The following is a 144,179-nucleotide window of genomic DNA, read 5'->3' as shown; positions in this document are numbered from 1 at the left end:
CCAATCGTTGGATGTGTGACGTCACCGGGTAAGCAGACGCGAGTATTTTCTTGCAGCAAAATTCCCGTCCAAAGCCACAAAATTTCCCGATGTGATGCAAAATTTCCCGCTAACCTAACAGATATAGTTTATATCTAGTAGTAAACAATTTTAAAAAATACCGCTTTGGACAGACTATGATGTACAATGGAATTCATTCTCGTAGTATAAAAAGGTATTATTTATAGTTATGCATGATAAGGTAAAAAACATTTTAAAAAAAATACTGTGTACACTTTTTTGTAACGAACACTATGTTATGTGTATCACTTTTCAGTGTGTACGAGGCCTGTCTAAAAAGTATCCGACCTTAATGTTTTCCACGCAAAGTAGTGATTCTCAGGCGGCGCCACCGTGCACGGTGGAAGGAGGAACCTTAATGCGCATGCTTGAATTTTTTCACCGCGTTCGCGTGTGCCAGTCGTGAGCTGGTGGTCGCGAAGTGAGGTGTTGTTGGTAGTGTTCGTCGGATTTAGTGTTTCTCGCAAGATGACTGAACGAATTGAGCAAAGATACTGCATCAAATTCTGTCAAAGGCTGGGTGATTCTCAAAGCCAAACAATTCGTAAGATTCAACAGGTGTTTGGAGAAGATGAGATGGGTGTAACACAAATTAAACAGTGGTTCAACCGATTCAAAGATGGCCGCACATCAGTCGAGAGTGAGCAGCGTAGCGGCAGGCCCCAAACTGCTCGAAAAGCAGCTGTTGTTGAGCTGGTGCGAAATTTGGTGATGGCAGATCGCCGTTTGACAGTGCGGGAGATTGCAGAAGATGTTGGAGTAAGTAAAGATTCTGCACATGCAATTTTGCGTGACGATTGGAACATGAAACGATTGGCTGCTAAATTTGTACCCAAGTTGTTGTCTCAGGAACAAAAAGACACCCGTTTTGACGTTGCACAGGACCTTCTGGACACACCAACACTGATCCTGGGTATCTGAATTCCGTGATAATTGGAGATGAGTCATGGGTGTACGGGTACGACCCAGAAACAAAACAACAATCGTCTCAATGGAAGCATCCCGATTCTCCAAGGCCGAAGAAAGCGCGGCAGGTGCGAAGCAAAATCAAGGTGTTGCTGACTGTTTTCTTCGATGCCCGTGGAATTGTGCATCACGAGTACGCACCGGAAGGACAAACAGTGACAAAGGAGTACTATCAAGATGTTCTCAGGCGACTCCGTGACGCAGTCCGGCGCAAAAGACCAGACATGTGGACAGCGAAGAACTGGCACGTCCATCATGACAACGCCCCAGCACATTCATCCCAATTGATCCACACGTTCTTAGCCAAACATGGAATTACAACCGTTCGCCAACCTCCCTACTCTCCAGACCTGGCTCCTTGTGACTTCTGGTTGTTTCCAAAATTGAAGACGCCTCTGAAGGGATCCCGTTTTGAGAGTAGAGAAGACATAATGCGGAACACGACGACTTAGCTGAACAACATTCCAAAAGAAGACTTCCAGCAGTGTTTCCAGCAGTGGAAGGATCGGTGGGCTAAGTGTGTGGAAGCACAAGGGGCCTACTTTGAAGGGGATTAGGGTCCCAAATCTGTCAGGTATTCGCAACTATTTTTCTGGCCAAAGGTCGGATACTTTTTAGACAGCCCTCGTATATCACTTGTCTTCTTCCTTCTTTTAGGAATTGCAGTTTAATTTAAGGTGCAGATATCTGTCTCTGTCGTCTGTCACCAATTATCTAAACGATATCAATCAATGAAAATGATCATAATTTAAACATAAATAAATGATTTAAAACAATAAACATTTCTGCTTTTCGAATATTTTTATTAGTTTTGAAGATATTATAGAAAAATTAAAATTAGCGGTAGTTTAATTTCGCTGAAGTGAAGACCCTTAAAGAACGTCCTCGTAAAGTGAATCTGCACTCATGAATGCAACTCCTACCCTGAGAAACAATTTTTAAGGCATTACGAATTAATTTTGTGAAGAAATAACTACATATAACACAGTGGTGCCCACCCCCCCCTCATGTCCATGACGCACCCCCCCTCAATTGCCTATCTGTAGTTGTTTTTCCATGAAAAAAATCTTTTCGATTAATTTTTACACCCTCTCAAACATATTTATATAGATTTTTAACCCCCCCCCAAATATTTCAATGACGCAGTTTGCGTCATAGCCCCCCCTTGTGGGCACCCCTGTATAACAAGATAGCACATGATCGTTCCATACACATCATATACAGGCATATTGTCAATCTGTACGCAATAATCTGAGCATGCGCCAAAGTAATAACATGCCAGAACGTCTTAATCTTTTAAATCAAGAAAAGTGAAAAAAATGTTTGCTTTTTTTTTTAAAAAAAAAAAAGTCACGGAATATTTTCAATCTACGCCAATTTTGGGAAGTCGCCTGTAGTACTTAGCACTAATATTCTTTAATTTTATAATTATACAAAACAGATTACTGCTAGTATGCATCAAAATAATGTCAATCGCTTTCCGTGTTCACATACTCAATTTTAGTGCCACGTATAGCGATTTTCGTTTGTTTTATTTGATATAATGTTGGATAGAAATAGAACAAGTTCTAATTTAGAGCTGTTGTGTCAAATGTTGTAACCAACCAAAAGTTGCATACAACTTGGTATCATAAATGTTCAAATTCCACTTTGATGAAATATTTGATACAATATATGATGGAATATTTGTTCGTCTATAGCGTATTTAAAAAAGTTGAGAATGTCTCCATTTCCCGTTTCCAGCCTATTTTAAAGAAAAATTCCCGCATTCCCGCCAGTGCTCAGAATTTCGCATTTTATGGGAAATTTCCCACAAACTGGCATAACTGGCTTGGCTGTGCTTACCACATGACGTCACACGTGTTCGGCATAGTTCGTAATCTCAGTTTGTGGCGCCCCCCTAACCGGCAAAGCTACTAACACCTAAGGGAGATCTTAAGTTGACAAAACCAGAGCACCACACAATATGACGTCACTAAATGTGACAGTAAGTTGAGCAGTGTTTGCAACTGATTTGGTGACAACTTATTAATTTTATACTAGAGTAACAGACCGGTAAAGAAAATATGTTTAAAAATGATTATCTGTTAATGAAGTACTTAAAGAGATATTTGTTTATTTGTATGAAAACATAGCATCTTCACACGCGAAATTTGATGATGTGCTCCGCGAAAGATTTGTTGTCACAAAAAATTTGGACATCCACAATATATAATTGACCAAAAAATTAATGATAGGTCTACATCATATTAGTATGTGACAGACCCGTATCCATGGGGTCCAGGGGGGCGGGCCCCCTCTAAATTTTTACTGCTCCCCTAAAATTTCCACAGTACGCTTGCAAATGAGCTATAACAGGGTGCAAAATTTCAAAGTCAGACGCACTCGCCAATCCAAAAATAATGGTCGCCAGTATCTCTCACGTACAAATTGAGATGTCCCCCCCCCCCAAACGGCCTTTGGTTTGACAAAGAAAGACTTCACATTCCGTGTTTTCTCTCACTCAGTGACAATTATTTTCTTACGAAACAGAAAGTGCGCTGCCCTGTCAGTTCAGGCAGAAACCATTCCTACTGAACACTGGTCGCCAGCTCTAAATTTCTAGTCGGCACTGAGCTATAATATGATGATTAACTATAATACGTTTGGATCGGGACCCCCTACCAAACTTCTACCGGGCTTCCCCTAGATTTTTGGGCTGGCTACCAGCCTAGCATGTGATAAGTGACAGGGTCGTAACTTGAGGAGGGAGGGGGCAAATGCTTCCCGAAACAAGATCCCCGCTGTTCGAGGGGACCCATTTTAAGACAAAATTTTCTTACTCCGTATACGATACGAACATGAAATTATAAATGAAGCATCGAATATGTCCACTATATTACATAAACAAAACAACACATAAAAGGTAAATAAAACAAAAATGAGTCGTGGGCCCATTTCAATAAAAAAAAATTACTATTAGGGGCCCTTGTTTCCTTAATTCATTTGTCATGTATGGAACGGGCCCAAAGGTGTAACGAACGACCCGGGCTCATAAAGAGTAAGAGAAAGATGGAAAGAGGGAGCCCAAGAATTAGAGAAACAACTTTTTTCTAGGAGCACCAAATACGCGTATTAATGCTTACCCCCTCCCAAGAAAAAAATTTAATTTACGGCGCTGGATAAATTGATGCAGGTGTAGAATACATTAACATAAAAACAGTAATTTATGATTAAAATGAATGACTGCGCGTGAAAGAGGACTGTACTACTAATTTTTAAAAATTATATAACGTTTACTGTATGTAGAAAACGATGGTGCTGTTCCTTTTATGAGTTTGAATTTGCAAAATTTACGAAAGATGTATGTAATATATTTCTCGGGTTCTGTAGGATTACGGGGGACTAAAACTACGTAAAAACACAATGTTTATAGGTGGAATGAGTTCATGTTGCGGAAAGATAATTGATATTGATATGTGAGTAATTTGTGAACTGAGTAGACTGGAAATGCCGTGTGCGGAATGGAAAATTTTGCAATTACTATTTGCTATTAATTAGAATGGACGAATACAACGTGCATTGCGGCGTTCTAATCCGACTTCGCTTGCTAGCGCTCGCTCGTCAATATTTATTTATTGATAGAAGTCATGGCCACTACCGGCATCTATGGCAAGTCACGTTTAAGGGATCACATCCTCGGCGAGCACATAATCACGGTACGGGGGAGGGATATAAGGAACGGATAAGGAAAGAAGCGGCCTGAGGCCTGTAAATTAGATACCATCCCGGCATTTACCTGGTGTGAATGAGGAAATCCCAGGAAAAACCTCGTTTAGGATAGCTAGCCTGAAAAAGCTGTTACACCTTTTCGACCGACTGACCCTGCCGGAAATCGAGCCCAGGACCAAAGGCGAGAGCATTAGCGACTACTCATGCTCAGCATTACTGTCTGAAACTCTTTAGTTAGTGGTATATTTGGCTTTAGGTAGTTTAACCTCAAAAACATTTAAGAAAACAGCACTGATTTTCAACAAAAAATGCTTTCTCCCCGTAATCCGACATATGGCTAGTTTTCAAAGCACATACTGAGAAAAAAAAAGTAGGTAGCGTAATTAAAACGGTAGGTTACATGCGTAATTCCTGTAGTTTTTGGACTTAACGTACAGCAAACGTATAACTGAAATCGCATGTTTTATAATACTTTTCGTATATGTTCCATCTATACGTACTTTCCGTATGAAACAATATAGGCGGTCAGGATCTCACATACAAATCGACGCAGAATGTCCATAGTAGAATAGAATATAGCTGCAGAATAACATAGGTGATATACGGAAAACTGTTAGATGTCAGACATCCTGCAATGGCATGATGTAACATCTAAGGGCAGTGCGTATGTAGCATATGCTCCATACTGATTTCTGTAGTAAGCAAGAGGATTTCGTATATTTGTACAATATACCGCTGTCCGGAGAACGGATTTTTCTTAGTGTGCAGTTCATAAGCAAGGGCGCCCATGTTGGGGTTTCCAAGGGGGGACAAGTATAAGCGACGTTTCAAATATAGTTTCAAATTTTGCTGTAAGTAATGTAAAAATTCTATTGGGTTTTCAATACTCCCAAGTACAATTTCCTTTTGGGGGGCGAACGCCCCCCTTGGCCCCCTGATGGGAGCCCTTGTTCATAAGTAATGCAGTTATATGGGTGCTGAACCTGTGGGTTCAGTATTTCTTGATAAATCCATTAAATGTTGTGCGTGTAATCCACAACGCACACAGATATAGGCGGGAATTCATGTCTCTTAATGACCTTCCCATTTTAAGGCAGTAATAAATGCGAAAATTGTCGATAAGTGATTTGCCTACTTTGATTTTGCGAATAGTTCGTACTATGTGCGACTTAGTCCATGCGGTGTCTAGGGTATGGTCGACGTCGATAAGCTAATAAAATGAAATACTTCAAAGTTGAGCCAGTGGGTGCGTAAACGTAAACCTTGTGTAGCTTAGGTATAGGCTGCATAATTACTTTATTACATCAGTGTTAATATGCATCCTTAAATTGGGATAGAGCAGTTCCCGCAGCTCAGATCAACAATACGTGGACAAATTCATATTACTTTGAAACTCACATTTCTTGATGAAAATAGTGTCATCACGCCTTATAGACTGTACATATGTTGGCGCATGCCAGTGATCCACCAGGAACAGGTAAAATTCAGGGGCGCTACAAGAGATAATTGTTCAAAAATTACATTAAAAAAAAAATATGGGTGCACACTTAGTAGTAGTAAGGCAGTAGTAGTAGGGTAGTAGTTTAGTAGTAGCCAGGCCCGCAACCAGAGGGGGGCAGGTTCCCCTAAACTTTTTGTGACCCCTCCAGACTTCAATACAGAATTTTATTATTAATACAAAAAACACAATTTAAATATTTATAAGATAATTTTAATGACTTGGCCCCCCGTAACATATTCACGACCCTCCCAAACCTTTGTAGCTGGTTTCGGCCCTGGTAGTAGCAATGATAGTATAATAATAGGCTAGTAGCAGTAGTAGTATAGTAAGGCAGTAATGGTAGTCGTTGAGTAGTAGTAGTAATAATAGTATACTAGTAGTAGTAGAGTAGCAGTAGTTCGGGTTAGGTTAGGGTAGGTTCAGGCAGCGAAATAGTCATATTACAAGTCCCTTGTACATTAGTTTGCAGCCCTGGAATAACGCCCTTACGGAGAGTTTCATAGAAATGAAAGCAACATCTTATTGCTGTATCTATGTTCACAGATGACTTACATATTCTGCGCCTTCATAAATAAATTCCCTAAACATTTGTCTTTTGTTCTGAATTAACATCTTTTACCTGTAAATTGTAATTTTAAAAATGTCCATGTATTCTTAATCCCATTGCTGCCACTCCAAAACACTTACTAAACCTACAAGAGTTCATTTGGTGCTAAAAGAAATTGATATATCATGAATGTCAGTACACTTATAAAATAGAACATAACTGGGGAAACCTGAAATTTCAATCTTGATACACGTATCAGTGCGCAGCACGAAATGAGATTTTTAAAAAAATCCCGGCGTTCTTCCCGCCTTTGATGGGACGAGCCGCAATTATTTACACATTATTCAGTGCATTGTTTGTGTATAATCTTGTTTGTTTGTTGAATGTAAAACGCAACTCACACAACCGCTGTAACAACATAATGTGTTTTTTATTGTCCACCAGTACACGAAAAATTTCCAGGTATGACTTAAATTATAATCCACCTTGGCATATTATCTCAGCCGTAATGCTGTCAACAGAGCTGCCTTGCTTATGGATACACTGCGCATGAAGTGCTCCAGGGTAGTGACGACATTAACTGACGTCATGTCCTGTTGCTCTGGTTGTGTCAACTTAAGAACTCCCAACACCTAATCTGAGTTTGTCACCATACGGAAACACTGCTGCCAACTCCTATTGGCAAAATGTCACTAAATTTAGCTCCGAAAGTGTGTTTTTACAAAATTTTATTAGTCTTGCGGCACCTCAAGACTTAGTCCAAAAAGATAAAATATATATGTGTGTGTCTTTTTGACATAAAGTTGCTTATTTGACAGTATTTGAAATATAAAAAAATATATGACAACTTCTTTTTTAAAAAATTAAAATGTAGCAAAAATTGCAATTTTATGAAAATTTATCGTCCTTGCGGCACCTCAAGACGTGCTCCAATATTTTTCATATTTCATTTTTATCTTATTTACACCAAAAGGCAACTTTTCCGTGCTATTACAAATTAAAAATCAAAACTTGTTTTTTTCGTTCCACCCTAATACCCAATCTCATTATTAAAACCGGAAGTGGTAGAAATTTACTACTATTTCCGGTTTCAATATTCAGTTTCATAGAGTAAAAACTGTCAGAGAGGTCGAGAAGTGTTCGGGAATTCAAACAACGTCTCAAGAATAAGCTTTCTTTCTTCCGTTAATCCTGCATTGAAATCAGAAAAGGTAGGAATAAACCGTTTTCGCTTTTAACATTGATCGCCATAAAAATAAATTGGTAGTAGATAGCGACAGTTTTCGAAAATCGATTGAGCATCTCAAGAAAAATACCATCTTCACCTATTTCTCTCTACTGAAACCGGAAATGGTAAAACAATTTTACTCTTCCAGTTTCAATATTGATCCCTATAGCTCCATAGAGCTCCCTCAGGCCTATGTGGATAGCATACGCGTCTTTGGTGCGGGAAACCCGGGTTCGATTTCCGGTGGGTTCGTATTCCCTCGCTGTAGGTCCATGTCTCATATAGCCTCCCTGCTGAACGGTACTCGAAGCTGAAATCAAACTAAAATCAAATCCATAGATCCATAGAGCAAAATCAATAATGGATATCAAGAAACAATTTTTTATTATTATTAAAGTTCACCCACAATTTTCTTCTGTCCCACCAGGCGAATATCACCAGGATGATGTAAATGAAATCTTTGAGTTTTACATCCCACGGTTATGCCGATTAGGCTAAAGGAGACGGTGATGATGAGTAATGAATGAAATTGTGGAATGAAGAAAGTGGGAGGAAACGGGAGAACCCCGAGAAAACCCACGCACACGGTGTTTGTCCACCACAAAGTTCACTTGGCGGGGGCTGCCATCGAACCCGGGACCCCAAGCACCAGAGGTGAACGCTCTACCACTGAGCCACTGCGGCCCCCAGGATGATGTACTCCCCACATATACTCTGCCTGATTTTTACATTTCTTTGCCTTTGTTATTAATGTTTCGGTATAAAATGGCCTTTCGGCTCCATTTGACATTTCGTTTTCTAAAATAAATATTAATTAATTAATGCATTTAAATTTACTCGCCAGTTGTGTGTGTGTCTAACACAGCAACGGTCTATTTCTCAAAACTACTCGTCTTGTAATGTTTTTTGAGAATCCATCAAATATCATGACGCAGAAATACTAGAATAATAGTAAAATTCATTTCTAAGTACTATTGCTGACAATTTTAATTTGCCGCTTTTTTACAGTATATACAAGTTTAAAATATTTGATTTTGAGAAGTTTCACTAACATTACAAGACTAGTAGTTTTGCAACGTAGGCCCCTGTAGTCTCAAGTTTTATTTTTAAAAAAGGTTCTCGATGTCATTCAAAACGCAGATATGTAAATAAAATATATATAGTAAAAGAATCGTACGGACCGTTCTTTATTTTTACTCATTTCTAGATTTATTAGAAAATTTTGATATAAATATACCTAACAGACAGTAAGTACAAACATTTAGTATGTCGTCCGTTTTTCCTAAGACTTCTCTTTGATCTGTGCGTAAACTTTTGTCAGTTGATGCAACAAATAAGCGAGTTTGCTCTACGCTCTACAGTTCGAAACTCATTTTATAAGATGAATAGACTTCCCTCACTTGAAAACAACATAAACAGATTTTCTGAAACTGCCGTACCTTGTTAGCTGCAATATTCATGTACAGGTAATTATTGCGGAGATGTTTACGTAGAATCAAGGAAATTTTTACGATCTATGAAGAGAGACAAAACACACTTTGCTCTTATCTACTGTCAATGTGCATTCCATCGGTTTCTTTTTCTCCGCGGACAACCTTAAGTTCACGCACGTGACCTAGCGAGGGCAGAGAAAGAAAGAAATCTACCTGGTTAGCTTCCTATCTGCTGTTCTGCACTGTTGCAAAATGCGGCCAATATCTTAACGCACAAACGCTCCTTGTGCCACCAGTGACCCACTTTATTTTTCACTACGTTACATGGGCTATATCATTCAGTTAGCCAAACCCCCGTTGTTCCACTTCAGGCACACTACCCGTTCTCTTGTTGTACGAATTTCGTTCAGTTTTCTTCTCAGGTTTTCGATGTAACACGGTATTGTTCAAGGCAGTTGCTAACGAATAAAACTGGTCTTGGGCGTTTGTGGGTTAAACAACTTTTAAATGGAAGAAAGTTAATTTTTTAATTAGCGCGCTCTAATATTACCTTAGCAAGAAAAAGTAAAAGTTATCATGCAATATTAATACTAATAAACATTTGGCCGAATTTTGAACTCTATAAAATAAGTAGATTTTATAAAATTTTGGAAAGAAATATGCTATGTTATTATATATATATATATAACGTTCCCATCGCGTTCCCCCTAAGTTTTACCTTCCGATATATGAGAATTAACATTTCCCTTTATACTTATTATGGAAATAACAAAATGGATACTCAGAACAGTTTTGGTTTTCAAACACTTAATGCCAAGAAGCAAGCATATCTCCATGAAACAAGCATATCGTTTTGTTTATTTCTTTCTTCACTCTTCTAGCTAGGTATCTAGTCGATCGCCTGAAGGCAAAACATCGTACAGCAAGCAAGCTGATTCGACACGTGCCAACGACAGAACGAAAGTCTTGAATGCCCGCAGGCTTCGGTGCCTTGTAACATTGTGCTATAAAAAAAAAATGGTCAGTTGTGAGTTCCTTAGGTGTGAAACACCTAATAAGACTTTTATACAAATCGTTGCTGTTTGAAGCCTCTGTATTCCTCATAAAAACAATACATCCAGATTCGCGAAAGCCCACAGGGATTGTATTAGAAAGTTAAAAAAATATATTTATCATTCAGATCCTTTATTATTATTATTATTATTATTAGTAGTAGTAGTAGTAGTAGTAGTAGTAGTAGTACCACATAATAGTTTTCGTTAGTCCTTACAGCAATTAATACTTAGCAGCAGAGGTAAAAGTGCTGGGGAATGCAGGGGACGCCGTCCCGCACCTCCAAAAAATGTGTACGGCGTCCCCTCAGTTCCTAAGAAATTACAATGGGCAAAGATAGGCATGGGGACGGCGTGACGTCATGCCGCTACCTACCGTTCCCCTACCTTTTCAGATTCACTTTATCTTTGCTTAGCAGGAAATCGATACAAGAGTTAGTAGGACAGCTACTCTTTATTGATAAAAATCGTAATTTGGAGGTTATTAAAAACAATATTTCTGTGTCTAGAGGTAGAAGAGAGGGGACCATGAAAGTTACTATTGCCACATACAAAAATGAAACCTGTATTCAACAGTGACTACGTATAATTCAAGGATTTTTTTAAAAAAAGCAAAATGCTTACACCTTTTCAAAAGTAAAATTAAAATAATTACTAAGAAATACATTCATTGAAAAACTCAGAGGTGGCAAGTCAACCGTCTTAAATCCGCTTGAGGGGCCGCGGTGGCTCCGTGGTAGAGCGTTCACCTCTGGTGCTTGGGGTCCCGGGTTCGATCCCAGCCCCGCCCATTGAACTTTGTGGTGGACAAACACCGTGTGCGTGGGTTTTTCGGGGTTCTCCCGTTTCCTCCCACTTTCTTCATTCCACCATTTCATTCGTAACTCATCATCACCGTCTCCTTTAGCCTAACCGACATATCCGCGGGACGTAAAACTCAAAGATTTCATTTCATTTTTTCATTTTTTCTCAAATCCGCTTGAGAGCGCTCGATTCCAAATTCAAGTAAAGTTAACACATGGAAGACCCAGGTTCGATTCCCGGTGGGAGTTCATGTGATTCGGATTCGACGTTAATTAGTAGGTCCACGTTTCATATAGCTTCGCTGCTGAAAGGGATGTTAAGATCAAAATCAACTCAAGAAAAGTTATAACAGTGAGAATGTTTTCTACTGTTTTGGCGTATGCAATTATATGTTAAATAAAACTACATACACTATTTGATATTGGAAGCATTGTCAGAAATACAGTATTCAATAAATCAAACTTTTCGAGGAGGGTTTATCTGAAGTTACATACAAATATTGAAAATAGTTTAAAAAGGTGCATAATGCAGAAATACTATTTTATCGCGTATGAACTTGAGGCTTCTAGAACAGCAAGTTCTGAACAGATATTAACATCGCAGAACCAGGATATGATCAAGGGATGTACTAAACCATAGTTTCCAATTTTACCCAGTGTAAATAAAGTAGGATTGAAACCCACTCTATCCAGTGTGTACCTAAGCGTCATGGGGGGGGTCTGTAGACCCTATAAAATTCCTCTTGGATCCGCACCTGTTGAAACCAATTCATATTTCATAACTTCATACACGGCACGATCAAGCACTGAATCTATTGAAATCTTACTATGTAAAATAATTATCTAGTGTCTACACTTTTTCTATTAAAGCTCATAGTATATTCTATCATAATATAAATTGTCACTCATGTAGTGTGTGCTAATGTAACTAGGGATGCGCACGAGACAAGATTTGTGGCTGTCTCGTCTCGAAAATGTGCTGTAAAAGTGATGTCTCGACTCGAAAAATGTATATTTCTCCATTGGAAGTGCCGTGTCTCGACTCGAATTTTGTCAGGAAAATCCTGTCACGATTCGTCTCGTGCGCATCCCTAAATGTAACTCATGACAAAAATGTTTCGTTTTAAAACAAAATGAAACGGTTGAGGTGGACTCTGCCGAGTAGAAGACATCCAATTTATTAAATCGCCTCGCAACCCACTTGGCCGCACACTTAGGTTACAGTCTTCACCTTTTTCCCATGCTATCTAAAGTATTGGCTAATCTTAAATTTGCATTGCGACTCGGGTTTACTAACAAGAATTATTATGTTCCAACTTAATTTGGATGTGAAATCCTGACTTAATTAGCATTTAAAAACTTCGCAGTGTTTTATCATGACAGAAATATAGTTAAATCTCTGTTTTAAATTTCATGTCTACCTTGCATCCAAATACTTGTGCTGTCATTTCTTACAATGTTGGTAGGAGCCGAAAGTTCCAATTGATCCCAATTTTTCGTTTTAATTCCCTCTATTTGTTCATACAATTTTAAAGAAATATTATTATTAACAAGCAACACTTCTGAAGTGTAACACTCCGATTTTGATAAAATTTGGAAGGTAGATACTACACATGAAATAAACGAATACGTGTTTCTTATTTTCTGCGGAAAAACGGTTTAAAGGGGCAAAAGACCCCACCCACAATTTTGAAAGTTGACGCCCCAAAGGCAAAAACCAAGGAAACCGAAGTAAACGAAATTTTACACACATATTGCAGACCTAAAATGAGGGAACACGTGTTTCGTATTTTCCTGGAAAAAACGGTTAGGTGGGGATCGGATCCCTCCAAAACTTTCATCACGAAATATTGAAAGTGATAATAACAATATGACAAATGTGTGTAAAGGACACAAAGAATTGCAACGAAACTTTGTGTATGAACAACATACCAAAAAATAAAGGAACACGATTTTTTTATTTTGTGCTGAAAAACGGTTTCAGGGGGAAAAAGCTATCACCCAAAATTTTGAAAGTTAAGGCCCGAAGGCCAGAGGAAGTGAACAGAAGTGAATGAAATTGTGCACAGATATTGTAGACATAAAATGAGGGAATACGTTTTTCTTATTTTCCAGAAAAAAAGAAAACCGTTAGGTGGGACACACACACCTCCAGATCTTTGATCGTGAAATATCAAAACTGCTAATAACAGAAGTGTTTGAAGGACATGATGAATTGGAACGACACATTGTGTAGAGACAATACGCAAAAAAATAAACGAATACGGTTTTTCTTTTATTTTCTGCGGAAAAAAACAGTTTTAGGGGGCAAAAACCCCCACCCCAAATTTTGAAATTTGAGGCCCAAAATGCAAGAAGAAGTGCACCGAATTAAATGAAATTGTGCGCGGATATTGTAGACGAAAAATGAGATAATTCAGTTTCGTATTTTCGGGAAAAGCGGTTGAGTGAGGCACGGACCTTCTAACCGTTGATTACGGAATATCAAAAGTGCAAATAAGCATACGCAAAAATTCCTAAAGAATAACGAGAATTGCAACGAAACTTCGTAAAGGGACTATTTGCAAAACAGTATATGAAACATGTTTTAATTTTTGCGGAAAAACAGTGTTGGGGCCTAGGTCCCATCCGAAAAAAAGAAAATATTACCGTAATAGCTCAGAAAGGAGTGGACCTAAGCAAATCAATTTGTGTGTAGATATTATATGTAAAATAAGGACTCTCGTGTTTCTCAAGTGTTCCTATCCGTCTTGCTTCAAATTTGGCATATCAATAGCAAACTGGAAATAAATGGATATGTGTTTTTCTTTATGCTGAAAAAACATTGCAAGGATTAAAGGTGCCTCCTGAAATACTATAAAATACGCTATACTGTTTGTGTTTGCTGTTACTTGATCTGCCAAATTTGAAGAAATCGGATGGAGGCACGACACTTGTGAAACACGGAAGGCCATATTTTACATATCCAATATCTACATACAATTGCTTTCGCTTCGGTCCACTTCTCCCGCAACTCAACGCCTCGGTTCACTCACAAGTTTTTTTTTTCTTTCAGGAAAATACGAAACACGTATTCCCTCACCTTACCTCTACAATATTAGTGCACATTTCATTCACTTCGGTCCACTTCTTCTTGTCTTTTGGGGTCAAATTCCAAAATTGTAGACGGGAGCTTTTGCCAACCAAAACCGTTTTTAACCAAAATTTAAAAATGTATTCGTTTATTTTTTGCGTATTGTCCACACACGCAGTTTGATTCAATTCATCATGTCCGTTACACACATCTAATATACTGTTACTAGATATTTTGATATTTCGTGATGAAGGGTTTGGAGGGGTCCGTGCCCCACCTAACCGTTTTTCCAGGAAAATACGAAAACCATATTCCCTAATTTTGGTCTACAATATCTGTCCAAATTTCATTCACTTCAGTTCACTTCTTAGCTTTCGCGGGTCAACTTTCAAAATTTTGGTTTTGGGCTTTTTTGCCCCTAAAACCGTCTTTCCGCAAAAAAGAAAAAACATATTCCTTTATTTTTTGTCCATACAAAGTTTTGTTGCAATTCTTCATGTCTTTTACACACATCTGACATATTGTTACTAGCATTTTTAATTTTTTGTGATCAAAGGTTTGGAGGGGTAGGTGCCCCACCCAACCGATTTCTCCAGGAAAATACGAAACCCGTATTCACTCACTTTATGTCTACAATATCTATGCACAATTTCACTCCCTTCGGTTCGCTTCTTTTTGCCTTTCGGGAGACAACATTCACAATTTTGTTTGGGAGGTTTTGCCCCCCAAAAACCGTTTTCTCGCAGAACATAAAAAAACATATTCCTTTATTTTTTGTCCATACAAAAAGTTATGTTGCAATTCTTCATTTCCTTTACACACATCTGACATACTGTTACTATTACTTTTGATTTTTTGATAAAAGGTTTGGAGGGGTCTGTGCACCACCCTACTGTTTTTTCCAGGAAAGTACAAATCTCGTATTCAAATTTCACGTCTGCAATATCTGTGCACAATTTCATTCACTTCGGCTCACTTCTTCTTGCCTTTCGGACGTCAACTTTCAAAATTTCGGGTGGTGGCTTTTGCCTCTGAAACCGTTTTTCCGCAGAACAAAAAATATTTTTTTTTTTTTTTTGCGTATTGTTAATACACAAAGTTATGTTGGAATTCTTCATGTTGTTTGCACACATCTGACATACTGTTGGAAGCACTTTTAATATTTCGTGATCACAGGTTTTGAGGTGTCCATGCAGCACCCAACCCTTTTTTTCCAGTAAAGTAGGAAACCGTATTTCCTCATTTTACGTCTACAATATCTGTGTAGAAATTCATTCACTTCGGTTCATTTCTTTTTGCCTTTCGGGCGTCAATTTTCAAAATTTTGTGTAGGAGCATTTGCCCCCTAATACCATTTTTCAGCAGAACATAAAAGAACCCGTATTGCTTTATTTCTGGCGTATTATCAATACAAAAATTTCATTGCAATTCTTCATGTCCTTTATACACTTTCTACATACTGTTATTAGCATTTTAATTTTTTGTTATCAAAGGTTTGGAGGGGTCCGTGCCCCACACGACCATTTTCTGCAGGAAAATATGAAACCCGTATCCTCATTTTATGCCTACAATATATGTGCACATTTGCACTCACTTCGGTTCACTTCTTTTTGCCTTTCGAGCTCAACTTTCAAACTTTAGGGTGTGGGCTTTTGCCCCTAAAACCGTTTTTTCCGCCGAACTTAGAAAAACCTGTATTCGTTTACTTTTTGCCATACATAAAGTTATGTTGCAATTCTTCATGTCCTTGACACGCATCTGACATACTAGCACTTTTGATTTTTTTGTGATCAAACGTTAGGGAGAGGCCGTGCCCCACCCACCCCTTTTCTCCAGGAAAATAGCAAACTCATATTCCCTCATTTTATGTCTACAATGTCCCTGCACAATTTGATTCACTTCGGTTCACTCCTTTTTGCCTTTCGGGCGCCATCCTTCATAATTTTGTGTGAGAGCTTTTGCCCCTAAAACCGTTTTGCCGCAGAAAAAACCCTTCTACATTTTTTGCGTATTGCCCGTACATAAAGTTTCATTGGAATTCTTCATGTCCTTTACACAAATCTGATATACTGTTACTAGCACTTTTGATATTTCCTGAGCAAATGTTTGGAGGGGTCCTTGCCCCACCTAACAGTATTTTTTCAGGAAATACGGAACTAGTATTCCCACACTTTATTTTCACAATACGTGTGCAAAATTTCATTCACTTCGGTTCGTTTCTTCTTGCTTTTCCGGCGTCAAATTTCAAACTTTTCGGGTGGGTTCTTTTGCCCCCTAAAACCGTTTTCCTGCAGAACATTAAAAAACGTATTATTTTATTTTTTGTGTATTGTTCATACACAAAGTTTCGTTGCAATTCTTCATGTCCTTTACACACATTTGACATATTGCTACTAGAACTTTTTATTTTTCGTGGTCAAATGTTTGGAGGGGTCCGTGCCCCACGCGGCCGTTTTTTCCAAGGAAATACGAAACTCGTATCCTCATTTTACGTATGCAATATATGTGAAAATTTTTATTCACTTCGGTTTACTTCTGCCTTTCAGTGGCCGTGGTGGCTCAGTGGTAGAGTTCACCTCTGGTGCTTGGTGTCCCGGGTTCGATCCCAGTCCCCGCCAAGTGAACCTTGTGGTGAACAAACACCGTGTGCGTGTGTTTTCTCGGGGTTCTCCGTTTCCTCCCACTTTCTTCATTCCACCATTTCTTTCATTACTCATCATCACCGTCTCCTTTAGTCTAACCGGCATAACCGTGGGACGTAAAACTCAAATATTTCATTTTTTTTCTTCTGCCTTTCGGGCGTCAAAAATTTTGGATGGGAGCTTTTTCCCTCTAAAACCGTTTTTCCGCGGGAAATAAAAAAACAATATTCATTTATTTTTTTGTCCATACATAAAGTTCCGTTGCAATTCTTCATGTCCTTTACGGTTACTAGCACTTTTGATATTTCGTGATCAAAGGTTTGGAGGAATTAGTGCCCAACCAAATCGTTTCTTCCAGAAAAATACTAAACCCGTATTCCCACATTTTATATCTACAATACCTGTGAAAAATTTCTTACACTTCGGTTCATTTCTTCTTAGCTTTCGGGCGTCAAATTTCAAAATTTTGAGGTTGCCCCCTAAAACCGTTTTTGCAAAGAACATAGAAAATCCTGTGTTCCTTTATTTTTTGTGTATTATCCATACAAGAAGTTTCGTTTCAATATTTCATGTTCTTTACACACATCTGACTGACATACTGTTACTAGGACCTTTCATTTTTCGTGATCAAATATTTGGAGGGATCGGTGCCCCACTCAACCGTTCTTTCCAGGAAAATACGAAACGCGGATTCCCCTTTTGTCCACAATATCTGTGCAAAATTTCATTCACTTCGGTTCACTTCCTTCTGCATTTCGGGCATCAACTTTCAAAATTTTGGGTTTGAGCTTTTTCCCCTTAAAACCGCTTTTTCACAGAAAATTTAAATAAATGTTTTCTTTTATTTTTTGCGTATTGTCCATTCACGCAGTTTGATTAAATTCTTCATGTCCTTTACGCACATCTGACATGCTGTTACCAGCACATTTGATTTTCCGTGATCAAAGGTTTGGAGGGGTCCGCGCCCCACCCAACCGTTTTTTCGAGGAAAATACAAAACTCGTATCCTCATGTTACGTTTGCAACATCTGCGCTTAATTTCGTTCATTTCGGTTCACTTCTTGTTGCCTTTCGGGCGTTAAGTTTCAAAATTTTGGGTGGGACCTTTTGCCCCTAAATCCGTTTTTCCGCAGAAAATTTAAATATTCCGTATTCCTTTAGTTTTTGCGTATTTTCAATACAAAAAGTTCCGTTACAATTCTTCATGTCTTTTACACACTTCTGACATACTGTTACTAGCATTATGATATTTCGTGATCAAAGGTTTGGAGGGGTCCGTGCCCCACCCAGCCGTTTTTTCCAGGAAAATACGAAACTCATATTCCATCCTTTTACGTCTACAATATCTGTGCACAATTTCATTGACTTTGGTTTATTTGTTCTTGCGTTTCTGGTGTCAACTTTCACAATATAGAGTGGGGCTTTTATATTAAAACTTACGTAACTTTATGTAACTTTTTCTTTTTTATGAGATTCTTTTTGTGGGAGATGAGGAGAGAAATGCTTTCCTCTGATATATGTTTCTTGCCATTCATCTTGCTTGAACTGCTTAAGTAAGATCATTTTGTAACTTTTGATGTCATCCATTTCCGTCACGATAATATAATTGTCATTTTTAACAATTTGTTTTATTCCCTTATTTGCAGTTTGCCACACTGATATATTTATTACAAAATTGAGGTTTGGTCCAGCGCCTTTCGAATTCGGAACCAACCCAACCGCCGAGCTTTTTGGGTTGCCTGCTATTGCAGGAAAAGGAGAATTGCTAGTGGTAATGCACTTTTGGAGTCGTGTATACATGAAGAGAGCTAATGAACTTTTATTTTCTTTTGGATAACTCAAAGTCTACGCCAGAGGATAAAGGTTTTCATCTCGTTACAACTAAAATACTTTTTTTTTTTAAGTAGGCATGCATTTAAAATTGTTTCTCTGAAAATTATCATTATGCTTATATTTTCATATTAAGGTGTCCCCCCTACAGATTTTAGTGGGAGGGAAATGCAAGCATCAAATTTTTGGTGGTTGGAAATTCCCCCGTCCTTCCCAGGATTTCGCACCCTGAATTACACTCCATCTCTCAATGTGATACTTGTTTGTTTCACTGTATACAGACAGCTGATCCGTGGAAGAATAGTTGATAACATTAAACAAAATAAACTCGACAAATATTCTTGTAAAGAATAGGTAAAAGTTTGCGTCACACTGTTCATTTTGCTGGGCACGCCAGTGTGCCGTGTTATTCGGTTGTGAGTCACTGGAATATAGGGTATGGCTTTCTAATTTTTCCCAACTATTTTAACTGCTTCAATTGAAATGAATCTATAATAATAAGAGAGTGAATTTAGTCTTTTTAACCTTCGATTTAGAAATAAGGTCCGCTAGAATTGTATATATAAAAATAATAATACCCAGAATGTATAGAATAGTTTGTTTTATTCGAAAAGACATACTTCCTGCAATTGTTTGGGTTGGAATTATTTGAAATCAAATCTTTAAGTTTTACGACCCGCGGTTATACCGGCTAGGCTAAAGGAGACGGTGATGATGAGAAATGAATGAAATGATGAAATGAAGAATGTGGGAGAAAACGGGAGACGCCCGAGAAAACCCATGTACATGATGTTTGTCCACCACAAAATTCACTTGGTGCGAGCTGGGGTCGAACCAAGGATCTCATGCACCAAATGTGAACGCTTTACCACTGAGCCACCGCAGCCTCTCTGAATTTATTTATAGGAGAGAGTGACTACTTTAAGAAAACTTGCTATCGAACACATTTGTTTAATATGCGTTTTGTGAAATATTGCTTAATATTCAGGGAAACCTAAGTCAATAATAATAATAATAATAATAATAATAATAATAATAATAATAATAATAATAATAATAATAATAATAATAATAATAATAATAATCTTAAATTAAAAACTCTCTGGCCCTAGTGCATTGGCACAATTCCACGAATTAAAAATATTTTTTTACTTCTCATGTAAGTGTAGAAGGACTTAATCTCTATTGCTTTTAATATACGAAGGAAGTGTCCAACTGTCAAATTATATGCTACATAAAATACCCTATGCAACATAGTGTAGTATAGAGTCATCATTTCTAGGGTGCCTAAAGAACACTTTTGTTTTAGCAAGAAAGGAAGAAAATAGAGAATGCTCAGTTTTAACCTAGTAGAAAGTTTGCAGATTTAAGGGAAAATGCACAGAGTTGTTGGATATTAAATGTAGTTCGGATTAATGGAGTAAGACACCGTAAATAGTTTATTGTTCGAAATATACTGGGAGTGACCAAGCCATTGCCTATGGAAATATCGAAAGAGATACGTTAATGGTGTTAGTTGCAAACTGTTGTAGAAATGAAAAATTTAAGGAAATCTCTAAAACTCTGAAATCACAGATCCAAATTGACTGACTGTTAAGTAAAAGTGCTAAATCTGACTAAAGCAAAAAAAAGTATTAATGACCTGTGCAACAGTTTCAGACATATCATATCATTCTGATATCAAAACTACGATAGAAGTAAATTATGAATAAAGGTGAATTTACAGTTCTGGAATATCAACAAATGATTTTGCTAGATGTAAATTTTGGGACAACTTTTTTATAAGGCTTTAGATTTATTTATTAGTTTGTTTGTTTATTAGCTTCCCCATGCCGTAAAAGTCGCCAACACCTAGTGGCCCACTTGAGGTAAATGGCGATCGTCGATATAGCGACGGGTCGAAGGATTGCCGCTCGTGTGCCACTAGTGGCAGGGATTCGTCGAGTCGAAGCAGATATCTAGAATCGGGGGTATTGAAGATACCACCGCGTAACAGCGAGGATTTCATTTTGATCCGCACTCCTTTGATTTGTAACGGAGAATCGGAAAGGGACCAACACGAACTATCGCCAGTCATGTGCATGCGGTTATTATTTTATATTATTTTTCCCTGACGAATTGTTATGATAAGGGCAATACTTGAGCTCCGGGGGTCAAGAGTAACTCCTGCCTTTACATCACGAAGTGAAAAATCTTGAGATGGGTGCGTATAATTGTATGAATTTAGATGGCAACTGTCGCCGATCACTAGCAAGTGAATATGGGGGAACTATGAAAAAAATGTAAATAGACCATTTCAATTTTCTTATAAAATTATATGGCGAGTGCATTTGATCTGATTCCAAACAGTTATCCTTAAATATACACGGTTAAAGGAGCACTCTGATTAGAAACATTAAAAAGACTTCAACGATTTATCACTCTACAAGCTGTGTTTTAATAATCGCCTCCGTGGCGAATTCGGAAGAACACGCGACTAGTAACCCTAAGGTTGGTGGTTCGCGCCCAGCTCAGGGCACTTTTTTTTACTTTTTTAAAAATGTTTTTAGACACCTTAATGCAAACAAATTACGCATATAAGCGATTTAACGTATTTTAGGGGTATAATTTTGTGGTTCGTTGGCGTTCCGTCGCTTCTCTGCCGCTGGTGATATAATTTTCAAAACGGAAGTGGAACCACCGCCGATCGTCGCTGCGTGACCCCCAATTTTTGGGGACATGTTGCTAGTTGCCTATCGGTGGTCAACCGACGCTTACGGCATGGGGTTGTCCCCTCACAAGTGAGGCAGATTGTAATCGAGCAAGAACGTTTTGGAACAATGGGGAACATCTTCCGACTTCGACTTCTGAATAATCCGTTTAGGGTCAAGTCGAATCAAGGCTGCCCTACGGGAAGGTAGAACAAGTGAGGCAATCGTTCCAGGCACTACGCTTGAGAGCCTCCGTCTCATTCAAGACTTAGACTCTTCAGGAAAAATAACAAGTTTATTACTTGTAATTTATTCTGTGAGTCAAAGTATTTTGCAATAAACCATCGTTTTGTAAGATATTTTTACGATTGTATACTATTAATTTCGAAAATTGTATTCATAATATAATTTCCCATAATAGATTTGAAAAAACAAAGTTCGAACAAAGAAAGATCTCCGATCCACATGTCTCTTCATGTTTGAACTGGAAGTCTTATCTTCATTATTGACCCTTAATTTATTTTAGTCCTAGGCAACGCGAATCGACGGGATGGCTCTAAATGAAATATTCATTTAGATGGTTAAGTAAGCAGGAAATTCCTGCTGTTATTTCACGAAACACAACAGATCTTTAAGAAGAAGAAGAAGAAAAAAACAATTTTGCTTACCAGGGGGAGGGAGTAAATCATCTGCTTACATTTGCTTAACAAGGAAGAAGACAAGGGCGCCGATCCTGGGGGGCCGGGGGGCCGCGCCCCCCAAAACTCATGTGGCCCCCTTTGTATTTATGAATATACAATATTTAGCATAATTTGATTGCAACTTGCCTTAAAATCCTCATATATATATCTTTCGCATTTGAATGCCCCCCCCCAAAAAAATTACAGAGAAATCGGCGTCCTTGGAAGAAGGTCTAGTGAAATGAATATGATTACGTATTACTTGAACAACTCTATCTAATGGAGGAAAGTAAATTAGTATTCAACACTACTTTCAATTTTAAGCATTTCAAAGACTCGTAATTTAGTAGCGTCCCGGATTTGTATTTTTGAAATATGGGAACTCTATGTATACCTTAACGTGGGAATCGGTTTCCGACCATGCACTTAAGCCGCTTTGCCATAAGAGGTACATAGTTGTTTTTCTTTCGTTTTTCTTAGGAATATTGCGACTTTTAAAACTATATTTAAAAAAGTATACACATCGACACAATAAGATGATAATCTGATACCTAGCAAATATATTGAATTATTTTTAATTTGTTCCCACGCTACCAAAACAGTACTTATGCTTTTTTTTATTCCAGCCTTTTAATATAAGCATTTCACACTATTGTCTGTTCTAGGACGATACAATTCTAGTTCAAGTATATGCTAGCTTTGGAAATACAGTAGAGTTTCGTTTATCCGACATAAACAGGCAGGCAGAACGCCGGATAATATGGATGTGTTAAGAAAAGAGCTATTAAAAGTAAAACTTATGATATAATTTTACATATTACGCATCTAATAATCATGTTTTATAACAAATAAATGCACTGCACTGAATCAGGGACGTATCCAGCGTGAGGGCCTGAGGGTTGCCCCTTCCGAAACTCAAGCACTTTTTAATAAACTTGCTTTTACCCTTTTGAGGTTCTTTTATATCAGTTTACTTGGAGTCAGTGTCCAAACTTTGGGCAACGTGCTGTTGTCTTGTTATAATTCTAAGAACATACCATAATGCCATTATACCAGGTGGAATTAAAGAACAGTTTTAAATAGGATTAACATTTCGTTTATGTTCTGTTTTTAACTATAATGCATTAGAACGATACACTCAATGTCTTCTTGCTATTTTTGTTATGTTATATACGTAACAGACAGTTTCCCTTAGTTACATTTCTCTAGAAAATATGTTTCATTTAGTTTGTGCAATAATGCAGTTTCCAAAGTAAACCGGTTTATGAATGAAAAGTAGGAAAAAGCTTAAGAGAAATACAGAACTGTTGCATTATTATTATTATTATTATTATTATTATTATTATTATTATTATTATTATTATTATTATTATTATTATTATTATTATTATTATTATTATTGATATTTTTAAAACATTAGAATTAAGTGCTTACGAGGATTCGTGTTGGGCCCCGTCCGAGTAGAAAACCTGGATACGTATCTGCACTGAATGATAGACATATGAGTCAAGGTGTAGACGGGCGCGCTAGGCGATAGACTCCAGAGCATGAAAAATAGATTAAGACCACAACTTGCAGTTCTTCTTGCCGATTGGTGCTATCTGCATTGATATGTCGGATCATACAGTATGTGGAAAAAAGCAAGGTCGGATAAGTGAGACCATGGTGTATTGTTGTTTCACGCACCTAAACCTGTAACATATTTGTATAAACAATTATCTTTCACTCCCTAGCTAAATTTGTGGGTATGATCACACACCTTGCCTTATAAAGTATAGTCTTATGAAGAAAAAAAAATATTTTTAGCTAAAAGCTAAAGAGAAACCAACTTCAATAATTTACTTTATTTTTTATTTATTTTTTTTAATAATGGCAAACTAGTCCATTTCATCACGATAAATCACTTTGGTATTAAGATGTCTTTTTCTGTCCGTATATATCCTTCACACTTTGTTGGAGACAAAATTGTTCTTTTCTCAAGAAAACAGGATGAGAGAAGCTATACAACAGCATGAACTGAAAACAATAGCTATTACCAATAGTACTCTAATCCTGGATAAATACGTCATTACTGCAAAATATGAATAAGTCATGTCCTTATTATATTGCTTCCGTTCTTATTAACATGAAAATTATAATGTTTTGTAAAAAAAATGGATGGGATGAGATGGGATGGGATTCGATCTAGTGTCAAAATAGTGTAAGAACTATTAATCCACCACGCTACCCACCTAACCACGGAAACTACTTTTTGCTTGTTCTCTTTTTCTTAACAAATAAATGCTAATATCCATATCGCATGTCACTTCCAACCTCAAGACAGGAGATTTCCTCTTTGTTTCTATATTTCCGTACGACATCTTGGTTACAGAAGCTAATTTATATTTGACAAACCATCTAGACCAGAGTTTCCCGAACCTTTTTCAACTTGCGGCACACTACGGGTGTTATTTTGATTCTCGCGGCACACTTATAGATATTATTATTTGTAAATATTAAACACTGTGGTATTTTTTCTGTGATTATTGATCTCACAGAGAAGAAAGCTCTATCAATATTTTTCCCCGTGGTAAATCATTATGCTTATTTTTCATTGTGATATAAAAATAGAAAACAATTGCAATGAAAAATTGGACTGAGGTTTTTAAAAATACGCTTTTTTAAAAAAAAACTGTACCCAAACTTTTACTAAGGAGGAGGATCACTAAATAACAAACGAACAAACAAATCACTCTTAATTTTAAAACACAAACGCAGGTAATTTGTCGAAACGATTGAATGATATTTTAAATTTTCAAGTTACGAAATAGTCTGCAACAATAAAGAAGCAATAATGGTCATAACAGTGATAACCATTTCTTTTCAACATTAGAAACGTACAGAACAGTAACCTGGTATGAAGCTTAAAATTGTAGATTCACAGTAGAGGTTCATAGCAATATAAAAATACAAATATACATTTTCCCCTAGGTTTTGCAATTTGATTACTATAAAATTAATAATTTTGTTTCAATTCCTCGCGGCACACCAGCGGCCCATTCACGGCATACTATTGTGCCGCGGCACACCGGTTGGGAAACGCTGATTTAGACACTAGGTTTAAACCAATAAATTTAATATTTTACTCCATTTTCCAGTTCCTTCCGCCAGCTCGTTCACTGCCTATTGTCAATTTCCCTCCGCAATTGTGCTTTGTTACTGAAAAAATCTCTAGAAATCATGATTGCCAGTATACACAAAACCGAGCATAATTTGTTTTTTGCTTATATTTTTGTTTTATTATATTTTTTGGAAATATCTCCTTCGATTGATTGCTTTCTATTATCTCCACATACTAACAACTGAATTTTACCCATAAACGTAAGGAAAATGGAATAAATGAGAAAAATCGTGAGTTACAGTATACGCGCAATTTTTATTGCGCATGGAAGCATTTAAAGTCATATAGAATCTATTGTACTTTGTTTTGTATTACCTTCCTTGCAATTTGGTACGGAAGTACAAATATAAATGTCAGTTGCTTGTTTCCTATACATAGGCAATATATTACAAAATTCTTCCACACATCTCGTTGCGCTATTCGTATACCAATAAAACACACCACTTTTCTTGGGTCTTACAAATATCCTATTCTTATGCCATACTGAAATATTTGGACTTCCTTATTCTTCTTCTATTTCTTTGTTATAAACGCAATTAGAAAGTATAATTTTAGAAAGTAGACGTTTTCATACTTATAAATAAAGGGAGGCAAAGTACGAGGAAAAATACGAAAATATGGAAGTCAAAAGTCCAACTATGATGGAATATGAAATTTTAATAATATACTTTCCTAAAGATGAAATGTATAATATCACTGTGTTTATGCCATGTATTTTAAATCATATCAGGCGTGGGCTTACACCATTTATATACCAGGTGGTCTATTTGCGCCATACAGTTAGTGACGTTGGACAAACAAGCATGCAACGAAGTAAGCAGTGTTCCTGCATTCAAGGTGTAACATGCTTACAAAGTACTTTGTCATCTATAAAGAAATGTATATCATACACTTATATAGGGGGTATAAGAATTATATTGGAGGTATCATGCAAATTGCTTTCACTGATATTCGTACAACATAAGAGACGTGGAAGTCGTTTAGAAATAATTTAGTTCCCAGAAAGTATAGATTTAAGAACAATCTACATTTACGGTAAACAAACTAAAAAAAAGAGGAAGAAACCCTAAGGCAGGTTAAGTTTTACAGCAAGTACTTTATTATGAGATCAAGCTCTATGCTAAAAGGTCTGTTTAGTATCAATCATGAGCGAGTGTTTCTAATGAAGTCTAGCTGAAATTCCTGAATAATATATTAGCAATTAGTAATCAAAGCACTGATTTAATTTGGTCACCCATTAAATTAAAAAAAAAAACATTTTATTTTAGACAATTTAAACTACATCTGTAGTTCCCAATTAACAGAAACCAGTAGGTTCCAAAACCATCACTAATAAGACATGTTCTATCTAAAATAAGTAACCGCTTGTTACATGTCTAAATCTTCGATGTTTTCTAATTCACAAAATTTCCTCTTTCATTTAACTGACTTAATCCAGATATGCTAGATAATAACTTCAAACTTCATCAATATGAACAATAGGAATGCAATGAAGTTACATAGAAATAATCTTGTTTATCTAAAGGCAACATAAGATTACACAATCTTCATTTGCGAACGTTCCTAAAAAAGCATGCACATCGAAGTGAACGATAGAGAAGAATAGCAAACGAGCATTTCGTACATTCAATACCATTTCTTACTGCGGATTCCGTGCGTCGTTTACACCAATAACAACTTAATTTGAATCAGTGTTATCATAGACAGGTGCCAACATGCCATACCCAAGTATCTTTCAAATTTTACATAGTTCCATACAATTTACTTCACACTGCTTGAATTTAAAATAATTATACTAAACTATGTTGAACAATATGTTCATCCCATTTACAAATACATGTAGTAATATTATACTCGTATATGCACAGAATAAAGGAACTTTGACTATTTGTATTAACATACGTAGGAAAACAACAAGTTAAGCTAAATATGCACGAGAAAACCCGAAAGCTAGGAAAACAAATACGTCATCATGGAGATGACAGGAGTGAAATCGCGAAAATATAGGGGTAGGACACATTATAAGAACTGGTGGCAAATGGACAAAAGTAATCCTAGACTGGATACAAAGAGTCAAGAAATGACCTAGGAAACATCCGAATGCAAGGTGATGTGACGAAGTTAAGAAGCACTGTGATTTAATTTGAAAACGGTCTGCCCAAGACAGGTAATTGCGGAGAAATATTTGAAAAACATACATACAGCAGTGGATTACAACGATTGATGTTGATGATGAATAACAGTAATAATAATCATCATCGAAAATAACAAATAGACTTATTAGAAATTTATGAAATTACTGGCAATTATAAAGACAATTCATTGTGTGTGGAATTATTTCCAAATAGGGATGGGCACGAGTCGAGCTAAAACTTGACTCGATTCGAAACTTGAAGCGAATTCGAGTCGAGTTTCGAGTCGAGTCAAAGGTAATTTTCTCGAGTCGAGTTCCGAGCCGAGTCCTGTTTTGAGGTCGAGTTTTGAGTCGAGTCAAGTTTGAAAAATGGCTAGCTCGTTTAGCTCGTTTTAACTCGTTTGGAAATCATTGCCTGATTAGACTGGAAAGCGAAAGCTATGAGAAGTGCAAGCAGTAATTTGGAATATTTTTAGTGTTGCTCACGAGGTGAGACACTGCTCGCATTTCGCCTCGTCTCGATTAACAAGACGACAATGGATTTTTATAACGAGACAACCTCAAATGTCGTGACCACTAACATAAGTATATACTGTAGTTCTCACCACCAAGGTTGAGACCTGCACGGTGAAAGTTTTGAGCCAAAGCAGAAGCCCAACCCGGGTAGGGATGTTAACCGGTTTAGCTCGGTTCAACTGAGGGAACAGCTCAAGTCGGGTTGGTTCGGGTGAGCCAACAGTTCGGTTTGTTTCGGCTCGTATCGGTTTGGTGGGTGAGCTGTTGGCTCGGCTCGATAGAGAATGAGCTGTGAGCGAGTCGCTCAAGCCGTTGAGAACCCCAAACCAGGACCAAGCAGTTTTAAACATGTGTGGCCGGCACCCTCTAACTTTTAACGATATTTGGTTCGAGCCTGGATACTTGCTCCTCCAGAACTTAAACCCAGAACCTCGTGAACGATGTCCTTGCCTCCTAGACTTCACGACTACCGAGGTCAGCAATCAACTAGTTTTTAGTATTCAGATACAAATCACCTATCGTTCATACACGGTGTTGTTATAATAATAATAATAATAATAATAATAATAATAATAATAATAATAATAATAATAATAATAATAATAATAATAATAATAATAATAATAATGCTATAGTAGTAGTAGTAACATTGGTAATAATTATATTATCTATGTAGGATACTTGAAGAAAGTGCTTAAAACTACACACAGCATTTGGCTCGACTCAAGTCAAATTCGAGTCGAGTTTTGAGTCAAGTTGGCTGGGATTTTTCGAGCTGAATTCTCGAGTCGGGCTCAAAGATGTCTCTTTCAAGTCGAGTCGAATTTCAATGAAAACTCGTTCGAACTCGCTCGTGCCCATCCCTATTTTCAAATAAGCTGAGAAACACTGAACGGTGAACTGATGGCGTTCGAAGCGCAGTCTCAAGCATGTTGGATAGTTGCTTTACCACTAAACGAGACTCTCTCTCTTCAATTCTTGCTTTTCATAAGGGCTTCGGAATTGCAGATGTCGATTAACCTGGAAAATAATATTTTTAAACTTACTTTCAAATAAAATGTTAGATTCACACATCCACATCTTCCCTGCCAAGTGGAATGATAAGAAAATGCGTATGCACTTCGAAAATTAATATATATATATATATATATATATATATATATATATATATATGTGTGTGTGTGTGTGTGTGTGTGTGTGTGTGTGTGTTTGTGTGTGTGAAAACATGTCTACCTGGTGTCTTTTGTATACAAACCTTTAGTCTCTTCTTACTGGGAGGAACACTATGAGGAAAGCTTTGGGAGTTGTTGGAGACTACGGCGTTGCCGAACTTTAGCAAGATATGAAAAACGAATATGGAACTCGCTCACTCATCTTAGGCCGTGTCCAAAAGATACAAGTGCACATTTGAAGTACGCTTATTTCCGGAAGTGACGTCACCTAGTATTCGTCAAAAGGTCCAAGTTCACAAGTGTGCGAGTGCATAGTGCGTAGTGTGCGAGGATGTACACTACGTTAGTATACTTGTGTGCTTAATATGGCGATTTCTCGTAGAATGACCTAATAAAATTTTAATAGGCATATTCTTAATATTTTTGTTTAAGTAAATATATTTATGGACTGATTTTATAATAATTTACTTGATAAACATACAAGTTAGTGGTTTTATAAGTCGAATATAAAAATATTACGCAAATAACAAATGTATTTACGTTATGTTCTTTGAGTATGCAATAGAATTTAAAATAGTATAGGGAAAACAAACAAATAGTTTCTTTAATAATGCTATAAAGACATTTGTGCTTAAATATTACATGGTTTATGTAGCTTAATTGAAATAGTTGCACTATCGGTAATGCGGCTATTTGCACGTAAATTACAAATTTTAATGGTGTATGAATATATTAAGTTCTAGCATAGTATACATAGATTATTCATTTCTCTATAGCTACAGCTACAGCCGCAGCCGCAAATGTTAATTCATAGACACATAAGCCTAATTTTATAGTTTTGATTCTAAACGAATTCCTTTCAACGATACCATATTTCCTTGCACTTGAGAGAGACTGTAATATACCAATTACCGTACATTGTGTATTTTTGACAGGTACCGAAAAGTGAAATACAGATCAAAAATTCCTTTCTCCACATTTATCAAAGATTTCACAAATTACTCCTGGTAAGTCTTTACTATGGCCATTTCATTTTTCTTATTCTTCGATTTAGCGATTTGATCTCTCGGTTCCGGTTTTAAGAACTTGCCTCTTTACCCATATACTGTATATAAGGTAGTAGCTAGGTTGGTTCCTTTTTGTACCAAAGTATAATATTTAATTCACATAATATTGACGAGCGAGTGTTAGCGAGTGAAGGCTGGTTGGAACCCCGCAGAGCACTTTCTTTTCCGTCTTCGTTACGAATCGGTTCATTGAACGATTCATTGAAAGAAATGTCCAAAGTAAAGACTTGCCTTCCTCTTAATTCATATAATCCCATTACTGTACCCAGTATTAAAAGATTATGAACAAATAATTTCTTCCGTATAGTTGAACAATGAGAGCCATTACATTACATACTGTATTTTTTCATAAAACCGTCTCTTAAATTTCATAAAATTCTTATTATATTTTTAGTAGTTTATTTTACGTTTATATTTGGAGCAGGGGATTTGTTTCGTTACTGAATAACCATTTTCGCAGTGGGAAGCATGTAGGAGAGTATATTTCAAGAGAGATGTAGGGCGCCGAAAGCGTAGTAAAATGCACGTAAATGTTGAAGTGTATACAATATACAGAACTCCATTCAAGCAGGCTTATAAGATAGTAATCTCACTTTTTTTTTTGTTATTTTTACCATACTACTTTAATTAGGGTTATCCGCCCTGAGTATGCATTATCCTTATAAATTGGTATTTCATAGCGACATAATAGCTTTTTCCTGTAATTTTGGTCCTCATGTTGTTCAACTTTACCATTTCTTTCCTTGTCATCCTTCTATGTGTTAACTTTTGCTGTAGATTAAGAATACGGAGACACTATTTCGATTATTTCCAGGTAAAATCAATAAATTCACAGTGAAAGAATAACATCTAAGGAACTTCAATATTAGCGCAATATGGTAGAAAGAGTTCAATCAGTATGCCTGAGCTGAAAGAATACAGTAGAACTAAAACAATTATACTGTCATTGTTGTGTAATCTACCGTACAGGAAGCAATTATACTCAGTATCAACCCTCTCCCAAAGTAGTTTTGTGCCACATTATTGTAAATACCGCTCCCCTCGGTGTCCTAACGCTCTTGTACGTTGCCTATTTTCAGTTGCAATAAAATTCCTAAACTAATTCGCAAAAGTGTCTTCAGCGCCCTAATCACCAGTGCTACTCTTCTTTCGGGAGATTATTAAATATTCCCTCCGCAAGCATGCCTAATAAAGTAGAATATCGCCAATAGTTTAGTGTTTTTTATGCTGTTACGAGTTTATTGTGCACATAAGACAACGCACACATATATTATATATGTATTGCATTTATGCTCCGCTCTTGTTAATCTGCGTGTGAAAATGACAAATATTTGCAGGCACGGCAAAGCTGAAGCTGTTGGCATACATGAAAAAAACTCTTAAATCATTTTATGGTTACCCCATATAGTCAATCTGTACGGTTTATTTATCTGTAATATAACTGGAAAGTCATTCATTTAAAGAAAAAAAAAAGCATGCTAATTTTTTCTAGTACGCGAAATTCTCCCTTCTTTTGTGATCAATGTTCCATATTCCACCACAACGTGGCGCTGTAACCAAGTGCTGATCAAAAGCTAATTTTACGAAGTGTACACTATTTAGTGTGCACTCCATTTGTAGACTTCGAGTGTGCATCCTCGAAGTGTGTACTATGCACTTTTGGACACGGCCTTAATTGCATTTCCGCTCGAGCTTACTATCTTCTGTGGAGCTAGGGCTATCTCGGGAATAAGCTCGCTAACCTTAAATGGGTTCGTGGTTTGGTTCTCTTAAGGTTACAAGTTATAACTTACAACTCTCAATGGGGCTTGCACTCACTTGAGCTCTCACTCGATAATTTTGTTCGGCTTGTGGCCATCAACTTCAATCTAACTTAGACTCATATTTTTAGTGGGGCTCGGGCTCATTCGCGAACACGTTCATTAGTTTCATCTGTTTCCGTGTTCACTCAGGCTCGGGCTCCCTAACTTCATAACAACTCGAGGTTTGTCTCACTTCCCTCAACTGAGGTCAGGCTCGCTACTCTCAACCAGACTCACGCTCGCTATCCTCAGTTGGACTTGCATTCACTTCGCCTCGCGCAAAGCAATTTTGTTCTGGCTCGGTGTTATTACCTACAATGGAGGTCGGACTCATTACTTTCAGTAGGATTCGCACTCAAGCATTGGGCTTGCTATCTTCAACATGTTAGGCGATTGGGCTCACTTCATATTGTTTCTTGAATTTCACGAGATGGCATGTAGGGTTACAATCGACATTAGGTTCTTGTCTTCCCGAGAAATAAAAACCTTATAAAATTATTTTTTTTTTTAATCCAGTTTGGTGAAAGTGACGTCGAGTTGCACCACTAATACCTAATGTTTTTGCAAGTTTGGGACCGATTGGCAATGAAAGTGGAATATATTTGTTTGTGTGTTTGTAGAACAAAACCCTACCTTTATAAACTATTATGAGAATCGTCTTTTCGCGTTCTCTCACACGGCTTCGAAGTTATCACACAATTTTCCTTTGCCTTGTAGGGATCAGAACCCTTCTGATTGGCAGTACGTCCTTAAACGACCAATCTCAATCCTTTTTTCTAATGGGCAGACTTACGCCGTAGTTATTGTTCACGCTGTTCAACGGAGAACATAGAGAAGTGCACCTCATTTAAAATACGTTCCAGTCGGACACTATAATTTAAAAGTGACTTTTTGATATTACTATCTGAATTGATCAAGAGATTGTAAAAGAAATATAGTTTTAAGTATTTTTTTTAAATGATGGTTTAAATCATACATAGTGTTGTATAGATTATTCTGATCAGGTTATAGTTAGTTACAAACCTAGTACTAGAAACTAACTTGCGGTACGTTTTCCTAATGGGAATAATGGACTGTCACTCGTATTAATAGAGAAAAACGTCAATGAGTTGTTTTATTAATTATTGACAACCAAATGTGACCAAACACGTTGCTACCAATCATTATTCAATCTCTCAAGTTTGAATAATGTTTCAGAATGCGTGTTATGTTACCGTGGTGTGAGAGATGATGGGAGTATCATATAAAGTTTCTGTTTCTGTGTTGTGCAGTAAAGGTTAGTTCAATATCATTTTCTCTCTCAAACTAATGATATTAGAATATTTAAATTTTTAACTTCAACTTATAAGACATTGGTTATAAGTTGAGCCAACACAATAGCGGAGCAGTTGTGGCGAGGTTATGATGTATGGCTTGATGATTTTGCGGTGTGTGTACGTTCTTTATATTATAACATCCTTGAATATAATACTATTATCAGGAAGAAATGGGATGTTGAAGTGTTGTGTAATTGTACCCATATATTTAATCTGCACTAGAAATTAATTCAAGTTATATTTGTATCCTTTTTCCATTTAAATTTACAAATTTAAAGCGTAAATTATTAAATGTAGTGTGAAGAGGAAGAAATATTTTTTTAATTTCATTCTATGATCTTCATTCCATCCCTTTTTGTGTCAACGCAACGCAAAATATGGGTTTTAGTTCGTCGGCTTTCCAATTACAATTCCTTATTGCATTATGTACGTTACGTTGCTATCCGCTAAGTTTGTGAAAGCCTGCATTTTATGAATGACTCAAATTTTGCTTTTTTGTGTTATTATCCTCTGTATATATTTGTATTTTTTAAAACAAACTCTGCAATGCCAACTATCTCCTACTAAAATGCAAATTTTACTTTGCATAGATCATGTTTCGGAATGAAGCCTATATTATTTATTTTTCTTCTATGAAAGAGGAAGAAGAAGATGGTAATGTTTGGAATGTTATCTGTGATTAATGGAAGCGGCAGAATGGCTGAAGTGGTGAATTGTGTAAATTTAAATATTGCGAAGAAATCTATCGTTGTATTTAGTTTGAAATAGACTGTAGAGGAAGAAATATCGATACTTGTATTCGATATTTTGGGGATTTATTTCTAATAATAATTTTGCTAAAAGCAATGTGAATCCCAATTATGTTGGGGTAAGTGGTTTGTTTATAGACCGGATTTGCTTTTGTATAACCATTATGCTAATCCTTAAGGAATTATTTTGATACGTAGTTTACAATATTTTAAAGGTGTATTTTAGTTGTACTGCCATATTTAACATAGAAATGTATTGTGAATATGTAGTAGGTGGGCCTTGGTAATTTCATATTTCTAAGCTTAGGTTAAGGTTTACAAGCAGCTAGGACTACGCGACTGATTAATTAAAAAGGGGAAGATACAGAAGAGATAATGTGTCTTTATTTGCGTTCTAATGTGAATGAGTTTTTTTGCTTCTGTGTGATCATTTCAAGTAAGATGATGACATATGGTGAATGAGACCAAATATTCTCTCTTGAAGAAAAACGTAATAAATCGGTAAAGTGGTAGTATTAAAGGGACGTTCCAAATTAAAAGTCTTACGCAACTCATTTCATATCTATGTGTTTCCTTATTCTATAAAAGTTGTGCGTTTAAACTAATCCCACGTGAAACATTTAAAACTGTGACACAAGATAACGTCACACCATATTCACATTTTCTCGTTCGAAAAATGATCAAGAGCAGAACAGGTAAGCTCTCACAACCGTTATCGAAATATCAAATCACTGAATCGAAGAATCGAAAAAAAATGAATGAAATGGCCAAAGTAAAGACTTACCCACAATGAGAAATAAGGCTTAAGTTTCAAAGTTGGTCGTCGGATTCTAGCTAAAATTTTGAAAATTTACCGGGAAGAATTGGATAATTTGTTTGTGTGCTTGATAATATGTAAGGAAAGCAAAATTGTGTATTATATATATATAAGCTCTTATAAACATGGAACTATCTGACATGCGAGAAAACTACGTCTCACAAGGTTATCGCATAGTTGCAGCAGGGTTTGAAAAAACCCGGGTTTTTTGAAAAAGCCCAACCCACCTGGGCCCATGTGGGTTTTTTCGGGTTTAATTGGGTTCTTTCGAAATATTTCAATGTCTTTGGGTTAAAAGTGCTAAAATGTGATTTATATTTTAAGATTATCATTGTCACAACTTTCAATAATTTTCTGTTCACTACTGGTTTGAAAAAATGGCCGCCATTTTGAAATTTTACGTTCGATCGCCGCCAAAATATATACAGCTAATTTAGTGTGTCTCGTGCTTCTACTCTGAAAATTTCAACTTAAAAGACCGCCGAAAATTGCGCTTTGTAGTGTAGATAACCGCTATTTTGAAAAAATGGCCGCCATTTTGAAATTTTACGTTGGTATGTTGCTAAAATTGGTACAGAAAATTTTATATGTTTCGTGCTTGTATCCTGAAAATTTAAACTTAAAAGACGAACGAACAAATGTAGATCGAATCATCCCCAGGAACGTCAGTGACGTTCACCAAATATATTAATTTAAAACAAATATATAACTCATGTTTTGTAAAATAAATAGTTTTATTGTTGAAGTTAACTTCCGATATTTTGTGCGTTCAATTACGGGAATTTCCCGAGCACTTGCTGTAAGTCGGTTCTTTCCAGAAAATTAATTTAAAAGAATTAATAAATATATAATTCATATTTTATAAAGTAAATGTTTCAAAATGTCTTAAATGAAATTAAATATTTTCCGGCATACAGTAAATAATTTTATTGTTGAAGTATTCAGTTCCGATGCTTTATGCGTTCAATTGCGGGAATTTCCCAAGCACTTCTTTCATGACTTTTTTTTTTCTCGAAAAATGCAGCTTTCTTCACTGTACATCGAAACTTCCACTAGTACTTAAGTTTAAATTCAGCACTTGAAATAATAAGTGTTACGTGGTTTTCGGAACTCTGAGCATCACGCTTCTTAAATTTGACAAGAATTTTTACACTATTGGTGCTATTGATTCTACAGAATGCTTATTTAAAGTGTAGCAACAAATAACTGGAATAAACTGTTGTTGTTGGAAAACCAAATTTCACTGAAGAATACTTGTGTTATCATCAAAGGTAATAAAAATAATACTAATAGTTTTACTAATGTAATACATATTTATTGATAGTACCGGCACTCATGGCCTTAAACCCATCAAACGTATAAAGGATAACGTCCCTCGGCGTCGCCGAGTCGGCGAGCACACTATTCACGGAATGTATTTTTTAAAATTTAAAATTACATATTCTATTTCAAATAGGCTATAAGCATAATCCATACAATGATTGGTTCTATAATTATCTCAAGCTAAGGTAAGGTTTCTTTTATCCATTCAGTGCATTCAGAACTTTATGAAGGTCTTATGTTGAATGTTGTTGTATACCTTAACGTGAAAGCATCTAATTCGCCCAAGGAAAGTCCAAACTCTGATAAAAATCACTTTCAATGTGATCACCTTAATTGCACCAATAAATACTAACAAAAAGCTCAACAATCCAGATAGGTTTTAAAGTTTTTTTTCAGGTGGGTCCAATCCGTGGGTTTTTTCGGGCTGGCCCCACTTGGGCAAACCCTGGGTTGCAGGTATACAGAAACGCTCCATTTGGTGTCGTTACGCAGACACTAGAAATTACACTCTCTTAATTTTAACAAAATGGGTCCATATATTCCTAACCCTACCCTACCCTACTTATCTATTATACGTTTTTAAAGCGGTTTTTAAAAATCATCATATTGATGATTTTTAAATTTTCCTACCTGTTACTATGCTTTCTATCAAAAACTTAGGAATAAATGCCAAAAATACCTGAGAAGCTAGTGCTGTACGGAGAAAACATAGGAACACAAGATAAGATAATACGTGTAGTAAATTAAGAAACCGTATCCAGCGTAAGCAAATACGTAGTAAGTAAACTTACCTTAATGTTGCTCCGTGACTAGAAAGTGTTATTCGCCGTCTCATGTCTGAAGTTCCTACACTCATCGGTGGATCAAAAAGCAGTTCCCTTCTGGAATGAGCAGTTATTCAATTTGGGACGAATTTTACACAGAAGATGCTCAATTCATAGCCTAACCTAAATATACATCATCGTCTACATGAGATCTTGATAACCGATGAATCAGGTATCATGTAGAATATTCTTAGTTTAACGTCCCACTATTATGCACCAGGCTAAGGGGGTGGTGATATTGATAATGAAACAGCGGAATGAAGAAAATGGGAGAACGCTGAGAAAACTCCTCATACGATATTTGTTTACTAAATTCATTTGGCGCGAGCTAGGTCGAACCAGGGATCCCACGCACTAGTCGAATTTGTTTAATGTTGAAACTTCGGCATCCACATTTATTTCCACACCTAGTTGTACATTTTCGCTGCAGAAGCTTCATGAGAGAGCTTGATGCCGGATTTGTGTCTGTATAATACAGAACAAAGGTACCAGCATTAGTCAAGCGGCAACCCCAATCTGTAGGGTTCAGTTTGTCCATTCCAGCCCATACCTGCACTTGATAATATACTTGAAGACCGTGATAAATGGATGATGCTGACGTCGATGGAACTTTTTAGGCTAGAACAAATGTATTAACTTCCGCAGTCTCCTAACAAAATATTTTCTTACGTGGATTACCTGACGTTTCGCCTTTAGTTCCACCATGGATACCTACAAGTGCTCGTTGGCCAGCAACTATTACGTCTTTCTTTTCATTGCCAGATTTTGTGAAAACCTCAGCATCTTCTGAAATTTGCGCTGTTTGAAAATTTCTTGGATTTCTTTACATGAAGTTCTTAGCTGATTCTAAATAAGCGAAAGGTAGTGTCACATCCTAGAATCGCGTGTGATAAAAGAACGTATTTACAGAGTTCGACATCGAATTTTTTTTTTCAGAGCTTTGATATTCCATATTTTTGTTTCCTTAAGTGGACTACTTTTATGCTACTGATTTGAAGATAATAGCAAAATTGTTCATCTTTACGTGGAAGCATTGCAAGACTAACAAATTGGTGTCATTACCAATAACTGCTGTTCTCATTATACTAGATTACTCGATAGCTGATTTACTATCAAAACATCTGCGTCCTCTTGAGTATGAACAGTTAAATAGCTATTATGGTTAACCGAAATTTATTAGAAAGGTAATTAATAAAACGCTGCTTATTCTTTACATTAATCAGAAATTTTTCTTTTTTCATTATATTGATTATGTTTCCATCAAATTTAACAGTTTGTGGAATCATTCACTTTGATCGCCTAAAATGTGCTTTATCTTCGGTTGACGATCCAATGTAGTAACCATCGAATACTATTTTCGCTTTCTCATATCTTTTGGCTGCGTACTTTATGTGACTACCACGTATGTGATCAAATGTAGCATTGTGTTCCCATGGTATACGTTGTAATAAAGCACCACCGTGAATCACATCCACAATGTGTTCTATTACCTCAAAAAATCCAAGTTTCCATGCTAACAATGATTTATTCAGTTGTAACATAAATTCATAATTGTGAAAGACTGCTAAAAGATAACTACATTGTTGGTGCTTTGCACCCAGATATTGCTTGAATAGTATTCAAATCAATATTTTTGGCAAAGTGAACATGACATTTGGTGATGCTATCATTCCTGTAGCAATATTTCGTAATTTGTCAACAGAAAAAGGGTTTTATCTTCGAGAAAAGACAATAGTTTCCCTAAACTTCTAACACGAACTGTCCTTTTACGCTACTCATGTTTTAAATCAAACTATACTGAAATTCTGTTCTTTCAGCATATTCCATAATTTTCATACAATTAATACTTCTTCAATTATTTATTTCCGATTACATTTGGTAAAAATGTTGTATTTGGACACCGTTTTGAAAAAATGGTGGATTTCTACCAACTATATTTTGGTATACTTTGGATATGTTAATTATATTTTCCATAGAAAATTCCGTTGATTTCATCTTCATACTAATTATTTCTAAATGTAGCCAACTGTTTTACTATTTTCTGGCACCAACAATACTACGATTCCTTAGCACTTCTTCCATTAGTTACTTCCGGATACATTTGATAACTGAAAGGTAATTTCAAGAGCAACAATAATCATAAGAAGTATAACTTAGCCAGATGTGAAAGAGTCGCACTCGGACGCCATTTTGAAAGAATGGCAGTTTTCCACCAACCGTATTTTGGTGTTATTGGTTCGGCCAAACCGTCCACAGGCGGCTTCAAAGGAAGCGGAACACTGTTAAAGAAAATCAAGGTTTCTTTGTTATATGAGAGGGATATTTCAGCAAATCCTTCCACTTAAAGGTAGTCTTCCAGTTGACCATTTTTTTTTTTTTTAAACAAAAAAAGGCGATATTGCATTTTTCACTCTCTTGCTTACTGATTCTTCAATGTGATTTAGGCAAAAAAGACAATCGTGTGTGACTCTTGATTAGCGAGTTCTGTTATAATTAGTTTTTTCGTTACTTGTGTTTTCATTGTTTTAATTTTACGTTGTTTTTGTTACTTTTGTTCTCTTTTTCCTCGTTATTTTGTTGATGGTTGAAATTGCTCCAGAAAACACGTGGAAACCTTGGAATACAAATGAAATAATTTCTCGGCGGAGAGTCAAAGAAAAGAACAACACAAACTTGAAATAAACAGAGTCAAGCATTTGCATGCAGTGTACATAATGATGTTTTAAAAAAATGGGAAAAGACCACTTTCAGAAACAATTAAAATTCTGAAATTAGATTTAAATACGGTGCGAAAAATTATACAGAGAGGTCCAGTCACGCCAAAAAAGAAGGGGAAGAGAAGTGAAGTTTTAAGTGATTCGTGTGATTTTATTAGGAGAGAGTGATTTATCTATTTTGTAGCAAGGGACAATTGTCAACTTTGGGTGAAGTGTTGAAACATTTGAAAGCAGTAGCTTTCCGAATAAGGAAACAGCGCTCCGAGAGCTTCTCGGAGAACTTAGATTCCGGTTTCGCCACCTTAAAAACAGCAATCTGATGGAATCGGCTAGAATTGTTGCTTGGCGGTACCGGTACGTACACAAACTATATGAACTTTGGTCAGGAATCTATGGTATTGTTTTCCTGGATGAGGCCTGATATGATACCCATGGTGTCCTACCTAAGGGCTGGGGTGACGACATCTGTAATTGAATTTTGGAGTTTCTGTTAGCGCGAGGAAAATGAATCATGGTGCTCCATGCGGGAACTTATGAGGGGTGGGTCCCAAATTACCTTTATCTATCTGCTAAAAACATTGGTGACTGCAAAGCCGATAGCCATGACAAAATGACAACACAGGTCTTCGAAAATTGTTTATTAAAAAATCTAAATAAGAAGTGTGCCATTGCTATGTTCAACTCAATGGAATATGTTCAGCCAAGCAATTATTCGCGTCTACTGGTGAAAACTCCGTCAATGAAGAGCAAATTACAGATCATTTTCGTCATAAAATAACACAAAATGCCGGTACCAAACCCTCTTTCCCATAAAGCTGTACTGTGAGAAGCAATAAAATCCAGGGTTGGCTGGTTTGAACCAAAAAACGAAAAATGTTCGTAAAAATGTAAGTGTTGTAAAATCTTGATGAACACACATTTGTGGGTTATCACGTTTCACTCCCGTATGTTATTCGTATTATATTCAGATCTAAATGCCCCATTCATTACTCAAAGAGATATACTACAAAAGCAACTTCTGTTTTTTTTTAGAAGTTCATGGATGTTTCTTTTGTGATTTTTTTTTTTTTATAGTTTGCTATTGTTGTTATGCAATTGCAATCAAAGAAAAATTCTAAATATTGTTTCGTTTTAATAATGTTTACTATTGATAATATCGTAATGCTCCACCTTCGGTGATGTCATTACATACCTTAGATGCTCATTGGTTGTTAATATTTATTGTTATTATTTTTGTTTTGAAGTTGAATTACGTAGCCTGAACGTATTTTACAAAATCGCTGCTTGCCGACATATTCTAGATCTGCACGCAACGAAACATTCGATTAATTGGCAACAACGACCTTATTTTCTGCGCCTGAAAGCAAAATTCTTAGGAAGAAAAAGAAAAAATACATAATTCAACTTATAACACATAATGTATTGAAGTGTAAGTTCTAAATATGAGAGGAGGGGAACAAGATGGCGACGGACATCTTTACACCTGGAGTGTCATGCTCTTACAAGTGCAATTGTGAATTTGTTCATTGTAAATTTTGACAAAATTTAATTTCTTTACAATTTTTATATATTATTATATCTTTTTTATATGTCCTGAGCCTCTAACCCCCAAGTAATTTTACAAATAGTGTAAAAACAAATTTACTTAGAACAAGCGAATTCGTCCATGATGGAACGCGCCTTTTTTTTTCCAAATCTACGTTTTCAAAAACAAAACAAATTTAGTGAAGCAGTCCACTGGGCTGTAAGGCAGGAACTTTCTCTATAAATTTCCCGAAAGGGAGAGAACTAGAACTAGAACTAAATATAAGAGTTATTAATATGGAGTGTTAATCCAATAAACCCACTCTGGGTTCCTTCCGATTTTAAGATTATGTTTTGATTTTGATTTCATCCACGTCAAAATTATAAGTGAATATGATTAATTATCTGTATGTATGCTGTTTAGTGTTTGTCCATAGAAAATCAACATGGCTGTGGCTCCTGGTTATTGGTCACAAATAGGTAGTAGAAAGTTATTGAAAGTTTTGGATGCACATTAATGTCCAGATTTACTTATATCAGCTATTATGGAATTTGTATGTATTACATTGAAGTTTATAGAAATGAACACTTGTACATATTAATTTGAAATCAGGGTTGAGATTGAATCCCCATTTGTTGATGCTACGGTTGAGGTATGGTTTCATCGATAAACATAGTAAAGAATAATTATAATAAAATATAAATATAATTTAAAATACGAATAATAATAATAATAATAAGAAGAAGAAGAAGAAAGATTAATGTCGAAATGTAAATAATGCTACGAGAATGAAATAGAAGATGAAACGAAATATTAAGTAATAAAGTTACAATAAGACTATTAATGAAATAAAGAAATAGGCAGCTGTATACTCACCGAAACATCCAACATAATTATTTATAGCTGGTTATAATATCCAAGTACCGTACTAGTATGCATTCTTATAGACTAAATATAAATGCATTATGTTGAATTCAAATGTTAGCAAATATAAATATGGATAAAGAATACATCAACCCACTGCTATCTAGTTCATTATATCTAATAACTAAAACTGATGATTAATAACAAATTTAATTAATTTGAAAAATAAATATTAAAATTAGTAATCTGAAGACCTGGAATCATCATCTCTGAAATGTCGAACTCGAAAACGAGAGAAAATAATATAAAATCTTACCGGTATTTGGTTATGTACAGATAATTTATTTATATATGTCATAGTGCATTATTTACTCAACTGTTTTTCAGTTTTGGATCTAATAATATTTTAAATGCCAATTAATACCTTGTCTACTTTTATTATTATCGTAATTAGTTTAACTACCGTCCTCCACAAATATCGATTCCATAAGTAGAATGTTTTCCCACTCCGAATCTGGAAAGCGTTATCTGTTTGTGCTAATGTTTCTAGAGCTGCTCTCCAGGTGGCGACCCATATATAGTACTGCGTAGAAGGAGAATAAGATATAATAAAGGCTGTCTCAAAATACATAGAAATGCCGTACTTTTTTTTTTTTTTTTTTTTTTTTTTTTTTTTTTTTTTTTGTTTAGGGAGGGGTTCATACAAAGCCCACGAGAGGCATTTATTGAAATCAGAAGTGTCTTTGGTATCTATTTATGTATAAATGGGTCAGAGCCAAAGTGGACTCAATTCATATCTTTATTCACTTTTCTTACTGATACGCAAATTAAGTCGTTGTATTTCTTTAACTTGGACTGATAAAAGTCGTAGTGAACTAAATTGGATTAAATTAGTTTTTCTGTACTCTGCAGTACTTTGAAATTGTCCGTATCTAATTCTGTATAATGATTTTATTTGTGTAACTGTTTGTCTTTTTGTCCTTCTGAATGAGTCTTGGCAATTATATTAACAAGTATGTAAAGAACAATACAACGTATTTTTATCAGGAAACCTTCGTGAGTGAGTCGGCAGACGTATCGCATTTGTGGTTAATTAGTCCCGGTTTCGAGTCCAAATGTAGAACATTTTCTCTCGGATATAAGTTAGAAGCGGTTTGGATTCCGCTTTAAGCTTATGATCCCTTCCAGTATAACCCGATTGTTGCATAATAACACCAAGGTAAAACAAAATTATTTCTGTCCATATGCGATATAAATACAAAGAGCAAATTATTTAAACAACAACAAAAACGGTTTTTTTCGTTTTTTCAATAAAAACCATTGTTTTTACCAACCCTGATAAAATCGGAAATTATATATATATATATACGTGATTGATGAACTTGCAGCCTCATATGGATATGAAGTTTTACACCTCCCTCTCTGTCACTGTGCGTTGAACCCCATTGAACTCGTTTGGGCTCGCCTGAAAGCTTTTGTGAGAAAGAACAATATGTTCCCTACGTTGAGTGCTACTGTGTGTTAATTATTGTGGAAAGGAACAAAAAATGTTAACTCTCAGCTTTGGTCTTCGTACGTCAACCATACAATGAAAATCGAAGAAAAATACACGAACTATGATAGAGCCAGCAGTCAGGAGAGATATGTAATTCATGTAAGGGACAGTGATGACGATGAGTAAAGTTACGTTAATTTATTTCTATGCATATTACTAGAAGTTTTAATTAAATCTAGTGCAATATCCTGTAAAAATATTTAGTTATTATATTTTCTAGACGTTTCAATTTGTATATGAAGTCATGAAAAAGGAAATCAGTCATTAGTTTCATATGTGCTCTTCAATATAGCATATTGTTAATATCAGAACTCCTGTAACGATAACGTTAGCACGAACCAAACATATTAAGTTGTTCGCCCCCTCAACTTCTTCAACCTCCAAAGTCCGTCCTTGATCCGCCCTTGTCCATACTACTATATTGGATTGCTTTAATGCTTGTTATTATTATTATTATTATTATTATTATTATTATTATTATTATTATTATTGATATATATTGACCAGCGTGGATTGATTTAAATCAAATTCCGAAATAAATTAATTTAAAATGAAAATAAGTAAAATCTCGTTTCTGTTTTGTTACTTCGATTATGGAAGAATACAATGAGACTCAAATGTATGTACAGCACAGCATGAAAACGAGTGTCATGCAGAGGATGATTAGGGAAAATCCCGTTTTGAACGGGTAACAAGGTAATCCTGTATTCTTCTCTTCGTAACATGGGTTTATATTGTAAATTGTTAACTATTTCAACGGAGAAATCACCAGCGACATTTAAGGCGAAAATTCTTTTGTGTGCGCGTCTGTTTGTTCCCAGATAATAGGGGCGTATTTAGAGGGGTTCGATATTCTCTCCGAAATTCTTAAAAATTTTTTTTAGATTTTATAACTAGGCGAAATTTATGTATTTTGTGCCGCAATATATGTATTTTGTTCCGATTTTTTAAAGATATGCCGCTGCCAATTATCAGTAACTTTTGTGAAAGAAAGTGTCATGTTGATAAACGTTACTGTACTTTCTCCTTAATGCTTAAGAAACAATTTTTAAGATTGAAATAGGTTAACGAATGGATATTAATTCAAAATTCAACCGCAATATATTCACTTGAATGACATAATTAACATTTAATACTAATTCCTAATGTTTTTTTTTTTTTCAGTTCGCGACTTGTATTATACGAGAAGAAAGATTTAATTTAAATAAAAAAATCAACAAAAATGATTTTTAAAAAATCATGATATTTTCCACCCTGATATTAACATAACGTATCGATTGTTAATATGTGTAACGATGTCAACAACGCATCACCTTGAAACCACACACGTGCCATTTATTCCTTGTTTGGGAGTGTTATTTATGAAGCTTTACAAACGACATTATTTATAAGTCAAACAACATATTCAGGCGCCTAATAACTCTGAATGGTTGAATTTGTTTTCTTTTAGCCATTGTTAGGTGCGTGTGATCGCTAAGCTTAAAGTGATAGACCCATATATTTTTACTATGCCAATAGATACAGATTTTAAGTTGAAGGCATTTACTAACAAACAAATGTCACTTTTTAGTTCGTAATTTCTATTGAAACGATACTTGAACTTAGTAATATTGGTAGAGATATAATTAGCTAACCATTTACAAAATAACCAAAATGTTTTTGACCACCCATTACTTACGCGCTTACAGAGATTGATTGATTTTTGAGTTTTACGTCCTGTTCAGCAGCGAGGCTATTGAGATGTGGACCTACTGATTAACGTGGAATCCGAACCACATGAGCTCCCGCCGGGAATCGAACCCGGTTCTCCCGCGCCAAAGGCGCGCATGCTAGCCGCTTAGCCACGAATGAGCTCCGCGCTTACAGAGAAGAAACGAAATGACGCATGTGCCTTCCAAATGAACGGGAGTTAGTCTGACCATCGATCTTCAGTAATAGAGGCACGTTGCGCACATACAGCAGTCATAGCTCGTCCGGTGCCGAAGAGAAATGGAGGTATCGAAGCAGTTTGTTCGCATATGTTTGTTGTATGGCCTTAAAAGTGAACCTGTCAGCTGCCGCATCAAGTCGCTGCATATGCCAGGCATTTGGGGAGAATGCCGTGAAGGAACACATCGCCAGGCATTGCTACCAGAAATTCCGTTCGGAAGATGTGAGCCTTTCGGATGAACCTTGCAGTGGACAACCACGTGTGGTGGATGACGAGGCTCTGAAAGCAGACATCGAGGAGAACAGTGATCTAACGTGTGAAAAACTTGCAGAAAGCATCTACAGGGGTGGACAAAAAAATTAAAAACACTTCATAAAGGACACGTAAGTTTGGCCCTCCTCTGTGCGACCCACGTGTTGCGGTTGCCGATCGTTTTTTGTTTTCAATGTGTCATGTGGACCTTCCTCTTCCGTCAGCAGTAACCAGTTCATCTTTGAGTGTCGTGGTGTGAAAGTGGTGCGGTAAAATGGGCGACCTCACAGACTTCCAAAGAGGCATAATCGTTGGTTCCCCGTCTGGTTGGAGCTTCAGTGGCAACAGTATCGAACATTGTGGGGGTATCGAAAGGCACTGTGTCCAATGTCACGGGGGTATGCACAATTCATGGGCAAACGACATCTGCAAAGCACAACAGTGGTCGAAAGACATTCTTGTCAGATAGGGACCGGAGGGCATTAAAATGGATTGTCGCAGCTAAGAAGAAGACCACTGCAATGAAAATTACGTCTGAACTCAATTCCGGCCTACAGAACCCGATTCCATCGAAAACAGTGCGACGGGAACTTCATAAAATGAAAATTCATGGTAGGGGCGCTATCGCCAAACCCCTGGTCACAGCAGTAAATGCGAAGAGGCGTATCCAGTGGTGCAAGAACCACAAGGCGTGGACTCATGAGAAGTGGAAACACGTAATGTGGTCCGATGAATCGATCTTTACCTTGTTTCCAACAACCAGTCGTGTTTACGTATGGAGAACACCGTCGCACCCCTATGATACAGACTGTCTGCTCCCAATTGTAAAGCATGGGGGTGGTTCTGTTACAGTATGGGCAGTGATATCTTGGTTTTCTGCAGGTCCCATCATAGCCCTGCATGGAATGATGAATGCTAAGGCGTATGAGGCCATTTTGGGGGACCAGGTTCTATCCATGGCCCAAATATTGTTCCTTGATGGTGATGGCATCTATCAAGATGATTTGGCACCCTGTCACGCTGCAAAAACTGTGAAATCATAGTTTGAGGAGCATGACCAGGAGCTATCACACCTCCCCTAGGTTCCATAATCACCAGATCTGAACATCATTTAGCCATTGTGATCTGAGTTAGAAAGACGTGTTCGGTCTCATTACCCTCCACCAGCATCCCTTAACCCTTTCACTGTGGAAGGCGACGGAAAAAAATTTCCCTAACCTGCGAATGTCGATTCTAGTCGACGTGTTCAAATTTGTCTGTATCTTGGTTTTGTCGATTGTAGTCGCCAAAGGTTTTCTGTGTGATTTTTATTGGTTATCGAAAACAATAGAACACACAAAAAGAATGAACGGTACAACTTTGGCGACTACTCTCGACAAAGCCAAGATACGGACAAACAAATTTTAACACGTCGACTATAGTCGACATTCGCATGTTAAGGAAAGTTTGTTTCTGTCGACAAAAGTTGACTTCCTCTGTGAAAGGGTTAAAGAACTGGAGCATGTTTTGGAGGAACAATGGTACAAAATTCCACACACCACGATTCAGGAGCTGTATACGTCCATTCCACGTCGGATCCAATCTGTTTAGGAGGCAAAAGGAGACCCCACACCATACTAGGTATGATTTTCACACTTTTGCAAACGTTTTGGATTTTTTTTTTTTTTTTTTTTTGTCCAACCCCTGTATATTTCCGCTGAAACAGTCGGCTTGCACTTACATGGGATAGGGAGCTCATACGAGTTAAAGCAAATGGGTACCCCACATATTGTCGGCATCATGCAAGTAATAACGAGTGACAGCCTGTTTATCTTCGCTCACTCGCTACCTAAACACACTCATCTTTGATCGCTTGTTCACTAATGACGAAAAGTGAGTCCTCTATGACACTTCCAAGCGTATCAGACATTGGTTATTGCCACGTGACCCTGTTCCTCACACCTTAAGACCATCTCTGCACCCACGAAAGGTTATGCTCTCTGTATGGTGGAACTGTCGGCAAATGGTGCATTACGAGCCCCTTCCACCTGGTCAGACTATCACTGCTGACGTCTGCTCTCAGCAGTTCCAAAGGGTACACCGTGCATTGCGGCAGAAGAAATCGCAAGAGTGTGCTGTTCCTGCACGACAGTGCCAAGTTACATGTGGCAAAGAGAACCTGGGAGACCCTTTAGCAACTTGGCTGGGAAACACTGCTGTACACCTTATTCACCGGACCTTGCGCCAACAGATTGCCACCTGTTTTATTCTCTCGACAACCACCTCCGTAGGAGATTTTTCGCCAATGAGGGGGACCTGCGGAATGCACTCACTTACTTACTTGCGTCCACAGCCCCAAGTTTTATCACCAGGGTAATGTGTAGCTGCAGTAACGTTGGGAAGAGGTGTTAGATGCTGATGGAGATTACTTCAAAACCTAAAGGTGCCGTCCACTGTATTGCTCTTTGTTTATTACTCTCTAGAACGGCAAGAACTTTTTTGGTTACTTTGTAGTTATTTCCCAGATATTAGTACGTGATTAACTTGAATGCTTCAGGCACTTATTTGGTTACCTGTTAATGTCAACTTACATAGGAATGACGAAAAGGAATGTATCAAGATCAACATAATGTTCATATAAAATTAAAAAACATATAAATGATTCCAAGGACCAAAATCTTGCCGTCTCGTGATTATGAAAACGTTTTCTTCTTCCAAGCCTATTATCAATGATGTACAATTAACTCGCAAATTGAAAGATCAAATTTTGAATCTTATTTTATCAGAACTAAAGTACCAGAGCTAAATGTTGTTCAAGGTTCACTGGACAGAAGCTGGAGTCATACAATCAATCTTTTAAACTCTACTAAAACAAACTAATTATCAATAGGCTAGATGAGTGCAAAAGTTTGGATAATATGTAGGTTGGAGCAACACATTCGTAAAATTTCATTCCTACGAGAACAGAGCAACATGTAATATATAGATATATATATACGCGACGCACAAGAAGTATTTCAACTTAGTGGTTGACAACCGTATGTCACATTGCGAAGCGAGTTGACAAGTCACTAACAGGCTGGATGAACGCAAAGGATCGTATTTTGGTTGAAGCAGTGTATTTGCATTGTTATTCACTAGGAACATCCCACCATAGTGATTGACAATGACCTGGAAATGGATTTACATTAAAACATTCATTAATCTCTACTAAATACTATGAGAAATAGGCAGATTTTATACGTGTATATAGAAGTATCATACTTGGAGTTTTTCTTTATCGCAAAGATCGAACGCTCAAGTATATGAGTGCAGGGTTTATAATGTGAAAGGAGTTTGATTGCACGCTGTTTGTTACCAAATAAGATTGTCATATTTATAATTAATAGTTTTGACTAAATTAGTGCGTGAATCTATAAATACTTCATTAATTACACTGTTCAACAATGAAAATGTAAATTGAACAAAATCAGCTACTTCTTATTGATTTTGTGGTGCTGATCACGAATTTGAAAGTTATTTTCGAATATTAGCTCTACTTTTCGTTTTAACGCTTTAAAAATAAATATATTCGCTTCGTTTGGGGTAAAATGTTACACTGATCCGGCAACACTGGAGAAACTATATGAACGCTTGGTTTCATTGTGTTCCTTATCTCAGTAGTGTTCTGCTATTGTTAGAAAACACAGGTTTAGTGCAGATATCAGCGTTTTGGGTGTGACGTTTGTGTAGTGCAGGACATAAAAATACAACTACAAGTACGCAAAATACTGGTATTTCGAATGTATATTTTTAAATAGTTGTCGGAACTGTTTCAAGTGACATTTTGAGGATTTCAATAAACAAAAATGCCGCGAAATTGTGTAAACAGTGCGGATAGCTTCTGCTACGTGTGTGGGGAAGTGACATTTTCCTCACAAAAGCAGACTATAACACCACTAATAAGAAAAGCCTATCAATATTACTTTGGTTGTAAAATTGGAGACCAAGATAAATCCCCACATTGTCTGTAACACTTGTGCCAGCAATCTAAGAAATTGAATTAATGGGAAGGGGAGCTCAATGCCTTTTGCAGTGCCCATGATTTGGAGGGAGCCAAGCGACCACATCAGAGACTGTTATTTTTGTATGGTTTCTTCCGTCAAGAAGGGAATTTCCACGAAGAAGAAGCGGCCCTTGATCTATCCTAACATTCCTTCTGCAATGCGCCCTGTTCCACATGGAGAAGGACTACCTGTTCCTGACCCACCTAAAGAATACGATCTTTTTTCTGATGATGATCAAGAAGTTGAAGCTCCTGAATCAAGTACTTCGAAGGACCCTACGTTTGTTGTAGAAGGACCTCCATGTGAACCACATAGACTTACTCAAGAGGAACTAAGTGATCTGATCAGAGACTTGGACCTCTCGAAAAGGAAAGCCGAAATTTTAGCGTCACGCTTAAAGCAATGGAATTTATTGCAGGAAAAAGTAAATATTTCAGTGTATCGGAATAGGGAGATGATGTTCACTTCATTTTATACTATGAAAGACACACTTGTGGCATGTACAGATGTAAATGGTCTCATGAGGGCACTTAAAATTAATTACGAACCTCTGGAGTGGAGGCTCTTTATAGATTCGTCCAAGGTGAGTTTGGTGAGTTTAAAGGCAGTGCTTTTACATATTGGAAATGAACTTCCTTCAATTCCTGTAGGTTACGCAGTTCATATGAAGGAATCTTATGAAAACTTGAAACATTTACTTCAAGCTATTAAATATTACGATTTTCAGTGGCTCATTTGTGGTGACCTTAAAGTAATAGCACTGTTGCTAGGTATGCAGTTAGGGTATACAAAGTATTGTTGCTTTATATGTGAATGGGACAGCAGAGATCGTGGATCTCATTACCGCAAAAGTGATTGGAGTACCAGAGAAACTCTTCAGCCGGGACTGAAAAATGTGCAGCTCGTAACCGAATTTTGCTTCCCCCTCTACATATTAAATTAGGTCTTATGAAAGGTTTTGTTAAGAGCATGAACCAAGAGGATGAGGCCTATAAGTACCTAAGAGGACAATTCCCTCGATTAAGTGATGCCAAAGTTAAAGAGGGTGTTTTCATAGGGCCACAGATTAGGCAACTATTCAAAGATCACAAGTTCGACGAAATTCTTCAAGGTGAGGAGAAAGCTGCGTGGGAAAGCTTGAAGAGTGTTTGTTCACAGTTCTTGGGAAGACACTGAGCAACAAACTACAAACAACTGGTAGCAAAGTTGTTATTGTGCTACGAAAATCTTGGTTGCAATATGTCTCTGAAACTCCACTTTCTTCATTAACATCTAGACTTCTTTCCCGAAGATTGTGGAGCAGTAAGTGACGAACATGGTGAGCGTTTCCATCAAGATATTGCAGCCATGGAGAAGAGATATGAGGGAAAGTGGAGTTCTAACATATTGGCCGACTACTGTTGGACTGTTGCAAGGGATGCTCCAGATGTAACCTACAAAAGGCAAGCCAAGCGAAGACGCTCAAAATAAAATAAACATAATCCTGTACAAGGGATCACTTGAAACTTTTGTCTACATTGCAGTGTAGTTCTTGCATAAAAAAGGTATTTGTATATATTTTTCATGTTTTGATGTTAATACTGATTTTTATTACGGAATTGTTAATGTTTAACTTGACCACGGTTACTTTATTTTCTGTATCGCTGTGAAACTGGTATTTGCGCAATTTTGAAAAAGGAAGTACAAGGGTATAGAAAGCTATAGGTTAGGGTACTTCTTAACTTCCCAGCTTATCACATCACAGTGAAATAGATAAAAAAAAAAAAAAAAAAAAGTGAAATGTAGGTTTTTACAAGGATTTTGCTTAAATGTTCTATAAATATTAATACATTTGTATATATACAGCTATTGTTGTACAAGGGCGTTTTTTTTCACAACCTGAGCTTCTTCTATTATCATTTCCTTTCATATTATGCTTAAATGAATGTAAAAATCGCAATTTCAAAGAATTTACATACTTTCGATCAAAATTTGTTGAACAGTGTTATTTAGTGTGGATGTTGCAACGTAAATCAGAGCTTGAAGTATTCAGAGTAGGTAACAATTAGATTTATTCGTCATCAAGGTAAAGGGAACTTAAAAAAGGTATCAGCAGTTCTTACAGGTGCTGAAATTATTATCCTATTAAACAAGGAAAATATATTCAAGATACGTCCACTATTACTTTTTTTTTTTTTTAATTATTCATACATAGGTGCGTATTGTACAAAATGAGAACCTTTACAGAGTAAAATTAAAATTTTTGATATTTGGTACATTATTATTACAGTGACTATAGACAAACCAATACATTTTGCTTATTCACAATAATTCCATTTTTGGTGGCATTGTATTTTACAGACGAGCATTTGCTCAAGGAAAGTTGTTTATTTTATAAATCTGTTTCCATTATCCTATGACTCGTTTCTGTATTTTGAAATTCGTTTTAGGTTGTTCCATGAATTTTATTGAACAAATACTGTTCCTGGTGTCGTGAGTGAATTTAGTTCCAGTACTTGATGTCCAGCACTCCAGGCAAAACGAGAGGTAAAAAAAAAAAAAAAAAAAAAAAAAACGTTCACGTGTTTATGTATTACTTTTATTACTTGTTTTAAAACTAATGTTTGTGTTTAATCAGCTATCGCATAGTCTCTTCTGACATTACTTTGGAGAAATCGAAAGGATGATCAATTGTAAATTATTTGAAATATCAGGTTGGAAATTTTAGAAGACTTTTAACAGGTAATTAGTCAAGGAAATATAGTAATGCATAATTAAATAAACTTACACACGACCCATCATTACGGTGAGTCATAGAAGTTAAAGAATAGTTGATCATTTTGTCTGTAGCAGCAGGTTATTCTTTATGATTTTTCGTAGATAAGACATTCTTAATGTATGTTTGGTGTTTTAGGGTATGTTTAATTTTTACTACTACTATTACTAATATAAGATTATTGTTAATATAAAGTTGTTTGTAGTTGAGTTCCTATGCTATGCATTATGTATTCAAAGAAGCGAATGGAGCTAGTAATACTGGTATATTGTATCACCAATGTCACAAGTCCATCGCTTTGCTCCTCTTTAACCCAAGATAGTTAAGTTATTATTATTAGTAGTAGTATATATGTAATTTAATTTCATGTGATGCCATAGCTAATATGAGCACCGTAATGATAACATAAGGCGTCAGAATGATAAAAAATACAAATACGTAAGACATGTTGATTGCATTATATGTATTATTTCTACGCAATATAAATAAATAAAACTACGTAAGAGCTGTTAAAACATATTGGTGAACAATGATATAAAATTATGTATATTATTCTTACATAACGTAAATTCTAAAGTAAGAGCTGCTTTGCTGAGACTGAATTTGTTGCATGCGAGGATGGAGTTTTCCTTGTTATTTTCCTGAAATAGTAAACATTTTGAGTTGTTTTCGTTTAATTTTAATTGGAGCTGAAATTTCTGTGTTTTAGAGACTTCCTGGAATAGTAGTTATTAATTTGCAAGACAACATTTTATAGTTTCTTTTATTTCACTGAAACGAGAAGAAACAAGGACTGGATTTCACTGATAGGGTCGTTGCGTAGGACCAAATCCTGGTTAGCTTCTATCCAACCTATATGAAATTTAACTTGATTTCATTGCAGCAGATTTTCCTAGATAGTAAAGAAAAACGTATTGTTACAAATTATAAAAGTCGGATGAATCGTCCTTTTAATCTGTTTTCGTTAGTTCATTTCTTTGGGTAAAAGCAGTAATTTTCTTTTCTGAACATCAGCATATTTATTACTTTATCAGTCAGAAGTATTTACTTCAGTAAATTTCCCCTGAGTCCAAGACAGGAATAGAATTTCACTTTAGTTTAATCACATGCTCTAAACCAAGGTGAAATATGGTCATAACCTTGGTTTCTTTGGTGCAAGACTTGTTCTTCTTCTTATTATTATTATTGTATTCCATCGACCGTTAATAGCATTGGCCGTAACGAAATTATATGCAGAAAATACTTAAGATTTTTTTCCCTTAAATTTGTGTGAGACATCAGCGGGCAATGTGCTTAATATTCTAACAATAACGGTAAAATAATTTTTCTGATTTGCATGTAGTTGAATGTAAGGAAGATAGTTTTGTAAATTCAGTTTTTTATTATTATTATTATTATTATTATTAGTAGTAGTAGTAGTAGTAGTAGTAGTAGTAGTAGTAGTAGTAGTAGTAGTAGTAGTAGTAGTAGTAGTAGTAGTAGTAGTAGTAGTAGTAGTAGTAGTAGTAGTAGTAGTAGTAGTAGTAGTAGTAGTAGTAGTAGTAGTAGTAGTAGTAGTAGTAGTAGTAGTAGTAGTAGTAGTAGTAGTAGTAGTAGTAGTAGTAGTAGTAGTAGTAGTAGTAGTAGTAGTAGTAGTAGTAGTAGTAGTAGTAGTAGTAGTAGTAGTAGTAGTAGTAGTAGTAGTAGTAGTAGTAGTAGTAGGAGGAGGAGGAGGAGGAGGAGGAGGAAGCTAATAAAATCCGCATGCAATTTATGTGATTTCATTATAAAGCTCTTCCCGCCAATCTGTGGCTAGCGCACGCACCAGAAATTCAATGGCATTACGAGACTCGACTTCCACTCTAAATTGTAGCCTTGGTGCTGCAAGAAATGCTGAACTCCAACCAATCAAATAATTTGGTTATAAGGTTGACTGTCGTATGTTGGTTGTACCCTAAATTTGAATTATATTCTGGTGTGATATTGGATTTTTTTTATTCGTAATGGCGTAGGTTTGACAATATTTGAAATATTAGCAATTAACTATTTTATTACTAAATAAACTAACACGTTACATATTTTTTAATGAAATACTAACCTTGAGCACTGCTTAAGGAATATTTTCAGCGATTCATAGACGTACATAATGATTTTTTTCAGTCCGTAGAAAAGAAAATATACTATTAAGCTTCGTTCATAAGAAAACACAGCTGAAATTTATGTTCCAAATCACATGAAAGGTTGATGAAATTTCATGTCTTACAATCGTTTTCTCCTTTTTATGTGTTAATTAATTCGTAGGTAGATGCTCCCCTGATCTAAAAATCTTAACTTGACTTCAAATTATCTAAATGAAATATGGGATACTGTTCCCTGTTCGGAAGTTTTGAACTCCAGTATTCGTTATGTGATGAAATTAGAAAACATTTTTGATTTTTTCTTCCTTGTAAATTCAATAATGTTTTTCTTTCTTTTCTTAAGTCTGAAAAATTACCATAATGTGAATTGACGAATCAATGTAAATATTTACTTATCAAGCGTACTTAATTTGTAATGTTGATGGTCAGTTTTTCTTCCAATATATCGAATGATGCACTGGATATTCATCGTCAGGAGGAATTTTTCAGAACACGATCTTCACATTTGAGACTCAACAGAACAATGTAAAGATCGTGTAGTAAAAAAAAAAAAAAAAAAAAAAAACTCAATCTATTGTATGCCCCTAAGGATGAGTATTCAAGTGTTACACTCGAAATAGTGAAAGAAAAATTTACTAAGAGTATTATAGGTTAGTAATTTGAAATAATGTAAATATTTCCTTAATAGTAATTTGTCACATTCTGATTATGATGGCAAGCAGTTATCAAAATGTATGCGAATAACTTAATAATACACGTGCTTAAGTGATGTTTGAGGTTAGTATTTCATATATTGGTTTCAACAAGGTTGAAATGTAATAATAGCACAGATTAACACTTTTTAACAGATTAAGTGCTATGAGTTGAATTTAACTCATGCTAATTTCAAGCTCGGGATTTTGTAAGCCAAATATAGCTCACACATATATTTTACCTTTGGGAGCCACATGATGCTCAGGCGATTCCCACTACCATGCTATACCAATGTAATCCGGTGGGTGGTCCTAGTGCAAAAGTCTACAGCTGGATAACTCCCGGAAACATATTAATGAAAATTAACTATTTTTTTTCTTTGGAATAGAATGGTCGTTTTGTTCTCGGAGGTCTTAATCCATTTTCGTAATAAAACAGCGTTGCCCCTAGTATGAGTTTTTTTTTTTTTTTTTTTTTTTTTTTTTTTTTTTTTTTTTTAAGCGTGGCAGTCAATGTATTAAAGACATAAGTATTAACATTACTTAATTGTCACGCATTTACAAAATGTTTAAAAATTAAAATCATCCGAATTGCATGTAGACTCTGGTTTCGATCTTTTCATTAACTATGTAGCTACGAAGGCGGCAATAATTATAATAATAGAATTGTTAGTTAATTTGTGCCGTTATTATGTCATTTATGTGTTTATATTCTTCTTTATTTAAGGTCCAGGTCGACCTCCTAAAAATAAATCTTGCACATGGTGTGCAGAGAACAAGCAATTATTAAAGTATGTATTGCCTACCCAACATGGGAAAAAGGAATTTTGTTCAGAAACATGTCTTTCAGAATTTCGAAAGGCTTATATGAAGGTAAGTTAAGATACAATCTGTTTACTTTCTCTCTTGTTTGTTAAGATTTCAGTTGCAACTAATGTAACGTCATAAAATAATACAATTTACCGTATTTTCTACCGCGAAAATATATACTTCACATAATAAATATTGAGTATGATACTACCTGTATTTTTCATTGCTTAATCGTATTGCTTTCTTGACAATGAACGTGGATAAAAGAACTTGTAAAAAGCATGATTTACATATAAATTTAATATTTCTCATCTTGTGTTTGCCTAATATGGTAATCGTTGTGCTTAAGATGGATTAGCACGTTCGGGAAGATGTGGTTAAATTTTTATTCATTGTTTCCTATAAATTAGAATTTAAATTTGACACTAAAAAAAGATAGAGGATATGAAATTTTAGAAGGCTTGCGCTTACCTGTACGTTGAAGAGCTATCGAAAGGCGACCACAATAAAGGAAGTAACCCAAACATTGAACAAGTCAATAATCACGCAAACAAGGTGACAAATACTTGATTTATATACCTAGTCGTACCATAAATAGTGACACAACATTGAAACTGAATTATTATGAAAGTGTTAGATACTTTAATATCCTTATTGTATAAGTTACAAGTCTGACGAACACATGGCGCTAATTACTTTTCAAAATGGCCGCCTTTGACCTTCACACAGTCTTTAAGTTCTCCGGCCACTCATCTATAGCATTACGCATTGTCTTTATAGGGAAATCCTCCACTGCCTTCACTCGAAAACGTTTCAGACTGTCAATATTGGCATGCTTCTTACAGACCATGCCCTCAAGCACTGACCATAACTTCTAGTTGAACGGGTTGATGTCAGGGCTGCTAGCAGGCCAATTATCTGGAGCAGTGAAGTCCGGGACATTTCTCCTGAACCACTTCTGGGTAGAGTATGCCTTGTGGGCTGGTGCGGAATCCTGTTGGAAGGTCCAGTGTTGGTTCCTGAACAAAGTGTCACTCAAAGGCTTCACAACGGTGTTCAAAACAGTGTTTTCGTACACTCTGGCTGACGTTTTCATCCCCTTTTCACAAAAATACAGCTTGGTAATGCCATCATACGCCACACCCCACCAAACCATGACTGAGGCAGGATGATGACCCTCTCTGGATCTTCGGGCTTTTCTTCCGAGCTTCTTGGGAAGTTGAAGCATACACTCGGTCATTTTATCGATTGAAAGCTTCCTCAGTGTTGAATATCTTTTCATCTGTGAAAAGAATTCTCTTGTGCCCATTGTTTACGTAACGCTGTAATAGGCGTTTTGCTTTTATCACCTTCTATTCTTTCAGACGTGCATTGAGGAAGTGACTTGTACTTCGCCGGTAAGCCTTCAACCAAAAGTCACTTATTAACACACCAGACATTGACATTTTGAAAATGTTCAGCTCACGAGAAAGCACCGACTGCTTTCGTACAGGATTTCTCCGAATACTTGCCACTGCTTGTACTAACTTTTTGGTTTTTACGCTGCGCGGGCGGCCTTGCCTTCGGCTATCGTCAACTGTCCCAATCTCCGTGAATTGCTTGATTGTCCGATACGCGAAAGATTTGCTAATACTCAACTTTTTAAATGTTGTGAATATCACGGGGCTGATTGACTCACTTAATAAAGAGTTATTACTGCCACACGATTTTGGTAATCGCCCCAGTCCATAGCTACACTTTCACGAACACTCTCTATGACAACTGAACTTACAATGGCCCTCTCCACCCTCCTGCACAGGCGGGTTGACCGCAGCTTTGAAAACCGAATGTGCACCCTGCCTCAGAACTTGTGTCAGTATTTATGATATGACTAGGTAGACAATATGCGTAAAGTGAAATCGTGTTACAAGAAATACATGTTTAATCTACTATAGAATTAAATAAATACTCCCCGTTTCGTCGTCGACTACCCTTGTAGATCTCAACTTTCCACTAGTGTGTCCCATGTAGTAGCATATTCCTGCCGTCTGCCCATTTGTGTAATTACTTGCGAAGTAACCGCAAGGTCTGTCAGAACTGAGTTCCGCCACATGCTGTTGCTGTTGTCGATTGATAGCAAGCAGGAAGTTATTTATCAGATTTTGTAATCGTTACCATTGTAATGGCCAGGGACTCGTCACTTTGTAAACATAGTTACTGATGCAAGATGACGATAACTTCAAGGTTGGACACGATAAGAATTCAGGTTATTCTGCCACTGGTTACTTAGAATTCGAGTGTCTGTTTATTTTGAACCATACTTAATCCGTACAGCTGCCAAAATGAACTATTTATGTGTCATAGTGCTAGTAACTTATAGTACACGAAGAACAATTTATTAAGTATAAAAATCCACCAAAGCTCTAATTAACAGCCACTGATTTTGTGTGTTCTGGAAACTCAGGTAAAATGGTTCTTTCCCGGAATGAATTCTGTGGCCAGTACTGTTACTATCGAATGCGAGACACTCATTGAAGAATGTAGGCTTCACAAAGATTATTACATTTTATCTAACATAGTCTTTTTCAAAGAAAATTCTAGAATCAACAATCACCTTTTGGAGATTATAATCTTGCATAAACAAAACAGTCATAGAAGCAGTTATTTGCTTACGCTACTGACATTTTGAAATATTCCACTGAAGTGCAGGTGCAGTTTTTTTAAAACTCATAGACACATTCCTTGAATTTGTAGTCTCTATCTGAGATTTGTATTTTTGAGTGAAACTATTTATCATTATATTTCAATGTTGTCGAGATTACCTTTATCCAAATTTACCATTGGATCTTTTGTCTTTACGTAATATGACTCAACTCATCTCTTTCTACTGATGATTATACCTATGTACTTTCCTAATAATTTTGATTTCCTTTAAGTTACGTTTGGATATGCATAGATGTTCTAATAAGCCAGAAACAGGCTTAGGATTCTTCATTTCTGGCATTATCTTTGTGAGTCGCTTACAGAGGACCATCTTCATACTGTACAGATCCTAGTTTCGTTGCAATTTTGGAGGAGAAAAATCCGAACTCGCTGCTTAAAAACTGGCCATAAGTGTTTTCAAATCGGGGGTCGATCGGCCAGAGGAGGTGTTTAAGTTCATTTTAACATTCTTCAAACTTCGCTTGAACAGATCTAAGTGAGTGAATTGGTAAATTGTTATCTTCGATGAGTGCGTTTTGTTAGGAGATAATTTGTGTTCCATACGATGCACCTGATCACCTAAAAATGTCCACAGCATTACTGACTGTAATTTATCTTTTGAGAATGATAATAGTGCCAACGGGATATCATGAAATCACAATACATAACAGCACAACCACAACCTGTTTATTGGCAGGAAGTTGGCAGTTCGGAGCAGACGTCTCTTTAGGCATCCTTCATACATAGCCTGTTGTAGAAACAAGAAGGAAGACTATTTATATGACATATTACTCATCCAGTTTTTGGATCCCATGTTAGGATGTATTCGGAACCATCTTCTTCGCGATAACACGTTGGCGGCGGTCATGAGAGGTTTCGAATTCGCAGCCCGACTTCGAATGTTGAGATGATGTAATGTTATGTTCGGCAATCCCTCTCACCTAGGCCTGGTTTTCATCTTCTGTTTCTCTCGATACACGTAACACGCTTTTTCCAACAAACTGCTGTGGCACAGGAAACTCAAGTGCTTCGGATCCCACATTAAGTTGTAGGTTCACGTCTCAAATAGCCTCGCTGCTGGAAGGGGCGCAAACAAACTAAATATGAAAAAAAAATCTAAATCTAATTAACTGCACAGTCACAATGTACCCACTTTGAAAATCAAACAAACAATTTACACATTTTGCATACCTATAACACGCAAACATCTGACCTATAACACGCAAACCTATACTGCACTGCCTTGCGTATATTCACAATCATCCAACACAGCACAAGACAACCCCAATTCACATATATTAAGTGTTACTAATTCATAAAGATTACGAGATGTAATATTTGAGTTCCATTATTTTGATTTATACATTGTTACTTTCTTTCCGTCAATGTTATCATTTGATACAGCTCAATGAAATTTCCAGATTTTACAATTTTTAGAATAATGTGTTTTGCTTCCAATTTGTGAACGTAGTTCTTTAGGGAAATACAGCCATTATTCATTATTCATATAATATTCCTTTGATATGTTATTCATTTGATATTCCGTTGTAAATGTTATAATTTTTTAAAATATCAAATTATTAATGTTTTAGGGTGCATGCGTACAATGTGACAATGTAATCAGAGGATCACCTGTGCGATTGGAAGAGAATGGAACAACTAAAGATTTCTGCAGTACTGATTGCTTACACAAGCACCACAAGAAAGAGGGAACGCAAGTCCCTGGTGCTGATCAGAGACGTAGTACGTAATGCCTTTCATTGTTAACCTGTTCTAATCTGAAAGTAATAGTTTATGACGTAGTTGATTTGTATGTGGAAATTTTGGAATTAAGCATTTATACAATTTTCTTTTCTTTCGTATTTGGCATTGGGTTAGCAATAAAACAAAATAAATAAAATAAAAAATATGTAAGGGGATTATTTTATTTGTTAGATGGCTGAAGTAAGGGAAGGCAAGAGTAGATAAGAATTGACGTTTAGAGTGTGCATTGTAGTGTGTATTAGTCCCTCAAGAATTTGAGAACTAGTTCTGTAGTGGTAATTAAGTTTGATTTATATATATAATGTATGTTATGGACAGAAAAAGATTGGAATCACAGTTGAGGCATTAATACTTGAGGACACGAAAAGGTCAATCGTAAATGTAAGCTAGCTAGAAGTTTGAGTTGTGGGTGATACACATTTCCAGTACTGTTATTGTCTTCTAGAATAGAGTTATTGGACCAATGTCCTAGCCGCACTGGAAGCAGTGCTGAGTGGTCAGAGCATACTCACCACATGGTGTTTGCACTGCGGTGTGCACCGAGTGTCGTGAAGAAAATTGAAGAGCTACTTGAAAGAAGTAGCGAACTCCGATTTCGAAAGCCAGCATTAACTGCAAGTGGAGACGATGTGCTTATCACACATCATCCCAAAGGCATAAATGCCACAAGCCTAGCCCTCTAAGGGTTATTACGCCAGGAGTTTAGTTTTAGTTTAGAATAGAATTAATAGAAGCGTTTAGTATATTTTTAAAAAAGCACTGCGAATGCACTATGATATTTTGAGCATTACGAAAGATTAAAAAAAAAAAAAAAGTGAAACCAGTGAAATAGTCTTAATTACACTAGATAATAGCATTTGAAATATAAAATTGAGCTTAAGGTAATTTCAGTTTCATTGTTACTATGGCTTTGAATCTACTGATGCAGATATGCGCTTTGTGGAGCGAAATGGTGAGTATATTTTGCGAGCGCATGTCTCAATACAATCAAAAATGAACGTATAAACGGATAATTATTATTTGATTTTCTCTACTTTGTCACGTAATCTAAAAGTATTGTGTATTCTTATAATAACAGTGGCAATCCAAATGCCAATATCAATCAAATGGAGAAATTTTATGCCACTATCTCTCATGAGCATATGAAAGAAGTTTCATTCACAAATTGTCGTCAATGTTCATTATCATCATAATGCAAAATTTGGATATTTTATCAATTCATCAGTTCTCGAGTTACAACTGTTAAATGAAACTCTCCACTCAGACCAATAACTAAGTTTCAGTTTCTCACTAACAGGCAAAATATCTTAGTCTTTAAATTCAGTTTATGAAATAACAGATACATTCTCTGATATTCAATACTTGGTTACACTTTACCTCTAATTAAACATTGCAAAGTGTGATTACACATAAGGTAGTGTTGTACATATTATAACAAGATATTCTGGCTGAAATTACCGTAACTTGGCGTTTCCTAGTCTGTAGCAGATGCGGTAGTTTGACTCTTACCTGATTGCATCTCGATTGATCATCCTTCCATCGATCCATCTGCATTCCTAAAATAAAAATTATGAGACGTGATCATAAGGGGTTAAAATTCATCCTTCGTATGACTATTATTTTAATATTAATGTATCATGAAGTGATCAAATTGCATTTTCTTTGTTATCCTTTAGCATATGAAGTGTAAAACTCGTAACATTCAAATACGCATGCAACAGGAGCTGCATAGTTTTTTTATTTATTTATTTAAATTTGAATCACATGTTAATAGTGAATTTCATTCTTGTTGGTCTCCGTATTAACATAAGGATGTTAAGCGAAGCGAAGGCTCGAAATGCTATATGGTTTTATCATTTTTACTTTACTTGTATAATTGTTCTCTGTATAAGTAGAGCTTTTTAATGAAAATTTCTGGGAAACAATGATACATGCATTGTAGTCATAGATGACTTAATGAAGAACTTGACTTTGACTGAATTGATGGAAAGAAAAAAGATATAGATAAATGATATAGAACTATAAAAGCCTGCCTATTTACTAGTTGATTTAATCTTAATTTTTAGATTCTACGTCAGCATCTTTCCAATATGAAACCTACACGCAGTTTGATTGGGAAGAGTATCTCAAAGAAACTAACAGCGTCGCGGCACCTGCTGAATGTTTCAAACAGGTAATTATTATTTTACATTCTCGAGTGTGTTACATAAATTTTCTTTTAGATTAGGAAATAGTAGCTTGTAATGTTCTAAAGAAATTGTATGTGTATGTATGAACTTCTGAATTTTAGATTACATTATTTTTAACTGATCACCCGCTACTCTGGAAAGCTCTGCATTTGTACCTATAGCTGCAAGTTAAAAAAAATGTGGCCAACTGAGTCTCTCAGGAACTAACTGAGCATCACAGAGAGCAACGAATAAACAACGGCAACAATCTAGTTGTTCACCACCCAAACATGTCCTTACGTCGGTAACCCCCTTTTAAAAAGTCTCAAAACATTTTATGGTTATGGTGAACAGCACTGTATGTACCCCATTACAAGTTCTTTTCTACTAGTAAAACTATTAACGCTGACACACTACACAGAAAGCAACAAAATGCATCGGCACTTATCTTTTTTTAAAGCTGATTTTGTTCAATAGCAAAAGTCCTCTTGTTTTGCAAGAAATGTTATATCACACATTAGAAATTACAAAGTACAAGCTGTAAAGAATCTCAAGTAGTAGTATTCTCTCATTCTCCATATTCGCCCTATTAGCAGCAATAGACTACCGTATGTTCATGCATCTTTGCCTCTTCCTGAAATATAGTATGTTCAAGACAGAGATATTATCGAAATGCTGTCCGGGTCATTCCACATTCCATTTTTTGATAAGACACATGCAAGTTGACCTCGATCCAATATTAGGTATTTTAAGATACCGGACATAAACCGGAAGTACGCTCAGCATAGGACCCCTAAAACGATACACAATAGTGAACTCAGAATGGCAGATACATCATCCGTTTCGGAGAAAGAAGAATGTTCTGAAACTTTAGACTTACTATGTACTTCATACCCTCTTAGATTTGCTAAGAGTAAGTACTTAATTATATTTTTAACCCCCTATAGGAAGTCATATTCTCTTTTAAATTATGTCTGTATCAATATCCTACATCTTGACGGAAAAAGATACTGTAACTGTGGTGAATTAAATATATATACGTTTTCTGATTCGACTATTACAACTTGAAGTTTCATAAAATAATTCATTCATATCGTTTGATACCACTCTTCGAAAATCCTTATCGAGTTTCCACTAAATAAAATGAATTTCAATACCTTTGGTTGTATTATTAACTGAAATGACGGGTGTTCTGTTCTTTCACCACATCGTTCACAAAATTTTCGAGTAGAGTAATCTTCCTGAGGTTGTAATATTTAACCAGAGATAAGATGCGAAAATAATATTATTTCGTACTTTTCCTTGTGAATGTTAGATACGAGATGTCTAATTTGAAAACTCAGTAGCAATGTGGCACAAAACGCACTTTTTCTTTTCTTTAACAACTTGATAAAGATAGTATTATTGAATTTATATGGAATGTTTTTTAATAGCATAGAAATAGAGAGAGGCAGCGGGTCCCTTTGAAATCTCATGATTTATAAAGAACACCATCTCAGCTAGCTTTATCAACGCTAATTTGTCACGTAGTCAGCGAAAGAAAACCAACTAATAATTTGACCATTTTATTAGATAAAATTTCTCCAGACCAAGTGTGAAGGAAATATAAAATTTGGCGTCAACCAAAGAATAATGTCGAATTAAAATTTCTATTAAATCTAGTAAAAGGTTGATTCAGACAAGTTGTATAAGATATTTTAGACATATTTGAGACAGGAATCTGTCTTGGAGATGAAGAATTAATCGTGATTGACTTAAGCCAAAGTTTAAGCGCGTTAAATACATACGAGTACTTCCACTTTTGACTTAAAAATAAGTGTTAAGGGTTTGTGTTTCCAGGAGCTGTTCGTAGGTACATTTAAAGGCTGGTCTAGACGTTCCGTCTTGGCAACGATTTACCTGCGCAGTTTTAAGACGTTGCAAACAAAACGTTGCAATTCGTGTGTGTCTACACAGCACAGTCTTTTGATCCGTCTTTGCCACTCAGTTTTGCGAAAGCCACCATGGAGGAAGTGTTGCTGTGGTCAACGTTTGCGCTCTGTCTTGTCAAGAGAAATATAATTAGACGTCGTAAATACACTCGACGTTCAAGGTGGTCCAGACATTGGCTACTAAAATGAAACAAATATTCTCATGTAATATTGCTTCGTGAATTGCGAGGTGAACCTGAAGACTGGCGAAATTATATGCGAATGGACATTGCAACGTATACTTAATTACTAGAATTGGTAACTCCACTTATTAAGAAACAATCTACTTGTATGAGGAAAGCCATTTCACCACATGAGAGACTGACCGCAACCTTGAGGTTCTTAACGACTGGCCGAAATTAACACGGATCTTCAATTAACAATCACTATATCGAAGGCAGCATTGAGTAAAATGTAAGCAAATCATAATACCACAACACTGGTTTGTATATCTGAGCTTTTTCAACACCGGATCGAATAGACTTGTTTACTTTAGACAATTCCTTCCTGTAAACACTTGGAAGAGAATTAATTTTCTTCACAATAGTTTCTCTGTTTGCAGTGACATCGATTTCTTTGTATTTATTAACTAGAACATCATAAGCGTGACTTTTCTTGTCCCGGTTGCTATATTCTTTTGACGTAACACGCCATAGGCTTGGTAAGCTTTTATACAATTCTATAAACTCCGTGAGAAATTATCTGGAACACTGCCGAAGATCAGCCATTGCTTGGCAATTGTTAAGAAAACGGAGCAAATGCTTGAACTAAAGACAGAGTGACCGTCTACACGCTACAACTTGTCTGAACACGTTGCAAATGTTTGTACTAATTTGCTTAGTCTTTTAGCTCCGTGTTCTGTCTTCGTTTAGTTCGGAAAACTGCACAAATTTCCTGTCTACTCGCTACGTTTTGCTTGCAACGTTTTAAAACTGCGCAGGTAAATCGTTGACAAGACGGAGCGTGTAGACCAGCCTTAAATGATATTTTTAAAAAATAATATTAGATGATGTTATTCAGCACAATACTTTTGTAATTCCTGTCTCACCTTTTACTATTACTAAAGCGCTCTTTGATATTGGTCATTTTCGATTATTTTTATATATCTCCATTCTCTCCCTATGTTGGGAGGCTCGGGATCGGAAGTGTCACTGCTCATCTCAGCGACCCCGAAAACTATGAATTTGACATTGATATTGGTCATTTCGATCATTTTTATGTATCTCCGATCGATTAGATGGTTCAAGAGTTACTAAGTTTTATTCATTTTCATATATCTCTCCCCTCCCCTCCCATAAGTTCTACCGTCATAGTGATATGATAGAAACCACCTCAGGTCTGAACCTAATCTATGTTGAAAATTTGATTAAGATCGGTCGGGTGGTTTAATTGTGATGAAGTCACAAAGACAATCACTTTTTTTTTTTTTTTTTTTTTTACATATATCTCCCCCTCCCCCCCTTACGTTGCACTTTAAAAGTGAAATGGCAAAAACATCCCAGGCCCGAACCTAATCTATGTTGAAAGTTTGATCGAAATCGCTCGAGTAGTTCAAAAGTGATTAAGTTTTACTGATTTTCATATATTTCCCCTCCCTCTCCCCCTAAAATCTACTGTCGAAGCGGAATGATAAAAAAAAAGAAAAAAAAAAAAACTTCCCAGTCCCGAACCTCATCTATGTTAAAAATTTGATCGAGATCGGTCTGGAGGTTCAAGAGTTAATAAGCTTTATTTATTTTTCTCTATCTCCCTCTCCTCCCCCTCCCCTAAGCTCTACCGTCAAAACGAATAGCTAAAAACACTCCCAGCCCAGAACCGCATCTACGTCAAAAATTTGATCGAGATCGGACGGGCGGTTCAAGAGATTAAGAGTCACAAACATAGTCGCTTTCAACTTTATAATATAGATTAGACTTCTAAATAATATTTAAAATTATTCCAGCATTCTACGCCACCGACAAATGAATTCAAGATAGGAATGAAATTGGAGGCGTTAGATCCACGGAATTTGACGTCAACATGCATTGCAACTGTTGTAGGGATCCTTGGGCCGAGGTTAAGGCTGCGATTAGATGGAAGTGACAACAAAAACGATTTCTGGAGGCTTGTTGATTCAAATGAAATCCATCCTATTGGACACTGTGAGAAACATGGGGGTATGCTACAACCACCCTTAGGTAAGTATGTGCCATGGTAATCTTTCAAGGGTGCCTTCCATTCCAATTCAGGCAGAGCATGTACCATCACCATCTCAGATATTGTTGAAACTTTTTTTTTTTTTAGAGCAACTAGACATATTTTTAAGAGACCCGTATTTTTTTGTTTTGTCGAAAAAAAAAAATTCCCGCCAAGTAATGGGCCATCAAAGACGGGGAGTACAATTTATGAACTGGAGAAGACATGGAAAATGGTCTCTTCGGATGGGCCTTCGGAGCCTCACCATTCGGCTATGGAGACAGGTAGAGTTATAATTCTTGTTGTGGTATGTACATAGGGATATAAATAAACTATATTTTATTATAGTTTGGTTTGCGCATGCGCATCTTTTTGTACATAAATTAAAAAATAAACATCAATTTATCAATTTATCTGAAAAGTCGAAATTTGCGAATCTTTTTCGAGCACTTCCGGTTCGAATTTTAAAATTCTGTTTTCACGGTTGGTAAGACCTAGTTACCCACTTTCCGAAAAAAAAAATGTATCGCTTCTGTGTGCAACCGTTTTGTCGCAAAAAATTCGAGAAATTGTAAAATCTTCAAAAATCACCATTTTCTCGAAAACACCATCTTTTAAAATTCTGAAATTTTGTCAGATGGTTCAACTTTACATGAATAATAAACACACCAAATACCATTCTCGACCAATGCTTCATGAATTAACTGCAGCCTTTTAAAGTTAGCAAAGTTTCGTTAACTTTGATGTCACAGTTAGCAACACTGGGAACAATAAAAGTGCAATGATTTGATGATGTTTGTGGTTCACATTCATTAAATGAAGAATAAAAGGTTTTCTTGACTGTTTTTTTTATTAATTTGATCAAAAAGGCTCTCTGAAATAGTAAAATGAGCCTCCCCCTACTCCTCCGTTTTCTTCAACCGAAGTAATCTGAGGTGGAAATTACGATTACGAAACACACAAATTTTAAGTTTACTTGAAATGGCCATCCAATAAATTCTGACGATCTATAAAAAGCCTGAACTGTTACCTCAGTGATGATTTGGAATGCTCCATACAAAGTCTCAATTAAGTGCGATGTCATTACAGTCATCGAAAAAGGACAAAAAGTTTAAAAAAATCGAAACTTTTTCTTACGCGTTGCAAACAAATTTACTGACTTTTTAAACAGAACAATCCCAGCATAAGAATGGATCACTCGGAATTTTATAGTATTCGACTAAAGTGGGTCAGTCCGCAACCTGCGAGGGAAGTGTGTGTGTGTACATTGTGCAAATTTTAAGTTAGTTGCTAGTGCGTTGCTACAAATCAAAGGTGCAGCCTGTATTGAAGCTGTCAGTGACCTATTTCCTTTAGTAGTATGATCCGTAGAAAATGACAGTTGTCTTCTTCAAGAATGTGGTGAATGTCCTGAAGTGGAAGGAATAAGTGTGGAGTCCTTAATTATTGATCCTGATGAAAATGAAAGTGTTACGTATGCCATATGGGAAAACAATGATCTCGTTAAAAAACTGTGCCACTTTCTGTTTTCGTATCGTACATTTCTGATTTAATTGTAAGAATTGTAATTCATGACTACGTCAAGACAATCTAAAGAGAATTAATTGCTAACGAAAAACACCGTATAAAATTTCAAGATACGGATTCTATTTTACTTCATGTGTACTTCGTTGAAAACTGGACTGTTATTCTGCAAAGTGAAATTCAGAGTTATCACCGGAATATGAAACAACTGGCAGTTTTGTTGTAATAAACGACGATAAAACACACGATTCGGCTCATGTACTCATAGCCATAGACAAGATTCTAAAAATACTCGAAGAAAAGCGAAAATATATTTTATAGAAAAAGGTTTGAATACGTGAAAATAAGTGCCTACAATTTCCCAAACCGTGTCATTGATTTCTGATGGTGCTGCATCCCACTTTAAAAATCGCTTTCAGATGTTCGAGATGCAGACAGTCCGATAAAGCAGTGGTTTTGCAGTGAAACCGACCATGCAAGGGTCTCTGCGACGGTATTGGGGAGGGGGTGGAGGTAAAGAATGTGGCAACGCGGCATAGCCTTAGGCAAAAACAGATACACAGTATTAAATCCGCAGAAGAAAAAAAAAAATGAAATCTTTAAGTTTTATGTCCCCACGGTTATGCCGGTTAGGCTAAAGAAGACGGTGATTATGAGAAATGAATGAAATGGAGGAATGCAGAAAGTGGGAGGAAACGGGATAACCCCGAGAACACCCACGAGCACAGTGTTTGTCCACCACAAAGCCCACACGACGCGAGCTGGGATCGAACCAGGGACCCCAAGCACCGGAGGTGAACGCTCTACCACTGAGCCACCACGCCCCCACTAAAACCGCAGAAGAATTCGTGAGTATAGTGCAAGTACAAACTCCGAGTATTACTCTCGTTTTGTTGCCTGGAACTGAATTCGACGACTTCCGGAAGAAAAAAAGGGAAAGTATGTGACCGGTGACTGGTATTCAACGAAGTTATCTTTGGCTTTCGGAAAATGGCGAAGTTTTTATGGCAGTAACGGGTCACCATGAACTAACTTCATCCTTCCCCCAAAATCGAACTTCTGCAATTCAAGGTGTAGATTTAAGAAATCTGCAAAAAGGAACTTTTGTTACATACATATATGTATGGTAACCAGTGGTGCGTAGCAGAAATAGTATGAATAAATCATGAATTACGTGAAGTTGAAATTTTGTTTATGCTTCCACATGGACCTTCAGCAGGGTACAGGTTTTCAGAAGAGCATAAGAGAAGTAAAAATAAAGTGTTTTGTGACTATCGACAATGTGCTACACAAGGGCGGATCCAGGACGGACTTCTGGGGGGGGGGGGGAGAAGCGGTGTTGTAATACTGCTACTTAGAGCTACTTTTAAGAGCACCAAACTCTAGGATGGGTTTTATTTATATATAACATAAGAAAGTTTCTTCTGAGGGGGCAATCGTCCCCCTAGATCCACTCCTGGATGAGTTGTGAGTGAACCAACACCTATTGGAGCACCTGCACGGTTACATGCTATTAACGAAGAAGACAGCAACCAAGCAAATAAGTGGTCCATGTTAAAAAAAAAAAAAAAAAAAAATGTTTTCGAAGACCATTTTAAGTAAGTGAACTTGAAATTTGTGTTTCCTAATCGTAATTTCCATCTCAGATTATTTCGGTTTAAAAAAAACGGAAGAGTAGGGGAGGCTCATTTTACTATTTCAGAGAGCCTTTTTGATCAAAATAATAAAAAAACAGTCAAGAAAACCTTTTATCCTTCATTTAATGAATGTGAATCACAAACATCATCAAATCATTGCACTTTTACTGTTCCCAGTGTTGCTAACTATGACATCAAAGTTAACGAAACTTTGCTAACTTCAAAAGGCTGCAGTTAATTCATGAAACATTGGTCGAGAACGGCATTTGGTGTGTTTATTATTCATGTAAAGTGGAACCATCTGACAAAATTTCAGAATTTTAAAAGATGATGTTTTCGAGAAAATGGTGCCCAAAAATTGCGATTCTTGAAACTTTCTCAAATTTTTTGCGACAAAACGGTTGCACACAGAAGCGATACAAAATATTTTTCGGAAAGTGGGTAACTAGGTCTTACCAACCGTGAAAACAGAATTTTAAAATTCGAATCGGAAGTGCTCGAAAAAAATTCGCAAACTTCGACTTTTCAGATAAATTGATAAATTGATGTTCATTTTTTAATTTATGTACAAAAAGATACGCATGCGCAAACCAAACTATAATAAAATATAGTTTATTTATATCCCTATGTACATACCACAACAAGAATTATAACTCTACCTGTCTCCATAGCCGAATGGTGAGGCTCCGAAGTTGACCATTTTCCATGTCTTCTCCAGTTCATAAATTGTACTCCCCGTCTTTGATGGCCCATTACTTGGCGGGAAAATTTTTTTCGACAAAACAAAAAAATACTGGTCTCTTAAAAACATGTCTAGTTGCTCTAAAAAAAAGTTTCAACAATATCTGAGATGGTGATGGTACAATTTTATAATTTTTCCCTGAGTTGAAATGGAAGGCACCTAAGGTTTAAAATTATACCAAAACACTTTAAAGAGTTTTGCAAAATAAACGAATAATTTTCGTTCACAAGTTAGATAATTTCATACATTAGTTCTACAAGTTGGAAGTTTAGATTCTTTGTGCTGAAAGGACAGCCTGTTTGTTCTAGCACGGTTTTTCTTAAAATATAATTACGGTAAGTGAGAAGATGTGAGATATCGAATAATTAGATCAGTTAAAGCTATTAGGTTGGTACTTTGACATCTGGTGGGGAGCTCACCTCAGCAATACTATACAGGGATGGACTAAGGTCACGCATCTAACGTTACAAACTCAGTACACGTCAGCAAACATGCTGGCGTACCCAGACATCAGGATGCAGTGCGTTGTTAAGCATGGTCATATGAAAGTACACATGGATAGGACTTCCAGATTTTCAGACTAGAAAATCGAGACACCTTATGAAAATATGCATTATAGTCATAGTTATGCATTTGCTTTTTGCTGCTAAAATATTGTAATTAATTAAAGAATAGATTAACACTAACCAAAATTGACTAATAAAAGTGGTATTCTTTAAATATCGAAGGGATGATATTAACTTACATACTATAAAAAAGGAACATTTGGAGTTTTAAACAATTTGGTGGTGGGAGAAGATATAAATTCGGATTGTCCCGGCTAAACCAAAATGTGTAGGAGCCCGAACCATGGAAAACACAGTTGCAAGTGATTTTTCTTTACGAATTTAAAACATTCTGTACAGCAATCCGAAAAAAATGAATAAATAAAATAAAAATGCATTCGTGCCAGGAATGGCGAATGAACGCATCATTCATCGTTGTTCTCTCTAATTTCGTTCCGGTGACAGCACTGCAAAATGAGCCCCGTGAGCACCGACCAACATCGTGTCAGATGAGCTCCGAAACACCGTGGAAGCAGACTCGGAAAAGCATTCGTGTCATTGCAGACGAATTAGGTATAATACCATACCACTATTTTTCAGCGGCTCAAGTTGGACTCATGGATGTCATATGTGTTCATATTAGCCAACAAGAATTTCTGTCTGGTGGAGGTATACAGTTTTCTGATTGTATGAAGTTATCAGGAAAGTTCCGTACATCAGATTGTCACTTCTGACGTAATATGAATCTCCTACGAATATCGTAAACTGTCAGGGCAATGGTTGGTTCGTGACCAACGTCGAGAACGGTTTCCTAAACCCACAGAATGTTTTGTTTCTTGTATGGCGGTCAATGGTGGGGGTGTTCCATTATGTGTCTCTTTGTCGAGGGGAAACTATCACTGTGGATGCTACGGCGCTAAACTCAATGACATGTACCGCATACTTGTCATCAAACATCCAGCAATGGTCAGCAGATATTGTGTCCTGATATTGGACGAAAATTCACACTTTCTTCCCGCTCAAAGGATGTGGCACTCTCTTCCTGTGTTGCGTCCCGTGAATATTAGGCAGTGGAACGTGTGATTGAGGGCTTTTTCGATCGCAGACTGAGCGTAGACAAAAATAATGTGGTTCCAGACGACGACTATTTTGATTAACCGGGTATGGTCTTTATATTTGTAGCCTTTGGAAACGACGCACCAACCTAAAGTAATAATTTCAGAATTTGGTGAATTTGTAACAAGCATTATAATATCTAAATATACGTTTTCCTTAGTTGTTTTCCTAAAAGAATTTTCATTAAGTTACCAAGTATATAACTATATTTTGTTTCTTGTTATTACCTCGGTTTTAGTTTATATAGATACTAGTGCCTATTTTCGTTAATATCTTTCTAGGTTTTCGGATGAATGCATCGTCTTGGCCAATGTTTCTCCTGAAGACATTGAATGGAGCTGAAATGGCACCATCCAAGATATTTAAAAAAGAGCCTCCTACGCCGCGATGTAATATGTTTCAGGTTGGAGTGAAATTGGAAGCTGTTGATAAGAAAAATCCACAATTAATTTGTGCAGCAACAGTAGGTAAGTTACGTTAATGGGATTTGTTAATATACCGTAGGTTATATTTGGTCTAGGAATTAATTCGTGCGGTTGGTACGCACACATTGAAGCTGTAGTACAAACACAAAATACATAAATACCTTAAGAAAAATATTGTCCATCGCTAGCCACCACTTTCGCCCATCTGTCAGGCAATGTACGGATTCCGTGGCGAAAGAAGTCCTCATCCTTGGAAGCGATCCAGTCAGAGACCCATGTTTCGATATCTTCTGAAGAAGTAAACCGCTGTCCAATCAAATCGTTGTTCATGCAATCGAACAAGTAGTAGTCCGAAGGAGCAACGTCTGGTGAATACGGCGGGTGGGGTAAAACTTCCCATCCGACATTTTCTAAATAGGTTTTGACCGGTTTTGCGACATGTGGGCGAGCGTTATCATGTTGAACAATAAGTTTATCATGTCTGTTCTCCCATTCTGGCCGTGTTCTGGCCAGAGCTTGCTTCAAACGCATTAATTGTCGTCGATAACGTTCTCCATTCATAGTTTCACCCGGTTGCAGCAGCTCATAGTACACCACACCTTTCATATCCCACCATATGCACAGCATAACCTTTGCACAGTGAATATCTCGTTTTGGTTGTGATGGACCTGGTTCACCTGGTTTCACCCAGGCCTTTTTTCGTTTAGGGTTCTCGTAATGGATCCACTTCTCATCACCCGTAATAATTCGATGCAGAAACCCCTTTCTGCTCTGTCGTTGAAGCAGCAATTCGCAAATGGTTTTTCGTCTTTCAACGTCTCTGTCTTTCAATTCATGTGGAACCCAATGTGACATCCTTTGAATCATTCCCATGGCTTTCAAGCGTTTGGAGACTGTTGTTTGATCAACGCCTAATGCTGCTGCAAGTTGTTCCTGCGTTTGACACGAATTCTGCTCGAGCAATGCTGTCAATTCTTCGTCTTGAAATTTTTTTGGCTGTCCAGCTCGCTCTTGGTCTGCCAAGCCGAAATCACCACTTCTAAACCGTGCAAACCACTTCTGACACGTTCGCTCAGCTAGAGCATGGTCACCATACACTTCCACCAAAACACGATGACTTTCAATCGCACTTTTCTGCATGTTAAAGTAATGCAGCACGACACCCCGCAAAAACACTTTATCAGGCACAAATTGCGCCATGTTCACTTAACTACAAACTGGTGTTGTTGACGCTTTAATCCACTGCCCTATACTACGAAAGATACGCGATGACAGGGGTTTGCAACACATGTGTGGATACACGGAACTGTGGGACGCTCCGTTCGTTGCGCCATCTCTTGTCCAACCGCACGAATTAATTCCTAGACCAAATAGTTAGTTATTATTTTAGGATAAGAAGTATTTTTAACGAAAAGCAGATAGAAAGTTGCCGAGGATCAGAATATTTTGAACTTCAAAACTAAACTAGATCATATCGCAAGTCGCACCTTCAGTTAATTTTGTCCGTTTATTTTACAGTTTGCGAGATATGGACAAAACCTAAATATCGTCAGATTGAAAACTATCGGATAAATTCCTTATTTTGAATGTGTTATCGGTTTGTATGGTTCTTATTATTGAGCTTTTTTTAAAGCATCATTGTGTTGAACAACTGTTACTTTTCATTTATTAGATCTAAATTCTTTTTCCCACCAGATCTTTTCATTCATTCAGTCTTCTTTCGTAGTTCATACATTGTAATTTGATCACTAATATATGTCCTAATACTGACTGTGGTTAAAGAATAGTTAAGTAGTTTAAGGAGTAAATATTCAATTAAGTAGTTTAAGGAGTAAATACGTCAAGAAAGAAAGAACCTATTACAAGAAAACAAGTCGTCGCCTAATATAACATACTAATACTATTTTGAACATTTTCTACTACTGATATCTTTCGTCCGCTGTGAAGAATAATATACGTGAATGTTTTTTTTTTTTTTTTTCTCCCTTTCTTGCCACTTTCACTAACCTAAGGTACAATTATATTATTCAAATCATATTGAATAATACATAGCACTTAATTATTTAATCAATTATTTATTTATTTGTTAAAGTTTAAAAAAAATGGCAGGTATTGATCCCAGGTCAAATCCAAGTTAATCCTTCCAGTTCACTAAGGTAAATGTGTACTGGGTTGTGTTCGTATGCGAATAGCAGTAATGACCACATTGTGTTTCAGGCACTAATGCAATTTAGTATTAGGAAGCCAAGTAGAGGAATCTCGGAAGGAAAACATCACTTTCATAATAAATGTCGGCTTCGGATATACAGTACTCGGAATTCATGCTATGGCTCTGCCAACCTGAATTGGCAGTGATGGTAATGGCAAGAAACGTTCTGATCTGTATAAGCCCAATAAATGAAAAATCAAATTACAGTTTATATATATATATATTCAGTTCATCTGAGTCGTCATGCATTTGGAGTCGGCATACGTTGAGAGCATTAAGCATTGCATTGAGATATAATGAAGAGCTTAATTACAATACTTAAACATTACATTTATTATGGGGCCGCGGTGGCTCAGTGGTAGAGCGTTCACCTCTGGTGTTTGGGGTCCCGGGTTCGATCCCAGCCCCCGCCAAGTGAACTTTGTGGTGGACAAAAACCGTGTGCGTGGGTTTTCTCGGGGTTCTCCCGTTTCCTCCCACTTTCTTCATTCCACCATTTCATTCATTACTCATCATCACCGTCTCCTTTAGCCTAACCGGCATAACCGTGGGACGTAAAACTCAAAGATTTCATTTTTTCATTTCATTTTACATTTATTATGCAGAAATCTCTTGCTGACTTCTTCTCTTTGTTCGTTTCGTTGTAGATGTTTGATTCCTAATTTCATATAATATTTCTAAATACACCAAATTACTATAGGATTCTTTGTACGAAGTAATATATTAGAATAATTAATATTGTGCTTACTTAATTTCTTAATTAGATGACAAGTTACCCTTTAATTTGGTAAAATTTACTTCAGTAACCTCCGTAGACCCGTGTCTTCTCATATAAGCGTATAGTCTCGGGATAAAGTCGAGCCTTCGGTAAAAATTTATTTCAAAAACTTAAAAATGAGTGGGAAAGATTGAATGCACTTTGACGCAAATTATGGAAAACATTCTCCTTAAAAGTATAAAACAACATACTCAAGTCAGTTTAATATTTTGGAGTTGTTAAACAAAGGAAATCCAAAAGTAGAGTTCTTATTTTGCTAGTGATTGTACTTAACAATACCAATTCACATTGATAAGAAAAATTCCGTGATTGAAAAATTCCTTACTCATAAATTAAGTTTGATGTCAATTGTAATTGTTTTAGATTGTTAAGAAATATATCTATATATATAGTTTCGTAATTTGTATTTGTGTTTCAGGTGCGGTGAATGGTGAAATGATCCACGTCACATTTGATGGTTGGAGAGGTGCTTTTGATTATTGGTGTCGCTTTGATTCCCGTGACATTTTTCCCGTTGGTTGGTGCGCTCAAAGCGGACATCCTTTGCAGCCTCCTGGCCAAAAATGTACGTAAATTTTATATATATCTAGAATATATAAAGGTAAAATACTACAGACTGATTCGCTAATTAACTTACCACTATTTTCAACCTTAGCCTGAATGACATAAAATTCTGCAGGATTAAAAAGAGGAAGTGCTTCTTTTGATTCATAGGATATAACTTTTAAACTGTTGGACACGTAAAGTCAAGAAATAAATGTAGGTAATTGAAGAGAGCTTCTACCATTCAACTCAACCGGCACATGTGTGCCTTTCTGTTTCACGATAACTGGAGTAAAACAAATCCAACTTGACATATGCCTTCCTGCAATGCAACCTTCTGGAATAAGCCTATTGTTTTGTGGTTGCAAGTTTGCACATACATACAAAACAATTTTCCAATATAAACCACGTAGAAATTATTCAGTTTTGATAAAAACATAATGTATATTTTAGGGCATCGCAATCTTCCCTATTGGTTGTAGTTGATAAGCGGGTAAACCAGTTAAGAATAAATGGGTAAATGGGTAAGTATCCCAAACTTCGAAGTTTCGTTATTTAAATAATACGAGAAGAACATAATTTGTCATGATAACTTACATCAAAATTTATTCGACTTTGATTGATGCAATGTAGAATATTTTCATTGAAGATTACTAATCTTCGGCAACGTTTGGGATTAGTTTATCAAGAATGAAGGAGATAATTAACCCCCTTCCCCATTTAAACAAAATCTTGCACGATAATTTTTGTGGTAAATATATAATTGATTTTGAAACAACATAGCACATATTTTCTGTGATGCTTCCCAATGATTTCCACTACATGGAATTTAAATAAAAAAAATTAAAAACGGATGGATATACCACCTCCTCAGTTTTAAAAAAAATATGTTCCATGATAACTCGTAAATATAAAATTCGATTTTTTAAATATTTTTCTAAGGCTTCTCAGCCATCCCCATTTCGTGGGTTTAAAATCAGTCAAGAATGAAAAAGTAGATTTAACTTTTGCCTTCCTTCTGCCGCTATTTGGAAAATACATTTCTCGATAGCTTTTGTAAAAAATATTCGATGCCGACGTTTCAACACATTCCTTACTGCTAGGAGTTGGAATCATTCGAGAATAAAGGAGTGATTATTCCTGCCCTTCTCATTTCAAAAATACGTTCCTCGAAAATTTCATAAAAAAATCTTCCCACTTTTATGAAACATATTAAATTGATACAGGATTAGGCGATGAAATCTCCAGCTTGAAGAAAGAAATGAAGATGGTAAAATAGTGAAACTCATCAGCAAAAATAAATAAATGAACCACGTAAATAAAAAAAATCCATTAGAAAAAGAGAAAAAATCACTTATTATAAAGATTATCAAGCAGTGTTTACGAGACAAATGTGCTGATATTTTCTTCTAATATTGGCATGATACAAATGCTTTGCTCTCCAGCGGTTAACCCTACAATGCATGATTTTTTTTTTTAATATTCTGTGAAAAAAAAATCTGCAAGAGAAAACAAAAATGAGTAACGGAATTACGCTTAATAGTGCTATCCATACGGAAAACGTGGAATTACAACCAGCTTCGAACGTTCCCAATCTGGTTCAGCATGCATTAGCAACTACATATCGGTATTTAGGAAAGTACAGACTATCTACCACTGTGACCAATAGCTGTCCCACTATGCATTGTAGGGTTAAAATATTCAGTTTTTATTTATTTGTAGATGTATTATATATTGATCATAGGTTAGGATTCTTTTCCTGGGATGAGGAACATTTCACAGCGTAATGTAATTCTAAATATATTGTCCAATTGTGGAATCTGTCATTGTGAAATGATGAACGTTTCCTTTTTTTGAAGCATGAGACAGTTCAGTTTCCGGTTGGAGTTCGTATAGTTAGAATTCCACGTTCACCTCTTGGTTCCGTCTCATATAACTAGAAAACTATAAAAACTACAGAACTCAACAATTTGGTTTTATATTAATGAAAAATACTTTCTGAAGTTATCAGTAGTAGTTTTCTATAAATCGTTTTCTTACCCTTAAACATCTGTATCGACAGTGTTTGTGTCACATTTTCTAACATTCTTAGTTCTTGAACAAACTAGACTAAAATTAAATGTTTTTTTCATCTTATTCTATAGCTGCTCCAGGAGGTAGCAGATATAAAACCAGGGTTTGTAATATTCCCCCGAGTTTGGGTCAGACAGCGTCCAGTGGCCCTTCATCTCCTGTACAGAGTACTACTGGTAGTGGAGGAAATCAGGAAGGAGACCCCGCTACTACTCAGCAGAATTCCTCAAATATAACTGTCACTGAGCCAGATACTTCAAGTGTACCCAAACAAAATCCAACAGGTGAGCAAGGAAAAATCTTTATATAATTCACATATTAATTAGGTCCATGCTTTATCTGAAGAGTTCAGTAGTGTCTGATTGGAGTTTTCTCAACTTGATTAATATGTATTCTCCCACCAAAAAAGTTGGTAATTTTTAGTCTGTTTCGTTTAATCTACTTTCCTAATGTATAATCTTTAAAATCTCTGTACAGATATCTGTATTTTTTTCTTTCTTTCTTCTGGTGTAACCTTTTCAGCCCGTGAAACGTTTTGTTAATTAGAAAATGCATATTCAGTTAGGTGATACGCGGTGAAAACATTCACTTTCAACTCTATAAGTCTGCTTTCTATTCAAGTATCGCCTCATTTGCAAGACAGAATCAACACCGCAAGTCAATCGTAAGCGGGAATCGAATCTGAGACCACAGTCTATACTAAACATTCGGGTATCTTTCAAAATTCAACGATGCAAAATAAAAATGAACATTCATAAGAAAGTGACGTAGAAACACATATCGCATGAGTTGCTGGTAGCGAACTGTACATACGATGATCAGCAGGGTACTTTGATTGCCACTTGTGGATGTAACACGAACCATGTACGAACATGTAACATGTAAATATTTGTCGGCAAACTACGAGCTATTAGGAGTGAACTATATATGCCACGAGGTTCGATTGTCAGTGGGAGAACCTTGAAAAATATGAACTTACAATGGTTCGAATTCCACCTTAAATTGTAGATCCACGTCTCATATAACTGGAGATGAAAGAGACGCTAACTCGAATTTCTGTCCGCACTGTGCGTCAAATTGATTGTGATGATTGGAGACAGAGCGGGTAGGCGTTTTCAGTTAACTGAGTTGAAGTGGGGCATATCTTGGCGTGTGGAAGAGCAGGTGACCATTCCACAGAACCGCACAACATCTTGCATGATGTGACCTGTGCACATCAATTTTCCCACTATTAGTCCAAACAGGATGCACACGCAGGTCAGCCCTGTTTCGGATAGCAGCAACATAAGGATGCACTCTTGGACATCAGCATTAGACGAGCTACCATTACTGATCATACGGTGACTGCATCATAGATTAGGACCATAGCTGCATTCAGGATGTGATCAGTGACCATATGCAGTCGTTTATTGGACACAACACTGCGATCACGAATGCCGCTCGCAAGACCTTCGCTTGGACGCAAATGGTGTCACGAAAGAAACGGATGGATAGGAAATGATGCGTCACAGTGTTGATAGCCAATTCGTCGTCGGTGCTAAATTTATTTTTAGTTAGGGGGCTGCGGTGGCTCAGTGGTAGAGCGTTCACCTCTGGTGCATGGGGTCCCTGGTTCGATCCCAGCTCGCGCCAAGTGAACTTTGCGGTGAACAAACACCGTGTGCGTGGGTTTCCTCGGGTTCTTCCGTTTCCTCCCACTTTCTTCATTCCACCATTTCATTCATTTCTCATCATCACCGTCTCCTTTAGCCTAATCGGCATAATCGTGAGACGTAAAACTCAAAGATTTCATTTTATTTTTATTTTTAGTTAGATTGAAAACGTCACAATGTAAAATAAAAAGAATAATACGAAATACGAACGGAACTTATTCTCATTAGAGCTGTGGAGTAAACGTTTTTGTTTTAAAATTTTATCATCGCTGGCTTTGGGAGTTTAAGTTCAAAAAAATACCATAGAGGTTCATCCTTTAAAGAAAATTAATAAAAAGTGTTAGTATATAAGTACATAACAATACTTAAATTTTAAACATTAACTCAGCGAGTCTTGTATTCAAAATATCATGTTGAGTAAATAACTTCATATCTATAGAAATTAACCTGAATGTGGAAACATGTTTACGTAACATTATAATGTGTTGTGTAGGAAGGAGAAAATAGTGATATTTTATTGATTGTGTAAATCTCGACTTCTACACAATCATTGATTATTTTTTCCTTCTTTTGTAGTTTGTGCTTTCGTTAACCATACTTGTACATGTGGTCCATATCTTGACCCACGTAAAGTTGGTGAACTACCTATGCAGTTTGGTCCTGGCAGTATGAACCGTGTATTGAGAGAATGTGTACAATCCATCGTTGATTCGTCTCTGGACCAAAGACAGATATTCGGATTATTAAGACAAGGAGAAGGAAAAGTCATCATAACAGGTAAGGAACTACGTATTACTGTTTTTGTAATTTCGTTGGGATCATTTATGATATTTTTTTTAAAAATAATTTTTAGGTTTGCGGATAAGTGGAGATAAGACTCAACTTAGATTTTAAATGTTAAATATTTCTAAGAAATAGCAAATTGGGGTGAATCAGTTTGAATCATAATGAAAGGACATGTCTTCTGATATTGCGAAAGCAATAATGTTAAGGGTTTTTGTGGAGTTTCATTTTTGGAATTTCATGCTTATTATTTCTCATTGATGTATTCCTTAAAGAAGCTTATTTCATGTTCATGGTAGCAAATTTGAACACCAAGTAACAGTGTGTCTAGGTGTATCACAGGTGTCATTGCACAAAGTATAGCAACCATATGTTGTCTTAGTAATGCGGCTGTAGTATCTGTTACTGGTTAAAATAGGTTCGAAAATCGCTACATTGTGCGAGAGACTACATTTGTATTCTGTCTGGCATTGGTTATAATCGTTCACAAATAATTAAACAATGTGAGTAGGACAAGGATTTCATAGTATCTGAGAAAGGAATCAGCATTGTGTTAAATCGCATTAAAATGAATAACCCTGGTGTTACTGGTACCTCTAGCTTAGAAAATCATAAATATCAGATACCTTACATTTCCTTTGATATAGTGCGAAAAGTGAGCTTTCTGGTACTCCGAGGGAAATCGCCAACTCAAAGGAAATGAAAGTTTAACTACAACCATTAATCACATTGTACCAGGATATATAATTGTTGAATCAACACAAGTTTAGTTCTGGCATGCTAGTCCACCGCGCCATAGGGGAGGAAAACGAACAGTCGAAAGCTTTGTAAACACTCTCGCAGGGAGCCACTAGAAGTTTCTAGTTAGATTTATCTGTCTAGATGTGATAGAAAGGTAATCTGCTATCACCTGCCTAATTCCAGAGCTTATTCTAACTGAATACGCAAATGTAATTTAAGTTCGTAGTTTGCTTCATAGTGTTTCGAAGTTAATGCTGCGATGGAAAACTTTAAAGTAGATATCATCATCATAAATTCCTGATCCCATAAGTCTTCCTGTCTGGGTATGTACAAGGCCTCTCTTCTTCCACTGATGCAAAATAGATAAAACGGTAATCTATGTGACTGCACGAGGAGAACATTCTGAGTTCGCTTTACCGCCATGAAATACGAGTACCATCCCTTTATGGCATCGACACATCTAAGATAGGGAATTCACGACGGCATAAGCACTCGTGATAAATATGAATCGAATGATAAGTGAAAACGGAATTCTTTCTTTTACATACATTCCTGTGAAAGTTCGTGATGCCCCTTCATGGATTACTAAGAGTTTCCGCTGTAGAAATGAGCTTTGGGATTTAGATGATCTTGTGCACTCGATAAGGAAAAAGTGTACCGAGAAGAATGGAACAGATTTGATCAAAGTATTTGGTATTCTTCAGCATAGTCTGTGGAGTGAAAGCAGATATAAGCCAAAGTTGGAATACAATATCTCCATATCAAACAAACTTGCTGGTGGATTCTTAGTATTTCTTAATTTTGTTTAGCCACCAACTTCACAACCATAAATGTGACACACTTATGTCATTTATGTATATGAAAAGAAAGTTCTCACCTGAATAGGAAAAGGATAAAAATATGAAACTGGACAAGTGATCGAACCCAAGTCCACAGTTGACTGTGTCGATGTGCTGAGCCAGTTTCTGTACCATGTGACTAACTGCTAATCAACCTAGTGCTTTGTACCATCGTGTGGCCCCGCGCAGTGTAGTCCCTAACGCCCTTGCCTTTGGTGCGAGCAATTCCGGGTTTAATTTCCAGTGGGGCCATTTGGTTGAAAATGTGTAACAGCTTTTTCAAGCCAGCCATCCCAAGTGAGGTTTCTTTTGAGTTTTCGTCATTCACCAGGCAAATTCTGGGATGGTACCTGACATAGGTCTCAGGCCGCCGTCTTCCTTCCTCTCTTCCCCAAATAGTGCTCGCCGAGGGAGTCATCCCTCGTGCGTGACAGGGTTAAGATTATAGATGCCGGTAATGCCCAGAAATATGCAGAAGTAAGTAAGAATTCTTGACAGTCACAAACTTCCACTATTGAAGTCGGTGTTCAGCCAGATCAATACTCGTATTGGTAGCGCATCTGCAAAGTAAGCTGGAGACTTCGATTCCCAACACAACCATAGATTCTCTTTCTTTTAAATTTCATTATCTGATCCAAAACATGATAAATAAAAAATATCAGCTGTTTTCTCTATTTCTGTAAAGGAACGTAATTCTACTTGAAACGCAATAACACTGGTAACGCTGTGTTTTAATTAGTAGAATAACATAATAATAATTAATATATTTCTGTGCGATGAATATTAATGTGTAGGTGTGAACCAACATTTGAATAGTGTGAAGATCCGTAATTTTTTTGGTATATTATATTACAGCTTCGTTCGATAACAAAACTCACACAGTGCGGCTGCCAGTTATAGAGAAGGTCTCGGAATTTTGGAGCTTCTTGGAGATTCTTTTTGAAGAATTGATGTGCTGTGAAAACTTCTATACCTCTCAACCCCTTGATCTCGGATGCAGCAAATGTTCTAAACAAGGAGCTTCTCCTGTGATTAAACGAGGTTAGTATATATTCCAGAACGCACGAATAACCTTGGTTATAAAATATATGGTACTTCAGGGGTAAATGTCTTAGCCGCGGAAACTGAGAGAAAGTGTAAGTATGGCCAAAGAAGTTCCTAAGTATTCTACATCTAATGGTTTCCGGGTGAGAAATGGTTATTTGAAACTCGATAACATTCACTAATATTTATAGAACATGCTGTAATTGTTGTAAGGATATAATTCACACGAATGGCAATGGAGTGAACTTCGAACGGTGTACAGTTGTAGTAGTGTCGATGAAGAGAAGGGAATAGAAGGATATTTGTTATATTTCCCTTTAAAATATCCCGTTTCATATTTATGGATATTGAGTGGCAACGTTGTCGCTGACGCTGACGAAAGTCTGTACAAAGATACTTGTTTTGCTTGTTGAACATGTTCGAAGACTTTGATGTTCGGTGTAATAATAACTGAGATTTTTTTTTAAAAAAATGAACGAGTCTTATTTCATATATACTAGGTTATGCAATGTCTTTTCTCATGGATACTGTACTCTAGTAAGGTATTGAATATAGTATATGATATAAAAACTTTAAATCCTAAGGATAATACTACTTGTACTACTATGATTATTAATATTACCAATAATAATAATATTCCTGAAAATATAATATAAACTAATTAACTCCAAGTGGAACCTATTATATTACTATAACCTAGAATAATTAAATCAAATAAATGTATTTTCCTTCTTTTTCTGTCAATTATTTGTTCCATTCGTCTAGCCCAGTTCCAACCTTATCCCGAGTGTTCATATTTTTTTGGTCCAAATTATTCCAACGTGAATAAATATTCCATCTGACTGATTTTTCTTCCAAGTCCTGTTTATTCTTCTTCATTCATCCAAGATCTACTGTATTGGAAGACTTCCCTCTCAAGTACAAGCAATAGAGTAAAACGAAAATGAGACGGACCATTGTGGGGCGTCTTAAGCTAAACTTCTTCGCTATCAGATGTTGATTATTTCCTTTTTTCAACGATAATTTCTCTCTTAAAGTAGCTGCTACCATGTAGTAGTCAGTATCACAGTTTCCTCTAAACGAACAAATATCAATTATACTAGATTGCCATTTTTTATTTACCAAAACTTGACAAAATTGATCGTGTTTTTCCACCTGGTGAGGTCCAATTATATTTTTGAGTATCGCGATTTGGGAACATACTAGTCTTTACGATAAGGTCTTTGAAGATAGACTCGAAAGTTCGTAAGTCTAACGTCGTTGTTACTACTTTCCTTTTGCAGACTTTCGTTCCCTATAATAGGTTTGGAAACCTCTTCTCGTCCTACCTTCGTATTGAAATTTCCTATTATAATTTACACAGATTATCCCGGAAGTCGGTCAAATACACGTTCTGCTTCTTCGTAAAAACTGTCCTTTATATCGTCATCCCCATCTTCTGTTGGGGCATGTGCATTTAGAACAATAATATTGCATCATCTATCCATAAGAATAATAAAAGAAAGCCTATCATTAATAAGTTCAGCACGAGAATATAATAATAATAATAATAGTATTTAAGTAAGAAATAGTATTGGAAGGAAAAATTACATATATCCAACCGCTGTGCAAATTGTATCTGCAAATTTTTCCTTTTTGTGGATATTTGTTGTCACGGAGATCTGTGAACATTTTGTCGTTGCAGAGAAATAGACGACGATATATGCATTTATTTTCTGTTAAGCTCTATGCTCTACGTGTACGTGTTTAAAAATACTTTACATTTTTATTCTGCAGAATATGCCCATATAGTGTACGTTTATGGATTTTGTAATGAAAATGTCTCGTCGAGGCTTTCCAAATAGGCGAATCGCAGATCTTCGCAAACACCTTCAGTTCTTGGTGAGAATGCGGTATACTTCCCAGTACTCGTGTTATCTCTGAACGAAGTATGCAGCAACGTATGGGGAAACAAGACTCATATTTTTGAAATGGTTCAGTGCAGTCCAACTGCTGTACTAGCACGAGACATATTTCTACTATCCGTCCTGGTGGTGTGGTGAGAACTAACTGAGAAGCAATTGTATATAATCTCCAGCGTGGAAATCTTGAAAATTCGTTGTAAATTGTTACCACTGTGTTACTGTACATTAAACGAGATCAGTTCATTTAGAAAATATTCTGTATCAGTTATTGTTAGATCAAATAACGAGGTATGTTCAAGAGACAAAACAGCATCTTTGCACAGGTATTCGTCTGTGTCGGCGACGATGTTGCCACGCAATAGCCGTAAATAATATATTTTGTAGGGAAATTTTATAAATACCCTTCTGTTCCTTTTTTTTCATCGACACTACTACAGCATATTGTATACCATTCGAAAATCTACTGCATTTCCATTCGTGAGAGGAATAAATTGTATCCCTACAAGTACATTTTTGTTTAGAGTACATCCTCTACTGTCTCCGCGGTTGTAATAGATGTTGTCTCTTGAATCACAATATATATTTATATACACTTTCTATGATATCCATTTTTAACTGCAACACATTGTGCTCACAAATTAAGCTGGACCGCACTGTTAAATGACTCGTAAGCTAGTAATACGTACACTTCACAAATTACTTACCAGAAAATAATGGAAACATTATCGCACAATAATAAAAATCCTTGAACAAAAAATAACTGTAGCTCGTTTCGGTAAATAGTTAATCAGGTAGGAAGGGAAGAGGTAGTAAGACAAGCAACAGTGTGATGTGTGCACCACGTGAAGGAGTGTGGTTTGTATGGCGTGATATTGGGTGATATCAATAAAAATAAGTAACTACTCCTGAGAAGTCCTGCTCGAGAATCGGAGTAACGACACCTGGAGTAATCTCCTCCCTCAATTTCGTATCAATAAAACAAGCCACTACTCAGGTCTAGTCTGCTCCAGATTTATGAACTTTTACTCGCGCTTCCTCTGCACGTAGCACTGAGTCGTATCAATAAAAGAAGTAGTTACTCATTTCTCCCATCTGTTGGGCGGTCATTTCGTTGTGGGTAACTTCTGGCGCAGTATCCTAAAGTAGTAGTCCCCCCCGTATGGCGAACTGAGTCAGCAAAAATTTTTGTGACGTCATAGGTCAAAGGTCAATGACCTTGGCCCGGGGTCAATGACCGAGGGGTACCTAGGACCACCCCTCTAAATTTTGGCAGGGTTACCTTGGCCCACCCCCTAAATTTTGGCAGGGGTACATAGGACCACCCCCCTTAAATTTTGGAAATTGTCAAATCTAAAAATTTGGTATGGTAGCCTAGGACCATAGTATGTACCTCTATCAGTATTGGGTGTCTATGTCGTTCCCTTTCATGGGTAAAAAATTGCCAAAAATTCAAATTTGGGGGGTTTTTGACCTAATTTATCCCCTTGGATGAGGTGTTATTATCCTATATAGTTATATGGGCGTATACAGGGGTCCATTACCTTTCATAAGACATGTGAATATTAATGCACCCCTTGAAAAATTTGGGAGGGGTACCTTGGCCCACCCTTAAATTTTGGAAATTGACCAATTTAAACATTTGGTATTATAGTATAGGACGCTAATATGGATCACTATAAATTTGGGTGGTCCACCTCGTTCCCTTCTAGGGGTACAAAATTGCCAAAATATAAACGTAAGCAATACGTAGTACCACGTGTTTGGTTTTTGGTCGATTTTATCCCCTTTGATGACGTGTTATTATCCTATATAGTTATATGGTCATGTATAGGGGTCCATTACCTTTCATAAGATATGGGTATATTTGTGCACTCCTTTAAAAATTTGGGAGGGGTACTTTGGCCCACCCCTTAAATTTTGGAAATTGCTCATTTTATATATTTGGTATTATAGTACTGGACCCTAACATGTATTATAATAAATTTGGGTGGTCCACTTCGTTCCCTTTTAGGGGTACAAAATTGCCAAAATATAAATGTAAGCAATACGTTGTACCACGTGTTTGGTTTCGACCCAAGTTATCCCCTTGGATGAGGTCCTATTACCATATATGGTTATATGGTCATGTATAGGGGTCCATTCCCTTTCATAACATATGGGTATATTGGTGCACCCCTTTAAAAATTTGGGAGGGGTACATTGGCCCACCCCTTAAATTTTAGAAATTGACCATTTTACATATTTGGTATAATAGTATAGGACCCTAATATATATATATATTACTATAAATTTGGGTGGTCCACCTCGTTCCCTTTCATGGGTACGAAATTGCCAAATTGTTAGTACAACCACGTGTTTCGTTTTTGACCTAATTTATTCCCTTGGATGAGGTCCTATTACCTTATATGGTTATATGGTCATGTATAGGGGTCTATTACCTATCATAAGACATAGGTACATTTGTGCACCCCTTTAAATTTTTGGGAGGGGTACCTTGGCCCACCCCTTTAATTTTGGAAATTACCCATTTAATATATTTGGTATTATAGTATAGGACCCTAATAGAGATTACTATAAATTTGGTTGGTCCACCTCGTTCCCTTCTAGGGGTACAAAATTGCCAAAATATAAACGTAAGCAATACGTTATACCACGTGTTTGGTTTTTGGTTGATTTTATTCTCTTTGATGAGGTGTTATTACCTTATATGTTCACATGAGCGTATACAGGAGTCTATTACCTTTCATAAGACATGGGTATATTGATGCACCCCTTTAAATTTTTGGGAGGGGTACCTTGGCCCACCCTTTAATTTTGGAAATTACCCATTTAATATATTTGGTATTATAGTATAGGACCCTAATAGAGATTACTATAAATTTGGTTGGTCCACCTCGTTCCCTTCTAGGGGTACAAAATTGCCAAAATATAAACGTAAGCAATACGTTATACCACGTGTTTGGTTTTTGGTTGATTTTATTCTCTTTGATGAGGTGTTATTACCTTATATGTTCACATGAGCGTATACAGGAGTCTATTACCTTTCATAAGACATGGGTATATTGATGCACCCCTTTAAATTTTTGGGAGGGGTACCTTGGCCCACCCTTTAATTTTGGAAATTACCCATTTAATATATTTGGTATTATAGTATAGGACCCTAATAGAGATTACTATAAATTTGGTTGGTCCACCTCGTTCCCTTTTCATAGGTAAAGAACTACCAAAAATCAAATTTCGGAGGTTATTGACCCCTATTTAGCACGTTATATGGTTTATTACCTTTATATGTTTATGTTCCCTTTTAAATTTGGGAATTATCGAATAACAAAATTCGGTAAACGTTTTCTAGGACCCGTTGGTATTCCTCTTATGGCCAAATATTCAAAATTTAAAGGTTATTGACCGGCTTTATTATTGAATAAGTACAGGATTTATTACTTTTTTCATAAGACACAGGTGTATTTGTGTACCAATCTTAAATTTTGGGAGGGGGTACATTTCTTATTGTCATATCAATAATTGGTAAATGTTCTTTGGGTAAATCATTGTGATCACGTGATCAGTTATTGACCTATGATGGAATTAGGAGTCCAGGACATTGGTACATTGAAACTTTGTAGGATAATTTGAGAATGCGTCATTGGTATTGATTATTACAGCCAAATATAAACGTAAGCAAGACGTTGTACCACGTGATTGACCTTGATGAGGTAGTGTACAGGGATACATAGCTAACCTTATTGAAACTTATGACTCATAGTCTTAAGGGAATACATGCTACAACACTGGCAAAGTTATTGTTGATGCAATTTGATTGGCTGATCACTATCTTTCGTGCAATCTGATTGGTTGATCACTATCTTTCGTGCAATCTGATTGGTTGATGAGTTTTAAATCTTTGCTGTATTCAGTTTTTAAGTTTTGTTTTACATTTAAAAATCTTGTTTTTGTTCAACATTTTGCACTCAATGATAAATATGATCAAAACCGTTTATTTGTTAATCGAATAGTTAAAAACCGGATAAAGTTTGACGGTTAACCGTGAAACGTAAAAATTTTTTAGTTTGAAATTTTTTTTGCTTGAAACATTTTGTTTGAAAATTCTTGCTTTCAAATTTTTTGTTTGAATTTTTTGTTTGAGAATTTTGTTTGAAATTTTTTTTGACAACTTTTGTTTCAAAATTTTTTGTTTAAAATTTTTTTGTTTGAATTTTTTTCGTTTCAAAATTTTGTTTAAAATTTTTGTTTGAAATTTTTTCGTTTCCAAATTTTTTGTTTGAAAAAATTTTTGTTTGAAATTTTTTTGTTTCAAAATTTTGTTCCAAAATTTTGTTTGAATTTTTTCGTTTGAAATTTTTTGTTTAAAAATTTTTCGTTTGAAATTTTTTCGTTTCAAAATTTTGTTTAAAATTTTTTTCGTTTCAAAATTTTGTTTGGAAAATTTTGTTTGAATTTTTTTCGTTTGAATTTTTTTTTCGTTTCAAAATTTTGTTTCAAAGATTTTTGTTTGAAATTTTTGTTTCAAAGTTTGAGTTGACATTTTTAAAAGTTTGTGCACCTATTAGTAAAGAACCGGAACATTTTAGAACAAAAACCTTTGACAACATTATGGTGCAATAGTACACGTCAGAACCTGGGGTTGTACTTGAAATGAAAAAACACAATTCATTGAAATGGATCATTTTATTACACTCCACATACATCCATACCAGATAGTGGTTCTGGATATTGTCGATACAATGTATTTTGAACTTCTTGCACTAGTTTGTCTTTAGCGTATAATTTTAATTCCAGTTGAAGTCTTTTAAGGTCTAATGCAATATCAATTGGTGGAAACTCAATGTCCATTTGATCACAAATAAACTGTTTATCAATACAGGTATGCACCCAAGAACGATGTTGACAACCATCACAATATCTAGATACATGTTGTACAATATGCATAACACATTTTTCAAAATAGTACTTTTTCAGGAATATACTTGTTTTGTTGCACATTTCCACTGCATGTTTAACACACTGAAATACGCTGATGAATTTGTTCCATTCAGTTTGTGTTAGATACACCATGTTACGAGGGACATGGAATGTACTCTTTTTACGTAACAGCACCATCTTCTCTTCGAGGACTGTACGCAGCACCACTTCATGATTTGAGCCTAATGATTTGACTATGGTCACATTTAGCTCATCATGAAAATAATCGTTCATTTGGTCGATTCGTGAACATAATATTTGCCATTCTTCACAGGTCAGTTGTACACCAAATTGTTCTGCTTTGCCCAATCGAATTACTGGTTCAAATGTTCTAGCACTGATACCAATCATCACATGTTTTGTTTGAAATATATTTATTGGATAATAGCTTGCGAAGATGAACTCTTTATCGTTAGAAGTACACATCTTTCCTCCTGAAAAGCACTTGCTCAAATGATTTCGTGGGATGACACTGTATTTGCTGGTTTATAGTTATTGCTGACGTCATTGGTAAGGAATGTGCTGATTCATGATTTCATCACAGTTGCTGACGTCATGCCGACCAACCACATTCATACAACTACAGCTGACGTCATTGGAAAGAAATGTGCTGATTCATGATTTCATCACAATTGCTGACGAATCTGGCTGTGTACTAAATTCAAGTTGATGACTTCGACCCAAGAATCCTTTGTAACATAAAGATACAGATCCAGAATTTAAGAAACGCAGCAGTTCTTCTTGTTTTGATGCTTCCATGGGTAAATATCTTGCTGGTAAAATTATATTCTTATCATTTTCAAGCTTCACTACGATTCTTAATCCAAACTTTGTTGGGATCATTTGTCTAGCTAAGATTCTATAAGGTACATTCTGTTGTAAATCAGTAATCTTGGTAAATGATTTTATCACATCACGTGTGTTTAGAAACTGCAGACAAGTAGCCATGATGACGTTATCATGAATACTAACTCGAACGATGATGCAAAACTGATGACGTTGCATTATCATGTTCTGACGTGCACCACAACGTTGCCAGATGTTTTTGTTCTAAACAGTTCCGGTTCTTTACTAATAGGTGCACAAACTTTTAAAAATGTCAACTCAAACTTTGAAACAAAAATTTCAAACAAAAATCTTTGAAACAAAATTTTGAAACGAAAAAAAAAATTCAAACGAAAAAAATTCAAACAAAATTTTCCAAACAAAATTTTGAAACGAAAAAAATTTTAAACAAAATTTTGAAACGAAAAAATTTCAAACGAAAAATTTTTAAACAAAAAATTTCAAACGAAAAAATTCAAACAAAATTTTGGAACAAAATTTTGAAACAAAAAAATTTCAAACAAAAATTTTTTCAAACAAAAAATTTGGAAACGAAAAAATTTCAAACAAAAATTTTAAACAAAATTTTGAAACGAAAAAAATTCAAACAAAAAAATTTTAAACAAAAAATTTTGAAACAAAAGTTGTCAAAAAAAATTTCAAACAAAATTCTCAAACAAAAAATTCAAACAAAAAATTTGAAAGCAAGAATTTTCAAACAAAATGTTTCAAGCAAAAAAAATTTCAAACTAAAAAATTTTTACGTTTCACGGTTAACCGTCAAACTTTATCCGGTTTTTAACTATTCGATTAACAAATAAACGGTTTTGATCATATTTATCATTGAGTGCAAAATGTTGAACAAAAACAAGATTTTTAAATGTAAAACAAAACTTAAAAACTGAATACAGCAAAGATTTAAAACTCATCAACCAATCAGATTGCACGAAAGATAGTGATCAACCAATCAGATTGCACGAAAGATAGTGATCAGCCAATCAAATTGCATCAACAATAACTTTGCCAGTGTTGTAGCATGTATTCCCTTAAGACTATGAGTCATAAGTTTCAATAAGGTTAGCTATGTATCCCTGTACACTACCTCATCAAGGTCAATCACGTGGTACAACGTCTTGCTTACGTTTATATTTGGCTGTAATAATCAATACCAATGACGCATTCTCAAATTATCCTACAAAGTTTCAATGTACCAATGTCCTGGACTCCTAATTCCATCATAGGTCAATAACTGATCACGTGATCACAATGATTTACCCAAAGAACATTTACCAATTATTGATATGACAATAAGAAATGTACCCCCTCCCAAAATTTAAGATTGGTACACAAATACACCTGTGTCTTATGAAAAAAGTAATAAATCCTGTACTTATTCAATAATAAAGCCGGTCAATAACCTTTAAATTTTGAATATTTGGCCATAAGAGGAATACCAACGGGTCCTAGAAAACGTTTACCGAATTTTGTTATTCGATAATTCCCAAATTTAAAAGGGAACATAAACATATAAAGGTAATAAACCATATAACGTGCTAAATAGGGGTCAATAACCTCCGAAATTTGATTTTTGGTAGTTCTTTACCTATGAAAAGGGAACGAGGTGGACCAACCAAATTTATAGTAATCTCTATTAGGGTCCTATACTATAATACCAAATATATTAAATGGGTAATTTCCAAAATTAAAGGGTGGGCCAAGGTACCCCTCCCAAAAATTTAAAGGGGTGCATCAATATACCCATGTCTTATGAAAGGTAATAGACTCCTGTATACGCTCATGTGAACATATAAGGTAATAACACCTCATCAAAGAGAATAAAATCAACCAAAAACCAAACACGTGGTATAACGTATTGCTTACGTTTATATTTTGGCAATTTTGTACCCCTAGAAGGGAACGAGGTGGACCAACCAAATTTATAGTAATCTCTATTAGGGTCCTATACTATAATACCAAATATATTAAATGGGTAATTTCCAAAATTAAAGGGTGGGCCAAGGTACCCCTCCCAAAAATTTAAAGGGGTGCATCAATATACCCATGTCTTATGAAAGGTAATAGACTCCTGTATACGCTCATGTGAACATATAAGGTAATAACACCTCATCAAAGAGAATAAAATCAACCAAAAACCAAACACGTGGTATAACGTATTGCTTACGTTTATATTTTGGCAATTTTGTACCCCTAGAAGGGAACGAGGTGGACCAACCAAATTTATAGTAATCTCTATTAGGGTCCTATACTATAATACCAAATATATTAAATGGGTAATTTCCAAAATTAAAGGGGTGGGCCAAGGTACCCCTCCCAAAAATTTAAAGGGGTGCACAAATGTACCTATGTCTTATGATAGGTAATAGACCCCTATACATGACCATATAACCATATAAGGTAATAGGACCTCATCCAAGGGAATAAATTAGGTCAAAAACGAAACACGTGGTTGTACTAACAATTTGGCAATTTCGTACCCATGAAAGGGAACGAGGTGGACCACCCAAATTTATAGTAATATATATATATATATATTAGGGTCCTATACTATTATACCAAATATGTAAAATGGTCAATTTCTAAAATTTAAGGGGTGGGCCAATGTACCCCTCCCAAATTTTTAAAGGGGTGCACCAATATACCCATATGTTATGAAAGGGAATGGACCCCTATACATGACCATATAACCATATATGGTAATAGGACCTCATCCAAGGGGATAACTTGGGTCGAAACCAAACACGTGGTACAACGTATTGCTTACATTTATATTTTGGCAATTTTGTACCCCTAAAAGGGAACGAAGTGGACCACCCAAATTTATTATAATACATGTTAGGGTCCAGTACTATAATACCAAATATATAAAATGAGCAATTTCCAAAATTTAAGGGGTGGGCCAAAGTACCCCTCCCAAATTTTTAAAGGAGTGCACAAATATACCCATATCTTATGAAAGGTAATGGACCCCTATACATGACCATATAACTATATAGGATAATAACACGTCATCAAAGGGGATAAAATCGACCAAAAACCAAACACGTGGTACTACGTATTGCTTACGTTTATATTTTGGCAATTTTGTACCCCTAGAAGGGAACGAGGTGGACCACCAAATTTATAGTGATCCATATTAGCGTCCTATACTATAATACCAAATGTTTAAATTGGTCAATTTCCAAAATTTAAGGGTGGGCCAAGGTACCCCTCCCAAATTTTTCAAGGGGTGCATTAATATTCACATGTCTTATGAAAGGTAATGGACCCCTGTATACGCCCATATAACTATATAGGATAATAACACCTCATCCAAGGGGATAAATTAGGTCAAAAACCCCCCAAATTTGAATTTTTGGCAATTTTTTACCCATGAAAGGGAACGACATAGACACCCAATACTGATAGAGGTACATACTATGGTCCTAGGCTACCATACCAAATTTTTAGATTTGACAATTTCCAAAATTTAAGGGGGGTGGTCCTATGTACCCCTGCCAAAATTTAGGGGGTGGGCCAAGGTACCCCTGCCAAAATTTAGAGGGGTGGTCCTAGGTACCCCTAGGTCATTGACCCCGGGCCAAGGTCATTGACCTTTGACCTATGACGTCACAAAAATTTTTGCTGACTCAGTTCGCCATACGGGGGGGACTACTACTCCTAAACGCCATGGAAGGGACAAGTAGCAACGACAGTTTCAATTAAAGTGCATTTGTGGATATTATGAAAGTTCCAGTGGTACTTTCAAAGTCACAGTTACCAGAAAGTAAACGAAGGAAAGCCAAAGCTTTGAAGGCAATTACAGTGAAATGCAATGAAATATCAAATACATCTACAAATGAGACACAAATCCAAAAGAGAATCTTTAATATCCGAGCGAGCATATAAAAAAAAAAAAAAAAAAAAAAAAAAATGAAAAAGAAAACGGGAAACAAAAAAGTAATACTTAAACCACGGGAACGAACCTCTTGAAACTGATGGATGTTGATTGGAATCCAGCAATATCAAGATTAGCACGACAGGTGCATATCACGTGTTGTCCAAGGTCTTGTCCAAGAGTGTTTGGCTTTAAGAACGAAATTAGACCCTTGGTCCCTTTGTTTCCTTTTTTAAATAGTCCAGCCAGTCACGTCGTAAAGCACGTCCATCTGATTGCGTTTTCCACACCATACGTGTCCCCTTTCACCTTGGCATAAAAAAATATACATTCTCATGTATACACCTTTCCTATCAGCGTTTAGTTGAGTTGATTTTGAGTTTAATGTCCTTTTCAGTAGCGAGGCTATATGAAACGGGACCCACTGATTAACTTGGAATCCGAACCATATGAGCTCCCGCTGGGAATCGAACGCGGGTCTCTCATGCCAAGGCATGTACGCTATCCGCTTAGCCACGAAGGAGCTCTTCCTATTAGCGTATTCGTCTTCAAAATACTAGGTTTCTTTATTGTCACGTGTTTATAGTCAAGTGCTCCGATAGCACCCGGAAATGTATATTGTTCTTGCCACTCTGCCTTTGCTGTTTGAATATTACACACACCTCCGGAAACAACCAATTTTCAGATTTCACAATAATCGCATCCATTACACTTGTAGTAGTCATAGACACAGTACTTTGAGCCACAACAGAATCCCCTGACATTCAGACCTGGAATCCCGGATCACTCACGTAAAGCAAGAAAACCCGCATCTTTTCATCATTACGTAGTGCATCAGCCCAAATTTCCGTTGATTCTCCTATAAAATGTTGTGCTAACTACTATACATTTTCTTTCATGAACTCTACGTTTTTTGTAATCTCCATTTGCAACATTTCTATGCAATTTATAAGTTTTGCTACATAGCAAAACAATCATATACTCTGTCATATTTCGCACGGAGCCGCCTATTTAGCTTGCTCCACAAATTTGGAGGAGTTACTAGCATCACAGAAGAGTCTTTGATTTTTATTGATACCAAACACGGAGTAGTTACTCGGCTCGAGAATAGAGGTGTGGTTACTTCAAAAGGGCGGGGCTTCTTCGAGGTCAGCCGAGACGACTAGTGCTCAGTTCTCTTTTTATTGATACCAATGCGAGTAACTACTTCAAAATTGGGCGTAATGAGTAACTTCTCCGTTTTATTGATATCATCCATTTTCTCAGTTAATATGAAAACTGGAAGTGGTAGTAGATTTCTATCACTTCTAGTTTTAGTTGAGAGATTAAGGTGGTTATGGAATATATTCTTGGGACACTTACTCGTTTGCAAGCAACCGGTTTTCAGTATATATTACTGTTTTAACTCTATAGTATCATCGATAAAACCGGAAGTGATTCATTTCTGCCACTTTCTGTTTCAATAGAGGGCTAAGAGAGATGGTATCTAGTCTTGGAACGCGAAATCCATTCCAAGAAACCACTTATCGCTTTTGCTGTATGTAGATTAATATTCAATCCGGAAGTTGTAGTGGATTTCTGTCACTTTCGGTTTGAGTAATGAATTAAGGATGGAGAGGAAACGTATTCTTAAGGCGCTTGATCGATTGCAGAATACAGCTTTTCGTTATCTATTAACATTTTTGCTGTGCAGTGATCAACATCGAAATCTGAAATGGTTAATTTCTACCACTTATGGTTTGAATATCATTTCTATCAATGAACTCCATTTCTATCTTTTGACCCTCTACAACCTGGCCAAAGTTCATCCTAATTCATCTATTAGTACTCGAAATATTTTTTTGTCTCCTGGACGGACACGGACAGAGTAAATAATTAAAGCAATTTTGATAAACCAAACTCCACAAAAGAAAAGAGAAATTAAAGAGCAGAAAAGTAGCTGTGAAACACCCATGTGGGTACCATCTTGGAATAAAAGCAATTTTGATTTCAAGATGAACCCATTTAGACGTTTCACAACTAGTTTTCTTTTCTTTTTGAATATTTATTTCCGCCTCTCTCTGATCAAGCATTTAGCGAGAACACTTGTACTTTGCTTATCTAGTAATGTGGGTATCTTTCTGGCTTATATTATGGGCTTATCTTACAACTTACGATGCATTTAACTGTTCGGAGGGTTTTCTTTATGAAAACAATGAATTTTGTGTAGCATTAGTAAAGTGGATATTAGAGATGTTGGCTAGAAGTGGTAAAAGGAACAACAAAAAAATTCTTTGGGTTCGTCTCTGAGCATCGAAAGTTTACGGATCGGATAATCTCACTGCTAGTTAACGATTTGTGATAATTTCTTGGTAAGTTTAAAGATATTATCGAATGTCAAACATATTATCTATGCACTCAGAAAAACCTTTGTTTTGTTCTCGGAGGATCGAGTAGAAGGATCAGTTTTGGAAGATACTTTCAAGTGATCGGTAAGAAGTGTTTGATAAAAATTAATTTCAGCAATTTCTTTGCTCTAATACTTAAATTCTTGGTTGTATTACTTCATATTCACACCGCCTCTGCGAGACATAAAATAAGCCAAATATACCTTCCCACTCAAAATTAGCGCTAACTGCTCTACTACTTTTCTGGTAAGACCACATCAGCGAGGCCATGGTGGAAAGACTACAAGGTGAATGCAATGCAGTGCTACATTCTTGTCGCTCTGGCGCATGACGTCATTTTGGTCGCAGACGTGGCCAGCGAGAGTCAGGTGAACTTTTAACAAGCGCTTGGTTGCTGGTATCTTACACGCAAACTTCTCTTCTATTTATAGTGATTTCAAGGAAGTAAAAATTTTAGTACAAACAATAATTATATAAACGTAATGTAATCAATGACTAAGCTAAGTTAATTCAAAGGAAGATATTTATAATAGCAAAAGAAACAGCAATATCAGTTCATAAATTTATTAAACAACTTTGAAGCTTGAACAAGTTCAATATTACTCGCTACATTTTCTGCTTTTTCTTTCTTTTCTTTTTTTTTCTTTTTTAAACATCTGAAGTAATACACTCGAGTATATATAGGCCTGAATAATCTATAACACAGTGTGTCGTTAATGCATTTCATTATTATATATTTATGTATTATTATATATTTTCGTAACACATTGATCGGTATTGATTTAGAATTATTATTATTTTGCTTGAAAGAGAATTCTTTACTGATGATCCCATATAAATTTTGAGAATATTTCAAGAGAGAATTCATGGTTTTCGTAAACAGAAATGCACGTACGTATATTTTCGTTATGCTTGGACAGTTTTTTTAAAAGAGGTTGCTCCCACGTAAGTTTCGTCAGAATCTCAGGGGAGGTTAAAAACTTTATTGAGTAGGGACGCACGTATTTAATATTTTAAGCATCGTTTTTATTTTTGATTTATAAAAAAATCATCTTATTTGAAATCGCTGATCGCTTATTTATAGAATTTGCATTCAAACAAAAGTTTTGGTGAAACTGACAGTTCTCTGAATATTAGTGTCAAAATTTACGCCATAACAAACTGTATTATTAAACATTTGTACGAAATAAAACGTTACATATACTATTGTGTATATATAGAAATAATATGTATATACAAAGCACCTCAAACAAAGAAATTGCAACTTGACTATTTCAAGCAAGAAACAAAGTACTAGGCGTAGGTGAAGACGATGTAGGGGTGTTACAGCTAGACTAGAAAACATAAACCATAAAATTATATAATTTTCTTAATTTTCTTCATAAGTTTTCTCTTTTCTGTCCCGTGGACTAAAGAAGACAAAAGATAAATGCAAGTGAATGATTATGTGAAATTTGGTGGAATGAGAATGCGAGAGTACCCCGAGAAACTCACGGACACGATGTTGTCTACCACAAACTCACTTGACCGAGAAGCGGACCAGTATCCCTCGCACCAGAGGTGAGCCTTCTGCCACTGAGCCACCGTGCTTTCTTGATTGGTTGAGAATCTACCATATTTTAAAATTTAATGCAGTCATTCTTAATTTTGTAATTCTGGAGGGGGCCCCTAAAATGAACAAAAATTTCAAAATCTGAGTGTAAAAATGTCCCGACAATGTCGCCCTGACATGGTAGGTGGATACTTTATTCTCTTGTTCTAATACGTTGTTATATATCTTTGTAACAGTTAATCGTTATTACGAACCTTCCATTCGTTAGTTAATTTGAAGTGCAACGTCCCGTTTTAGCACCGAGGCTACAGGGAATGCAAACCTCCAGAATGAAATGGGACCTGAACTACTTTAACGCGTTCAATGCTCTCCATTTGCGTAACTCGAGGGAGGTAAGCCTCCTAGATCATCGTGCCTCCCTTCTCGAGTTACATGCCTGCCTCTGTGGGGAAAATTTTGTCTCAATATCTTATGTAGAAGGAAATGATAATAGAAATGATGACCTCTGTCGGTTCCCCTACCTCATAATTTCGAATCCGGGTCTTGCCTCAAAGTTCGTCTCTTTAAATCGTACTATTGGATTTTTGTATGCAGAATCAACACAAGCTACTGTAGCCCTATATACTATTATTACATACTATTAATACTAAAAAGAAACTACATAATGAAATCGCTTTTTTATAATTTCATTTAACATTGCATTTATTTATTACTTTTATGTAAAACTTACCATATTTTAGGTTTATTCTGTCCTGTCGCCTGCGAGCTAAAATCCATTTCTGGAGACATTCCCCCTGTTTTTGAGGAAATCTAAAATATTTTATATTAGTTCCCTTGGTTTTTCTGTAATAATTACTACAGCCGTACACTGCACAGTTAGGCATTCTCGATATCATTTAAAAGATCAAAGTAACAAAGAATTTCCACTTGTCACTTAAAGCCGCGCCTTTTCCCGTTGTCTCTTGCAAACCAGATGACGTCACAGCCACGACACGCTCCAGGCGACATGCGCATGCAACCACCTTGTAGTCTTTCCACCATGAGCGAGGCCATGTAATGGAATCACGTTAATAGAATCATATTTCCCCTTTCTATTCTTCCTTTGAAACACTTTTCCGAAACTGATACTTACTACTCGTTCTTCGTCCCGTCTTCCAATATGGGTAGAATTGACTGACACGCTATATAAATTTCGCTTCTCTCTGTTTTTCTTTTTCTATTCTTTCGTTCTTTCTTTATTTTTCCGTTTGCATATTTTGATCACGAACCACTGAGGTCGAAATTCTCACTTTATTTTTTAGGTTTTATTTGTAACTGGAAGTAACCATATAATTACATTTTATTTTATTTTTCATATGTATATGCCAAACAGGTTCAACCGTGAAACATGCTATACAAGCAAAGACAGAGACCCAAGCTAAAGAAGAAGTAATTTTAGTTTCTGATGATTCAGGAAATGGTAATTCGAATATTAGAATATTTACTAAAAATACTTTGGTAGTACTTTGATGGGAAAACAACTAAGTTTGTATTAAAGTTAAAACTCAAGAAACAAAATATATTATTGAAAGTACTCACTTAAGTTTCAAAATTATGTCACTGAATTTTTCGGTTAATGTTTTCGTCTTTGGATAAGTCCGTCAGTTAATTTCATAGGTGAATTGTACAGTATTGAGGTAAGACAAAAGTAACCGTTGAACCAGAGAAGGGACTATGCCACTAAGTTATAAAAACTTCAATAGTGTAGTGCAGTTAATTTCCTGCTATCTTCGAAACTCAATATACTGTAAAATATCTGGGGCAAAACTCCATGTTGTTACTTTCAAACACTTTTTGCGAGCTGCACCGGGCGGAGAATTGAGGGTTTGTTGATATGCGTTCTGTTACATACTAGATGTGTCTATAAAGCAATAGATACGTTAAGAGGAGACATAAAATTACAAAATATTCATCGAGGCAAATATGGAGGGAAAACTATAACAGTATCGTTGAATTTCCTCGTTCGCAAAATAAGGATGTAGTGTCACCCACTTCGATCTAAGGGTAGACATAGTCATTATGAACTGAGGATGTCGGTAGAAGACGCAGAGGAATCACTAATACATATATAGTTGAGATATTGTCTACGACGCTTGTTTTCCCATAACCAGGTAGGGCAAACCTCCCACCTAGGCCGGTTGCTTTATACCGGCCAGTAATTATTCAATATTTTTGGTGCTTTCTGAAAGATGGAATACCCAATTTCTATGCAATAAGCACGTAACCCCATATCAGAAGTAGGGGAATGGGATACGCCTATTGCGCGAGAGACAGAAGCGAGAGTCTCTCTAGGTTAACCCATCGGTGGAGGTGACTCCGTAGCGAGTAGAAGTACCAACATCTGTATGTTGGTACCGGAGAAGTGTTATGTAAGCTCACTTTCCCTTAATGCCGAAGTACCTGTGTACCGAATCCCACTGTATGACTACAGCCTAGCCGAGTCCAACCCAAATTTTGGAGCCCCTGGAATCCCAAAGTGGGTTTGCTAATTCCCAGCCTTGCCTGACTGTAGACTTCAAAACTCTTACTGAGTTACCACGTACATGTTGAAGTACGAGGTACTTCCTTTAAGGCTCAATGTGTAGGTCATTGTTTGGGAGGCAAGCCTCTCCTGGTAGGGGCAGCAGAGCTTAAACACTGTATTCTGCAAATTACAGTTGAGGTACTCCTTACACTACCAGAACCAATGACTGATGTAAATCAGACTGCTTTCAAAATCAGTGTAATTTTGGAGATAAAAGCCTTCTCCCAGTAGGGTTGACAAAACCCAAATCTCGCCCATCTTTAGTCGTGATAGAGCTGGTCGTACATTACCGAACCCAATGATTATGTAAACTATGCACAAACATGGTCATTAAAGAGCTAAGGTCCCTCGGTAGGGTTGACAGCGCCTTCCTCAGGTGCACGTTCAAGCTACCGTGCTGAGGCCTGACGTACACTTGTCTCTTGGAACGAGGGTACGTGTTAACTGCCCAGTTGGGAAGGAGCCGAAGCCTCACCTCCTCCTATAGGACCGAAGGAAAGAAGTGGCACAACCCCCTCCTATCTCAAGTTTACGTGCTGAGGTACACGCGCATACGTCGAGGTAAAAACATACCTCTTCACAAACCCAATGGTGTACAAATCACCGTTTGGAAGGAAAAGGGTAAGAATCTCCCTCGATAGGGCGTTCGTATCTGCTCATTTCTAGGCAAATCCACCTATCTCAGTTTTACATGCTGAGGTAATCACACACACTTTCGGACCCAATGACATGTGTGATTCACCGATTTGGAAGTCAGCCAAAGCGTCATATCCGCCGGTAAGGTGGCAAGATCCAGTCCGTTGCTGATTGATCACTACCTACCTCAATTTATCGTGTTCATCTACCACGGATGCTTCTGGGTCCAGTGGGACACATCATTCACCAATTAGGGAGTGTGTTGAAGCTTCTCATTCCCCGGTATGCCATAATCTTCACATTGTTCTATCTTGGTACAATGATATCAGATGGAGAGAGGCTTTGAAGATCTTAAGTGAGTATGTATATGAACCCTCATGAATTCTTTCCTTCCCCATGTTGCACATCGTCATAAGGAGAGAAAACTATATAGGAATGGGGAAGTTCCTCCTCTTTTCTCAGCACGGGCTTTGGACCGGGCGTGGCGGAAATTAGTAACACAAACAAAAAGATTCCAGTATAGAAGTGGGATCTCAGTAGTAGAGCATTCACTTTTGGTGCGTGGTTTTTTTCGGGTTCAGTGTTCTCCTATTTCCTTCCACTTTCTTCATTCCATCATTTGATTCATTATCATCGTTACCGTCTCCTTTAGCCATCATTACCGGGCATAACTGTAAAATGTTAAAAGTGAAAGAAGAAAATCCAATTTAGAATCCATTACAGTCAGTGCGGCTTATATTACAACTATTGAAACCCCCACAAATATACAAATGTGAAATTACAATATCGTCTGTTATCAGAATGCACAGGTTAGATAAACGTGAAATGACCTCTGTAAACCAAACGTATTTGTTGGATTGGCATACTTCAGTCAACAAATTTGCGTAATGAATAATATTTTTTGAAGTTCGTGTATTTATTTACTTAGCTCTAAAGACAGTTTAGTTACTGTATTTTTCAATAACGAAACTTCCGAAGAGAAGGAAGAAAAACACCTTGAACCTGAACCTGAGCTTTATCTCATTTATTTTTAAGGAAATACATTTTCCTTTTGATTTCTTTTAGTATAACCAAAATACATGTACACCACATCTACCTTATCCAAATAACTCATCCCTCAGGTAGACGATGATGTCCGAAAATTTGGTGACATAAAATTTTGAAGGAATTTAAATACGTATTTTCCACGAATAAATTTTGTATTAGTTTGTTGGGTTAGTGTACAATAGTATCGTTGAAAGTTGATTCAGTGCGAAAATATAGTATTGATAGTAGTTTTCAGTAGTGGTTCCTTGTCTTGTACTGTTTCCTTTCCTCATTTTATTGTGTTGACATACATGTTTCAACGTGGGTGATCTATATGGTGTATCTCTGTATTGTATAGTAACATGGAAGCATTTCTTTATTATTCAATAGCTATTAAAATATATATCATTCTCATTTTAAAGTTGTACAGCCCTAATACAGTAAAGCCTGTCTTTAGTGGAATCAAACGGACAAAAAAAAAAAAAAAAAAAAAAAAAAAAAAAAATGATGTTTCCGGTTAACAAAGATAGACCTATTCTGGAAACATATATATATAGTGAACATACTGAAATAAAATAAGATGCTGCCTACAGTATTACTACTGTGAATTAATACACTCAAAACTTACAACGAATAGAGAAAATAGTGTGCACACGTTAACTTTATTATAAAATAGTCAAAATTATAAAGAGGGATTTCTGTACTCATTACTGTTTGGCTGCTCAACTTTCTACAAATACTTTAGCTTAAGAACTTACATTAAGCATATCAGTGTCATTTCAATGTAAGGTAAATTTTTGCAGTTCTTTCAAACGTTTGCAATATCTTGATAAGTCGTTAGCTTACACTTCTTCCAACTCAGTGCCATATTCCTCTTTATCCTACACTTTATTTTCTCCCTACTGGCTTTCCGTATAATTCTCAGTTGAGACATCTATATCCGTTGTGCTTGTTTCGGTTTGCACATCACTGTCTGTCTCGCTGGCAACATAGTATATTGTATATCCCTGCTCTCTAATAGGACGTCTAGAAACTCGCTAAACGCTTCGTTGAAATTTTCCGTTGAAAGTTTTATTTTGATTTCCGTTGTCCGTATAACAGTTTCTATTAATTGAACGGAATTTCACACGTGTTTTATCCCTAATTTCATAGAGACGAGAAATATTTTCGTTTAATAAGGGGTCCCTTGAAGGCAGGTTTCACTGTACTAAATTTCGCGTTTTCTTTGCTAATATTTTGTCAATATGCAACTGTAGAACAATTACTGGTTTGTTCATGCTTGTGGGTTTTTATAGCAGTTGAGATCAAAACACTCATCCTCTAGTCTCGTTTGTAGTCCTTATCTTTATTGTATCTTATCTGTATATTTATAACATACCACTTACTGATTTTACTATTTTAATTATACGATGATTTTCTTTTTTTTTAAATGTTGCATCATAAATCAACCATATTGGTATTATATGGGTGTGATACAATCGACGAAGGATTATATATACATAGGTATACATAATAGTGCTTGTAGTCCGTGGGCGCCATATTTAGACCTTCTGATATATATATATATATATATATATATATATATATATATATATATATATATACAGTGGCGTAGCACACTTTTGTGGGCCCCCCCGCAAAGTATAGAGAAGGGGCCCTAGTTGTAAAGCCGATAGAAGTAAGATTGAAGTTCTACTTCTTTAAATCTTTATTCATCGCAAGACTTCGGGGCCCCCTATATGTCGGGGCCCCCCCGCACTGCGGGGGTTGCGGGGGCAGCTGCTACGCCACTGTATATATATATATATATATATATATATATATATATATCAGATGTTCTAAATATGGGGCCCACGGACTACAGAGCACTATTCTACAAGTCAAAGCGAAAAATATATATATTTGTATACATTTCGGGCCCCCGTCTTGAGACGCGAATTGTACTATATAGCAACGTCGAAGATAAAGAGCTGTAAGGTAAATTACCAATCTATCAAATAGTTACATCTATTCTTTCCAGGTGGCACTTAAAGTCGATATATGTTAACAGTTGTCATTTATTACTGTAACAATTCGATGTAGTTGTCTGATAAATTCATAGAGCAATGCTAATGGTTCCAAGTTAATCTACGACGTTGCCACATAGTGAAACTTTTGACTTCCCGTAGCGACTGAAGCTGGCTCCGGAGGGTGTATCATCATATATAGGGTGTTTATCGGTCACGAAAGTCACGAAAACTCTCATAAAAGTCAAGAAAAAGTCATGAAATTTAGCTTGTGGATCACATTTTTTTTTTTTTTTTTTTTAATCTGTACAAATATAAGTACAGGCTGGAAAATTTTGTTCTATAAAACGTTAAAAACCACCACCAAAAATGTCTTATGGTCGACTTTAGACGCTACCAAATCGCAAGCAAAGCACGCTTCTATCACATGCATGAAAGTTCGGCCTAATTCACACCCAAATTCACCCTTGAGACCGTTACGAAATATTATGGTTTGGTAAAGAAAAGGTCACGAAAAAGTCACGAAATTTCATTTTGGAATTTTAGTGGACATCCTGATATAGCATTTTCGCTTTGTATTGACCTGAAGAATGGAACCATTTCGTCCGTCCGTGGGCGCCAGTTTTAGAACACGCAATAGATATGTATATATACAAGCCAGTGTACTGGCTATGCATCACCGACTGAAATATTCGCCACATGGCTGGTCAGATATGCTCTTGAGACATTACGTTAAATATTTTATTTCAGCACACAGAGGTGAGCCAAATTGCAGGGGAGACGGAAAATAACAAACAAGCCACATTTTCTTCAGTTTCCTTTAATCATATGGATTTGAAATGCTGTTGAAATTACTTAATAGGTAGAAAGAAGTACTAAACTGCCTGCCGCTACAATCCATGAAGGGCTATGGCTAGCTAGTTGTAGCATGATTAATTGGGTGATGCGTTGTCAGCGCATCAGCTTTCTGGTGTCATTATTTCTGATTTTGTGGATCTGACTTCGCTACTTCTTAATTCACATAGTTCTCCAATTGTCTCATGATGATAAAAGATAAAATAAAATATTTTAGTTTTACGTCCCACGCTAAATATATATATATATATATATATATATATATCTTGTAGATGAAATAATATTACAATAACAGTATATAAACTTGCAAAAATTGAATTCTTTTATTATGACGTGCTTCCTGTGTATTAATTTCTCCTCATTTAAAAACGGCTGAAAATCATATATTTTTTTAATAATATTTGTTCTGTAGTCTTAAACATGTTAATTAGTATTTTTCTTTTGTTTCTTTTTTTTTTAAAAAAAAAAAAAAAACAGAAGAATATGATGTTTCCATGAGTACCAGTGGAAATGCAGCACCAAAGCGGCGATGGTCCTCAGAAAGTTCGGATTCTAGTTCTAGAATTGGTACAAGTACGAACACAGTAACAATAAATGCTTATCCATCGTCAACAAGTGCTACTCCAACATGTCCTAAGCAACCTCGGAAATCAGTTCCAGGTAAGAAGTTGTTTATTTCACGTGAAAATTAATATTTTAAAGCAATTTAATTGTCAGTCAATTAGTACAGATTTTGAAATTCCTTCCCGAAATATCCTTTAAGTATAACGCACAAAATTTATGGTTTTGAAGGCATTATGATATTTCAAATTTATAAATGAATAGATTGTGAGCTTTCTTTCTTTCCGAAGAGGTCATACAGTTGTAGCTTGATTAAGTTTGAATGGGACGTAGGATTTTCGACATCACTATTTTATTATTACTATTCCAAAGGTTTCAGAGTATATCTGATATTCAAAAGAAAATTCATATTTTCTTGAGATACAACTATTTATTAAGAACCTGAGATTGTAGGTACAGGAAAAGGAGAAAAATTTATAATTTTTTCAAACTAATTATATCATATATTCAGATTGGATCATATATATTGATATTGATGGATTAGTGTGAGAATTTAGGCGTTTCCTACTTCTTGATATGTGTGACAGATTAACTGTTTTCGAAAGATAAGGAGTAAACATGCAATACTTGCAAACACTAAACATCTGCGTTGACTACAAGACTCTTGTCCTGTGATTTTCTTGCGGTTTAATCTTAAAAACCGTGTATTTTCGTATTCAGGCTCGAAAACTCAAGCTTAAAGTAGACTGAAAACACATTTCTTGAAAGAACTCTTTTTTCTTTCTTTTTTAAAATATCGTTCCTTCGTACTTATATTTGTTTATTTCTATAAAATAGCAGAACTTGAAGCTGCCACATCCACAACTCCCCATTCAGAAGGCCCACCGAAGACGTCTAGCGATCCTGCTGAGTGGAGTATCGAAGATGTTATTGCTCATATCTCATATGCAGACCCAGCTCTAGGCATGCATGCAGAACTCTTTAGAAGACATGTAAGTAAACTCTTTAGAAGGCATGTAAGTAGTTAGTGTAACTGTCTTTGAGTTATTGTGTCAGAAATTACTAATATTGAGATGAAAGCCTTTGAACAGAAATTAATAAATTCATATTTAAAGAGGCACTTAGTTTCTCGGTTTTCGTATGCTTGTTATTGCGCTCGTTATCACATGGTTTTACACTATTTTTCAGTAACGAAACCACTACGTATTAAAAGAAGACCTGCTGTTTGCTATTTGTTTTAAATTCCATGTCTGTCAAGGAATCGAATCCGGGATTCCTTGATTACAAGGGGATGCGAGTGATACTGCTCATTCACTGCAGACGGTGTAATTGCACTCGTAAAGAGCATATTTTTCAATTTACTTGCAACTTCTTTTCTATATCCGTGTGAATCTCATTCGTTATTCATCGCAGGCGGTGGAGAGGGGGAAGTTGGAGGGAACGCAATTAGTTCGAGATTGTTGACAGAAATTGGATCACCTGAATAGCTTCTCAATTCATCCGAAAATGAAGTGTACCAGTAGTTTTAGAAGTTGTTAGTCCGGTAGCAGAAGACCAAATTTTATGTGTACCTTGCATTGCGGACTACGCAATAATAATAATGTTCGAAATGTTTATTGGGAACAAACAGCGTTACAGCCACGAAGGCGCATGCAGATAGACATAACATACAACTGATAGTACAAAATAAGTAAAATGAAATAAAATATTGGTTCAAACATGCAATGCCTTTTACAAAGTGAAAATACAATGAAAGTAATAATATATATGTATATACATATAAGCGTAATTATCATCTCAATTAACACCTCAAGTAAAATACACTCATAAGACTAATAATGATAAAGTAAAATGAGTATACAAAAAAGTAAAAGAATTGCATATGATATATTAATAAATAATAAAAAATAATAATAATATTAATAATAATAATATTATTATTATTATTATTATTATTATTATTATTATTATTATTATTATTATTATTATTATTATTATTATTATTATTATTATTATTATTATTATTTACATCTTAATTTACAAATTGAAACATCTTTTCATTGTATTTATTGCTTGGTTAGTATCATATATGTCCCAAAGAAAGTTTGTGGTTAGGTATAAGGGTAGTCTCTCAGATGTATATAACATTTACTCCGGTGTTCCGCAAGGATCAAATACCGGACCACTTCTATTCGTTATGTTTATTAATGATATAATTGAAAATTTGGATTGTAAATGTTTGATCTATGCAGATGACCTAAAAACCATTGTAAATTTGTACGATTGTTTGGTGCTCCAAAATAATATTAATAAAATACTACTTTGGTCTAAAAACAGTGTACTACCTTTAAGTTGTAACAAAACTTTTTCAATGAATATTACGAATAAAATAACTCCAGTTTTTCCACTTATAATATAAATAAATGAAATGAAATCTTTGAGTTTTACGCCCCACGCTTATGCAGGTTAGGCTAAAGGAGACGGTGATTATGAGAAATGAATGAAAATGGTGGAATGAAGAAAGTGGGAGGAAACGGGAGAACCCCGAGAAAACCCACCCACACGGTGTTTGTCCACCACAAAGTTCACTTGGCGGGGGCTGGGATCGAACCCGGGACCCCAAGCACCAGAGGTGAACGCTCTATCACTAAGCCACCGCGGCCCCCACTTATAATATAAATGATACTCCAATTAGATTTGTAGATACTATTAAAGACTTAGATATTGTTTTTGACAGTAAATTGCTTTTCAAACAACATCTTGAAAATATAACCTCCAAAGCGAGAAGGAGTCTTGGAATTCTGAAATGGATGTCCAAAGATTTTAATTCTGTCAAAACATGCGTTATTCTTTATTATTCTAATGTTAGAAGTCATCTTAAATATTTCTCTATCATATGGAATAGAAGTATAGATTGTATATCTACTAGTTTGGAACAGTTCAAAATCTTTTTCTTGCTTGGTTACGCTGGAAGTTTAAGTGTTATGAAGGTTGGATGAAGTTAGGATGTCCTTGAGTATGTTAAGATTGTCGGAAAGAAGGATTGTTCTGGATCTTAAAATGCAACATTCAATTCTTCACGGTAATTTGAGTCTGTTATCAATAATAACTCTGTGTACAACCAGTTTTCATATAAGAAATCCGAAAATATTTAAACCTATTCACCTTCTCAATGATGTTCCTCTGTATAAAATCTTATCAGTGGTCAATGATTTTGCCAGTGTTATTGACATTTTTGATTATAATTTTAGCAATATACAGAGACAGTTATATATTTCATAATCAGCTGAGAGTATCACTTTCTTTTATATAAGAGCATGTTTGTTTTATGCATGATTTTTTCTTCTGTTTTGTATTTTATTGTGTATTATGTTTATTTTTGCTATTTGCATGTTTTTTTTTTTTCTTTTTGTATGGAAATTGTAAGTGCGTAGTTCTGTCTGTAATTTCCAGTATACAATAAAATAATAATAATAATAAACCCATTATTATTATATGGGTTTACCCTAAGTGAGAATCCAACGAGTGCCACTTAGTCACCTTTGGGCAGCTCAAAATGACGGCTTTGACCAGCGCTTCTGGTGGCCAAATTATAAACTACATAAACCTGAAATGACATGAAAACAAAACTGTCAAGATCAGTTAATCATATGCAACTTACATCATAAAATAATTATAATACAATAGTTTTCTCGTAGTAATTTTTTTTTTTTTTAAGTGGGACTTACTTTAGACATATGTTGTATATAAAAGACCTGTAGAAGAGTACCTGTGGGACGTAGTGGGAACACTGGTAAAAAAAATTCAATTAAAAAGGAGCATTATACAAGTTAGTTGTTTTAGATATAATTAGAGATGTCTCTGTACGAATTCGAAAATTCCAGTACGTGATAAGAATCTTTGTCTTTATCTTTGAATAAGAATCTTTGTCTTTGAATAAGAGTAATGAGATCTGATTGATATTACTTGCATAATCAATTCTGTTCTGCCTATTTTTGCATTGTGTTTTGAGATTTTAATCATGTCTAATAACAACAAAATGTTTCATTTGTAACAGAGAGACATTTAGACTAGGGAGCCATAAAGCCACAAATAACTTAAAATTCGTAGTGTAAACTATTTTGTTTATTTCGAACATTTGGGAATCAAGAACTAAATACTAATTAAATACATGAACAGAACAGCTGATACGGAAGGAGGGATTTAGCAGGGACTGCTTTGTATATATTATTTACATATGTTACAGCTTTCAACTTATATTTGATGGAATAACATTAAAGAACTTACCGTAGCAGTTACGAATATGATTACTTACCTAGCTGTTTACATCTATATTAGGCGTGCGTAATGGGAAGTAGTAAATACATCATCATTGTTTATTGCTGAATGATTGTCACCCGGGGTAACATAACGTAGGCATGGTATTCAGTTGTTTCATTGACACCTGCAAAAGGAAATAGTAAGAATTAAATTAAAATAAAAAATAAGAGCAAGAAAATAGTGAAAATTAATAACCAGGGAATATCGAAAACTACTAATACTTTGTTGCTTCAGTAAAGTCATTAATCTATATCCGTGTAGACATCCATCAATCTGGAACGTTTTGCTGCATATCTTTAAAGAAAGTTACAACTTAATATTAAAGATATCAATATATCTAACTACTATAACTTCCTACGTACGTACTTACTAAATAGAGAACTACCTAACCTATTACTGATGCTATGTATGCACATGTAAAATTAACAAACTATTAATTGTTTTGTACTTCTTTCTCAAGCTCTTCTTTATTGTTTCATTGAATGTTACTGCAAGAACTTTAGTTTGCTGCTGAGGTTTGCTACTTTTGTTAACTATAATTAAAATTTGTATATTACATTTTAAAATCCCGAACATACTTTGTTGAATGTTAATGTTATAATGTTGACCCTTTACTTACGGATTTTGGAGAATTATATCTAATTCTTTCTATTTCTTTGTGAATGAGTTTTAATTGAGGAAAATACAGATACACTTACATTATGGTACATCATTTTGTTCAGTAGTATTGAGTTAAAATTGAAGTTAGACATCACGCATGTAGATCGTGAACCCTTTCCATCTCGGAGTTCCGCCCTTACTGATGTATTTAAATACGGTGGTGTGACTTACGAACACATTTCAAGAAATCCTCACATCAGAATCGAACCGAACTTTTAATTTCTAACATCTTTGGCTTGTTTGACGATCATACGAAGGGCCCTCTGGAGCCTTGTCCCTAAAACCATTCTATTGCGCTGTGTTGATGAATTGTTCCGCCCTCCTCCTCCTTACTCTCTTCACTCGGTCATATCTCCGATCATGCTCAATGTGGATTAGCAGTATTTTTGCAGGAATGCTCTTCACCGTCGTGTGTTGATAGTCCGTGTGAGGACAATCTGAAATAATCACTAATCAAACGTCTTTCTCTACGCATGAACTTCCTTATATATATTATTGTTTCACTTACAGTATGACTTAAGCCGCTTGAAGACTTCCTCAACCACTCCTACAATTTGCAAGCGAAGCATATTTTCTGCTATAGTTCGAGTTTAATTTATTTACGTATAATCCATTGAACACTTAAAGAATAAAAGACTAGTGTCTAAAGAGTTAAGCATTATGAGCCTTATGTAGAGTCATTCTGACGCATGATTAATGTCATACTAAGAAGTTCCACTTACATATGTTTCCTGTAGTAGTCAGGCCTTCAGTATGACTCTAATCATACGTCAAAACGACTCTGCATAAAGCCTTATATTTTTATATTTGTATACTTTTAGATACTAATGTTTGTCTGTTATTGCAGGAAATAGATGGAAAAGCGTTATTACTTCTGAATTCTGATATGATGATGAAGTACATGGGTTTGAAACTTGGACCTGCTTTGAAGATTTGCAATTTGATCAACAAGGTGAGGGGTAAGAAACATTTGTTGTTATGACAGTAAATGAGCGGATGGATTCAAAACAAAAAACAAAGAAGAAACAGATGTACATTTATATTTTGTGATAATATATATGACAAATTTTTCTTAGTCTTCGCTGCAGGATATTTTTGCAGCGATAAAAGTAATGAAATACGTTCCTTCTTTTTAATTGTATTTTTGCGTCTTGCTTTGAGTGAACTAAATTATATTTATTTGTTTCACGTATTTTTAGAATAGCTTATTTTTTGATGGTTAAAATAAATGAGATAACAAGAAGGTATATACATATATATACAGGATATCTTATTAAAGAACAATGCACGTACCTACCTTTATATAACATCGTAGTAGACCATCTAGAGAAATTAAAACCAGTTATTGTATATATGTGTGGATTGATTTGTCTTGTGCCATATTTTCCTTCAATTATTCTTAAAAAATATATACTTTGGTGAAAGTTGGATGTGTGTGCCTATTTCACTTAAACAATATATATGCGTGTGTGTATATATATATAAAAGTGAATGAAAAATTCCATATTGCTGTAGAAAATATTTTGATCTATTTTCGTAGATAAAGATGTAAAAATAGATTGTTCAAAATTTATTTATGTATTTGGTTTTGTGAAGAATGCACAAACACTTCCCATTGTGACGATAGCTGTATATGTATACATTCCTTTCACCGGGTTCACACAATAGGTCTCTTGTGCCTTCAATGGGAAACGTGATGGTCTCTCTATGTTGTAATCTTGTTCTCTCTAAAAGATTTGCAATAATCGGAATATTTGTATGCGTGTTTTTTTCGAGAAATCACATTCGCTCAATATGGAAATAAATATTAAACATTGAAAAGTTTAGTATGGTTTTATTGCGTTATAGGAACGCAGATGAGAAGATTTATTATTATTATAATTATTATTATTATGACTAATCCTTTGGCATTAGGACATAGTCTGTTTAGTTCAGAATGATAGGAATGAAGTGTTGTAAGTAAGGATTTAATTTAGTTTTTGTAGAATGTATGAACTGTAGCTGGTTTTGAAGGTTAAAATATTGAATGTACGGAGTAGAATTATCTGAGCATTCCTTTAAAACAACAGTTGTTAGCATTGTGATTTTTTTAGATTATTTTGATAGCGCTGTTAGTATTTTTTCTTTCTTTTTTTTACAAAAAAGATTATAGTGATATTTTCTCTATAGAGTAAAGATGTATATATTTTCTTGATTAAAATTCAGTTCTTTGCTGAATGTATTTCAATATCTAGCGATAAGCTGATTGTTCTTGTTAGTTTTTGATAAACCAGGAATAATGGTGAGATATAGAAACGGTGTTTTGTTTTCTCAGTTACGTTATGAAGATGATATTGAGAGTATTTTTAATGAATTTTCTTTAAGTAAGATTTTTTTTTTAGAAATTATCTCGTGCGCAACACCCTGTTCAATGGAGTGTCGTATTACTCCATCAGCAGTTCCTGTGTAAAACATTTTAATAAATACAGTTGTTAAAATAGTTTTTGTACATACGTTCTGTAATTTGCAGTAAGAAATTATTACGTATTAGGTACAGGGTTTTCACTTCTTCTAATTTCTGTACTCTCTCAAATACTTCTTGAACTGTCTTGTATATAAATCAGATCATATTACTACCCGACTTGTCTACAGCTAAAATGAAATTAATGTTGCCCCGTGCTGGCTTCATCTTACCAGAATATTTTTAACTGAAAAACAAGAACAATTTCTCGGATTTAATTAATCGTAGTATTTACGAAGTATGATCGGAGAAATTAATGTATTTTGAAAATCCTGTCGATTGCTGAACAGTTTATCTTCTATTGTAACATCCTAGACGAAAGTACATATTTCTCTCAATAACAGTGCGTTGAAAACAATTCTGTAACTCTTCGATGCTATAAAACTACAATATGGTTTTTGGTTTTTTCCGTTTTGAGAAAGCTGGTAATAGTGAATAACTCGTACTCCCCATCAGAAACCTGTATAAACAGTTTTAATCATTTAGAGATTACTTATGTGAAAGGTATCCTCATGGTTCTTTTCAAGTGTCAGATACGTAAGAAAACGGTATAACAGTTTTGTTAATATATGTTAATTAATTTCAAAGTTTAATTGGTGATATCGTGTTAATATATATATATTTTTTCTTCTGAAGCAATGTTGAAAATCTTTTGAGTTCAAGTAAATTTAGTTCTATCAAAGAAAATTTACAGGGGCAAATACTGGTAGTACACTTGATACGACACGTACGTATGTAAATATTGTATCTTCTCTTTATTGAGAAACACATTTGTAACTGAAATATTAATCGTAAAACTTGTGTGTGACACAAATAGCACATTGCCTGAATATGTGGTATTTTTTTAAAAGATATTCATTTGATGTGTAATTTAACAAATAGTGAATGGTCTGTAGATTTGTTATTATATAGACAAGTGTAGTAAGTAATTATAGTAATTATGTAATATTATGTAATTGCTGTTAAACATGATTTTAGGCGCAGCCTACAGGCGTACGCAAATATTCTCCCTAACGCACTTAATATATGGGAAGGTAAATGTGTTGTTACCAGATATTTTGAGACACGAGCTAGAAAATCGCTTAATCAGTCAGTTTTGTAAACAATATAGAACGAACTTTCTTGGTTGTGAACGACTTGCATATAAAGGTGAATAGGAGTTTTATTTTTATCCCAGTGGATTTATATTGTGGTTTCTATTATATGACATTTCTTGTTCTATCATGAAACGAACATTTGAATTTGAAAAAGAAGAAAACAAGTATAGTTTCAAATGGGTGTTAAAGTTCACTGAAACCTGTAAACAGGAAAGAAGTTGGGATATGCCGACTTAAATGTTATTTTCTTACGTGCTTTGCAGATAATAACTTGTGCTCCTGCAAAATAAAAATAAATTAAGAGATTAATCATATTTAGTTAATTTAACTCATACCCCTACCTTCAATATTGGTTCGTTGAAAGTATACACAATCTGCAGCAGCGCCAAATTATTTCATATGAGAAGTACGTAAACTATTTCATTATTCTCGAGAGAGTAGCCACGCAAGGACCACAGTGGTTAAGAATGTTTTGTAGTGGTGGGATTCATGTAAACGACCTGCAGCGGAACAAGGGCCTGACATTATGTGTACTCAGGATGTGTAGAGTTAACTTAGCTCTTTCTTCACTGTACAGTAGAGGTTCATTATGGGTCAACAGTTATAGTAGTTACGTTTAGTCTGGAGGACCGGCTTGGTTCCCGGTCGGAGTAAATGTGATTCGAATTTCATTTTAAACTGGGTGTACATTTACATAGAACCATAGACCTAATAAGGGACGTTAAACCCCGAACACTTAATAGCTTGTGTATATATAACTACCGTTATAATACATTCCATCACCAACTAATAACAAAACTTGTGTGATTTAATTTTGGATTTACCTCACATGTGACTTTAAATTGTCATTAAGTCTCCTTGATACGCATTCTTTTTTGTGGCTGAGACTTGTTTGTGGCACATAATTTTCCAGATCAAGAATGCGCTATCCTTTTTTTGAAGTTGATTATACGCCTCTATATTTACCACGTTATGATATCGCATTATGTTCCCGTTTCAATTCATGATAAATATTATCCGTAAAACTCCTCTAGCCCACCATGCCACACATATCACTTTATCATGTCTTATGTAACATCTACAGTTATATTTCTGGTGTAGCAATTCTCTGTTAAGATGACTGTTCAACCGGTATTTCTCATAATTCCATTACATAACAATTTTCCAAGAAGTTTTTCTTGTTTAGCATATAGATTCTTTTTTTGATTGAAAATCCATTGCTCAGGTAACCTTAAAAGGGAATCTCTGGTAGACCAAAATGACACTTGCAGATTTTAAGAAAGTTAGCCGAACAAAAAATTTTGAAAGTAGTTTTTTAGATAAGCAGAATGTTTGTGGATACATTTAGTAAAACAAAGAAGATCGTCAAGATATGACAAAATGTTTAGAAGAATGGAAGAAAGTATGCATAACATTCTGAAACACTGCCGATGATATTTTCAATCCCGTGTACTAGAAACGTGTACAGGTACGAATCCAGATGATCAGGAACAATGTAGTAGGATTGAGTACAATCGAAGGGATTAATCAAGACTTCACTGTCTCGATCAATGAAGTCTTGAATTGGCTTATGTTGACTCTTCGGCACTATCACCTTTTCATTCATATCCAATATTAGACATATTAATCCAGACACACTGTAACGAATTTCTGTATGATGATGGAGCCCCAAAAATGATACGTAACTTCAACCGTCTCTCCAAAACTTCTTTGCGAAATGTATTTAAAAAAAAAAAAAAATCTGTTAACGGTTAAGGTTGAGTTAGCTTTTGTTTATGTAGGTTAAAATACTTTTGTTTCAATTGATGTAGTGAGGGAAAAGTGTTGAGAGGATGTTGGGAATTTTAAGTAGGTGTGTTAGGGTAGAAAGTATTGTTGAAGGCGTTTTGAAAGCACATAATCTTTTTAAGGTGGATTACCACCCGGAAGTTAGATCATTCCCTTAACTACTGTGCAATGAAATATTACATATTATAAATATTGTACTATAAGATAGAGTTATGTTTCAGATACAACATAAGACACTGATTTATTTGGTTGTGTCTTCTGACATCGAAAACGGTAACAAATAAAAGAAAATATTCGTTTTACAATGAGCACACAATATGGCACTTGCTGTTAGATCTTACTAGAAGTGTTCAGTTTTATGAAATGTTTATTTGTATGTGTAAAGTATTTTAAAGTAACGATCTTATTACGAAATACATATATTGATTGATTGTTTTTCGTGTTATGTTTCACATTTTATTTAAATATTAATTTACATTTAAGGAAAGGAATTTTGAGAAGAAACTTGCGCAGAACGCCATAATGCGTTGTTGCCAAATCTGTACGTTTACTGTGGTAGTCACAATAACAAAATTTCTGGATTCTAGCGTTGCAGTTCAAGAAGCTGAACTTAGCTGTGAATTGCGGTAAGGGTCGAAAATTAATTTCTCCATTAAGTATCCAAGCAGAATTTCATGATTACCTCCTTTATTATCTGACATCAGTAAACATTCGATGCTATCTGGCAACACCGCACTATTCAAGCAGCTTTTAGCATAGTACCTAGAACACTAGCGATCCTCCTTAAAGTTTTACGTCCCATGATTATCCTGGCTAGGCTAAAGGAGACGGTGATGATGAGTAATGAATGAAATGGTGGAACGAAGAAGTGGGAGGAAACGGGAGAACCCCACGAAAACCCACGCACACGGTGTTTGTCCACCACAAAGTTCACTTGGCGCGAGTTGGGATCGAAGCAAGGACCCCATGTACCAGAGTTGAACGCTCTACCACTGAGCCACCGCGGCCCTCCGCCACATACCGATTTGTAATAATAGCTATGAGAATAGTTTGCGTAAGCAAGATGGATTAAAAGTTTACTTGAAGATTCATATAGATAGTTGAGACTTGATTGTGAAATAGAAAGTAAGTTTATAAGGTTAATTTAAACAGATTGATAAAATATGGTAAACGATAGATAAGTTAGTCTGTAAGAGAATTGTGAATTCAAGAGTCTCTCTTTAAAGGAGATAGAAGAAGAAAACAAGACAGAGTAACAGTAAATGAGCTCTAATTTTTCATAGAGACGATTACAGAGGAATAGATATGAGGAAAAAGCTTGTATACCAATACACGATTTCCCCTCATACCTATTCTGTCTAACAATACAAAACTTGGTACACACATTTTTTATCCCCTATAGTATTTTTCGAGATACAATTGGATTGTGTACTTTTACCCGGGTTACTTCAGAGGGGTCCAACGTTGATGGCAGGGATTTCTGGAGGGAATTTTCCCGACATTCTCCCAACTTTTCCTGTTCATGTACGTTATCAGCCCCAATACATAGCACCTTTGGCAAGCTTGTTTCACGCTGAAGAAAATGAACTACAAGCCATGACTTCCCAATGAACAGTGTTGATGCAATAGGTATTTCACTGCGAGTCTACGATTTTCTCTATACTAACAAAAGTTAATGAGCCCCAGGGACTTACTCCGTTGTCCATGGCACCTGAATCTTTTATGCATGAACATATCTTTGTTATGTTTATCGAATGGACTAGGTTTGATTAGGAAGTCCCGTTGACAGGTTCATGTCCTTTCCTTGTCAGCATGTATTAAGCAATTCATTTCGATTGTATTTGCTTGCTTTTTCTGTTTATTCTTAGCGTGTGCGATCAGTAGCGTAGCCAGGATTTTTGTTTTGGGGGCCTTAGTGTTGATACACATGCACACATTATATATATATATATATATATATATATATATATATATATCCCCTACCATGTCCGATGCGGGCACGGTATCGGAAGTGTCACTGTTCATCTCAGACTCCGAAAACTATGGATTCGACACTAATATTGGTCATTTTTTTAATTATTTTTGTTTCTTCCCTCCGCTCCCCCAAGTTCCGGAGCGGAATTTGGATGTAAACGGGATCGGAAGTATCACTATTCAACTCAGCGACCACGAAAATTATGGATTCGACACTGATATTAGTCATTTTCGATCATTTTTAAATGTAGCTCTCTCTTCATCTTCCCTAAGTTGCACCGTCAAAATAATATAAAAATCACCCCAAGACAAAACCTCATCTATCTATTAAAGTGCTACAGTACTAATTAAGAGCGACCGAGCTCTCTCACCTATAACCTTAACTTTTAAACCTTTGATTTACGGTTATTTGTGATTTCACGTTTATAACAAAGACAAATATTTTTAAAAGAGTGTACTTTAAATAAATTACTTAAATATTTTTCACAAAGTTTATCCTTTTAAAGTATTGTTCAAAGGCCTTTGCCTTTAATAAGCCTTCTGCGAAATAAATACAAATGAATTGTGTTGCCATCTTTGGCGCTCTCTTAAACTACGTTTATATGTTTGTGGGCAATTCTTTCGACAATGAAATCTCGGAAACTACAGGCTCTAGAAAGATGACGTTTTCACTGATCGATTGCAAATTTCATGTAGATTGTCCAGTTCTAATTGAATATTTAAAAAACATTGGCACTATTTCTTTATTACATTTTTACGGGTAGATTGGAAGTGTTGAAATTAAAAAAAAAACTAAAGCATCACATCCTAAGCATTATATATTCCAACACCACACTGTTGTATATAGGGGTTGTATATGTCTCAAGGCGATTCTTTCATGGCCAAATAATAATGGAAAAGGAAGGATGACCATTTTTCCAGTCTAAGATGAACCTTTTTTGGGAAGTGTTTTGTCCAATGAACACCATATATAACTGACATTATAATTAATTGTGTATGTAATGTATTTGCTTATTACATACTGCATGCAAGAAGAAAGAAAACACTGGTCATACATGAATTAAAAACTCCAACCGGAAGCAGGCTCAAATCTTGCAAACGGTGCGAGATATTGAGAAAAAATAATCGAAAAAAGTCTCCCCTTTATGATACCCCTTGGCTTTTTTTTTTAAATCAATACGTCTTTCACTTATGTCTGTAAAGGGACATGTACAGATGTTGTAAGGAATGATAAGAAGATTTATGCTCATATGCGAATGATGCGCTGTGTAGAGAGCGCAGGTTCAGCTAGTCTATAATGAAAATTTGATGGAGATCGGTCGGGCGGTTCAAGAGTTACTAAGTTTCATAGTCACTTTCATTAATATATATATACAGGGTGTTTGAAAAAGAACTCCGTAGTTTTAAGTATAAGTTTAATTGGGAAATGAATGAAAACTTACATCAATGAGTACATATCATGAAAGAGAATTCCTTCAAGTTTTGTTTAATGTTGGTAGACTTCAACGTGGGATCCATTTGTGGCCCTGCACACGTTGAGACGATATTCCACTTCTCGCCACATATTCACCAACATTTCAGTTGCAATTTGTAGGCGCTCAACTTTTTTGTCTTTTATGCTCAACATCATACACAGTACCTTTAGGCACTTTTAATTGTAGACCACGCCTGGCCAATGACTTCTTCGGGCTCCGAACACAAGAAATACGGATCTATGCAACAACATCTTTAAGGATGGGCACGAGCGAGTTTTCTTTGAAACTCGACTCGACTCGAAACAGGCATCTTTGAACTCTGCTCGAAAAATTTCCTCCAACTCGACTCGAATTTGGGCCCAGTTTCGAGTTGAGCCATATCCTGTGTGTAGTTTCAAATACTCTCTTCAGGTATCCTACATAGACAATATAATTATTATCAATGATACTACTACTACTACTACTACTACTACTACTACTACTACTACTACTACTACTACTACTACTACTACTACTACTACTACTACTACTACTACTACTACTACTACTACTACTACTACTAGTACTACTACTACTACTACTACTACTACTACTACTAATAATAATAATAATAATAATAATAATAATAATAATAATAATAATAATTATTATTATTATTATTATTATTATTATTATTATTATTATTATTATTATTACCGACCTCGGTAGTCGAAGACTAGGAGGCAAGGGCATCGATCACGAGGTTTTGGGTTGTTCCGAATTTATATTTCGGAGGAGCATCAGACAAGTTGCCAGAGGGGGTCAAGGGATGAACACTCCCTCAAGGTTAATTGACCCCCCTGGAACTATGAGTGGTGATAACCTGTGTTTGAGAATTTAATTAAAACATGAATTTGGTATAGAAACTAATTTTGCTTTCAGGATTACTTTACGTCATATATATAAAACTAATCAAATCCTTGAGCTGATTTTAAGTTTAACGTCACTTTCAGCGGCGATGCTATGTGAGATACTGATTAACGTGGAAACGGAACCACATGAGCTCCCGCCGGGAATCGAACCCGCGTCTCCCACGCCAAAGGCGCGTACGTTAACCGCTTAACTACGAAGGAGCTCCGAAGCAAATCTTGTATGTAGTTTTAATTACTATATAGAGAATAGTAGAAAGAACATATAAAGAATTAAGGATTACATGCAAATTCAATGTCCACCCTCCACAGAGCTGAAGTCATCTTCAAGAGCGAGGTGACAGGCATAAAACGGATTAAATTTAATTACATCAAATTGGCATCTTGGTTTATGCCGTTGGAAAGAGATGAGGGAAGTTAGCTGCCAGGTCAGGGCTATTTTAATATAGGTATAATTCCGACATCGCCTCGTAGATGAAAACAGTGTACTGTCATTTTCCTATGTCAAATGAATAGTGTCAGGAGAAAGTACTGCAACGCTCAGAAAAAGATAAGCTCATATTTTACTCGTAAGTCCATTCTCTCATATTTTTCAACAATTCGCTTAAAAGAAAAAATATTGGGCATGACTTCAACGGTCAGTTGTAACAACAAAATACATTAATGTTGATAGTGCAATTTTTCAACAATTTTATAATAGACTTTTATGTCTGAAACACAAATAAAAATAACGTATAATACACCTTGCGGTTTTGTCTTTTGTCGGTTCACCTAGAAAATCAAACCTAAGCGTGCGATAGCATCGCAAGTAAAACTGTTGAAAGTTATATTAAAGTAATGTACACACCTGTTTACAAAAAGCTGGAAACTCGTTAAGAAACTAAGTCCGAAAAAGTGAGCCTAGATCCGTCACAATTCCCGCAGATCTATACACAGGGAATTACATGTTCCCGTCGTTCTTTATATAGACACTAGCTGCAAACCGTACTGCCATCCGAGCGATGTAAAAATGTAAAAACAAAATCAAACTACTTATTTCTGAGATTAATATTGATTGCACACTTCATGCACATTTCCAATATGCAAAAACAATCAATATCTTAAGTAGAAATTACTGAAAAAGACCGAAAATGACTATTTAAAACTTCAAGTGTCAACCTGTGCTTGGAGCGATACAATTATCAATATTATAACGCATTTCCTTCTAAGCGCTTCCGTAGCCAAGCGGGTTTAGTAATGCTGATTGAAATTTCTGAAGCGAAGGGCAACGGTTCGAGCCTCCATGCGGAGAGTTCGTTTTTATTTCTTCCTTTTTTTAAAAAAAATATATTGGAACATTGTTATAAATATAAATTTCTACTTTGAAGTGCTTGTAAAAACAATCAGACGAACTATCACTTTTCAAATCTCTGTTACATTTACTAGCCCGCCATTTCCAGAATTTATGTATGAAAACGTTAATACAGACGTCAAAAATGTAAATTATTCATGTTCCTGACACATACATACATACATATATATATATATATATATGATTGTGTGTATGTGTGTGTGTCACACAACTCTGTAACAATTTTTTTCGTGAAAAATGCTGAACTACGAAAACATGTATGCCTTGTCGCAGCAGACGAGTTTCTCCACTTAAGCCTACGAGTAACGAAATCACCTACAGCCAAACAGCTGCAATTCATTCATTAGTCATGGCTCATCGTGGTCAGAATGTTCGCGAGCAGCTTTCTGCTCTTGTTGAATACGGTAGTATGAGTGTGAGACAAGCTAGCGAACGTCTTGGTGTTCCCTGTTCTACAGCATATAGTTGGTAGAAGAAATACTCAGAAACAGGTAACGTGTCTAGAAAACCTGACACTGGCCTTCAAAGGGTTTCAACCCCACAACAAGATCGGGCCCTAGTTGATGTAAGCCGTCACAATCCTTTCATGTCATCCCGGCAGTTAATGATAGCGTCTCGTTTTCCTGGCTCCTTACTCACCGCTCGGCGACGCCTTAAAGATGCAGGGCTTCACGCATATCGAGCCGCGTGTAAGGAGCAATTGACGGATAGTCATAAAGTTGATCGACTAGCATTTGCTGAGGCAAATATTGGTCGTAACTGGGATCATGTAATCTTCACAGACGAAAAGATATTCTCTTCAGCAAATGATGGTCCTCGACTTGTGTATAGACCCACAGGAAAACGTTAAGATCCACAGTACACGCACAGAACGCAGCGAGTGGGGCATGTTACTATTCACTGCTTGGGATGGCTGTGTAAGGATACAGTTGGTGAATTACACCGTATAGAAGGCCGATTGAAAGTATCTGGATAGCCAGAAGTATCTGGATATTGTGCAGCATGGCTTGCTCCCCGCTGTGAGAAATTTATTTGATGACGGCATTGTAGAAGTTCAACAAGATCATAGCTCAATACATGATTCCCATCTAGTTCAAGCCTGGTTTCAAGAGGAACCCAATGTTGAGCTAGTAGACTGGGTTCCAAGAGGATCTGACTTGAACCCAATGGAAAATCTATGGGCGGAAGTTACAAGAACTCTACACGAAAATTGGCCTGATCCCCCCCCCCCCCAAAGGACAGCTGACGCACTTTGGGTGGGAGCTAGTTTCTGACGCGTGGGAAGAAATAGCACAGGGACATCAATATGTCGCTAGCTTGGTTAACTCATTACCGAGAAGATTAAGATGCGTAATCGAAGCTAACGGTGATTATACGAGATATTAATACCTGAATGAAGATTTGTCTTCATACCCAGGTGACCTTCGAGCTCTTTCAAGAGCTCACCAAGATTTTCCATTTTTCCTTTAATATTGCTTTCATTGGGACGTTTGCGTTTCGTCGGAATGTGCAATATATATTTATTTCTGCTCCTTTGTTTACCCTACACAGATAGTCCAGTTTAGCAAGTGTGCGTTTGGTGTACGGGGTACCGGGTTCTATTCCGGCTGGGAGAGGTTTGTGTTTTTACCTATCTGTGATAATTCTGTGTTCGTGCCCCTGTTGTAAAAGAGGTACTACTAAAAGTATAAAACCGAGTAAAACAATTACAAATAATAAAAAAAAAAAATAAACAGTTACTGAAGAACGTTCGGTAAGTCAGTTTTGTTTTAATATCTAATGCCTAGCGCGTTCGTTGTTTGGTCTTATAGTCGCGAGTTCAATTCCCGTTAAGGGTTCATTAAAATTTTACCTGAACGAGAATTTATTTGCATGAGTCATCCGTCTTCTTTAGCCTAAAGGACTTAAACGTTGAGAAAAGTATATTGTAAAAATGAAATAAATAATAAGACAGTAAAATGAAAAAGACGTCGTCTATCAGAACAAAAAATGGCTTAACCGTTTGAAATGATTTTTATTAGTTAACACTTTCACCTACCTCTGACTCATGGGCAACCGAAGGGGGCAGGGTGGGCCACCCTCTGACTCACGAAATGTATACAAACAGAAATATCAAACAATATATAGCAACCATGAAGATAGCCCCTCGTAGAACATTTTAGGGTGCCATGCCCGGACTGGCTTGTTGTCACGCCATTTTTATTAAGATGCGTATCCTAACAGAGGAGAGGAGTTAAAATTTATGCCAAAAATAGAATATCTCACATTTGTGAGATGAAACTTGACCCCATGCTGTTAACGTCGCCAATATCTAGTGGCCCACTTGCCGGTAAATGTCGATCGTCGATATAGCGACGCATCGAAAGATTGCCGCTAGTGTGTCCCCTGGCGGCAGGGTTTCGTCGAGTCGAAACAGACATCTAGAGTAGGGGTGTTGCAGTTACCATCACGTAGCAGTGATGACTTCTTTTCGGTCCGTCTTTCGATTCGTCGCGGAGAATCGGCGAAGGGACCGAAACGACTTATCGTCAGTCATGTGCATGCGTTTATTATTATATATTTGTTTTTCCTGACGAATGTTCCTAAAGTGAGCTCCGGGGTCAAGAGTGACCCATGCTTCTACATCACAAGGTTGCTGTTTCGCGCCATTCCGAGAGAGGTTTATATATATATATTTTGTAAATGCTTTTTAGACTCATCTCAATGTAAATGAATCATGCATATAGGCTATTTAACATATTTTGGTGGAGTAATTTTGTAATTCATTGGCATTTCGTAGCGTCTCTGCCACCGGTGACCCACTGGTGGTATAATTTTCAAAACGGAAGTGGGGCTACTGCGGATCGTTGCAGTGGGGCCATCAATTTTTGACGAGAGGTCGCTAGTTACCCATCGATGGTCCACGACGCTTAGGGCACGGGATAACTCTAAATTAAATTTAATTAGGAAATCACTATAGTTGCTATAAGAACTAGTTTTTGAACTTGGACTGTGTAATATTGGTCTTTTGAGGCAAACATTTCCTAAGTTCAACTTCGAGTATCTTCGGGAGACAGTACCTAGTCTAGCCATAAATATTGTCACAAACTTTTGGCTTTGACTGTAGAACATGTTGTGCAGGTAGCAAAGTACAATTTAGCTCAAGGTCAGCCCTGGCCAGTGTGTGCCGAACAGGGAAAGAGAACGGGTGGATCTGCTTCGCTTACGCATGGAATGGAGTGAGTACAAAAATAGAGTTGCAGTGGTCGCCTTGCATAAGGGTGGAAATTCACCAAGTGAGATTTTCAAACTGCTGAAACTTCTGAAAATCAGCAAAAGATTTGTTTACCACACAATCCAGTGGTTTACTGAAACCGGCAACGTACGTGGCCGGCGAAGGGATGGTCGTCCTCACAGTGTGAGAACAGTGGCAGCTGTTAAAGCAGTGGCTGCTCGTGTGCGGCGAAATCCACTCCGGAAGCAGACGATCATGGCACGGGAGCTTAACATGGCCCCAAGATCAATATCCAGGTTACTTTCTGAAGACCTGAAGGTCAGAGCTTATCGGCGGAGCACGGAGCATTTCTTGACACCACAGCTGAAGCAACAGAGAAAACTGAAGCAAGACAGCTCCTACAGCTGTACGCCAACAGTGGACATCGGCAAATCCTCTTTGCCGACGAGAAAATCTTTACCATTGAAGAGAGCTTAAACCGCCAAAATGATAGGATATATGCAGCAAGCTCTCGAGAAGCTCGTGGGAGAGCTCCTAAGGTTCAGAGATGTCATCACCCCTCTTCAGTCATGGTTTGGTGGGGGGTGAGCTATGAAGGCCACACCAGACTTCACTTTTGTGAGCAAGGTATAAAAACAAGTGCCAGGGTATATTTGGAAACTGTTCTGGAGCCTATTGTAAAGGACTTGAGTGACACCATATTTAACAATGATCACTGGACCTTCCAGCAGGATTCTGCGCCAGCTCATAAGGCAAGGATGACACAACAGTGGTTGGAGGCCAATGTATCAGATTTCATCTCCAGTGCTGAGTGGCCTTCTGGTAGCCCCGATTTAAACCTTCTGAACTACAAACTGTGGGCAGTGTTAGAAGACATGGTCTGCAAGAAAAGACTCTTCACTTAAAAGTTTGAAGCGTTCCTTGGTGGCTGCAGTGGCGGATTTTCCGATTGATACTCTCCGTACTGCAATAGATGACTGACCCAAGAGACTCAAAGCCTGTGTGCGTGCCAATGGTGGACATTTTGAAGTTTGATAGGTGCCAATTGTAAAGAATACATGTGGTTATAACATATTAAAAGCAGATTGAAAAATCTCAAACCGTATTTCATATATACACAAAAAAGTGTGACAGAATTTATGGCTAGACTAGGTAAACCAAAGATGATAGGTTCGAACCCACAATCCAACGTTCACAATTGAAAACATTCTGTAAATCTGTATTTTCCTCTTTTATGTGTAATAAGAAATGTTGATCCGTTATTAACTGTAAACTGTGCGTAAAAGAAATTGAATATTCGCATCCAAAATTGATTTTATCTAGGTAGGATGGATAGGGATGCGCAAGAGACAAGATTTTGAGGCCGTCTCGTCTCGACAATATGCTGTAAAAATGATGACTGGACAAATGTATATTTTTCTATTGGAAGAGCTGTGTCTCGACTCGAATTTTGTCAGGAAAATCCTGTCTCGACTCGACTCTGCGCATCCCTAAGGATGGACAGTTTGAAGAGCCCAGTATTTCAAAGCTGACAGGGTAACCAGTTACACCATTACGCAACATCTATTTCAGATACAACCATTATTATACACTTCATTTTCACAAGCTTCTTATAATAACTATATCGATTTCCTACTTAAATTCAATTATAGATAATTGTTTCTCTGTAGCAGCTAATATTCATGCTATACAGTATAAAACAAGTACACATTCAACGCAAATAAATACAAATGTAAGATATTACAGATTACTGGCATTGCGATTTAATCCGATTTTAAGCAGTACATTTTTTCTAAATAATTGTTCAAATTGCTTTATAAGAATCCAGTTTTTACCCTAAGTTTTTGTAATGCAAAAAATACAACCATATATACAGGGTAGGCCATTTTAATTAATCCACGGAAATATCTGAAAAATGATAAAACATAGAAGAAATGTTTCAAGTACACGTTATATACTGCTAAGGGGGAAACCCAATTCCGCCAAAAGTAACCCTCCCCGCCCCCCCCTAAATGGGGGTAACGGGGGGTAACTTTGAAATGTCAAATGGGAACATGGGTCGAGTAATACCTCGTTCGAAAGGTCTTGGAAAACTAAGTAACGCTGTACCAAAAGATGTTCCATATTGTGCACCGGTTTCAAAATGGCCGCCATAATATGGTTCGGAAACTCCAGTACCCGTAGTGTGAAAACCATGAAAGGTAAATTAATGGAACAAAATTGAAATACGTAAATATCATAGGGCATATCGAACGGTGTGGACCCTGGATGCTGATACGTTGGAAAAGGAATGCAGTAGCTCGGGGGTCACCAGTTTTGATTGCTATTCGATGACCAACTTCATTAATGAAATTAGATCCTTCGTGACCCCAAGACCCACTGGTTTCTATTGCTACTGTTACAAACCAATATTTGTCCAATAGGTTTGAGTATTTTAGTCTTTTGTCTGATTCTCTGTGAGCGGCGACGAGACCTGCCTGAATTGAAGAATGGGGTAAGTTGGAAGAAGCAAACGTATCGGAACATGTGAAATCCCAGACTAGTGCTTTTCCATTTTTCCACGGTACCAAGGTCATGCCATCAGACCTTTTACCACCATAAATGTATTTGACTAGAAATTGGGTAATTTTAAATAATATGGGTACATTAAAAGCAAAATGATAAAATATTTCATTGATATCGAAACATAATTTGACAGAAATATGGTCTAGAGTTCAATCAGTTGGTTAAGTTACTTTTAAAATATAACGCGTTACTTTGTTATCAAATTCTCCTTATATACAGTATATGACGCAAAATATACAAGTTGATAGTTGTTACTAATATCATTCACACTCAAGGAATGCTACCTCTTCGCTGCTAAATGACGAATATACTTGCCTTCTATAGTGCGGTCCCGGGTCTGTTCTCGGCGAGTTTGCTTGCCTCAGTTTCAACAAGCAGTAGGAGCAAATTTATTATTTTTTCAGTTAATTTTCTGTATGCTTAGAAAGCTTTTAAAGTCAAGGAGATGATTTAGAGTACCAGTGTCATAACCAAAGGAGGGGCAAGGGACCCATCCATCCACCTGAACCAATGAAAACTACTAAACACTGGTTCAATTCATTTATTTTACAAGATAGTTATACAGAGGGGTAAAAGTGAGGGGGAACGTAGGGGGACGCCATCCCCCCGCTTCCAGAAAATATCAGCGGCGTCCTCCCATTTTCCAATTGAGCCAAATATACAGTAATTTCCTAAAAGCGATATCTGACCTCTAGTGAAAAAAAATTGATCCATATGATCGTGTTGTATGATCTGTACAGACTCTAGTGGTGCAATTGGTTTAAATGGGTCAGCTCAAGTTTGTTCACCACAGAGCTGAGAACAGAATGACCGCTTACATGTCACGCCTACCGAGCCAATGCTTCAACTCAAGCGAGCCGGCTCGAGCCGATGGCTCACCTAAGCCGAACCGAACCGAGCTGGTTGCTCACCCAAATCGAGCCCGTTTGAGTCAATGGCTCATCCAACCAAGCCAGCTCGAGCTGTTCACTCAGTTGAACCGGCTCGAGCCAGTTGATATCACTACCCGGGTTGGGCTTGTGTTTGGGCTGAAAAATTCGACCGTGCAAGTCTCAACCTTGATGATAAGAATTAGAGTATATTGTTATTGTGCTCACGACATTTGAGGCTGTCCCCTTATAAAAATCTGTTGTTGTCTCATTATCGAAACGAGACGAGATGTGAGCAGTGTCCCCTGTCATGAGCAACACTAAAAATATTCCACATTGTTTTTATTTTCCTGGCTTTCGCTTTCCAGTCTAATCAGGCCATGATCTCAAAACGAACTGAACGAGCGAGCCATTTATCAAACTCGACTCGACTCGAAACTCGATGGCACGTAAACCTATGCCGATTAAATCACCTACGATTCATACGGGGCCGGACTTTCCAGATGTGGGAAGCATTCACGGTGTAGTAAAATGCACAATCTTGCCTGAAAAAGACCTCTATTTTCCGATCTTACCATACGTTGCGAAAGGTCGATTACTCTTCGGTCTTTGCCGCACATGCATGGAAGAAGAAAACACTAACGATTGTACCCAGAGTGTTGCTGAGTGAGCTCTCACAGGAACATTTTGTACTCCAGAGTTACACGTTGCTCTTTAAAAAGGTTATAAAATAATCGATATACAAAACATATGGGAATTTGAACTCTTGGATCGTAAAGAGGGGAATTCAGATGGGGTGTTCGGGACTTATGTGAATTCCTTCCTTCAGATGAAGCAGGAAGCCTCTGGTTTTCCTGCTTACTGTACTACTGAAGAAAAAAACAAATATATCGAAGAATATTATGCGCATGAAGGCATACGATTAAATTATGACAACATTAGGATGAACCCGGGATTGAGGCAACGTGGGTAACTATATCTGAATTCATTGTATGGAAAGTGGAGGCAACGCCCAGATATGTCACAGAGTGTAATCGTTAGTGATGTGGTCACGTTTCTTAGGTATTTAACCATGGCAAGACATGAAATTCAAAGTGTGGTCCCAATTGATGATGACCATCTCAACCTCACGTGCAGAGACATTGAAACTGACAACCGTTAGGGTTTTCCAATGTAATACTACCCGCATTTATTACTTCGTGGGCTAGAGTTAGACTGTACGGTTATAGACTCACGAATGAGTGAATGTGACTTGTATGAATGTCTCTTTTCCTTTTTAAACCAGTTTGTTTCCTGAGCAAACTCCGAACAATTGTCGATTGTGAAAATACTAATTTTAATTTGTTCTTAATTTATTCTTAATTTATTTTTAACCACTTCGTTTGCTGCGCAAATTCACCTTATTTATTGCATCGTATGCATAGCATACTCAAAACCTTTAAAAATTTTCAAGCTTTAATATTCTTATATCCCAGTGAGTGTGAATGTGTATATAAAGCAAATGCTCTATTGTATGCATTCATTTGAGCACAAGATGTTAAGTTTCAACATCCCTCTACTATTTTAATCGCTGGTCCTTCCAGGGTGGTAAAACATGTTTTGTACATCGTTTACTTAATGAACGTGATCAAATGTTTAGTATAAAATTTAATGATATTGCTTGGTGTTATGGTGCAGCAACACCAAAATTAGATGCAAATGCAAAAATGCGTTTTGTAGATGGAATAGCTGACATGAATAATTTTGAAATTAAAGAAAATTCATTATTAATACTTGATGATTTAATGTCAGAAACGAATGGCGATGTTGCTAATTTATTTACAAAGTGTGGAAAACATAAAAAGTTGACTACAATATTTATTATTTAAAATTTATTTCCAAAAGAAAACATGCACGTGATATTCGTTTAAATGCACATTATATTATAGTATTTAAAAATCGACGTGATAAATTACAAATACAATATTTAGCAAGGTAAATTATGCCTCGGTATAATAAAGAAATCATGAATGTGTTCGAAGAAGTAATATGCGAGCCTCACACTTATTTATTATTTGACTTGACAGAAAACAAACGATGCATTACGAATATGTACAAATATTTTTCCCGCTAACGGTATGCTAACGTAAAGGACATGCATACAGAAATTTTTGTTTAGTCTGCATCAAGATTTTGAAGGTGAAACAACCTACAACACGCTCCGTACTCTCTGCAAATGCAAGAATACAAAACGAAAACAAATTTTCCAAATGTATCAGGGGATTTAATAAGAACAATTTTTCAAATAGCTAAAACACAGTAAAAGGAAACACCCCTTTAAATTCTCGTCAGGCGCAACGTTTACGTAGACATAAAAAGATCTTACGTGCTCTTTCTCAGCAGCGAACTGCATTGAAGAAAAAGAAGTTGTTACTATAAAAAGGTGGTGCGCTTCTACCGGTAATCTTGGGACCACTTCCTGCAGCAGTAGGAAGTAGTATTTTTAGTCGTTAAGTATGTCAGAATTACGTAAAATTATTTTAGTTCCTGAAAATGCTGTACATGAAATTCAATGGAATCTTAAATCCATAGATTCACATCAGTCACGCTTTGATGAAGAAATGAATAACATTTTAAAACGTCGTGATCTTAGTGTACAACAAAAGGGGAAATTATATCAACAAGCTTTGCATCGTTATTTACAGTATACTTCATCTTCACATAAACCTAGTTTTACCTGTCATTCAAGAAGAAGAAAGTCCTCAACACCAACTTTCAAACATGATAACAATACTTCTATTTGTATCAGACTTTACAATCAGTACCGAAAACATTGATTATTAAAACAGTTGACAAGTTTTGATAAAATTCAGTGGGATAAATCTGGTATAGTACGTATTCATGGGAAAACAATACCAGGTTCAAACAGTATAGATTTAGTAAATGTTGTAAAGTTTTGAACGTAAAACCTATTATGTTATTGCGCCAAATGAAACATTACAAATGAATTTAGCAGATATTCAAAATATTGCTAAGTATAATAATAATTATAAATATGTATTATGTTGTAGATATTTTTTCACGTTATGCGTATTGTGTTCCGATAAATCCCGGAAATGGTAAAAACAATAACAAAACTTAAAAAATCAAGTTGCACGTGTTTAACGTACAAACAGATTTAGGTGGTGAATTGTATAATCGCCATGTAAAACAATTGCTTAAAAATATGGAATTAATCATTATATGTTCATTCCGAAATTAAATGCGCGTTAGCAGAAGGTTTTATACGCACATTAAAAGAAAGATTGTAACGTTATTTTACTGCAAAGAATACTTATCGTTATATAATGTATTAGATCAAATTGCAAATAATTATAATCATTCATATCATTCAAGTATTAAAATGGCACCTCCACAAGTAAATGATTCCAATGTGAATCATATGTGAGAAACATTATACACAAATGAATAAAAAGAAAATAATTTGTAAGTTTATTCCGGGTGATTATGTTCGTGTCAGTAAGTATAAACATATATTAGGAAAAGGATATTTACCTAATTGGTCACAAGAAATATTTAGTGTTCATAAATGTATTAAATCAGATCCTATCACTTATAAATTAAAAGATTGGAATGGTGAAGAAATTAAAGGAATATTTTATGCACAAGAATTACAAAAAGTAAAAATAAATTCAAAGAAAACTCATCTCATTGAATAAGTATTGAAACGTAAAATTGGGTGGATGTAGGTAAAATAGTTAGGATATCCATCAAGTATGAATTCGTGGATATGATCACACTCTGTTAAGTCTGCAAAATGAATTCGAACTTTACACACGACTTTTACGTTACTCTTCCTTCAAGTGCAAGTAGCAATCTTTTTGATGATACATCATCATTTCGAGTTAAATTAGCACAACTTATTGATTTAAGTGACGCTGAATGGGGTGTTGCATTGACACAAATTAATATTGCATGGAGTTTTTATAATGTTGATGCAAATGAAGAAATTATAATTACCACTGCTATCAGATATTGCTTCAGTGTTAACTTCCCAGGGTTTCTCTTTCCCAAAGAGATGCATGATGTCTCTATATACATTTCCTGCTATAGCCCGTATTTAAGTTATTTTCATACACGCAAGGTAATCACGTGTTCACCATTCGTGGCGCCAATTTTCTTTTTTATTCTCCGCTGACAATGTCTTATTTTCATGTGCTACACCATCAAACTTCTTTTTGTTACTGTGTCGGTATTCTGTGATGTTTATCTACCGCGACCTCAATCTTCCTTTGTATTCTCCGCCGACAATATCTTATGTTCATCTACCGCGGCAGCAAACTTGTTTTTATTACTCTGTCGGCATTCTGTGATGTCTACCCGAAGAGGCTTCGATTTTCTTTTGTATTTATCTTCATGTTTTAACACGTACCTGTAAGGTCATTACCCGACAACGCCATCTTTCAATCCTGCCCAACTAGTTTCCAAGAAGCGCGCAAAAAGTTCAGTTCCTGTCTTGAGTTCGCCGACGTTCACAGTTCACAGTTCCTGTCTTGAGAAGACTTACGAGAACCACGCTCTGTATACGTACTCCGTACCCAACGTCTTTCAGATGGAAAATCCACAATGTGTCCCGCATGAATAAAGTTTATTCCCTCCCATCTCTTTAATATAATCTGTTCTATGGAGTATGCTTTAGCATACGAACGAATTACAGAAAATAATATTATGTAATTAAATAATTAAAAAACGTTCCGATAAATAATTTGGGTTAGCATGATCACAATATAGCTGTCCTAATCAGCTTCATATCGAAGCGACCCATAAAACATATTACGAAATATTAAAAAGATACGATCCAATTAAAAATTAATATGATCACAGCATAGCTTTTCTACGCGTTTTTAATTTTCGAAATAGAATTCCTTTGAGTTTCCTATAGAAACAATCTCTATAAAGAAAACATGTGATGCAGGTCATTCAACGTTTTCTAGAAACTACTCCATCCCTCCTAACGGTCAACCTTTCCAGGAATCAGTCTGACCACCTAACGGTGAGGTAATAAATTTTCCCCTTCTAATAACCTGTCCAACCACACCTGTCCCCACAGACAAAAAAGTAGTCAAAGCAATAAAGTAATTAACAAATAATTGCTATATTGTTGACCACTTTCTACTACTGGTCTACTTACCGAATTTCAAGTTTTTATTACAATTCCAAGTACCTAAAATATGAGATTATATGTCGAAAAATGGTCCATTTAAACAATATGGGGAATTTCTTCATCTGCCCTTTAGACTCCCTAAAAATTAAAATATTCACTTTTGGAAATTTTTCTGTCGGTTAGTCCCGAAAAACTACATTCATGTCAAATTTAATCATTGTATCCCTCTAGGAAGTGTCCAATAATTTTAGGGGCTGAAAGGTGTATCATACAGGTAACATGGCAAAGATTTTTCAGTTCCTATAAAACCACTCTAAAGTTGGAAATTTTTATTTTTTCTGATTTACTTAGGTAATGCTAACGAAAACGTACAAGCATGTTGAATTTCAAGTTTTTATTCTAATTCAAACTATCTAAAACTCGAAATTATAGGTCCAAAAAGGACCCATTTAAATAACATAGGGAAATTCTTCATCTCCCCTTTAGACCCCCTTAAGCTGAAAAATTTTCACTTTTGGTAATTTTCCTGTCGGTTACTCCCGGAAAGCTATAATCTTCCAAATTTCAACTCTCCACGTCAACCGAAGAACTCTTTTTTCATGTTATTTTATATATAGTTAGGATATATATACGTTTGTTGCGCCAGGAAGTTTAGTTATAATAATAATAATAATAATAATAATAATAATAATAATAATAATAATAATAACAATAATAAATACATCCTTCTCTGAAGTATTGGCTTCTTTAGATATTTCTTCTTTGTTTCTGGATTGCTGTTTTTGCACATTCTCTTCGCCAAAATTAACACCGCCACTGTCATTTTTTCGTTCTAGCAATTTTTATAAATCGTTTTTTGTCTTTCTCTAAATGAATGTCTTGTGTGGATTATTCTTCTTTGTTTTTTGGTTTCTTTGTTTACACATTGTCCTCACCGAAACTGACATAATTGTCTTTTTTCCGCTTTAACCAATTTTCTAAAGGTTTTGCGACATTTTGCGATTGTAAAATGAGTTCTTATTTCGACACTTTGAACACGTTTTACTGAAGCAACTCTTGTGAACTGCTCTACAGAAGTAATTGATCAAACATCAGAGATTGCTGGGTGTCATACGCTACAAGTCTTTACTATTGTTTTTCACCCTCTCCTGTTAACAATTTTCCTCGAATATTTTTCATCTGAATGAAACAAAAATAACAAAGGAAAATCTTCATTTTTACCCTTCTTTCTTTCCTTGTTTTTTTCCTTGAGCATTTATCGAAATCCATTCATCGCCGCTTTCTTTGATGCCAATTGCGGAAGGTATCCTGTTGTAGTTAATCCTATTAGGAACGGTGGTGAATAATTCAAAATAGGCGATAACAGGTCACATGTTTTGTTATTTTTGTCTTGGTCAATGATTTCTTGAGCTCAAATATGTCCATTCCCTCTCAACCTCTCAGGTAAGGTAAAGTATTTTTTTCCTGAATCTCCTTTTATGATCAGAAAGAAACTGATTCTTTTCTGCCTGCCTGCGTAGGCGAACATAGCTAGCCTAGGAACTGTTTAGTGACATATTTTGTTTTGAAATAGAGTACAAGGAAGGCAGTTATTGTTTGTTCCGAGAAAAAAATTACAAACATCAAAGTACATTGTCGGAACCCTTTGGGGGCTGCCTCCCTGGGCTCTCCTTCCCTACGCCACTATGTGCGGTTAAACCCACAACAAATTGGCAACATTATTTTGTCCGCGTGCAGAACTGTCAGAGCCAGAGACGTAGCGGCCGTACTATAAGTTATTTTATATTTCAACCCGTGAAGCGTACGGCCGAGTGCCTTGGCGTTACTGGGCGAACTGTGAAATGCGTTACAAAAGAACAGCACGAAAGTAAGGGAGCGGGTTCTTCTACAAGGAAAAGTTCTGGTAGGCCAGAAAATATATATATAGCCTATTGAATGAATTTATGGAAGGGTGATTAGGCGAAAAGTGCATGATTTTTATGCGGTTCGAGAATTTCCTACGGTAAGGTGTGTTTTACAAAAATAGAAAACTGAGGTAAATGATTGCCACATTGCATTCAAATAGCAGAAATCAAACACTTGCTGTTGTCGGTCTTCGTGACCAAGTGAGTTAGCGCTATATGCTAGTAACGAAATTATCTTTTGGCGTGAGTTCAAACCCGGCCCAAGTTAAGTTTTTTTTACATTTTTATAACACTTCTTAAATTAAAATAAGATGAAAATAATGCTCAAAAAAGTTATTTACTTACTTTTATGCAGATAAGTAGTAGTAGTAGTAGGAAGCTCTAGGGCTAGAAGCCCTGCAAGGCTCGTTTTGTTCCCCTTGTACTCCATGATATATGGTTCATTTTGTTCCCCTTGTACTCCATGATATAAATTTTGTGATCAACTTAAAACAGCTGGCTAGGACAGCTCGAAAAACAGCTGGCTAGAGTAGCGTGCGCAGAAGCGTACCTTCGGGAGCATTACTCTCCGGAGCGGGTCGTATCTATAAGTCTATATGGTGCAAGAATGGGCAAGAGAGACGTCAAAACAGAGACCAAACCTTTCTTCAAAATCGTCTTATAGAACTTCAGTAACACTTCCGTGACGCACCACCTTATTACTTGAGACCTATATCTAGTATTTCCCGTAGACTCTTGTTGGTATTAATAGTAGTGTGTTACTTTTGTGTAAACATTTATTTAAGATTCATTTATTTATGTTTTCTCAAGAGCAAGAAATTCATTCTTCACCTTTTTTTTATTTTGTTTACTTATATTTCTTTAAAAGGTAAGGGAAGAGTAATAAATATTCAAAAAGTATTTGTAAATTTACTTTTAACGTTTTTGAGAACACATTTATTTATTTCTCTTATTCGTATATCATGTCTAATATTTACTTTCATTTCAGTTCATTAATGACTTTATGTCACATTTCGGATAAAAGTATTCGGGTCTTAGTTAACGCTTTTTCCTTTTGGTTGTTCAATTTCTAGTTTCAAAAGTATTATCTCAATTCGGATGTAAAAAGCATATTTTTAATTGTCATTTTTATAGATGAATTTGAATTCGAAAAAAAATGTGATATAATTTAATTTCTTCATTTTTGATTAGAATTCAAGAGATTACAGAATTGTTTATACTAGAAAAAGGAACTTAACACAAGCATGTAGACAAATTTAACAATGCAAGACAATTTAACAATATAACTTACGTGTAGAAACATAGACTATGAGAACAATAATATTGGAAATTGACAACACCTGCGGAACAATTGTTGCGATATATAAAAGAATAAGCAAATGAGTTTCTTCATTCTTCATACAGTGTAGTAATAACATAATATTAATGAAGTTTTCCTTTTCATAAGTCCAGTCGATCAGTGAGAACTTAGATCCTACCAGGGCCGCCCACAGTGGGGATGTATGGCGCAAGCTGCGCCATTGAGATAAATTTGGGGGGGGGGATTTTACTCTACTTTCGAACTAGTAACTTTACTGTCGGAATAGCATTGAAACACGATTTTGAGAAGCTAATTTTCATAAATTTTCCGGGGTGAACCCCCGTACCCCCTGCTTCGATACTCGATGAATGAAGTACCGCGCAAGTAGCCGTATGAAAGGAAAGGTTGGTTCGTTTTAAGAGAGAAGGGCCGCCCACAGGAGGGATTAATGGCACAAGTTGTGCCATCGAGAAAAAAATTGGGGGGAATAAAAAAAAATGGGGAAGAATTTTACTCTAATGTCGAATAAGTAATTTTGCTGTCGTCAGAATAACATTGGAACACGATGCGATTTTTTTTAAATCTCGAGAATGAATCCCCCTACCCCCTGCTTAGAAACTCGATGAATGAAGTACCGCGCAAGTTGCTATATGAAAGGATGGCGCCCAGTTCTGGTGAACAACAGTTAAAAACACTCAAGGAATCACTTTCAAATTTAGATTTGAAGCTTGCCTATGTTGTCTGTTGAAAATTATAAAGTAGTATGACATAATTGTGAGCTAGTGGTAACCGTACAGACAACAGCCAAGTTTCAAATTTAAATTTGAAGTGAGCCAGTGAGTGTTTGTAACTGTTGTCCACCAGAACTTGGCCACTCGTTCTCGGCTCTTTTACACGAATGTTTTTTGTTGGATATCACTTATTTTTGTAGGCTAATTTCGAGGATAACATTTTCTTTTGGCATCAAACTCAATAACTTGTAACTTGCGTCTTACTTTTCATGTACAAGGGAATTATATCAATATTTTGTAAAGAAAAAAATAATACTACTAATTGTAAAAAAAAAAAAAAAAAAAGAATACCTGTGTCATACACAGTGTGTAGAAGTTTTTATACCCTTCAATATCCTTATAGAACATATTTAGTATTGTACACTACCAAGACTACTAATAAAAGTAATGCCATTTTTATAATTACTACTGCCCCTACTACTACTACTACAAGCATTCTATAATACTACTACAGGAAATAAAAACAACAACAAAAATAACAATTACTAGTACTATAAAAACTACTGCTACACTGGGCAATTGTTTTTAGAGGACTTGAGTTTTGAGGAGAGAAGAGATTATTAGTTTTGGGGGGAGTGCGCCATCAGCTTTGGGGGGGATGGGCACCCCTGGATCCTACCGTGCATTAACCTGGTGATTCTGTACGCAATAACGAGCGTAATACACATTTTAATTGTTCTTTATCCTCCATAATAATGAGTCACTGCTTTCTATTTGTTAAAAAATAAGGCAAAGACAAGTTTGCTACGACCACTTTTTGTTCCATGCAGGACATGAAATAGAGTGATGCAATACACGTGCTAAAATATACGTAATATTTCGAATTCTTTTCCTCCTATTATTATATTTTCAGTCTTACGTTAGTTGGGAAGAAAGAGATAAGATGAAAGTGCACAAATGTACAGTAAATTACTTAATATTTACTGTCATTGTAATTGTGGGTATTTTATTTCTGAAATAGAACAATGAACCAAGAATATTTTTAGTAGGTAACATGTTTCTATTTTTCGATTCAAACTTGAAAGTTTCAACTTAGACGGTGGCGTATCGAAGAATGAAGAAGTGAATAGGGGTTATAACCCCTTCCATGGAGTATTTTATATACTATTGAAATTAAAAGTATTTCAGTTTTCTTAAGTCGTAGATAAGCAACAATCTGTGTATGGAGAACGGTTATTTTATACTACAATTTATCAGTTCCAAAGATGTAGAATACGAATGGGTATAATCAGGCCCGTATGTTGTATATTGTGCCCTCCTGTGCTCTAAATAATTTGCTGCCCCCACACAAACTTATGTTTCAAACGAGGAAACAAGCCGTGATTTTGCAAACATACCAGCTCTTGTTGAGCACGAAAGTTATAATGTAATTTTAAATGGTCTAATTATCTCAATGATGATTATGATGTGGTGTTCTGCTCGAAGGTAGGTGTTTGACCCAAAGGTCCTTGGGCAAGGTGAGCCCATGGTAGTTTGCCATTGCTTTCCATGGGATAGTGGTGACGTATTAAGGACAAGACCTACAGTTAATTTGGGATCCAAACCACTTGTGTCCACACCGGGAATCGAACCCAGGACCTCTTGATTACGAGGCAACGAATTTAACCACTCATCCGGTCTTAACACATTCTCTCAATACTGGCATCTAATTTATTAATTAGGTTTTAATTTACAGTCCGGAGAAAATGCATTCTATTAATTCTTAATCAACCGTTATGTCATTTCACTTGAATTGATTAAATTTCTTAAATATTTACACTTATCATTATAATAGTAAAATGTGGAATTAAAAGAACTAGGTTGTGTTTTTGACATTATTTATGTTGCACATATCACATAATTAAATATTATAGTGAGTTTAGTAAAAAAAGCATTTTATAAAATTTTATATGTAAAACGATATATTAGTTTGCATAATGAGTGTGACTACTTTCATATGCTTTTAAGCTACTCGAACGGATAAGAGAAACTCTTTCCAAAGTATTTGTAAAGAAACTGTTTTCTCCTGTATATGTTTCTTTTTTCAAAAGTTTTAGGTTACTAGAATAATAATAATAGTACACTTCCCAAAATATTTGCAAAAAAAAAAAAAAAAATGTTTTTCTCTTGTATACGTTTTCTCATGTTGTTAGATTACCCAAATAAAAAAGACTCGTCCCAAAGTATTTGCAAAGAAACTGTTTTTCTCCTGTATGCATTTTCTCATATGTTTTAGGTTACTTGAATAGAAAGAAAACTCTTTCCGAAGTATTTGCAAAGAAAATGTGTTTCTTCTGTATGCGTTTTCTCATGTTTTTAGGTTTCTGGAGTGAAAATATCTTCCCAAAATATCTAAAAAGAAACTTGTCTTCCTGTATGCATAATCTCATATTTTAGGTTACTTGAATAATAATAATAATAATTAAAAAACCTCTTCCCAAAGTATTTGCAAAGAAGCTGTTTTTCTCTTGTCTGCATTGTTTTATCGGTTTTTAGGTTACTTGCACACGCACATTCATCAACTTACATAATGAACGGTTTTCCTCTAATTTGACTGAGCAAAGTCATTGATTATTTCATCAAAACTTAATCTTTTACGTATATCCGACTCAATACATAGAAACTAACCGGCATAACCGTGGGACGTAAAACTCAAAGATTTCATTTCAATACATAGAAACTGCTGCATTTACAAGTCGTTACTTGCGTTTGGCTTGACTTCATATAGTTCTTCACTTCCAAAATTTTGCTACCCCCTAAAATCCTGCCGTCCTGTGCTTGAGCACAGAAAAACACTTATCTAAATGCAGGCCTCGTTATAATATATATTCATCCAGAAAGGGCAAGGAAACGAAGGGACTTCGTAAACGCTCCAACTTCACGCCCTTCCTTCCCGCTCGTTGGTCATACTTGCTTTATGTCTTACTCTTTCTGTCAGGGCCGTACTGGCCAGGCGGGAAACCGGAAAATTTCCCGGTGGGCACTGGACGGTGAATTTTTTAGTGGGCCCTCCGCCCTGTATCGTAAGTAGCGGTATATGTACAAAAAGACACACGTCACGACAGGGCCGTGTACTGCATATTAACGCTGTTACCTGCTGTAACGGTTAAAATACGACAGTTTTTCGTTGTTTTCATATGTCTCTAAATTTCATCATCAGCATGGAAAGATGTTTACTGTTTTCCTTTTTTTCTTTTTTCCATAAAAAAGTTCGGACGGCCTATGCCGCATTTACAATGTGAATGAATGAAATATGCCAGTACCAAATAGGAACATACTGTTGTTGATACCGCAGATTTCAGAGCTCATGCTCTCGTATTTGGACTTTCGGAATAGCCCTTATGTTTCCGTTCGGCTGAGTGGAACAGGAAAAAGTATGAACGTTCCTTGTCAAAACAAGGAGAATCTAGAATATTATCAGCATGTTTATTCTGTCGCTCTCCTCTCGCTATAAAGGATCGAGCTGGCAGTTCATTCTACTATACTGTTTCGTTTGCTTTTCCATTCCATTGACGGAAACTTGGTTGTAATTTCCGTATTCGTAAGGCTATTTCATTGTCTTAACAGTATACAATTCCAGACAACTATAAGTAGCAAGTTTATCATAGTAATAGCATTGAACACCTGCTACGGTGAGATTATATGTTCCAAAGTGTATTGTTTATATTTTAAAATAAAGTTTTTGCATAACTTTGTATGTTAATACTTTACCTTTAAATTTAAATAATGTACCAACAAAGAACAAGAATATATTCCATAGGATATTCTAACAAACAAATTTAATATAGGTTTGCTTTGATTCAAAGTAAAGTTTCTTATTGAGTGCTAATTTGAGCTATGGAAATTTATTATTATTATTATTATTATTATTATTATTATTATTATTATTATTATTATTATTATTATTATTATTATTATTATTATTATTATTATTATTATTGAGATTTTATTTCTGTAACGGTAGAAAAAACTTAGTAGGTAGCTGTCACGTGCGTAAAAGAGCAAAGATATTGTCCGTCTCTGAAGTGTCATTAAATATACGTGTATGCCTACACTGTAAAAAATCGTTGCGTTATTTCAACGACATGCCTATGTGTTAACGCGATTGTGTTAAAATATAACTCAAACAGGTGGTTAGAACAACTTACTCTCCATTTGGAATTGTGTGTGAAATACTGGTAGTTGAAATGACACATAACCAGTGTGTTGAATTAACACAAATGTAGAATTTTCGGTGTTGTTTTTTGCGTTATTGCCAAATATGTTGAGCATCTAATTATAAAGGCTTATGAATTGAAAGCTACAGACAAACACAGTAGAAAAGAAATACTTAAACAAGTACTAGTATTTACAAAATTTCAACATGTAAATACCGAGATGTGTTGTCATTTATTTGACACTAGCAGCGTTCACCCCGCTTCGCTGCGGTCACCCCGGAACGCAATAAACTTTGTTACTTAGATAATTTTTACTTTTTCGCTTTCAAGTGATATGATAAAAACCATAGAAGATTGCAGTAAATCTTAACATTATATCGCCTGTCATTTATGTTAACCCGCCCCGCTTCGCTGCGGTCATCCCGGTGCTGGCATATTGTAAAAGTGTCTGTAAAAATAAGCAAATCAATTAAAAAATTTTAAACAGAAGATTCAAGCTATTTTCCGCTGTATATCGCCTGTCATTTATGTTAACCCGCCGAGTGACACGGTCATGCGGGTTGCATATAAATACGTTTATTTTTACCTATGATGAACTAATAACAAAGGATTTGTACGTTATGGACACTTGAATGGTCAATTATCTCAAGACACTGGTAATTAAAAATTAAAGTGATATGATAAAAACCATCTAGGGTCCAAATCCTAATAACCCCCCAAAAATGAAAGAAATTGGTTCAGCCGTATTAGCGTGATGAGCGGACAAATTTTTGTACGTTCTCTTTTATATATATAGATAATGTTTCTGAATAAATACGTATGTCATCAGCGTGAAGCAACATCGTATACTGTGTCACTTTTACACTGCTCTAGAGGTCAGCAGTCAACACCGGGGACTGTGTTTCGGAAATGGTGGAAAACTAGTAGAAACATGATTAAAAAGCGGTCATATTATAAGGATATAGGTAAGAGTTTTCTATCATTCTTGAACAAGATGTTGGTAAATATTGTGGATGCTTTGGACTATGTAGTAAACAAAAGTATCCCAACAGCCTCAAATACAAGGTGGAACTGTAGAAATAGTATAAATGATGTGCTTTGTAGCTTTAAATAAGAACTGTTAGGACTCTTTAGCCCATATCTTCCTATTGCCCCAGAAATGGGGCGGTCTACTTTTCAATTTTTTTCTTTTACCTACTATGTTATTTAAAAGTAATTATTTTATTGACAGATGGCTTAGGTATCT

At 36.0% G+C, this 144,179-nt stretch overlaps 2 protein-coding genes across 4 annotated transcripts; both read left to right on the top strand.

The window, feature by feature from the left end:
- Nucleotides 1-34,046: 34,046 nt before the first annotated feature.
- On the top strand, nt 34,047-115,829 carry Scm (Polycomb protein Scm). Of its 3 annotated transcripts, none has more exons than XM_081769007.1 (15): nt 34,047-34,251; nt 52,394-52,490; nt 56,256-56,401; nt 60,613-60,763; nt 62,851-62,957; nt 66,865-67,099; nt 72,943-73,128; nt 76,492-76,638; nt 78,761-78,973; nt 80,918-81,118; nt 83,560-83,745; nt 100,664-100,750; nt 106,855-107,037; nt 107,779-107,930; nt 112,766-115,829. In XM_081769007.1, exons 2-15 carry the CDS (start codon nt 52,463-52,465, stop codon nt 112,898-112,900), a joined length of 2,157 nt encoding a protein of 718 aa, XP_081625133.1. In that variant the 5' UTR covers nt 34,047-34,251; nt 52,394-52,462; the 3' UTR covers nt 112,901-115,829. The 3 variants fall into 3 exon arrangements, with proteins under 3 accessions (XP_081625133.1, XP_081625125.1, XP_081625141.1); XM_081768999.1 differs by having other exon boundaries at nt 107,776-107,930; XM_081769015.1 differs by lacking the exon at nt 100,664-100,750 and having other exon boundaries at nt 107,776-107,930.
- A 10,965-nt stretch (nt 115,830-126,794) lies between these two features.
- Nucleotides 126,795-127,130, top strand: LOC145678454 (uncharacterized). Its single transcript, XM_081748604.1, has one exon. The coding sequence runs from the start codon at nt 126,795-126,797 to the stop codon at nt 127,128-127,130; it is 336 nt and encodes a 111-aa protein (XP_081604730.1).
- The last annotated feature ends 17,049 nt before the right edge of the window (nt 127,131-144,179 follow it).

Source organism: Thermobia domestica, chromosome 1 (assembly GCF_964235325.1).
Source record: "Thermobia domestica chromosome 1, izTheDome1.hap1.1, whole genome shotgun sequence".
Lineage (NCBI taxonomy): Eukaryota > Metazoa > Arthropoda > Insecta > Zygentoma > Lepismatidae > Thermobia > Thermobia domestica.
This window is presented reverse-complemented; position numbering and strand designations above follow the sequence as displayed.

Coding starts and splice junctions, on each gene's coding strand:
- Scm (XM_081768999.1), top strand. CDS start 52,463: ATGTCCAGCACTCCAGGCAAAACGAGAG. Junction 56,402..60,612: donor TTCGAAAGGCTTATATGAAG/GTAAGTTAAGAT, acceptor TTAATGTTTTAG/GGTGCATGCGTACAATGTGA. Junction 100,751..106,854: donor TTCTGATGATTCAGGAAATG/GTAATTCGAATA, acceptor AAAAAAAAACAG/AAGAATATGATGTTTCCATG.
- LOC145678454 (XM_081748604.1), top strand. CDS start 126,795: ATGGTTTGGTGGGGGGTGAGCTATGAAGGCCACACCAGACTTCACTTT.